General features: G+C 34.1%; 1 protein-coding gene across 3 annotated transcripts; it reads right to left on the bottom strand.

The window, feature by feature from the left end:
- Positions 1 to 18,549: 18,549 nt before the first annotated feature.
- LOC115444952 (lachesin) lies at positions 18,550 to 94,577 on the bottom strand. 3 transcript variants are annotated; one of them, XM_037442948.1, is made up of 9 exons: positions 94,429 to 94,577; positions 62,468 to 62,582; positions 29,462 to 29,568; positions 28,107 to 28,292; positions 25,929 to 26,121; positions 23,348 to 23,476; positions 21,877 to 21,996; positions 20,973 to 21,143; positions 19,398 to 19,651 (listed from the first exon to the last, which is right to left on the bottom strand). In XM_037442948.1, the coding sequence occupies exons 2-9, from the start codon at positions 62,526 to 62,528 to the stop codon at positions 19,398 to 19,400; spliced, it is 1,221 nt and encodes a 406-aa protein (XP_037298845.1). In that variant the 5' UTR covers positions 62,529 to 62,582; positions 94,429 to 94,577. The 3 variants fall into 3 exon arrangements, with proteins under 3 accessions (XP_037298846.1, XP_037298845.1, XP_037298844.1); XM_037442947.1 differs by lacking the exon at positions 94,429 to 94,577 and adding an exon at positions 70,017 to 70,101; XM_037442949.1 differs by lacking the exon at positions 94,429 to 94,577 and having other exon boundaries at positions 18,550 to 19,651; positions 62,468 to 62,528.
- Positions 94,578 to 126,344: the final 31,767 nt, after the last annotated feature.

The following is a 126,344-nucleotide window of genomic DNA, read 5'->3' on the forward strand; positions in this document are numbered from 1 at the left end:
CGTCGCGTTCCGGGATAAGCCTGTGTATATCCGGTTCCAACAGGTAATCATCTCTCATCAGTCGACATTCTATTAGAGACCAGTCCAAGTACCATCAGGTACAGTGAGGACACTTTGTCATGCACGTATAAAAAAAAAACGATCGACGATATTTATGGTGTATTGTTATACTCCTTTTGGATGTTGGTCTCGCATTTCTACTGTTATTAATTAATATATAGAAATAAAACTTATACTGCTACAAACTTTGTGGTATTTTGTTAGTCTTTTTTGTCAAACGGTCTGTGAGGCTCTTCGGTTACATTGCATAAAGACTTCCAAAAATGTATACTCACAGTGTTTTTTATATGAAATCGTGTCTAAACCTATTGCGATTATCAGTGCACCTACGGTTTGATTTTGACGACCAGGCTCTTTGTAGCGACTTGTTCGTTGAATTTCTGTATACGGTTTAGAATCTTGGCTAATTGCTTACTCTGCTCGCAAAGCCCGTGTAATTTTCAAGATATTACTTGCCCAGGCAAGGCACACTTCATATTGTTTGACCGCGCAGTAGCTGGTTTAAATTCCCTTCTACGTTGGTTATTTGTTTCAAGCTCAAGCAATGCTCTGTTGTGGGAGTTCTTCCCACAGATTCACAAAAATAATTGAAATAGAATATTATTTATTTCTTAGCTAGGGTGACTGCTCCCCCTGTTGTGACGTCTTCCATTTTACGTCGAGTATTCGTAGGTTTTCCATGTCTAAGTGATTTCTTTATAAATGTATTATGAGTATGGCTTACGCGAATATTCAATATAGTGATAAATTAATATTTGTGTTTACTTATATTTATAATTATAAAAAAATATAATCTTGACTATTATCAAAGATTTTAGAGGCGTAACTAGCACACAACAACTTTCGCGAATTACTAATTGGGGTTTTATTAATATTACACCAAACTTTTCGGTAAAATATTAAGAGTGCGTCAGCTGTGTTTTAATATTTATAGTGATTTATTTTTCGATTGACCCATGGCTTTTTCTGCGAACCAAACAGCAATATTCTAGTAAGGTTCGGCCGCTCGTAGATGGCCGGCTTATAGTTAGCCATATGAACGTATCCTTGATATTGAATTCCTAAACAAATGTATGTTTAGTTTACTGAACTAAAAATTTTTTAATACTCTATGATTTATTTATTTACTTTACGAGTATATTTTAACGTTGAATTTGAAAAGACGTCGCTCGCGGCACCGTCTATGTGGAATTATTTTCTCGGAATAACAATTACCTGAGGAGTTTGTTACCGAGATAAAAGTTATTTTAATTAATTAATATTATTTTATCTAACACATTGTCTGTATTTACTATGTGATTTGCCTTCAATTCCAAACATCACATGTATAATATTAGTAAGACACTATGATAAATGCATTAGGAAACTTTACGGAGAAAAACATTGATAAGAAATGACGTCACAACTTAATCCAATCCGTGGCTTGAGAGTAATGAAACACATCCGCACTCACAGACAGCAAAATAAATTTTCTCCGTGAAGACTGTTTACGGGTAAAATTTAATAAAGCAAATAGGAACATCGTTACTTACTGCGATGCTTAAGCATATTTTAAGAGATTTATAAGCGGCGAAACAAAGCGCGTTATTTACAATTAATTAAGAATTATGTAAGTAATGAAAAGTACAGGAGGCTTAATAGCTTCGCGTTATGGACACTTCTAGGAAATTATGATATCGCGTTTGTATTTATGATTCATGTCATGTCAATAATGTTTATGGGAAAAAAAAACTAGAGCGCAATATTCTTAAGAATGTTACCAGTATCTTTAATCTAACTTCAACACTAGGATAGTGCAACATATTTTTCAACTAGCCTTGCAACTGAGCACAGTATTTTGAACACATAATCAGACAAAACCACATCAGTGCGAGAGGAACTGTTGTAGTGGGCTCAATCGATTCCCGATGTGATGCTAAGCGCTGGAGTTATGTTATTCTAATGACAGTTGAGACGCTAAGTTCCTCACATTAGCTTACAAACTAAAACCTGGCGGTAGCTGTCATTGGCGTGTTAAGTTATGGGTCCTAGATTATTTGGCGAGATGATTTCTACTTCAGTATCCGACGCCATCAAAATATGCTGTTTTACAACATGTTTCCAGATTGGAAGTCTACATTCCTTTATTGTGGAGGCTACAACGATTCTATGCAACAAATGTAGCCTTTGTACAACGTGACACCGCATCGCTCGATCGTAGGACGTATAAAGTTAAACAATAGAGTAGGTACTAAGTAAGTTATAGTCTATTGTGAGCCTGTATCCTTGGTTTAGCACTCTGTTCACATACCTGATGTCTAATAATTATCATTTCGGTAACCAAATCGTTCATCTGGAAGAGAATGTGGTATTCATATTACCCTGCAGACGGCTAATACCGTAAACTTTCTCACCGGAATATTGAGCAGGCTTATTGAATCGGAGCTGAGGCAAATATTTTTTTTTGAATAATTTGGATTTGTCATAAATATTTCTCAATGTTGATGTATTTTATTTTAGATATTCAACATTATTATTTATTAACCGGAAAACATACGTTTACTAGTCATACATAATTCAAACTAAATAGCTTTTTAATCCTTCTACCCGAACACAGGTTCATATTATTGCAATTGAAACTTCTCCTTTTTTGATAATTACTGGATCACATGGTGAGAACAATCCTTAATAATTCCGAGAAGACGTCGTCGTTCTCTTGACGACCGCCAAAATTATACTGGTCTGATTAAATGTACATTGGCTACCGCTGTAACGCTCGTCGGTGCCACAATCACTTCATATACGGCATGGTCGCACCCCAATTGCAGTGACGGCATGAATTCACCAATTTGTACGCACCCTAACAGTATGTAAATCATAGAGTCTGCATTCGGTAATGTATATGACACATGCAGCTTTAGTATCCATGAGCAACTGTCGTTTTACTTTCAGCATGCAATATTCAATATGAATTGCTATTATTACTAAGTTTTGTAAATTAATCTTTATAAAAAAAAAATTCAATTTAAACAAATGGCTCATTTACTACATATGTCGAATACACCCCGATGAGTTCTGAATTGGATTTCCTCACTTGAACTCTATTAAAAGTTACCTGAGGGGTCGCCACGTCGCGTCGCATCGCGTGTGTTGTGCCGATGGCCTGTTCAATTTTGCTCCATCTGACGAAAGCGGTAGATTTTTTAGTTATGTCATTTTAAAGGGTTCTATCCCTTTTAATTGTGTTATGTGAATTTAGATTGTTGTATCGACTTGAATATTTGTTTTAGTGGTGTTTTGAGCTATTGGTATGTAGTATATTAGCAGCAATATTTATGAGTTAATTGTTCAACTATATTATGCTCAATTAACGTGTTTTTTTTTGCTGAACCCCTTCCTTTATAAGTTTATTGTTCAAATGAATATATGCTCAATTTACGTGGATATTTTGCTGAACATCTTCACACTTCTCTTCACTTCACACTGATGTAAGTTTCGTTATACCCACAATATAACATTTATTCATGTAACGTTTTAGTCAAACTAAAACCAATGCAGCATATTTAGTGCATCCCTTTGGATTATAACAAAAAAATAAATAAATATAAATACATTAAACTTCAAATACCAGAACTGCACAAACATATTTACACTGTGTTTTGTGAATTTAAATTAAAACTAACGTATTTTCTAGGAATGAAACAATTTGTGAAGACAAATATAGTGCGGTCAGTATTACAGGAACTGGAGCTAAATCAACTCCTCTGTGTTTATCCGCTAAGTCCGTGCATTTTAACCCTACCCTCTAATTAGTGCGGTGAGGTTTGCGAAAGGTCATACGTTAATTGCGGTTCGGATACATGGAAATATGACTTAAATCTTGAGGACAATATTTTAAAATTACACTGTCTGAGTATTTTTCAAAATGTATGCAACGTAATAGTTTCCGAAATAATATTACGATTTTTTTGTCTCCCCTATTTTTATTTGTTTGTCTTGATATATTCATTGTTTGTTCCATAGAATACATTTTACTGAGTAATCTATACTATTATATAAAGCTGAGGAGGTTTTTTGTTTGAACGTGCTAATCTCAGGAACTACTGGTGCGATTTCAAATATTTTTAACCCGAATAACTTGTTTATGTGGGCGGAGTTGCGAGCAAAAGCTAGTATACAATAAATGTATTAAGACAAACAAAAAAAGGCATGAGACAGAAAAGTTCTTAAAGCCTATTTCTTCACATTTATTTCAGAAATAATTAATTTTCGTTTTTTGTGCTAAGAGATAGTAATAGTAATATAACGATGTGAGCGATGGCAATTAATTTCCATTAAATTGTAACAACATTTGTAACAATATAAAAACACAAAAGATACAAAATAAGAAATATTTAATCTCAAAAATAAGTTTACTTCTATAAAAGCAATTTATTTCAACGAAGATCCATTCATTTTACATCGAATAATTTTGTTATATTACTCGGCTGCAAATAGGCTTTAAAATTTTATTATGCATTTGAGCGACCAAATAATAATAAAACGCTTATGACAGGTGATAAAAAACATAACGCAACAATATTTTTTCCAATTTATGTTAACAACTGTTTTTACAACTCAATAACTGAAGATACCTTCGTAACAGCTTTAAACACCAATTATAAGTTTGTACCGGCAACGCTTATGTTTTAAGTATTCGTTTTGCATTTTGCAGCATATTTTGGCAGAGGATAATGAACTTTATCGATTTATTTGGTTTTCTATTGTTTTTTAAAGGTTATTAATCCATGACTCCTCTGTAACAAATGAAATAATTTGAGAGGTCAATGATTTGATACGTAATATAGTCATCAAATATAAAGTGAGCTACTTGAGGCATACACATTTTCTTAGAAAATTGGCGGTGTTGATATTTTAGTGCGAAATTCTACACTTCTTTTCACATGACGTCCGTAAATTCCGACAAGTTCCCCGAGCTTAATGCTTTGATGTCGTATCAAATGTTTATGTGTAGGCTTCGTAAATCATCGTTCAAAAATTTGCCAGTTACTTGTGAATGGAGAGACTTGTTCGCATTATGAACGCTCCATTAGCTCAGTTCACGCCTTTGTGTGTTCGTCGCGCCACACTCGGATTTATTGTCATTGAAAAAGGCTGCTATCGAGATCGTCTTAATTACACACAAATTCTACAGTTCAATCGAATGCGAAATATTGAAACTAATATTGGTGAGTTAGTAGAACTTTATAGTGGAGCAAAAGCAAATTCATAGCGTCTTCATTATTGGACTATCAATCAAGACTATTCCGTTATTATATACACGTGTATAAATAAAATGTTTGTACACTCAATAATTTTACATTGTTTAAAAAACACTTAATATCGCAAAATGCTAATCAATAATTGACAGTACTCAATTATTGATTAGCATTTTGCGATATTATATCAAGTATTTTCCCGGATTAGTTAGATATATAGAGTTTTTTTAATGATCAGATGACAGATAGAATAAACGTGTGCTTAAGAAAACTGACCCGTATTTAATTATAAACACCCATCATCCCACATATAAAAGTATAAAGTTCTCGGTTCGAATCGGACCTATATTCTGGCTAAAAGCAAAAGTTGAAGAGAAGCTAATGTAAATGTTGATACAGGAAACTCGCACGTCAGCGCATTGAATTGATAATGCCGCCACCCGCCACGTCGAACATTCTCTTGGATTTTTGCGCCACCATTTCAACTTATGATACTCGTATATTATTTTTGTTACGTTACTTCAATATTTGTTTTATAATTTTACGATAAATTTACACCACTGTTCCTGATGGTGAGTAAAGTGGGATCCAAATGGTATTGGCTAACGAGAGAATATGGTTATTTGTCGCCAGTACATAAATAGGGTAATTCCCTTTATTAGATTTTTTACATTATACTGTATGTTACTATACGTTGTAGACAAAACGTCTTTCTACAATCGTCACGTCAATGGAAAACAAAAAATAAATATAGGTATGATAAATCCTGGATATGGTATTCTCTTGTACGTTTTTGTTTTGTAATAATTTGAACGATGGTAGAAAGGGGGTGTTGACTATGGCCTCATTAAATAGTACGAAAAAGAAACCTTTCTATGATAACTGCATTCAAATTGCAGGCAGTCATTCTTATTTCAAATAAATTGCAAAAGAATTTGGCATGTAGTGGGGATATCGAACCATCTTGTTCTTTCGCAAGCATTGTATGATGTCACTTAGTGTTGTCGTGTATTGAGCAAGTTTTTTCGTTTCTTAATAATTACTCCTTCCACCTAAATTAAAAGTTATAGCTTGTTGATTTCAATCAATCTTTCTATGTTAGGATTTATATAAAACATAAAGAACAAAATTAGCCAAATAAACTATCATGTTGACCTCTTTGGAAGCTCAATGCTATTAAATAAGTCTATAGTTGTGTTTCGTTGTGTTTGAATGTCTAAGCCTACTAGTCTCTTATACAAAAATTACATAAAGTGGTACCTTAATGTTACATCAAGTACGATATAGAAAGTACTGCGTTCCTAATTCGCATTCTACATCTATGTTTTTAGATCAACATATTTTCCATAATATCACATCGTGACAGCGGCGGAGAGTCCATATAACCCGATTCCTGCCAGCTTCCCTTTTGTAATTGAAAAAAGATACCAGCGTCCTATGAAGAGTGCTTCTACTAGTACTAACATAATTATAAGATATTTGCGGTCTACCTTAACGTATGTATAGCCAGCCACAATAGTAGTTGAACAAATTTAAATAAAAATAAAAAAAACAGTTAAAGTTGATGTATAGACGGGTTTTAAAATTTTTAATGTGTGCAACTATTTTTGTGGCTGACTGTACAATTAATTGAAAGGCAACTCGTCGGTATGTGCTGTTATAGATGGTTTCTATCGAATGCATGGTGCTGTCTATTCATGTAAAAAAATATCATCATCATCAACTCTGTGTTATATACTGTCGCACTGCTGAGCACGGGCCTCCTCTACTACTGAGAGAGATTAGGCCTTAGTCCACCACGCTGGCCTAGTGCGGATTGGTAGACTTCACACACCTTCGAAATTCTTATAGAGAACTTCTCAGATGTGCAGGTTTCCTCACGATGTTTTCCTTCACCGTTAAAGCGAACGATAAATTCACAAAGAATACACACATGATTTTAGACAAGTCAGAGGTGTGTGCCCTTGGGATTTGTACCTGCGGACATTCGTCTTGGCAGTCCGTTCCACACCCAACTAGGCTATCCCTTTTGTAACTTATGTAAAATCTAATTATCATTAGAACGATTTGCAGACCGCGTTTATACATATTATTAGTACTCGTATTAAGTCGTGTTCCCTTTCGGAAAATGTTACCCTTCACCACTGCATCGTGGCACTTAAAAAACCAAATTAAATTATTCCCATCATACATTAACTGCACACAGTTTCGTTCCACAATTCGGTACATGTGCCAAAATTTGAACGAAAAAATGATTACAGACACACATTAAAGCTTAATTAATTGCTTTCAACATTAACTAAAAGTTCGCTTAATTACCAATAACATATTCCGCAGTCTACTTAAAACTGTTATTAATCGTTGGTACGATAAAATCGCAGATAAGTGCTTCGCTACCTGAACATTCTGTCCTTTTAGAATTATAATGACTAAATTCAATCTGTGTAACACGAAGTTAAGGGACGAAGCTTTGCTTGTATTACATGTGAAGTAGTTAAACTGTTCAAACTTTCGAACGGCGTAGTTTTAATTAAACCTTTTATTAGATACTTTATTTTTATCTAATCCATACTTATAATAGGTACGATTAGAGTTTCTTTTGTTTTTAAGGATTTTGAATGTGGAACATAAATTTTATTTTGAATTTGATTTATTACATTTAATTAGTTGGCCGGAATTTGACCGTCGAATCCAATATGTTTAAAACACATTTATTATTATACTTAAACTAGCTTTAGCTCACGGCTTCGCCAGCGTGAAAGTGTTTTACGGGATAAAAGTCTCGTTATAGATTTTCCCGGAATCTCTTTCCCATGGTCGCAATTTATCTTTATGAAATTTTATCGAAATCCATTGGGTCGTTTTGGAGTATATAGCGTTGAGACAGGCAGACACACACGGAAAAAAAATCTATTCGAACCAGTAGTCCCTGAGATTAGTGCGTTCAAACAAATAAAAAAAATTTTCAGCTTTATTATCAAATAAAGCAGTATAAATTTTATTATCTTGCATGTGTACTTTAATTATATAAATCCTCGCACACCTCTGTGTGGCGAATGTGTTTAAAAAGGTCATAAAGTTTTACTTCAAGTATTTATATATAGATACGTAGCATTTTAAAAGTTTTTGATTCTTTATTCGTATTATTCTCTAACCTAGACCTACACGTCATTCAGCTATTGGCTATAATACTAAAATTACTTTGGTGTATATATGTAGTTAATAGTTATTGTATATTTGCACTATTCTGGAATCATTTAACTTGAGTCCAACTTCTTAGTCAATACTACCTTCAGGCTTGCGGGCTGCTCGTATTGTCACCACGTATCTTGCTATTTACAGTCCACAGTCCCTTGGTATCTCAGGCAAGAATCAATTTACGAGTAGGTTCCGCGTCAGGAGCGAGTAAGAATTAGGTATTATGTAAGTCGGAGTTTCAAAGTAAAAACTTCAAGCATGTTATATAAATGTATATACAGTATGAGACTAGAAACTTTGTTTAAGACATTTTTTGTTAAAGGAATTTTATATGGTCAAAATTGCAAGGAGTTGTTAGATTAATGATGTGTGTACTTGAGCGTAATTATTTCTACCGCACTATGAAATAGGTTTCAAATTATTATATCCATTTCCCATTTGGTTAATAAAATTCGTTGACTCGAATTTCTCTAGAAAAATATCTAGCGAAACCCATTTCGTTTCTATTTTATTTCGATTTTCAGCTCTGGCTGTTCTTATATTCACCTCTTTGGGAATACTTATATGGCATTACATGTTTCCCTATGTTGAAATTGAATAAACCGTGTATTCCTCAAGTAGTGTTTGTGCACAAGGAATGTTTACCTTTCATACATAAATTGCGTGGTTTATCAAATATAATCAACTGGCCGCAGGTTTGATTGCATCCCTTTAAGATTTTCATACCAGTTGCATTATGATTAAAATATTGTGCCTTAACCTCGTACAAAGATTTTATAGTATAAGAGAATCGAAATTCCCCAAATAACGTGAACATATGAAGTTTAAATTGGCAATTGTGAAGAGGTATTCCAAATTTTAATCGGATTATTAGGTAACATCCCACGTAGGGTCGTTACTATTAATTATTGGTATTCAGCGGATAATGCAATAATGTATGTAGGTTCCTTCGATTTGTACTCCATTCGCATAGATACGGCTAGTTGAACTTGCTCGCTATGTCAAGTGTTACAGTACCCAACTGGGAGGACGAAATATTTAACAAAGAACTTTGCTATCCTATAAACGGTTAGAAAATGTTACTCGGCAGTACTACGGTGCTTATTTTGTGTTGAAAATTGCCACGGTTCTAAAGTAAAAAGGTTTATACCTAGATTTAAGTAATCCAAACTGATTATTTACGCGTGAGAAGTGCGCTATCAAAATAACTTTGATTTTCGCTTCGTAGACGCCTTGTCTTGAAATGAACGATTATATTTGGGGACCTAGTTTGTTAGTCTTTATTAGGAAGATGAGTTCGTCATAAATCCATAGACTATATTGCGTTGAATCAAAAGTTCTGCCTAATAGATTAAATCAGAGTTACAAAAAATAGAAAGGATAACTTTTTAATCGTATGTACGGAAATTACGAAAATGTTTATAGAAGGCCATAAAGCCATCAACTTTTTAAAAAACTATCAACGAACTTCATATCGAAACAATTTTAGTCTAAGATAGAAAAGAAAATTGAATACAAAGAACTTCTTTAAAACATCGTCGGAGATGGCAACAAGATATTAAATCGACGGCGAAAGGAAAATATTGCCAAGAAACCCATATGTCAATAGAATAATAATTTCGCCCGCACAGTAACAGGGCAACAGATAAGATCGAAACTGGGCTATTTTACGGCGTATACGGGGTGTTAATTTAAGATATTGCTATCAGGATACGTCGTTTTATTACGATGTAAAAAAGTAAATTTCACGCACAGCGTGGACAATATCTCGACATTACTGCACTTGAATTAATAAATTAAAGTAAAGTCTTATGCCCAGTTGCTACGTGAGAACATTAGTTGAAATATTTTGGGAATCCCGTAATTTCAAAATGTTTAATTTTCTTATAAGTCACACTTAATTTAACACCTTAGTCTAGTTAGAATAACAGGGGACGTGCCCTGTTAATTATGAGTCTTACATGATGCATTTGGAAGGTTTCATAGTCACTACTATCCACTATCATCACACGCCAACTTTCAATCGTAAATCTATAATCGCATAGAGTATTTTATACCGTGAATTTAGCTAGAAACCCCTTTTGTTTCTGAACAAATTTGAACATAAAATTGCTTTAGTGTTTGCTGAATATACCTGTGCAGTGTTAATGACTGTTTGATAGAGTTGGACGTAGTAACGTTTTCATTGTTTTGTTTTGCATCGTCGCTGCAAGCCGTCTGTTTGTAATTTCACGACTTCCTTTTAATACTTTTGTTCAACATAAAGTTAAATAATTTAGATGTATTTTTTATTGTTATATTTATGAAAGTAGCCTAATATTGTTTGGGTGAAGTTTCTTCTATTGCAAGTATTTTGTCTGCATAGTATGTATTTCGAAAAAGTTGTTTCTAATAACAACACTTATAAATAAAGTAACTCTACAAACTTCTGTGTTGATTTAGGGTCTCTACACAATGCTTTTTAGACAACTTGGCGATCTGCGAATTTAATATGGGTAGTTAGCGCATATAAGTATAACAGATTGCAATAACATGGGCATTAATGCAAACGAACGCAATGGAAACGTTCGTTCATATTGATTCAGTCGCGTTTGACGCGTGTAGTCAATTCGTTAAAAATGATAATTTACATATTATTTATACATATCTAATAACAGTTACAGTACTAAAGCGATTTAATACAGACAAAGTAGGTATTTTAAGCCGCCTAAGAAGATTAGTCAATTTTTACCACATATAGCTGACGTGAAACACCGACGCTCGACGAAGTCTGCAGTCGCTGAACACGCTGAAGGAGGCGCCAATCATTATCTGCGACGAGACAAGCCACAAATCCTCGCCAAAGAACACCGATTCCTGCCCAGGATGATTCGCGAGGCTATTGAAATTAAAAAACATCCTAATTTCAATAGGGAAGATGGTTGGAAGCTTGCACAAGCCTGGGATCCAGTTCTACATTTAATTAAATCGGAAACCAAAAGTCCGGCTGCCAGACTTCAAGACACTGTGAGCTCATTCTGCGTAGATCGGACCACCAACAGCTAAAATTTAAAAAAAGTTGTATAATTGTAAAATGTAGGTAGATATTGTAATTTTGACTTTGCGGATGAACAACACCTCAGTCCCCCCCGTGACCATGAAGGCTGCAAAGTCTTCGAAACGTCGGGAGAAAAATAAAAAACAAAAAACCGCGATAGAATTAGTTTAATTTTAATTTCAAAGTGGGTATTAATTTTAACAATTCGTTTTAATACAGCTGTGGGTCGCTTCTGTGAATCCGCGTACGTTACAAACATAAAAATCCAAGTTCTGGGAAATATTTTTGAGCAAACGTAAGGCTTGTGACAAGTTCGCAAACCTCAGTATATTTACCCGTGGTGTTCCGATCGGAACAGTGGTAGGCAATGCCGAGTCCTGATGCAGCCGCTAGGCACCTACAGCTGCAGCACTGACGGCACCTCCCGCAGTCATTGAATAACAGTAAAATGTCGCGTACAATGTACACAGGCCCTAATAATTATAATACTAAACCGTTGACGGTAAAAGTTGCCCACGTAACCCATTCCTCTACATGACCTGACTAAGCCAATACTATTTACAGATATTCTTCTTTTTCGTAAAATTCTTAGATAACTAATGAAAAACTTTGGAAGTTTCATTCTTTCATTTGTGAGATAACAAAACGTTTTAAGCATTTACCATCAAAGCGGATAATACCTTAATTTGTTCAATTTTCACTTCTATTTTTCTTGTTAATCCTTTTATTTATTTTTGACACGCCACACAAGATTTGCCAAGTAACATACCATTATGTACAAGTGAACAAATCTTTAATAACATTAAGAAATGCTTTACTCGGCGAACATTAATTTCCTTCGACCTCAGTGAGTTCTGCTTTTGTGTAATCGTGTTTCCCTTTTTAGAATAAATCTGGTTGCTCATTAGAATGCTAGATAAGAAAGAGGGATTTAAATAAAACCCTGGCTATGTTTTGAGTATATTTGTTGGTGGAAGTTTTATTTATAGTATTTTTATCATTTTAAATGTGAAAAGATTTAATTTTAGAGTAGTGAAGCGGGACAGTGTATTGTGCTCTGAAGCATTTAATATAAGTGATATAAGCAAAATATTATAAACTAGCTTTTGCTCGCGGCTTCGTTCGCGTAAAATTTTCCGGGATAAAAGTCCCGCTGTATATTTTTCCGGGATATAAAGTAGCCTATAACCCTCCCAGGGTCTTAAACTATCTCCGTACTAAATTTCAAAAACATTCGTTTAGTAGATTTTGATAAATCGATCATATACAGACAGACAGCGTAGAGGAATTTGTTTTATAGTATGTATAAATATAGCATGTGGCATGGTATTCTCATTCATTCGCCGTCCGGATTATCGACCACCGTAGATTAGATATAAAATTCGCCATTGTGGCTCACATAAATATGTCGTATTCTGAGATTAGCTTATGAATGTACAGTTTGTATGTTGTATGAATGTACAAACGGGCCGGAATTATTATGTCGATTAGTGATGGTTAATCATTCCTTGTCAGTCGATGCTTTATTTGGATTCTACTCCGCTTAACATCAGGCGCAGTGCGGTCACTTCTTCGTGCATATATCAAACAAAATATAATTCGGTAACATTTAGTTTACCCGATGGTATGTAACCACCACCAGTCATGAACAGTCAAAATGGTTGAATATTCACTGGTGCCTTGGTGACATGCGAGAAATGGAGCGGGGTTCAGAGTCAGGGTCTGTTTTGGACAAAGTCGATGACTGACTGATGTTGAATATAGAAGTGGCCTTAGGATATGTAAAATTAAAATTACTTTGTATTAATATTTATTTCATTCGAAACTTACATTTTGTTTTATATCTATAGTATGAATACTTATTTTGTTAAGTTTTGTTTTTAAGGAGACAAATAAGTGTTTGTTTTAATTTATTAACGCAAAGTCAAAAGGACCTTGTATAGAGATAACCGTAATCAAGCGGCTGTAGACAAAATAATATGGATGCATTCTTATTAATAGCAAATACTACTGGTGATCTTTTATAATGAGAGTCTGCCTGGGTAAGTACCACCGCAATGTCTATTTCTGCCGCCAAGCAGCAGTGTGTTGTCACTGTACCGCCCTGTGGATTGGGGGCGTTTGGAGAATTTCACCACGGTATCCCCTGCCTGTCGTAAAAGGCGACTAATAGGGGCCACGATGGGGGTCGTCGGCGGGCAGCAGGGGGCTGTCCGCCCTTGTGCATTTTTGTGCGTCTTTGCACAATTTTCGGCTGATCCCCGGGATGGACGGCAGTGTGCAGTTGGCCTCATGCTGCCGTAGACGCCGAGGGCGTCCTTCGGTGCGCAGGAGCTCCTGAGCCCCCTCACAGGAGACGGGCCGCACTAGGCGGCACCGCGCAGGGGCGGCTGTGGAAGTAGACTTAGACATTTCCGTCAGAGGAAACTCGCAGTCGTCCCTAATGCGCCGAAGAGGGCCACCGCGGAGTTTTAGTTGGTATGCCGTGCGTTGTATATAGGTTAGGGACTCGGCCTGGCGGTCGCCTGAAGGTCGACATCAAATCCGGGCGGCGCAATGCCGGGTCGTAAGGCACGGTGACCCCAACATAACCGCTCAGTCGCCCCCCACGAAGGCTGAGCGGTAGTCATAAGACACTTTCTCCGCGAAAACAAAAAAAAAAAAAAAAAACGTTTGTTGTCACTGTTGTGTTCCGGTTCTAAGGACATTGTAACCAAAAGACATGTGTAACTACTGGACATAATAAGACTTAACATCTCATATCTCATGATAGCGAGCGGAGTGGAATATTAAACAATACTTTGTACTTCAATGTGTTGGATGTTGTTTCTACTGTTTATGAGCAGTATCGCTTATTATCAGGCAAACGGCAAGCTCGTCTCTTCATTCAAAGCAGTAAAAAAATTCTAATAATAATTGCCTAGTAATATAAGAACCCGCTCCAATACCTCTTTATTTTCCGTTGCATGATCAATAAGGATGTGCAAGGAGTAATGAGCTATAAATATAGGGTGTTATATTTCTGTGACGTCGCTATTTGTGCGCCAATTTCCTGTAATTGGTCGTGAAATCGTCCCTTGATTACAGTCACGTAAAACACTTGTTACGCAGCAAGAACAAACGGCAGCATCCATCACTGCTGGTGCCATGTTTAGATTGCTCAAATTAAGGCCATTTGAGTACGCTTGTCTCGGCGAAAAATAATGACGATTATTCAACTCTTTTGCTCTTGTACAATCAATTGAGTCACAAATGTTTGTAGTAATCCGTCATGTAATTGGACAAATGTTTGTGTATTCCTTTAGGCCATTATTCCAAAACTTTTTGTATGTGGGGTTAATGTAGCTTTATTTGATGTCTTTCTACTGCTTTCTTTTGTATTAATGTTTTGTTTTATCGACAAACTATTTTACGACGAACCCATTATGAAATAAAATCAATAACCTATTTGGAGTGTGCTATAAATTCGGTTTGAATCCTTTTGTTTCATTTAAGGCATTTTCAGTGTATTGGATTTTTGTATTTTTGAGATACAAATATATATGTTGAAACGATAGAAATAACAGATAATATAACCCGTAAATGTCGATTATATCCTTCGAAATAACAGGATCACGTGATAAAAGTGTTAAAGTGATAGTCTAGGTATAATGGTAAACCATTCACAAAATTTCCAATGATTTAGTAGGTTATAAATATCTGGATCCGTGCCATATATTTTAAAACTATAATTTTGAATTTTTAATATTACCTATTCGTTATTTAATTTAAAACCATAACTTATATAGAATATTTTTATATAGTGTTTTATAAGATAATAAAATTTTGATACTACCATTGGCTTACAAAGCAACAAGCTTCGTAAATATGTCAATGTTATTCTAAAAAAGGAATATTCATTTAACACAATCGATATAAAAAAAAATCTAAACAATTTCAATCTCTATTACAGGTGTCGGTTTAGTTGTTAGAGTATTGATGGTTTGGACATCTCTAATCTGTGAATAACGCGTTTTGAAAACAGGAAGGTTCTAGGCTTTACGCGGTGTTTAGGAGATTGTTTTTACATAAAGAAAATTTGATATTGTGTTTACAAATTAAATTACGTACTCGTCTTTACTTCTGCTAAGATTGTGTCAAAAATCATCTATGAATAACGAATATTATAACCAAAATCTCGGTTTTTCTATTCTTAATTTTTTATCGTTTTGTAATTTAGTGCGAATATGGCGTATGTGTGAATGAATTCTGACTGATAGTTTGATTTTGTCGCTGCGACGAATTCTTTTAGACTAATAGTATAGCGGGATTAAGGCGTGTAAAATAAAATAGTTTTTATCGATATTTGTTTTCTTTGAAACTAACAATTTTTATTTTCATCTACAGTGTGTCTCTAATTCTATAGTACGGCCGGCATGATTATAATTATTGGCTTGTGTTAGGATTAATTATATATCCCCCCGGATAGTGACCCCGGTACATAAGGTGTTAAAACCCGCCGTGGCTCACGTAAGAAAGTCGCGTTCCGGCATCAATCTGATTATGTCCAGTTTCAAACAGGCCGGCTTAATGGTGTTGACTGGTGACGGTTAATCATCCCTCGGCGGTCGATACTCCATCTGGAACTCCACTCTGCTTAGCGTTAAGTGCAGTGGGGTCAATGCTGTTCCACATAAAAAATAGCATAAGCAAAGTGAAACGAGCGTCACCACTGTCAATTAAGACAATAATAGATAAGAGGTTCCATTATATTGATGCATTACTATCGACAGCAGTGCAATGTCATTCCTTTCCTAAGTTATTTTAGGGTTTTATTATGTTTAAATTTCAAAGTTAAAATATGTTAACTCATTTAAATTAGGTATCATACTATTTTAAGCTATTATTATAGTGCGAACTTTTGTTTTAGTAAGAAGTATTATTAGAAGTATTAAGCGGCGATAGCCTAGGTGGGTGTGGAACGGACTGCCGAGACGAATGTCCGCAGGTTCAAATCCCAAGGGCACACACCTCTGACTTTTCTAAAAAATCATGTGTGTATTCTTTGTGAATTTATCGTTCGCTTTAACGGTGAAGGAAAACATCGTGAGGAAACCTGCACATCTGAGAAGTTCTCTATAGGAATTTCGAAGGTGTGCGAAGTCTACCAATCCGCACTAGGCCAGCGTGGTGGACTAAGGCCTAATCCCTCTCAGTAGTAGAGGAGGCCCGTGCTCAGCAGTGGGCAAGTATATAATACAGGGCTGATATTATTATTATTAAGAAGTATTATGTGTAACAAAACATTTATCCTTTTTAAAGAACTTTGTTTGAAGAAATAAAATCCGAAGTTAAATATACTGTCAACGATATATCCGATATTAATCTAGTACCGTCCATTATAATGCTGCGCTTACGTAAATATGAATGTCCAACGTCGCTCCATTGTTTATTGATGCCTGCGAAATTAAATTATGACTTAATTCGACGATGAAAATTGATGCATTTGCCAGTAGTCACGTTAATTGAATTAATCAGTACGCTGAAAATGTGTTCTGTAGGGCACGACAAAGTAATTATGTCGACGATATCATTTGCCGTGAAAAAGGATGGTTATTGGATCGAACCATTGTTTAATAAATGTGATACACTTACATTTTTAATCAGTAATACTGTTAAATATTTAGATTTATGTAAATGCGGTCGGACGTGGTCTGTGGAAATTAATGTGGATATTAATTTTTAGTATCCATCGAAATTGATTCTGGAAATTATAGATTCGACTTCTAATAAAATACTGATCGGTATGCATTTATTTTTTGAGGAGAATGAACTTTATGTATTTAACTATTAAAAATCAGAAGCCGAAAAAGAACGTTTACTTGATACCGACTAATGGAACAGAATTCTTTGTGTCATTATTAGTGCTTCTGAAAGTACATTAAAAAGGTATTTATAGATTGATGGGTACGATTCTTGTTCACATGCAAATGGGTATGCTGAATTAGTTCATTGTGTGTACATTATCATGGACTCCAAACAACAATTCTGCGATGGGATAAGTCCGATTCTATTCGTGATCGGTACCTGCACACCTTTAATAAATGTCGAATAATCTCTAAACTGTCCAACATATTTCCTTTAACTTTCGCAATATTCTCTTTAAATTTTTGTAATATGTTATTCATCTTTCCTCTTCGTTTGTAATTGTATCAAATATCTCATGAATTTATCTCATACTTTTAAAACAGTCTATTGGCTTAGTTCTAAACAATAAGGCACGTAAAATACTCGCATAGTTTATCGTCGGATACCGAAGATCGGCTTCAGTCCGCTGTCATCCTTGAATTTTCACTAATTCGGCAGGAATCTTACAGTGGTCGGCATCCAATATATTTTAGCGACCGGACTAATGAAATTTGAGGTGACCGATTTACACTGTTTCCCGATAGATGTACGGTATTGGGAACATTTTAGACAACTTCCCAACTAGTTGGGGCTTACGTTGTCCAAACAAGCCAATCAACCTAGACTATCACATATTGTGTTTATAGATTACGTGTCTCCGTTCTGTTGATATTGTTTTGTTTTTAAATTGTATTCCTATTCAAGAACTTACTTGGTTTGTTTGTCTTTATAAATCAACACGCATAATATTACAGACATAACCTGTATTATTAAAGAAATAGGAAAGGTTAATTATTAAACTTCCTTATTGCAAATTGAACGAAACTAAACTTGAAGTCTATAAGTGTCAGAAGTGTTGGGTTACTTTTTTTTTTATTGAAAATATATTTATATTTGTATTTCGACTAAGTCCATATGTGGTTTTCCAACGTGATCAAACTCGTATATCTTCAGACTGGTACTCGAAATTGGCTATATATAAAACATTACGAATTGAATATAACGAAGGAAGGCATTACAATTTATCACCCCTCGTAACATTAGCATAGAACGACCCGTGAAATATTCAATTAGGCATTAAAGTCTTTGAGAAACAATGGTGCTGGGTGAAATGAAGAGCCGGAGTGACATGTTGTTGATTTTATTATTTTTCGTAACGACCTGGATATTAACGTACATTGTTCTGAAGATATTACATAATTTACTACATTATATATTGAAAAAGACTCCGTTTGCAACTTTCTGAACGCGCTCATTATCTGTTCATTACTTATCAAACGAAATTAATTAATTTATAAGTAAAATGTAATTTTTCTAAACACGAAATTGCTTTTGTCGGTGTTTATGATACTTAAATTTTTGGAGATTAAAACTTTGTGATGATATTATTTCGTTTCATTCAATTTGTAAAGGACATATTTCGGCGAGCGGTAAAGTTGCAATCGGAGTGAATCGCTGTAAAATTTTGTTAGTAATACTTGGTAACTATACAACTGTAATATGTATCAAACAAATAATATTGTTATGTTTTCTATGAACTCGCAGCTTAACATCTCAAATTTATTTACATTTTAATTGTTTTATAATGCTCAATAAAAACATTGTTATAAGTCTATTAAATATAGCAATATACATGGCACATTCAATATAAACAATTGTTTAAAAATTCACATATTCCTCGTGTTCAATGTAATAACAGTGTCAGAAATTGAGGACTCGACGTCCTTACAACGGTTTACACATCACCTATATAAACTATATACATTATTAAGACTAGTTATTATCACGTTACATACAGGTGGATTAATAAAATTGTTTCAGCTAAATTATGCATGTCGTAGCCGAAACACGAAACAAATAAGCCAATCAAACATGATTACATCGCACAGAAAAAAAAAAAAAAACTATAATTGTCCTCAATTTACCTAAATTAGTTTGAGTATATTGTTTCGAAACGTTGAAAGTAACAAAAACAACGATTATATTAGAATTCTATAGAGCAGAAACATTGTAATAATTGATTGAGCCGTGGTTCTTGTTGAAGCATCATTTTTGTGGGACACTTTACCGTCATTTGAATACCATTTGTTGGCGCGGTCTGGGACTCTGTTAGTTTTGGTGCTGTCACTGTCAATTGCTTCTTCTTCATCATATCCGTCAGTTTCGTAATCGTCATCCGATGGTAGCCTCACTTCGGGGTATTGGTATGCGTGTCTATCGTTCCCCGGTATTTCTGATAAACAAATACATTAGTTATATCGATTGACATTGTCAATGCTATGTGTTGTCGTAATGTATTATTTTAGACGTATGGGGTTAAGATAACAATCACACGATATTTATTTGTAGTAATATAATATCATACGTTTCGCTATTGTACATTATGTTTGCTGTAATAGTTTAGAAAGGACTAAAATATTCCGCCAAAATATCAAGTCTTTATTCGCTTGCAATTCAGCATGGATAAAACCCGTTTCCCGGAATAACATTCGGAATATGACCTTTCTGTAATAGATGTAAGCGGTATGTAATCCTGAAGTTGTTCTACGTGTGTGTTAAATTTTATCTAAAGTCATCAGCAGTTTTGTAACTTCTGATAAACATTCAATCCATACATATTTATAAACTTTTTAAATATTGAAATAAGTAAATCTATATATATAAAAATGAATTGCTGTTCGTTAGTCTCGCTAAAACTCGAGAACGGCTGAACGGATTTATCTTATCTTGGTCTTGAATTATTCGTGGAGGTCTAGGGAAGGTTTAAAAGGTGAGAAAAATTCGAATAATTGCCGGGAAAATCCTCAAAACAGCATTTTTCTATTTCCCATACAAACGTTTTCTAAATAAAATGGAGAGTCAATTTGTAATTTATTACCGCTGCATAAAGTTCAAATTCGCGTGCGCGTTGGAGGATCTAATATCGCGTTCTGAAACTCAACAAAAGTGAGTGAATCGCGAATGCGACAAAATTGCATAGTCTCAAAATACATAGTACATAAATAGTGGTCGGCTTCGAGAAACTCAATTTTAGCTAACTTCAGTTGTTAATATAATATATAACTCAAAGGTGACTGACAGTGATATATCAAGGAACAGCCCAAACCATTGGACGGATCGGGCTAAGACTTTACATGCATAAAGCTACTGTGACGTAGGCATCCCCTAAGAAAGGATTTTGATAAATTCTACCCTTAAGGGGATAAAATAGGGGATGAAAGTTTGTATAAATGTTCTTAGATTTTCGACTGATTGAACTGAAATTATAGATTGGGGATAAAATTAGTTTGAACCTATAAGTACCGGGAAAATATGTAGCAAGACTTTTATCAAACAGTGGAATTTTATCCTGGAAAACACCTTCACGCGGGCGAAGCCGCGAGCAAAAGCTAGTAGTTTAATAAAAATAAAAGGATTTAATGATAACTGTTTGAAAATGAAAAATAATAATTGAAGTAGCATACTGGCTCCTAGCTGTTTTCAGATAAGTTGTTTTATAATATCAAATTAAGACTTCGCCGACAATGTCTAAATACCAATGTTCAATACCGTACCATATAATCTTATCTTGCTTTCGACGTCCCCGAGGGAGTTTTTGGCGACACAAATGTAACTCCCCAAGTCTTCCCGTCGAATATTCTTGATAGTCATTGTCATTTCGGCCTCGAACATGGATTTCTGCCTAACCGTCATCTCGTGGTGTTCCGAAGGTATTATCAGTTCACCTGGGGAACAATTTATTACTTAAAACACTTGGTTTCAAATTCAATATTAGAATTTCATCTTTCCACGGTGAAGTTTTATGAAAAATGTAAAAACTTCGGGCAGACACCTAGGAGTTTTATGGCTGCCTTATAATTTGTTTCGCCTTTATCGCGGATGCTACACAGGCCGACTTAATCAAATGTTGTTGCGATTCAAATTTTGTAATATCAGAAGATATCTAGTTAATGGAACCCGAAATGTTCGCTGAAGTAAAATAACGTTGGATTTTAAATTAAGACGTATTGCGGAGCGACTTAACGAAGATTTTCGTGACGGTTATGGCTTAATGACTGATGGAGTAAGATTAGTGTGGTGTTTGAAAAAGTAGGTTCTTAAGCCGACACCGGTAATCATTGACACTAAATATAAGATTATAAGAACTATAATAATGTGTGAGACGGGAATACAAGGTGTTGTTAAATTGATCTTGTTTTATGGACTGTTAAATGCATAATCTACTTAGTTGTGTCTAAACAAATTTTGACCACATCGATATGTATTAGATAGTGAATTCTTAAATAAGTAGACATTTTGTTCTATTCCATTCAGCGGCAACATAAATACTTAGATGGTTCAAGCTCAATCAAAAAACTTAAACGATACCTCATAGTACATCAAAACACTTAAGCAAATTCATAATCTATAACGTTCTATTACTTACAAATATAATCTATAATGTCCAAATTTACTTACCAGGGTCTTTGACCCAGTAGTTGATGGATTTCGGCGAAGACTCGACGTAGCACTCAAGCGTGACGTCGGTGCCGAGCGGCGCGCCCACTAACTGATTGGGCACCTGAATCACTGGGTGAACTGATAACAATACATTAGCGAGATGAGAGTTTGCTAAAATTAATGCTAAAATATATTAATGAGAAAGTGTGACGGAAGTCTGGTCGTGAAGGATAGAAAATGCGTTATCTGCTGCGCTTGCTAAACAAATAGTAAAAGAAAAAACTAAAATACGATATCGTAAAATTCTTAAAAAAGTAAATTTTTGGTAAACAGTTACATGGGTTCATAATTCTGGTTTTCTAACGCAGCCTTAGTACAACTTGATAATTTTTACTGTGTCTTTTTGTCATTCATTTTATAATCGTCTCTTACGCACATTTCGTCTTCATTGATAAACGTCAATTTGACGTGTGATCTACATAACTTTGTTCTATTGCATTTGCAACACATGTTTTTTTTTTTTAATAATATTTAACAATATTTAAGCTAACTTTTTGAAAGTCTATGCGTTCATGTTCATGTTTCATTATTAAAACATGATATTTGGCAGAGTTGAAAAATACTGCAGTGTATTCCAAACACTATAAAACGTCTGAGCTGGTTAAATCATTTAGGTTTGAAGCTTAAATATTGTCGATTTTATGTAGTCGGTATAACTGGAAGTCGAGAAGTTATCCCGTATCCCTCAATTAGGAATGAGCAGACGGGGATTAGGGACCAAGCAGGTGCTACTGGACCCGTTTGGAATAATAATGTATGTTTTGTTACGCTAAACTAAAGGAAACTATTCTTATCAGACTCGTATTTATAATCCATTTTAAACGTTATTTGGTTATTATAAGTACTTATATAGTCACCAGTTTTTGCTTTCGGCCTCGCCCGCGTGAAAGTGTTTTAGAAAAGTAGTCTATGTCTTTCCTAGGGTCTCAAACTATCTCCATACCAAATTGTATCGAAATCCTTTGGGTAGACTTTGAGTTTTTCGCGTTCAGACAGGATAGACAAGGCGGGGTCTTTGTTTTAGAATATATTTTTTAGAACTTTTTAAGCGGAACAATTCCGTCATACATGTTTGTTGCGTTTTTTAACCGTTTACGCATCGCATTCAACGAAAGCTCTCAAAATGAATATTTTTCTCGCATTTGCAACATTTTTCATTGATGCACCGCTCTTATTGGTTATAGGGTGATGTTATATAGCCTATAACCTTCCTCGATAAATCGCCAAACCAACACTAAAAGATTTTTTCAATTCGAACCCAATAGATCCTGAGATTGAGGCGTTCAAACCAACTCTTCAGCCTTATATAATAGTATAGATATGAATGTATAAAATACTATTCTAGGCTGAAATGTTACTTTTGATATTAGCCATAAAGTATCATTTTCGTTCTTAGTTCTATGGTTTCCCTAAAAACGTATTGACTTACAATGTACACTGATGTGAATCCTCTTGCTGACTGTCGGCGGGACGCCATTACCCGCGATACACAAGTATGTGCCCATCTCCGATCGCGATATCTTCGTCAGCTTTAGCACTTCTCCTTGGTAAGTAAGGACTGTGGACAAAAATCTTTATTCATATCGACTGTTGAAGATGAGCCAGTATTTAACACGTTAAAATTAAAAAGGCTTTATAAGAAAAATATTTATTAATATAGGACCCCTTTTTAATTTTAACTGGTTGAGTACTGGCTCATTGTTTACATTGACAAATCATGCGGTATATGTTTTGCACTTATGCATTGGAATAAGAAAAAATAAAATATCTTATGTATTAAAATTGTGTGTTAAATGTCGATATGATTTTTTGTTACTAATAGAAAGTCCAATTATAATTACATTAAACGTTTATGAGACAGTATCAGAAAACATATTTAAATAAGTTAAATGAATTACATATTTTTATACTACTTAGAACACGATAGCAATAAGGTTCTTTAAAAATCGTTTAATTATATAATTCAAAAATACTTAACGACATTGCAACACACGCTGTGAATTTTATTCATCTGTAATCATTTAAAATATATGGGAGTTCTGTATGATGTTTTTGTATAAATGACCTCAATTCGAACGCAATCAATATTCTCTTTCAGAGAAACGTTAATTGTCTCTTTAACGTAGCCTATGCTGGTGTCGAACAGTTTATGAGACTTTCATTGAAGTTCCAGATCAATACTCTATTTCCAACTATAATTTCTCAAAGTATTATATTAAGGCAACTATCAGTTACCTCAACGAAGCATATCACATAAAAAATGTCTGGAAAAATGAAAAGGTAATAAGCAAAGAGCATTACTATACAGAAAGTAATAAGATTGTCTTAGTTTAGGCATTTGGGTTTTAATTAGTGTATTTACAGTAAGAAGTATATGCCCTAGTTCATAGATTTATCGGACCCCGTTTGTTCCGGATTTCAAACGAAATAAATTAATACTAGTATTTTTTTAAATTAAACTGTACACGTTGGGCAAGTTCCTGAGAGATACACTATATTGCTTTAGAGTCTGATTATTCTAAGTTAAATTGATACACGTAGCATCACTACGGACCCTTCATTGCCAGGCGTTCTGACCATCATTTCATTCTGTATAATAAAACCTACTTAGGAGTCTATTCAAAGTTGAACTCTACTAATTACGACAAACTTTAAACAATACTGGACGCGAAACTCATCCCGGCAGTCTCCGCGCGGCTCATTGTGGCGCCACAAATGCGGTCACACGGACTGCCGTGGTATACATATTCAGAAAAACAATGCCCGTCCTTACGCCATTGAAATAAACTAAGACAAATGAGTATTTTTCCAGCAGCTTTCGAAGTTTCAATTATTTTTTGGACGTATTTAATAGTGAAATAATGGGTGCTCCCGATTTTTTGAATGATTTGGTACTTTCGGTTTGAATAATCTAATGAGAAAGAAAAAAAGGTTCTCATGGTGTAGCGCAGTCGCTGTCAACTCGTTTTGGACACACACGATACTTCAAAAGATTCAAGAATTTAACAACAATAACCGATTTCTTTGTCATCTATTAGAGGTATTTTTATCGAAATCAAAACACGAGATTACATCCTAGGTTTTATTAAAAAATTCTACAGAATACTACATAGAATTATAAGATTTGTCTCTACTTATCATTACATTATTATATTTGGATTACATTGTAATTACAATTAAATATAATCTCACTTGCCTACTCCTCCAAGGGGTTTAAAAATCATGTTTAAGTAATTGAGTGTTATTTGACTATTAAAGAGGATAATGTTACCTTTCTACACGGGTAATTTTTGAAACAATACTCCGCTACCCAAGTTTCATACCTAATAATAAACGGAATAGGCCTTCCCACGATTTTATCCGTACCTTCATAGTAATTTAATCAACCTTGAATCAGATCCTTGATAATTATTTATTGTACGTGTACCTAACACAGGTATGTTTCCATTGCGAACGCTTCAAAAATTATTTACCTACACATGTCATGTGAAAGGTTTACTCATGTCAGTCTGGTATTTATCAGAGATGAAGTTTGCCGTTTCATTTTTTCTATGAGACATTGCAATTTGCAGGTTATTGTTCTGTTTCCACGAAGAACGTGGTCAACGAATGAATAAATGTGTTAATAAGGTTGAAAGTCAATATATAGCAAGCCATTGTATATTGGGTTGTGATTGTTTTTATATTAAACTAGTTTTTGTAAGCGGTTCCGCCCACCAACGCCAATATCGAAGATGAAAGCTATACCGCCTGAGAGTAAAGATTTTTTAAAATCGGCTAACTGGTTCTGAAGTTTATCCATTACAGATATACATTAAATGAAATATTTTCTCTTTATATTAGACTAGCTTTTGTCTTTGGCTCTGCCCGTGTGAAAATATTTTTCGAGATAAATATTTTTCCGGGACGAAAAGTAGCATAATATAGCACTCAGGAATACATTAATCCTATTAGTAAAAAAGCGTGTTCAAACAAACTCTTCAGCTTTATGTATTAACGATAACTATTACCTTTACTCTTGGCTCCAGTCTGGTCCCTCACGACAATTTCTTGTCCATCTTCTCTTTTCCACATTACCCGTGGAGGTGGAACGCCACGTGCCTTGCACGCTACTCGTGCTGTACCACCTTCAGGAACCATCGTGTCCCCTGAAGTTTCTTCAGGGATGAAGTCTGGAGGTATAACTACATCTAGGAAGCCCATCTGTTAATTAAAAGGAACATTTTAAACAGGTCTATATCGTTAAGAGAGAGTTGATTTGACAACGAGTATATGTGCCTATTTTATATTGTATAATATTGAGTCATGATGCCAGTATGATATCAATTCTTGAAGATGTTGGATAGTGTTACTCCTATTTATTAGTAGTCGTATTGCTTACTATCAGGCGAACGGCAAGCTCATCTTGTCATTCAAAGCAATAAAAAAAAACTGTTTATATTTGCAAAAAAAAAAATTGCACAAACAAGGGTCGTAGCCAAGACGCTTTTTATTAATCGTTAATGTTAACGTAGTGTACGGGAATGTCAAAACCTAGCGATAGTCTTATCGATAGGAAATGACATTCCCAATATTTTTTTTTTTTCTCTTTAGGTTATCGATAGAAAGGCATCTTGGTTAGAGCCACAAGAATCAATCCAAAATCTCATAATTCCTAAACATATCCTTCGATAAATTAGCATTTAAATAATCTAAATATCATTTGATAATAATTTTAAATATTTAATGTCATATACTTGTGGTCGTTTAGAAAACATATTATTTTCATACATGAAATCTATCCCGATGGAATATCAGGGGAATATCAATTACACCACACAAACACAAAGTGCTGCGTTCGTTGAAACTTATTTACATAAGTGTCAGTGCGCGGACGCCCAGTTTCGAACTGTCGCAATAAGTTCATGTATTATCAGAAAATTCTAAACTATCTTGGATTTCCAATGCTGATGGTTTCAAGTCAAACTTGTATAGGTTATTCAGAGTGCCGCCTTCAGTGAAGATATCTGCAGTGAAGTTAGATTTAGCTCTTAATATGTGTCTATTGTTAGTTATTTGTAGGTAGAATTATAGATGTTTGGAGCCTTGACATCCTGAGACGTATTCGCTTCCACATCTCTGCCGAACGGTTCCAGATAGAAATAGACTAATGATTGAGACTTGCTCTTAATTCGAACTAAAATACCTATGATTAATTATTAAACAGGTTTTAAGCATATAAAATATTAATGTAGACCCCTTTGAGATGATAAATTATTTTAAGTTAAAAAAATTAATAACGTAATAAAAGTAATAAACCATACAAGTTTAATGAAATATCAACTAACACTATTGTAGTACCTAAAAGTTCAATCATACAAACACACTCACGTCTTTTTTCTACGACGGGGTTGACAGAGTCCCAACTAGTACACCCACTTTTTGTCATGTATGAACAGTGCCATAATGTTATAGCAGAAAAAGACAATAGCACTGTCCGACCCGGGATTCTAACCCGAGACCATAGAGTGGTAGTCGTAACGCTATTTACAACTACGCCACCAAGGCAGCAAAGTTCAATAGTAACGGCATAAACCGATTAAGATATATATTTTTTATTGCTTTGAATGTCGAGGCGAGCTTGCCGTTCGTCTGGGGCCTTATTCTCTATCCCACACGTTATTTTAACCGTGCGTAACAAGCACGTAACACAACGCATCATGTTTAAGACTATAGAAATTTGGCTTACAGAATACCATTCCACGCACATTTCTCGAAGATAACATGACACGGCCGCGTTACGCGTTTACACTATCATACAGAATAAGGGCCCTGATGGTAAGCGATATAACCGCTCATAAACAGTACAAACACGATTCAACACTTTGAATAACAAAGTATTGATTGGTATTCCACTGCGTTCGCTATCATGAGATATGATATGTTAAGTTTTATTATGTCCAGTAGTTACACATGTCTTTTGGCTACAATGTCCTTCAAACCAGAACACAACAGTGGCTAAACACAGTAGTTTTTAGCCACTGTTGTGTTCTGCACCACCGCAATGTCTATTTTTGCCGCCAGGCGGACTCTCATGTATAAGCGACCTACCACCAGTGCCTATATAAATCTGAAGCACTTCTTTTGTCTCATAATTACGTCTCTAAACACGTTTGGAATAAGTAAAAAAAACATATTTGATAACTCACTTGACTCTTCATAGGATCCGTGTTTATCTGACACATGTACTGCCCTCTGTCTTCTTCTTGTACATTCTTGATGTGGAGGTACCACGTGGAGTGGTCGCTGTGGGACACCGACACCCGAGGGTTGTGCGTGATAACGTGCTCGTGGATCGCCTGGATCGCCTTCGTGTCCGCTTTCACCCACCCCACCTGCAAAATAATGATGTTGAAAGTATCCTGGCGTAGTATTAAAAATTAGGCTTTAGAGTCTATTATGAGTCTTTCTTATAAAAATTTCGCAGAGCTATGCTTAGTTAAAACACAAATTTACTCGATCAGCTTTAAGTCATAACCCGCTTTCTTGCCTCTTAATAAGGTTTAAACTAGGAAACCGGTGATGTTTTTGACAGCTATTTATGCAATTCTTTACCGCCTCTTAACGCTAAAACAAGTTTATAAGTAATACTGTATATTTTAAAAATCTAACATAATTTAAGGTCCTATTGTTTTCAAATTTCGAATTTGATTCGTAATCACTGATTGCGATATATAATTGGCTGTTTAGTTTCATTTCATTGTTCTTCAAAGTTAATTGTGTACTGAAACGGGTAATTGTCCATGATTTTTACTATCATTACCATACCGAGTTTCCACCAGTCTTTTACGGGTAGATTTCGGTTGATCAGTTTGGTAAAACGGTTCGCCTCTCCCTTGTGACTGCGAAGGAATTCATAAGGAGATTTTCCTTGCGGAAAAGGGGTCTTTCCCTGTGATCCTTTCTATTTATTGTGATGGTAATAACTAATAATATATTAAGGTCGGATGTATACTATCATTATTTAAAATATTTATAAGTAGTAATAAGTAGTAGTAGTTTATTTATAAGTATTTTTATTATTAGTAAATTAAAATGTGTTCTATGCTGGTCATTTTATTATTGATTTTTTTTAGCTAGGAGTTCTTATTGCGTCAGTCTTGTACCTTGAAAACGGAAGCTCATGATTTTTTTTCTAAAATCTAGCTGAGACATCGCATAAAGAACATTCACACAAAGTTTTATGTTTGTAGAGGTTTTAGTTAATTTTTTTCACGACTAGAGTAAAATTTTTTTTTCTTCGATAGTAAATTTGTGGTTTGGTACAAGACATTTTAGCTCTATTTTTATTAATTAATTCGATTAACGAGATATTTAACAGGTTCGCGATGTCTCTGTTATTAGAATCTTAAATTGTCTTATAATTGCTTAAGCACTTTCATACCGAGGAATAGAGAAATTAAACGTCAAAATTTCCCAAAATGCTATATAATAAACATTAACTTGCAATATAGTCATATATCTCAGCTATAGGGATAACAAATATGTGTAAAGAGTTGCTTACCCGATAATTGCCGAGGTTGACGACAATGCATTCGAAAGTCGCGTCACGTCCGATGGGAACAGTGAGGTTGGTGATGGGCTCACCGAACTCCGGCACCTCAACGCCTCCTGCACACAATTTAGATATTTGTCAAACGTGCCAAAACTAACCACACAATTCCAGTTAACTTCATAATTATAGTAGCGTGACTGAAGAGAGCCCGATTCCTAAAAAGGCCCACCGTACATGTTTTGGTATTTTTTTGTGTTGTAGTGAAATATATATTTCGCTTTTTTGTTGGTTGTTTTATTGTTCAATTTTATAATATCGCTGGTTCGCTATGACAAGGTTCTATATTATATTCAATGTAACAATTGAATTAAATATATCACATGATTCGAAATATTTTTCAGTGATCATTTCAATAACATACAATTTAAGAATCTCACTTTTGGAATACAAAAAATAAATACATAAGAATTGAATCAATGGTTTTTCTGTATTTTTTATTCACGAAATGATTTTATAAAGATTTTAAAATTAGGCGATCCTTCAAAGATTCTGTCGCCCTACGAACATTTTATAAAGGTAGTCTCGAACAACTTCGGATGAGTTACAACTAGCGCATTAAAGATTCGCCCAGCCTTTTAAAAAAAGGGTATTTATTATAAATTAAGATCACCTTGGTGATATAGTTGTATTATGGTTCCACTGCAGTGCCACGGTACTGTACTCAGGTAGATGTCTGAGTTTCGCAAAGTGCTATTTTTTTTTCTTTACTGGCACCGCAATCCACACTAAGCGACAAGCTTGTTAATGGAGACAAGCGAATGGGATACTACGTACCCCCCGGCTTAACGACTGCAGAGCCGTGGAGGAGAGTGGGGGGGAAGAATAGGGAGGAAAGTGTGGGCGAAGGAAGAGGACCATGCTAGGATGGGCGGAGCGGAAAGGGAGGGAAAATGTTCACGGTCCCTCATGGGCCTCAATGTGTAATACAAGAGGTATGCACACTGAACTGTGTGCGTAGGGCCGCGACAAATGTCCTCCCATGCATGGCCGTGCATTTGGTGTGAGGACCAAGCGCACAAGAATTGCCTCGGGAGGGCGCAAAGTGCTGTTAGGTTTTTCAACTCATTAATAGCCCGGAATCTGAAATTTATGCCAGTTATGGTGATAGGCTTGCCCCCTGTCACATCATGGGATAAACACGGCGGAAAGTGGGTGCAATAGTTGCGCCTCTACCTACCTCTTCGGATTAAAGGCGTGAGTGTGTGTGTATTGAATTAATATAATTGAAATCGCATAATATTAATCCCGCGGCATTTTTGAAAGGATTTAGGTATACATATTATAGCCATACTCAATAGGCATTCAGTAAATCGAGAATATAAATATGTCACTTATGTCGCTTTAAACACGTGTATCTTCCATCTGCTTCCATTATAGTATACAATAGTATGCATTAGCAGTATGCATACATACAATTAGTATATAGCAGTGTTACTATTCAGAATATGTTCGCGCACGCGTAAAGTGACGTGCAAAGCGAAATCCGATGACGCTCGCGAGGTACGTCTAGTGGTATAACACGGATGTAACCACAAAGTTGCAGCTTCCTCATCGCCCGCGATACTGTCGCTGACAGTCGTACTTGTTCCAAAGACCTTGTAACAAAGTGTCAACTAACCACTTCGGCTTGTTCCGTTATTCGCGGCACCAACTTTCTGAAATGTTAAGTAACACGAATAATTTAACAAGTGATACCAACTAGGACGTTCAGACAGTTCTTGCGATCGTGTTTGTTCCCCAGTATTATTAATTCATTAACGAGAAGGAAACAGTTAAGGGTATGGTCGGATAGTTATTGTGCTGCATAATTAATGTGATTGGCGTCCGAGTTAATATATTCAAAAACATTCATTTGTTTTAGAGTTAACACGACCGGTTATTCGTACGGTATTCATCGGCTTATTTCTTTAATAAGTTGTTAAGTTTCCAGCGTACACTAAGTTTATGCCGTGTAGTTAGTAACAGTATAATAAAGTTGGTCATTAATGTCATTATTTTCCTGTCAAGGCCAGTTTCCCCCATTATGCAAACTTTAAACCCGGTTAAAACTTAAATATCCAAGTTTCACACACTGGAGCGGAGGACAAAGCTACACACACATAGGTGGATAAACGAGAAAATTGTACTAGCTACGGATATATGGTGTGTTAGAGGTAACTAAAAACCATGTTTTGTCACCCTAACGAGCGTCTAGTGCCGGTGAAATGGAACTTGTCTGGCGAAACATTTAAACATTATACGGCTCACTAAAAGCTGTGCGCACTACGCATCGTAACTATTATGTTCCGTTAATATCATTTACGTTTTGTGGCTATTTTTTAAACAAAGAAGAGGTTCAACTTGTAAATCCATAAGTTCGAAGGGTTTTGTTTCGAAATTCATAATAATAATACCCCGGCCTATTGCTGTATTGAGCGCAAATTCTAATTCCAGGGAGTCTAATGGTTTTGAATTTGGAACTTCACACAAATTTGAATTTCTCGATTTGGATATAAAAGATAGAACCGTACTCATTTTAGTATAAGTACGATGATACTTACCCAACGAGACGCACTAATTATTTCCATGAAATAAAATTTTGTGGGAGGTTATGATTCTTATATTATGTTGGGACGTTTCCCTAAGTAGCCAAGACCATATCGTAAATGTAATGTCTCCAAACGGTTTTGTTGGAGGCAGTAAAAACTACCATTTTGCAACGACAGCGTCCACAATATTGTCACAGACTGAGACGTAGTAAAATGTTTACAAAATATTCCGCTTTTGTTGCGAACGCTACTAAAATTGTTCGGATATTGCTTTTGTATCATGGTTTAGTGCATGCGTTACCCAATTTCTGCCGATATTCTAATAGTGTATTTTTGTTTCTATCTGTTTAAACACTAGTTTATTGACTCCGTATTTGAAATACAAATTATAATACACGTAGCATTGTTTGTTTTTATTTTGATAATAATATATTCGGCGTTTGATTCATTAGCTTTGTTGTTTCAGCGTTAGCATTGAAATAATTATTCCGATGGCCCGATTTGACTAAAACTTCGAAATACGTTGTAATAGTGTTCCTGGTAGTAATATTTTAGTCGGAGTAAATTGTCGGCAAACACTTCTGAATCATTAATCATTTACTACAAAGGGTACCTTAGTTTCCACTCTGTTAACTAATTTACTTAATGCAAATTTACCTAGTGTGCAAAATATTGATTGATACATTAAAATATTTTATTTTATTAAAGAAACTATTATTACGAATCCTTGCATTTTCTTTAATTAGTACATCCCACAAACATTTAAAAATGAAATTTAAGAATTATCGTATTAGATACTAATGACTGCTCTGAAGAACAATAATAGAATGTTTATCTCACTTTTACTTCGGAAATTTCAAACTCGCAATATCAAAGGTGATACGTCCATAAATTCAGTGAATTACCCATCTTTCGGCGCTTCAAAGAGGCCATATTTTCTGTTGGAAGCAGCGCCTTGCAATGTCGTCCGTCAAGTCAATGACAAATCAGTTTTCGTACATTCTATACTATTCTAATAAACGAAAGACACAGGTATATTGACTCTAAACTTATAACTGATAATATATTTTCCTGATGATATTATCATTCGAGATTATTGAATACGTGAGAGTATTCCATTCGTTAAAAAGTGTAGATATCGTCTCAGGCAAGAATTGAATGTGATTTCTGATTTGTTTGCAAATTTAAATGGAAACTAAATGAAAGTTCGCACTGGTCATTTGTCATTGGGTGGGCAAGCGGCGCCAGTTCCGACGAAGCGAGTTCCGGCTGCAAGCTGCTTTTATTAATATTTCCAGCGCGAATCCACGCTTTATTAGCAAACAGCCGTCATGTGGCTGATAAATTATTAATGTGGTCGCAGCGCAGCTTGTGTTTTGTGACCCGTTTTTTTCCGTACGCGCGCTATTTGGTCGCTTTTTACATGTGTATTTCGGGAGCTAATGCAATTAATATGAGTCATATTAAATGGTTTAAAAACGACTTTGTTTCAATATTTCTATTAAGAAGATAAAATATTCCCCCATCAGTAATAATTTGAATTGAATTTTGCAGGTTACAAAGGCAATAGCGTCCAATTTTTATCAAGTGCGCGAGTCTGTTATTTTCGTTATTACAGCTTCATGAATAGTAATGTGCGCGGAGTAATAACATTATCAAGGGTCCCTAATAAGATGCGACAGACATGGAAAAGTATATTATATTATATGTCTTTTTGTATAACGTTTTAATAAGTTCAGAATGTGTAAAAATGCCTAATTAAACATCACAATAGAAAAGATATATTACGTATATAATTCTTGAAAATATTTAATCAGCGTATTAAGCTATGATTTATTATGATGCAGATACGTATTGTTCGTAGGCATAGGAGACTGTTTTCAATTCATATCATTGGTTCTCATGTTTCTTAAGGTTTTTAAATGTAAATTATCAGTAAGTTGCAGATAAGAATGGGAATAGATACGTAATATTACGTTTTATAGTTTCGTACGATCAAGTTCGATTGCATAGCTAAAGTGTTTTAGAAATTGACGACAGGGCGGGTAGTCTTGTTATTGTCGCCAGGGCAATTTCTGTAGTTATCCGTATCATTGCCTCATGGCATTTTGAAGCCACTCCTCATGTATCCGACGAAACATACTTAGATAAAAAATCAGTTCTATAGGCTGTATTAATAGATGCTATTCAATATAGCTCTTAAGTGCGATACCAGCCGAGGCGTTTTTAAGGTATTGGTGGTAGATCCCTCATATGGAGAGTCTGTCTGGGTAAGTTCCACCGCAATGTCTATTTCTGTCGTCAAGCAGCAGTGTATAGTCACTGTTGTGTTCCGGTTGAAAGAACATTTTAGCCATTGTAACTACTGGACATAATAAGACTTAACAACTCATGTGTCACGATAGCGACCGCAGTGGAATACCAAACAATACTTTGTAATTCAAGGTGTTGGATGGTGTTTATACTGTTTATGGGCAGTCTTATCGCATACTATCAGGTGAACGTGATAAGCTTAAGCTTATCCCGTCATTCAAAACAATAAAAAAATACAAGCAGTTTCATAATGTCGTCGCTATTTAATAAACAATATTCATGTAACTAATTTTGAGAGCTGAATTTGTGCATCAAACCGTGCCGACACAGCTAAAAACAGGCGCATAGATTACACCTCAAGTTTTGTTCATTAACCGCCATTGTTCATAAACATTTTTTTACCAATATGTCTTAAAACTGGATCAATCAGAATAAAGTTTTATTTGACATGCTTACAAAAGAGTTACTTGATTGGTTCGTTCTCGGAATCGCATTGAAGATTGAGATCGGCATCGTTTATTGAAAACGGTTGTAAATAGTTCAATATTTAAAGATTCAACTCAAAGGTGCGATCGGTTTATTAATACGGCCCTAAGTTTCTCAGAACAGCGCGCGATTTTAAACCGATATTCCTGGGAAAAAAGGCTTGATTGTGTTGTAAAAAATATGCCAACTAGAATTGTACATTATTCATTTATGTTATGCAAGTCTTGTGCAACTGTTCTACTTCGCCCGCCGTGACATTAGTTCGCGACACAATTTTAAATGTCACATCGTGAGATTTTCTGCAATTTTTCTTATTTCCCTAAACAAAAGTACTATGAATATAAATTTGTCTGCGCCTTGTTTGCATTTTATGTAGAATAGTTGCAGATTTGAGGTAATTTTGTATAATACGAGGGATGATACGTGCGTCTAACTCGTTGTCTTCCACAGCCGTGCCTAATCAGGCCCAAAAATAATTAATGAAGGATAGAATATATTAATATATCTATTAGTGACTATAATCTACGTTGATGTTTTCCTCATAAACAATAATAAATATCGAATTAATCAAACTCCAAATTAAATCATTCACATAAGTAAATCCAACAGAATATACTATCATATAATTAACTCACATCACAATTCCTACCAATTCCTGCTTTAGTTGTAAAATACGCAGTGAAATGAAGCTGGGGCATGCAAATTTTCAAGAGATGATAAAACCGTCAGATATCCACTGTTTCACGTGACATTCACGCTCATGTGTCAATTTAAAAAATTCCAATGATTGGCTGGAATTTAAAAGTGGTACTGGGGTTTCCTTTTATAGTCTTTTAACTGTCCATTCATTAAGATTGACTATGACTAGGTTAAATCCGTAATCCGGTTGGTAAATCGAGACCAAAAATAAAGGTATGCTAAATCTAAGGCACGCGATAATTTTGTAAGATATTTACGTTAGTTAAATACGAAAATTTACTGTAATTAGGTTCGTAATATGGTTTCAGTAAGAACATAGTGTTGTCTCGCCTACAGTTGCTTACATAAAGTCCTGACTATATTAAAGTATACATTGGTTAGTAGTGGCGAAAAATCCATACAACCCGATCCCTACCGGCTTCTCTTTTAAGTTTATTTACGTTTGTCTTCTCTTTAAAATTTAACTAAGGCATTATTTTGTCACGGGTTACCTTTTGAAGAATTTCACCCTTTGCCCCTAATGGCTAATTCCAAAGTGCAGAAAAGTCATTACCTACGTAAAAGAATTTTAATTTTTTTTATTGTTCACGCTATTTGGACACTTCTACTAAATTCGTGGTTGTCTGGCAAATATAACGTGTTTATTATATGTACATGCGTCTTTGTGTGACTCGTTACTGGATTGGAACATTTTCAAAGACCCGGTCTTCTTATACCTGCGAAAGTTTGATCGAGTTTTTAAAGAGACTTTTGCCTTTCCCCGTCGTGATCTGGCCTTTTCAATTACTTTCTTTCGCTTTAATAAACCATTGAGCAGTTACTGTATTAAAGGAAATAAAATCTGTCAAGAGAGTGAGACCCATGTTTTAGGAGTTCTGTAAAATTTTGATTAACATTAAAATGTTTCCGTTGACATTGCAGTGAAATGTGGGCAAGAAAAAATAATATTTTCTGTAACATACTATAATTTTATTATTGGCAATTAAAAGGTGAAGCATCCAAATTTAATATCAACGCTGGCGTCCCCACTTCTATATGTGTCACAGAAACAAAATGATAAACATTTCGTCCTATGGTTATATATTTTTACAGCATTATAATTTTAACAGAATTTCAATTCTATGGATGACAACTTATTTGTTTCCTATTAGAAGCTCGAACTGACAAGGAAAGATTTTATGAAAGGAACGAAATAAAATAAATCAAACCATTTCGTCGAATGAATCGCTACACGGACCATTTAAGTGTCTATCTTATAAAAAGACAGCCATTTATCAAGGAAGTGCATGTCTAAAATGCTTTGAACGCAATTTTCAAGATGGCTGCTGGTCTACCGATTACAACTTTTTTCTGTAAAGGTTTTCAGTGAAATTCTGTTTTGCGTATTTTATGTTGTAAAATATTACTTACGCAAATGGAAATATAATGTATTCGTGCTTTTATGTCAAAATCTTTTCCTATAAAAATATAAATCATGTATGAAAATATGTTTATGATTTACAAAATAATTTGAGTTTCAGTTGAAAATACTAAAATGAAAACAGTATAAATATTTAAATTTAAATATCCATATAAAAATAACATGCATATATTTCTTGTTCCTCAATTTGGTTTAACATACGATATTTATTTTTATTTTGGAAATAAATATATATTATCATCTTTTAATTAACCTATTGTCTTCTAACTCCGTATTTCTTTTTAAGTTATTTATTATTCTAGAAACGGTATTTATTTAGCAATTACGTGTTCTGTTTAATTTTGTCTTAATATAATACCTGTTTATTAACAAAATTGCTTTGCAAAAGTCACTTTTTATGTTCGGAATTAAGAGCGAAATTAATTTTTCATAACAAAAAGAGGCAGCCATTTCAGACTTCATTAAAAATTTTTGGCCACAACTCGATCGCTGCCAGAATGAACTTTTCCCATTTCTCATTTTCGGGATTACTCCTAATTGAAGAAACTGCAATGATTGACTTTTATACAAATAAAAATAGAAAGAATAGAAATTGAAATAAACTTGTGAGTTTTGATTACTTTGCGCTTATGATTTGTTGAAAACATCCAACAAATGCTTTTACATAAATTGTATTATGTAGGTACATGTATTTTTATTTGATTTAAAATAACTACTCCATTTGTAGTAATTTTAAAAAGACGTTCATCTATAATATATAATCAATAAAGTTTTATTACTTATTATGCCTTTTTCTATAAAGCACTGCATGGCCATGCATCATCACACTGATTACGTCTAACATGTAAAATCTCATGAGTAAATATCATTAACTACAATGTCCAATAACCAAAAACAAATAGTAGGTACATGATACTTGGCAAATATCTCACCAGACAGATCTTCGTAAATTAGAAAGCTACTACTTAGCAAAAAATATTTTCGGCTTTAGTTAAATAAAAACACTTTGAGGCAGGTATGTAGGAATTTATTTATATTTCACTAGACTTGATGAGACCGAGGCGCGAGATCTCAAATAAAACGAGAGTCACGTTCGAGTGAGTGATATCACGTCTACGGCTCATCAGCGGGAGCACGTGACGACTTTAGTACAAACAGATTTCACAACACGACCATTAATGTTGGGCCTGTAGGGAAACCGGCGTCTTAGCACCTCACCTTAAAATAAATAGAATCAAAGCTCTTTTTATGTTGGCCAAGTTAATAAATACGCAAAAGAGCGGCCCGCTGCCGAGCTCGGTGCAAAGTTTTCTTTCTCCTAACTTTATTATACCATTAGAGTTCGCGTGACGAAGAATCGCACTTTCTCGCCGTAATGTAATTTATTTCGATGATTGTAGCAAACACTATTCTTTTAGGTACAAATTTGTGTCTATCTTTATTTTTATTTTGAAACAAAATTACACTTACCAACGAAGTGCAATAATTTGAATAAAATACACATGATTGTAAGAGATAAATATTAAAATTAACTCCAGGTGTCAAGACTGACAAAAATGAGAAACTCTTTTATTTCAAAGAGCGTAATAATACTTAAACTTTGTGAACAACTTCAGGTATATTGAAATAAAGGCGAGGGCGAGGGCACGATTTCTGTGGGTTTATTACGGGTAAACGTGATGCACACCGGCGAATTATCTTGTTTGCGAAGTGAAATGTTGGGCTTTGTTACATTCGTACTTTTATGGGAACTTATATAGATTCGAATCCTGGTATGTACATATAGTTTTCTAGTTTGTTATGATCAGAAAAAAATGCGCGTTTTTAGTGAAGAGGCTTGGGTTAGTCTTTAAAGTAAGAGAAGTACACGAGCAATTTGATTAGCTGATGGTATCTGAACATCAAATTAACTGAAATGAAACATTGTTACTACTTCATGGTTAATTTTAAACTAATAGCATCCAGGTTTAACCAGGTATTCGTTTTGCTGAGATACATCGCTACGGTTCGGTTACACTATACCTGATACATACATATTATTTGAATAGTAACACTCATGTTTAGTCGGATATCCGATCTGCACAGATACTTTGCTATGGGTTGGTATATTATACTATATTATAATTTTTAATTTATCAACTAAACGTGATTTATATGGTGACAGAAAATTTTAACGAAACAAGTTATAATTATACAATAACAAGCTATAATAATTTATAGAGTGTTTACGTTTGTTTTTATCATTATAAAAATATATACATACATACATAACATCACGCATTTATCCCCGAAGGGGTATGCAGAGGCGCAACTAGGGCACCCACTTTTCGCCAAGTATGTTCCGTCCCATGATGTGATAGGGGGCGAGTCTATCGCCATATCGGGCACAAATTCCAGACTCCGGGCTGATACTAAGCAGGAAAACCCAAATATCACTTTGCCCCACCCGGGATTCGAACCCAGGACCTCAGAGCGCTATTGTACCGGACATGCAATACAACTACGCCACCGAGGCAGTTATAAAAATAAAGTTGGGTAATTACAAAAAAAAGGTTAGGGGGTCCTATTCCGTCTACGGACGCATATACGTCTTTTTACATTTAAGAGCGTTATAATTGAAGGTCAGCTTTGAGAGCCATATAGGTAAATAGGAGCTTTTATGACTAACTTACCTGTGTGGCTACCGAGGCTGTAATTTCAAAAAGACGGATTTGCCCCTATTTCTTACATTTTTTATTATACTTCAGCTTAAACGGTATGATGTATTAAAATACAAAAAGACATGAGAACTGTACGCGGATTTCATAATGTTCATTTTAGAATTTTAATGACAACATTCACTATAAGTTTGGGATGTCAAAAGCGACGTACCTACACACTATTTCTATGATGTTCTATGCATCCTCAAATAATTTAGATCTCTATATTTTAATACGTTTTTACATACTTGTTAAAGTAGTTTTCATTTTAATATAACAAACAAAATACGCATGAATTGCTTGATCATGAAGAATAAAGAACGAAATAAAAATAAAATGTACTATATTATATTCGAAATCAATAGACAAACAACAAACTTTTTCATCCAATACTTACTCAAACTCCAACCTAATTACTGGAAGAATGTTTGCAGATATTTAGAAACGAGGGAGAAAATCTTATTGTTAAAGACCGAACAAGTGTAAACGAAAAGATTGGCTCTGTATACGTCATTAGCCAGCATCCTGTGCCTAATTGCGCCGCTGGCGACTCTGCAGGAAGTCGAAAGATTGCGTTCAAATAGCAAACGATTTCGTCCCTGTCTAGTGTGAGCCCAGTGTTGGATTTGGCGATATTTGCTACGGAACATTGTAATTTGTCAGCGGCTGTGGATTTAATTGGTGTCTGATTTTCTTATTTGATTTGCTGATTTTTCAGATACTAGCTTTATTTTTTTTCTATGGTTTCATACTTTTTTTACACGGGCACCGTAATGTGACCGCACTGCACTTAATGGTAAGTGGAGTGGAGTCTAATAGAATGTCAACTGACGAGAGATGATTACACCTCGACAGCCGTCACAATTATGCCGGCCTGTTGGAACCGGATATATACAATCTGATCCCAGTACGTGACACACTTACGTGGGCCAACATTGCGGGTTTTAAAACCTTGTGTACGGTGGTCGCTATCCAGGCGGATATAAATTATATCCTACCACCAGCAAAATACAACATGAACATTATCAATAATAAAATGATAGTTGTATGTTCACATAAACTAAAATTATTATTGCTATTTTAGATGCCTACCTATCTCATTGACAAATTGGCCGTTAATCAGTATGCCATTTAAAAAAATTATTACCTTAAAGTCCTATGTTACACCTATTTCAACATTAAAATGAATAGTGAAATCTTTAGCATAGAAGGATGTTTTTTAAATACCCACAAAGAAGGCCTAGTGTTACCATTACTAAAATAAATTATAGGTTTTCGTAGATTACGTGGTTATGATTTTAATTAATATACCTATAATTATTGACTATTCGTTTTAAAATAGAGAACCTTTTTTTTCCTATTTCACCGAGAAAAGCATAGTCAGTGTTTTAATATTTTTTGTTATTTTCTTTCCTAATATAATATGCGATGAAAGAAAATAAAGTTTGGTCCATATAAATCCTCATTTCAACCCTTAATGCCTAGGGTGGCGAGCGCAATGCAGTACAATGCAGTAATTGTGTTTCAAAGTTCGCTGTGTTGGATTAAAGTACAAGCACCGAAATACCATGATAATAGCAACTTTAAAAAATCATTTTTTTTCCAGAAATTTATGTAATGTCTCAGCTATTCTTCAGATCGGACCGTCAACAGCTGAACTTTAAAAAAAGTTGTATATTTGAAAAATATAGATAGACATTGTAACTTTGACTTTACGGATGAACAACACCTCAGTCCCCCCCGTGACCATGAAGGCTGCAAAGTCTTCGAAACGTCGGGAGAAAATAATAATATAAAAAAAAACTGCGATAAAATCCGTAAAATAGTTTTATTTCAATATTTACAACTCCTTTATTTATTTTTTCCGTAGGGTAAAAACGCGTTATCGCTACGGCCACATGGAGGGTGAGTGAAACGGTTATGTAGGTTTCACCGGTCTGTTCTTTCTATTTCTGCTTATTTCAATTCATACTTTTCATAATTTCCGTGTGTCGTACACACATCATATTACATGTGTATAGCCTGAACAAGAAAATAAAAACCCTCACGTGGTAAAACATTAAACTATATGCTTGTAATTTGTATTGACAACGATAACCCTAAAATGAGAAATCAAAAGTAGAATTACTAAAGCAGGTTTTTATTTCCCTGGTCAGGCTATAATGAAACATAACTTTAAATAACCTTACAAATACTTCTCTCTAATAGAATAACGCCTGTAGGGTTTTTGTGTCGAGCCGATTTCATGTACGGCGACACCCGGATGTAAATGCCGTCATAGTAAAGTCACATTTCGAGTTCAGCTAGTTTATCTAGCGACGTCGTAGCCAGACAGAGCTTCGCACATGTCATACAAGTTCGCCGTGTTTGGGATTACCTTGTTTTTAGCCAAATATTTCCGTACATTATATTAAGTAGTCCACTTTTTTATTTACTTACTAATAAACACACAAAACAGAATACAGTCAAGAAAAACAATAAAAATACAAATTCAAAAATATACTATACTAGACTATACTTCAAAGCATGTGTCCTGATCCAGTATAGACAAATTTGCTTGTGTGTAACCATCTACTTAAAATATATATTATAGAGAACTGCCATATTAATACTTATAGTATTAGGTAGTTAATAAAATTATTGTTAAAGTATAATTATAGTCTAGTCGTCACTAATAGTACAAAAACGGAATTTTAATATCGGTAAATAAAAAAAGGCGTAGACTCAAGAAATATGAAAATAAGTGGTGTAGGTGTAAGTCATTTTCATTTTGGTACGATCTTGACTGTTACAATGTGAATGACGGCGAGGTTCAGCGAGACGGCGGCAATGATTGATGAGGGAATTAATTAATACGCCACTTCCTTTCCCAGAAAAAAACAAAATGAGAACCAGACATAAATACTAATCCGGTAATATGGCTTTGATTTTGGGAAAAACAAATATTTCTCGTATTTCTAGGCGATTGGTAAACGGTGTTACAATTAGCGTTATTTGTGGCAAAAGTCTGGCAAATGCTACGATAATTTTGTGCTAAATTGCCAGATATACTTATAATGTTTATCAAAGATTTTCTTATAACACAGCTTTATGCTAAGATGGCCGTCTTTTTGTCGCAGTGTGGACGTGCAGCTACTTGTATTTTTTATGTATTTTGTGCTGTATTATACATTTTGTAATTTGCATATAGGTATTATTGTTGACATAAAATGTTAATCTGTTTAATATTACTATCTAACCCATTCCCATACTGAGCTGTTTGAAAATTAAGACGGTAATATAATTATTTACGGCTTAAACTCTGAGAAAAGTCCGTACCGCGATTACGGCCGCAAATACCTATTCAACATTTTCCTTGTTAAGTAATTACTGAGGCTATTTTCTTAATAGCAATTTTTATAATACATAAATATTTTAATCAATTCTAAGGCGATTTTGGTAAGCCGAGGTATATTTACGTAACCCTTTAATTTGAAACTCAAGTAAAAAGTTTAAGTATTTGCTCACAAGGAGATTGTTCGTCTTAATAGGGTTTTTAATATAATAATCCAAGACTAAGAAAAACCGAGGGAATTAAAACAAGAACACAGCGTCATTACTATCCGCCAAACGCCATATTTCTCAACCCTTTTTCCGCCGTTTCCAAAGTTTTAATTAGTGCCAGAGGACATTATCCAGGCTCTCCTTACTGTTTCCCTTCTTCGGTCACGCTTTGTCAAATAACCGATCTTTATAATACGCGTCAAGTGGCAATAAACTATTAGATTTCATTCCGTATAATTTTCAGTAATTCTTATGGTTATGAATTGATATGGAACTCTTACAATTTAGTGACGATTTTCAAATTTTATTAGCAAAGTTTTTATCCTTTTACATCCGTTTTTAAAAAAACAATCTTAAACTCAATCTTTAATCCCATTATTAGAATGGACCTATCAAAATAACTAATTTGTAAGCATGTCTAAAAATCCTTTGTTCTGATTGGTCCATTTTTGCGATAGGTTGAAAAAAGCGATGGATCGTTTAACGAAAATGGCGGTTAGTTAGTAAAAAATTTCAAGTTCAATGCTCAGAAGATATTTTACAAGCGTGATATCGGGTGATTTTAAATTAGACTTTCGATTATTTTTTTCTTGTTCCACTGAATACAACATCGGTCCAAAGACAAATGGTCAAAAAAGCCACTAAATTAATAATATGATTAAAATGAAAAAAAAAAGCTTTAGTTTTATTTTGACTGCTATAATAATACATATGAACTTAAACGCCAATAAAAATAATATAATAGAACAGTAGGGGAGACCTAGGAGGGTTGTGACAGAGGAGAGTTGTGACAAAGACGATTTCTCAGAACCTCCGACCGTTAGGGAACTGGCTAAAGCGCACGATTGCTTCTTTAGAGAAACGCTACTCGATACTGTAAGTGCCAGTGGCGCACGGCCAGCGGTTTCGTAAGTACGACGTCTGCATGGAAAAAAAACTGAAAAGTAAGTTTTATATCAAAATTTTGATTGTATTTATATCGATACATTGTATGTTCTGGTGGATTTGCAAATTTTTCTTATATTTTGCGGTTTATGAAGTTTCTAAGCATGGCACTGTATTTTTGTGTTTGGATCTTGTTTCGAAATTAAGCAATATTATTTTGACCAGGTCACGATTTCTGGCACCTAGGAAAGTTGTGACAGCGTGTCACAACTCTCCTAGGCTAAGTTCATTTTCTGATTACCTTGTTTTATATGCTTTTTGCAATGTTTGTTTTCTATTTATATGTATAAATTCGTTTGTTTTAATTAATTCTTACACCCTACTTTGACTATAAAATATGCGATACTTAAACTTCGTCTTTAAAATGTTTTTTTGTTAGGAACTTGTTTGGGTATGCGGTGTAATGTTGAATGCTGAATTATCTATTTTTTTGTTTTAGAATGCCGTATATTTACACGCAAAGACTGATATGGGCCTCGCTAGTGTCAATATTTATGAATTGGCCTTTGAAGAAGTTGCTAATAAGAGGTCAAAGTCTTCCAAATGCCGCATCCTCTTACAATCTCAACTACATGTCTTTACATAGGTTTATTAAGAAGAAAAAGGCTTTTCAAGATAATGCAACTGATGTGGCTCCGTCTATGAGTTATATCAGTCATACGTTATTTACAGAAGACGAAGAAAATATATTATGCGATTATTTATTGACATGTGCAGCATCCAATAATGGGCTAAAAGAAACGGGAAGTATTTAAGTATTTTGCCTTTATGTTGGCACAAAATGAGAAGGCAGTAGAAGTGTAGCTCAGTGCCAGATCAAATGCAAAGTGGGTCCAGTGTCTGAAATGCAGAGGCTGGTCTCACGAAGATTGCACTGGGGGCGAGCTGCGATGTCTGTCATTTATTTATTTTTGCTTATCAGACTAGATTAATATTTTTGACTGAATTTAAAACGACTGATCTCATAAATATGTCATAAATACTTACAAAAGATTTAATGCTTGTTATGTTAATGTTTCATGTTATTGTAGTTCTTATAATTCTGTCAAAAAATAAGTAAAGTATTTTTATGAACAAAAATTTTTATTTTGTTTATAATACATACAGGGTCATTTTGCCATTGCGAATGAAACCACATACTCGTCTTCATCTTTGCTGACATTGTGCCAAAAATCACACATTAATAACTAATATTTTCACGAGTAATCCTGGTTTTAGTTATCTGATTATTTGATCATTTTGTACTTTAATGCGAATATGGCGTGTATGGGGTGTATTTCTGGCTGGAAGTATGATGTTGCCGCTGCAACAAATTCTCTTAGAGTAGTAGTAGTAGCTTTAGGACGTGTAAAATTGGAATTGCTTTTATTAATATTTATTTTGTTCGAAACTTATACTTTTTTATTTTACATCTACGGCTCAAGTAACTTACTGTAAAGTGTTATTTCCAAGTAGATGAGTATGTGGTTTCATTTAGTAAAGCGTTGTCAAAATGACCCTGTATGTAAATCTACTTGTCTTTCAAATATAATCCAGATACACAGCTGTCACAACTTACCTTTGTACCTGTCACAACTTACCTCGGCGTTAGGAGAGTTGTGACAAAGGGAGTAGTTTCAGTTTTCATGGATTTTCTCAGAAATCATATACCTTTTTAATTACTTTAATGACTGTTTTCAAAACGGTAAGGACTGAGCTATGATGAGGCATACAGTTCATAATCGTGGTATATTTCTTTCTTGAGATATGTTCATTTAAGTAAAAATTGTCACAACCTTCCTAGGTCTCCCCTACACATGTATGTAAGCTACAACTAAAAAGCCTTTGAATTTGAATTTATAACAAGCTATACCTAGAGTTTTATAATGAGCAAACCTCGTAAACGCTACTGCGGACATCGCGTACAATATATTATGTATACTAGTCTATTCTTATATTACACAAACATAATATTATATTCGCGAACGGGTTGTTTGTTGCCTTTCAACTCCGTGGTTGGTGCAATCAATCTTTACCAAATTTTGTTTGCCTATATTTTATGATGGAGTAATAGATAGGTTAATTTTTCTTTCGGCTGAATAGTAGTAGCTAACAATATAAATAATAAAGAATGTGTTGTAAATATGGTATATGTTCTTAGTAATTAAATAAAGTTAGTAAAAAGATGTTATTGACATGAGTGTTTATTTCGGACTAAAGAGAAGTAACTATGGCAAACAAAATACAATTAGTTCTAAAAATAGAACATATAAAAATAATAAGTCACGACGAAGGTTACAATCTCCAACAGCCGCCCTTAATCGCAGTTGTGACAGAAACAAAACAAATAAAATAATTAAGTTTCTAAACCTAAGTTAACTACACATCGTTTGTGTGCTAGAGGTCCGAGGGCCTTCGTTAGTACATCAGCAGGCATATCGTTACTTTTTATATATTCTAACTTAACAATATTATTAGATACCTTTTCCCTAATAAAGTGAAACCTAGTATCTATATGCTTCGTCCTGCTGTGGTGTACAGGATTTCGAACAAGATTAATGGCACTTTGGCTGTCAGAAGCTAAGTTAACTGAACAAAGTATACCTGTTATCTCGTATATAAACCGACGTAAGTAACACGCTTCCTTCGTGGCAGACGCTAATGCCATATATTCTGACTCGGCCGAACTTAACGCAACAGTAGGTTGCTTCTTGGATTCCCATGATACTGGACCTCCACTTAACTTGTAAACATAACCGGTGTATGACCTTCTGTCGATTGGACAGTTTGCCCAGTCTGCGTCACAAAAACCCTTTAAAGGTTCTCTATTCTTCCTGTAAACCAATGAATAGTTTAGGGTACCTTTTAGGTATTGCAGAATCCTTTTAGCAGCATTCCAGTGTTCTTTAGTAAAACACGTATTAAATTGACTTAAATAGCTCGTGGCGTAAGCGATGTCTGGTCGTGTGTTTACCGCTAGATACATGAGGCATCCTATTAAGTTTTGATAAGGATAAGACTCACCGACTTGACCATCCATTCTTTTTCCATATTCTTTTTAATTAATGGAGTATCCACGGCCTTACAATCCTTCATATTAAATTTTTCTAATATAGAAAGAATATAATTTCGCTGGTTCAACCTTATACTCTCGGAATCACTTTCAACTTGTAGCCCCAAATAACATTTCAGTATTCCGAGATCTTTTAATGAAAAATATTTCGACAAATCATTCTTGACAGTGTCAAATGTCAAATCAGAATTAAAGAAGACTATTATGTCATCAACAAAGATTCCTAATATTACAAGTTCTTTACCAAAAGTTTAGTATACACACAAGGTTCGGAAGGAGTTCCTATGAAACCTATTTTAGAAAGCGTTTCATTTAACTTTTTATTCCAAGCTCGCGGTGCCTGTTTAAGACCGTAAAGAGATTTCTTCAATAAACAAACTTTGTTTTCTTTACCCTTTTGAATAAAACCAAGAGGTTGCTCCATGAAAACTTCTTCTTCTAAATCTCCGTTAAGGAAAGCTGTATCGACATCTAAGTGCTTCATTCTCAACTTCATATCTGCAGCTATCGCAAACAACGTGCGGAGGGAAGAATGACGAATCACTGGTGCGAACGTCTCCTTGTAGTCTACACTTTCAACTTGATGAAAACCTTTGACGACGAGTCTCGCTTTATACTTGGTAATATTACCATAAGCATCCCTTTTAATTTTGTAAATCCATTTACATGGTATAACCTTTTGTTAGGTCTATCTACTAAATTCCATGTATGGAGTTTCCTTAAGGAACTATACTCATCAACCATAGCATGTTGCCACTTATCAGCATCATCGGCATGAGTAGCTTCGTAATATGTCGTAGGTTCATTAGAATCTACCATTGACGTATTGTAAGCTTTATAAAAATTTGTTGCTTTTCTATCTCTGGAAGGGTATCTGCGCTCAGGGTGCGATTCCTGTTCCAAATTCGCTGTCACTTCTTCCACACTAGGCAGTCTTAAGCCACTGAGAGACTCTCGTTCTTCCAGAGTCACTGACTCTTTTGCACTTTCTAGATTTACTGGTAAAGTTGCTTCAGCCGCCGGGCTGATATTCTCATCACAGTCATAGAATTGACAGTCATGATCAAACTCAGACTCAATCTCTTTTTGCTCATCAAATAACAATATAGATTCTGACTGTGCGACAGATTGCTTCTGCTTTAGCGCTGTAAAGCAATTTTCAAAAAAGGTTGCATCTCTGGATATAACAACTTTTCGTGGGTTAGCAGGGTCCCTAAAAATATAAGTGCCTGGATTTTCAGAATAACCGACGAAAATTGCTTCCTGTGCCTTGACATCTAATTTCTTCCTGTGACACGAAGGTATATGGACTAGAGCTCTACAACCAAATACTTTTAGATGGCTAAGATCACCTTTTCGTCCATACCATTTGTCATAAGGAATTTGTCCACCTAAGGCTCGATGAGGAGACCTATTCTTAAGGTAAATGGCAACTTGGAATGCATCTTCCCAGAATGCTTTCGGTAGTGAACTTTCAGCTAGCAACGTTCTTGCCTTTTCTGTAACCGAACGATGGGTGCGTTCCGCTACTCCAACTTGCTGAGGACTATAAGGCGTCGTTGTTTGATGTTCAATACCTTTTGAAGCAAGATAATCAACAAACTCTTTATTCACGAACTCCTTACCTCCATCAGTCCTAATTGCTTTAATTGTTTTATCTAACTGATTTTCAACAAAACATTGAAACACACAAAATATATCTTTGACTTCTGTTTTAGAAGAAATAAAATAAGCAAACACTTTTCGCGTATAATCGTCTACTATTGTCAACATATATCTATTTCCTTGAAAAGAAGTTGTAGACACCGGTCCCATCAAATCCATATGGATCAGTTCCAAAGGGAAAGTAGCCTTATTAAACGCTAACTTTTTAAAAGGTTTTCTTGCTTGTTTACCTTCCACGCAAGCGATACAACTAGTTTTATCTACTCCTGTATACTTTATACCTACCTTGTGATTTTTCAGTTGGTTCATGCCTATACGACACAAATGTCCTAACCTCTTATGCCAAATTTGATAACTATCCTGACAACCAGAGTGCACATCTTGTGTCAAAAAATTATCCGCCACATTCTCGGAAACATTTACAGTACCATCTAAAACGTACAGTCCACCACAGGGCGAGGCATGAGCAACAGATTCACCTGTAAAATTAAAAGTATCAGATTTATAAAAGTTACATCCATTTTTATCAAAAACACAAATAAAACCCTTTTCAACAGTTTTATATACAGATAACAAACTAGCTTTCAAATCTGGTATATAAGCAACATCACTAATATTGTTGACCACGTTCTCGGGCGTGTTTATTGAAATATTTCCAATTCCGCAGCACTTAATCTGTTCTCCATTTGCGACAGTAACAGTACCTTGATTTTGTATCGAGATATTCTGAAACCAGTCCCGTCTAGAAGTCATGTGTCTAGTACAACCTGAATCTACATAAATTATGTCCTTTCTTGGGTTTCCAGAAGTATTAAGACTTGTAAATATCGTATCATTGGTATTTACCGCATTGCCTTTCTCCTTCTTGTTTCTCTGTGGACAGTCTGGTCTCTTATGTCCAGGTGTCTTGCACTCATAACAAACTATATTCTTCTTCATTGACTTAGGCTTCTTCTTCGCATGAAAAACAGAGTCTAATGATGTAGCCACATCTTTGGACATTTCATTAAGCAGTTTTGTTTTCACCAACTCTGTAGTCACGTCTACATTGCAATTTTCTAAAGCCATAATGAGAGGTTCATACCTTGGAGTTAGACCTCCCAAAAGTATTGCAGCAATAGACTTGTCCTCTATGACTACATCAATATCCGCAAGATCCTGTGCGGTTGACATAACTGCGTTAATATATAGTTCAATATTTTTGAACTCTGATAGACTCAACCTGTACAGTCTACGCTCCAAAAATAATCTTCGTCCTATTCCCTTATCTTCAAAGGCTTTTTGCAAACAAGTCCATGCCTCAGATGCAGTTTTCGCACATCTTATATGGGTTATCGCTGCACCTTCTACTGATAAGCATATCTTTGCTAATGCCTTTGCGTCTTTGCGTACCTTTGTAGAGGCATGGGTTGTGTCTCCATCTCGGTATCCACTAATTGTTTCCCATAAATCCTCATGGATAAGGTAATTTCGCATCTTGAACTTCCAAGTCGGATATCCATCTTTTATCCTCAAACAAGGAAATGGAAAAGATGTGATCGACGCAGGGGAATTTTTCATACTCGAAACATCTCCAGATTCATGTGACATTTTCAGACTATTACTATTTCCTAGTCACACAAAAAAATATATACAACTTTATTTTACTAAATAACGTGAAAAACTAAGAACTAAGCGTTCGTGCTGATAACGTGTTGTAAATATGGTATATGTTCTTAGTAATTAAATAAAGTTAGTAAAAAGATGTTATTGACATGAGTGTTTATTTCGGACTAAAGAGAAGTAACTATGGCAAACAAAATACAATTAGTTCTAAAAATAGAACATATAAAAAATAATAAGTCACGACGAAGGTTACAATCTCCAACAGAATGTTTATTGATTTTTATAATAAAACCAGAATAATGCTTCTCTCACTTGTTGCCTAGTAAAGTAAGAACTTTAATCAGATATCTCAGGCATAGGTTCAGATCATTTTAATTATTGTTCCATGTGTTTTGCTTTGTGTCTCATCTACTAACACCAAAGAAATAGACGATCTTCAAGCATTCGGTATTAAAGTTAATTTGAAATAACTTTTAATTTACTATCGGAAAATAGTTTACGGATTTTATCGCGGTTTTTTTGTATTTTATTTTCTCCTGACGTTTCGAAAACTTTACAGCCTTCATGGTCACGCGACGAAATCCAGAGAAATAAAAAAAAAAAAGAATAACCGCCATAAAATCCGAAAACTAGTTTTGTTTCGATGTCTAACATTCGCGTAAACATAATAAATAATTTTCAATTTATTGTTAATTCGATTTGAAATTCTACATATTGTTTTGTACGCCATATCTGTATCCTTAAGCATTCTCAAATCACGTATTCATAATTAGGTTGCATACACGGTTTGAAACAAGCGAGCTCATAAAACATCCGTCCAGGTCGCATTGAATAGCAACAAACATTTTAATTAGCGGGCTTACGTGATGTTGAAAACGCTTAAAGTTGTTCCCAGTCGGAGTCACAAGTCAGGATGTTGAAGATGCGACCCCGTTTCGCTTAATCCTCGCCTGCGCTAGATGAATGGACATAATTTTCTGTACTTGACACTGTGCCTAGCTGTGTCATTGTGGGACTCAGCTATTCGCCGTTTTGTTCGTTTTTATTGCCGTCACTTGTGAGACAGTTGTATCAACAATTTTTAACATACGTAATACACTGTTTACGTAATACGCGGTCTTGTTCACCGCTGAACGAGCGTTTCTTGCAGCGCAGATATTAAGTATTTATGAGGCACATTCATAATTTTACATATTATCTTGGCTTACTTTAGTTTTTTAGTTATTTTTGGCGTATGAATCGTCGGATGTGTAAGAATTTATTAGTTCTGCGATAACTTTTAGATTCGTAAATCACACAGCACGGGTCCGAAAAGTTGGTTATAAGAAATATGACTTAGAATTAAAATGAATTCTAAAACTGTACTTAATCACAGTTATTGTTTGAGTCTGTGTACTCTAAAGGAACAATATAAAAATGATTGGCGGACTTTTAAACCATAGTATATTTTTTGTGGCGGTCCCAAGACAAAACCGTTCCGGGTTTTAACAGAGCAAAGCAAATATTATAGTTTCAACATTGTTCTATTTTGAGTAATTGCGCTGAAAACGGTTGAAAATTTCCTGTCGTAACTGCATTTGATCTTTTTCAACGAATGAATGTCCCCAATTTACTGACAGTTCATTCGTTTTGAGTGAACGTAGAACCAGTGGATGAATTTAATGCTAGTTTTATTATATTTCAAACCTTTTGCAAATATATCGATACAAAACATAATATGCGATATAGATGAATTATTATTTCCGTCGAAAAATTCACACTCAATTCGAGGTAACAGGTGAAATTTAGTGCACTGTACGCAAAGCGCGAAAAATTGCAAAAACATTATTATTAAGATACAACAACTAGCTTCAACCTACGCAGCTGAATAATTAATGAGTCGAGATAAATTCCCCGCTCAAGAAATATCTAAAATGTTGAAAGAGTATCCCATTGTTTTTATTCACAGGGAATTGGCTTATGAAAGCGATTCAAATTTGCAAGAGATTCAATTTACATAACGAGCGATTTGTACCTCATAGAGATTAAACCTTCTGCTCCCGTTTTTGTTTGTTGAATATCTCGGCCGCCTCGCAAGAATTGCCTTTCTTAGAAATACCCACTTCAAGCTTCCTTGAGCATTTGCTTAAGATCGACAGATATAATTTGATGTTGGTCAGAAAATAATCTAAAATTTATTTCATACTAGCTTCCGCCCGCAGCTTCGCCCGCGTGGATTTCGAACTTCAAAAATGGAGCCGGTCGCGAACGTTCGAGAATGTTCGGTTTACGAAGCTACTCGCTAGGTGATTCGCTAGCCTCTAGGTGCCAAGCAAGCCGCCTGCCTGTGCGTTCGCGACCTTATATATACAAAAATAATCCTTATAGCATGATTCAGTATTCACGCATGATGGATTATTATTAGCGTATTTCATGTATAACTTTGGTGTTTCTATACCGATTTCTATGATTCTTTTTTATGGAATATTTAATAATGTTAACTTTTTTAATTAGGGATGACTGAGAGTGTTACTTATAAACGTAAGAGTAGACAAATATAATGAGAAAGCTTCGAACTGCCAAGCTATCGGGAGTTACACGTGTTATTGTGAGTCAACCATAAAAGATAGACATATGCTGTCGTGGGATATTTTTTACATAATTTTAAGGAGAACATTTCCGTCATACGAAATCATGTGTAGCTTTAACCATTAAGGTTGCACACGCGACGGAAGCTTAAAAAATGGAATAACTTCTCCCGTTTTCCCAACATTTCCCTTCACTGCTCTGCTCCTATTAATTGTAGCGTGATGAAAAGTATACTATAACCAGCACAGGTGTATGACAAATAATTGTACCAAGTTTCGTTAAAATCCGTCGAGTAGTTTTTGTTTCTATAACGGTTATACAGACAGACAGACAGACAAAAATTTTACTAATTGCATTTTTGGCATCAGTATCGATCCCTAATCACTCCCTGATAGTTATTTTGGAAATATATTTCATGTACAGAATTGACCCCACTACAGATTTAATATAAGTATATATATATAGATTAATTAATCTGAAAAACATCGTTTTTTTATCATATTAGTTATTAGGTACATTTATCGTGAAAGGTGAATCCGTGCAATGACCTTGTGGAATCAGTTTTAATTTGCGGTATTTCTAGAGATTTATGATTCAGAAACTATCGGGGTAAGGGGTTACTCATGCCTTAAATATATGCCATAATACTCATTTATAATACTTTGTAATTTATCTACCGATGATACTTATATGTGGGAGTCTGCCTGGGTAGGTACCACTGCAATGTTTAGTTCTGCCGCCAAGCAGCAGTGTGTAGTCACTTTGTTCCGGCTTGAAGGACATTGTAGTCAGTGTAGCTACTGGACATAATGAGACTTAACATCTCATGTCTCAGGATGGTGAGCGCAATGGAATATCAAACAATACTTTTTATTTTAATTCAAGGTGTTGGATGGTGTTTCTACTGTCTATGGGCGGTCGTATCGCTTACCATCAGGCGAACGACAAGCTCGTCTCGTTATTCAAAGAAATAAAAAAAATGTGATTGTTTCTTAGCAGCCATGATTGTTAACCATTAGGTTGGCCAATTGCACCTTTCCCTCGTATTCTATAAATAATAATTCTCGACCAGAGGTGAAAGGTGACATTTTCCAAAAGGGAACTCGACACAATCTATAGGTTTTAATATGCATGAATGCGGTCTGCAAGTCGTTCTAATGATAATAAGATTCTACATCGATGAAAGCCGGCGGGAATCGGGTTCTATGAATCTTTCGCCACTGCTCGACACTTGCCATTACTACAGTTTCATTAATTTAAAACGATTTTTTTTCGTTCTACAACTTTCCATTTACGTTTATAATGACTGCCCAAATACGTGTGACGTCACGCGAGACGTAAATCTTTATAATTTTCGTCCTCCGTATACTTCCTTTAGCATGAAATGTTCATTCATTGACGCTGAATGAGAGTTTTTCAGCGGCAATAAATGTAAACGAGCCCTAGGAGGCGCAATTAAAGTGAGACAGAAACGGCACAATTCGCAGGAGGCTACATCTTTGCTCTTTCACTGTTCAAAGTTTTAATTAGTGACGGAGATCATCACGCAACTGATATTTTATCTTTATCTTTGTTCCAGTTGTTTGCGATTAAAGTGAACGCAGTGCCCTTTATTTCGACACCGACATTTTGTTGTATTCTTGTGTTGAAGTTTACGTAAATATTAATAGTTTTAGTTGATATTTATTTAAGTAACTTGCTAAGGTAGGGGTGATGTCAGATTATTTATATTTTATTGCTTTAAAATAAGATTTAAATATGAATGTAAATTATAACGTATGAGTTGTAACAAACTGTATACTGACATGTGTTAACATTTAGCATTTTGAAAACGAAGCACATCCTACCAATTTCCTAGTAATATAAAGCCAAAAGTGTGTGAGGACGTATGTATGTATGTTTGTTCCTCTTTCACGAAAAAAACTACTGAGTGGATTTGAATGAAACTTTACAATAATATTGGTTATATATTAGAATAACGCAAAGGCTATAATTTATAACATTTTTGTGTAGTTCGGTCATAATATAAAGATATCAAGTAAGTCGAAAAAAAAAGGAACACGGAAAACTCTTTCACGTGGGCGAACCCGCGAGCAAAAGCTAGTAATATTATTATTTCGGAGGCTAATGTCTGTCAGTCGTACATGTTTTCCTTATTGATCATTACTTTAATAATCGGAATTGGGTACAGTTATTTATTTACCCAAATGCGGACGAGGGTTAAATTATATTTTGTTGTCCTAGATTTTAGAGGTTTGAGGAAATGTAAAATAGAATACCTATTTTATGGGATTATTGGAACACTTAGAAGTACATTGTAATCATTTTGTTCGTTTTTGCGAAACAAACCTAAGTGTAGTCAACTTAGTGCAAGTGGTCAATGTTAAAATAACGAGCTAAAACTTCAGTGTAACATATTGTAAAGTCCACTACGGACTTCAAGTAGAGACAAGAACAGAAAACTTTGTAAAACGTATAGAGGATTAGAACAATAATTACATAGCGTTAATACTTTTTCAATATAAGATTTGAGAGAATTAATTAAAGCTGATAGCAGCTGTCCTATATAATTAGACATACTTCTAACACGTACGATATAATAAATTCATATATTTAGTATAATAAATTCATGGGTTGTAGACACTGGCCCTATTAAATAACAGGTATAGGCATGATGTCAGCCATATGGCGTTGCTTTAAATATTATATGAAATTTTGAGTAAGTTCCTTCTTTAGTACAAGAGTAGTGATTACGAAATTTGCTACCGAGAAAGTCTAAGGTTTAATTCCCAGTTATTATCTCATCAAGTGTTCAAATGGTCCCAATAGTCTATGAGCAGTATATTTGTTCGGCGGACCATGAATTTCTCGGCTTGATGAAGCAACAAAAATATTGTTGGTTTTCCTATCCTGAGTTGCTAGATATTGGATGTGATAACGGGCTTATTTAACGCATGGAGTGGATGAAGGCTTAGCGAAATGTGGTAAAATTGGGTGCTCCTCGGTTCAACAGTTTGGGTATAAAATCCATGAGCTTAATCATCGCCCGATACATGATCATTAAAATAAGGTCGAAGCGCAAACGCTGCCAATTTCTTGCAAAAACGCTACACAAGCTTTTTCAGCAACTCCGCTTCATAGTAGTTTAATATTTTTCGACAAACAAGTAGACGCATCTGCGCGACGACTAAACCAAAATTTCTACAATTTTAAAAGTTACGCCGTTCCACAATGAGGGTAGATGAAGAATTTGTAAGGACGAGTATTTGTCTTTCAAAGTATTAATAAGCTCGTGGTGAAATTGGCAACGTTTGAAGATTTAAGTGCACAGTATTTTCATCGGGAATCTACAAGTGTTTGTCTTTGTCTTCTTTAAGGGATCGCGATAGTTCTAGTTCGTAATGGAATTTTATTGGAAAACTAGTTGACCCGACAGACGTTGTCCTATCTTAACTACATGTATGCACGCGCGCATTCTGTTGATCGCTGACAGTTATTTCAAACCACTGACAGTTATGTAAAATTAATATTGTCGTTAAGTTTTCTTAAATTTTCTAATTCTCCGTACATTTTTTTGAATTTTTTCTTTCATAAGAACCTTCTCCTGACAATAACAAACACACAACAACAAAAAATAGTGAAATCGGTCCAGCCGTTCCGCGTGATGGCGTGACCAAGGGAAATAGGGATTCATTTTTATATATATAGATGTACTAGTTTATTTTGATATTGCGGATTCAGAATTTATGCTTTCATTTTTATGACTTCAGATAATTACTTGTTCGCAGTAAATGGAATTGAGCCGACGACGAGCTACGGCCGTATTCATGAATATAACTCAAGTTCGCTCTCAAGTGCGATATCAGATGAGACTCCAAGGTCGGATTCTTGAGATAGTAGCTATTTTATAAACCCATGTTAGTATTACCTCAAACTACATTTAAAGTCTCAACATGTGACAGATTTTATAGCAGACTTTTGTTTAGGTATAGCCTACTCAGCTGAGAACAAGTTTTTAGATGACAGCTCAAGCATGATATATTGAATTGTTCAATACATTACCTTATAAAAATTTCGCAAAGCTATTCTTAGTTAAAACACATATTTACTCGATCAGCCGTAAGTCAAAATCCGCCATCTTGGCTCTTAATAAGGTTTAAACTAGGAAACCGGTGATGTTTTTGACAGCTATTTAAGCAATTCTTAAACACCTCTTAACGCTAAAATAAGTTTATAAGTAAGACTGTAAATTTGAACTTTAAATTTTACTGAAAGGTGAGTTTGTTTTGTTACTGTGGACTTTATACCTTAAAAATATGTTGCTCCATTGACTTTTAATTTAATGAAAGCGATATTATAGAATTCTATCATTATTTATGTAGAGGTGTATACCGCTATGGTAAACAAATCGTAGGGAAAAAAGATACCAGCGTCCTATGAAAAGTGCTTCTACTAGTACTAACATAATTATAAGATATTTGCGGTCTACCTTAACGTATGTATAGCCAGCCACAATAGAAGTTGAACAAATTTAAATAAAAATAAAAAAAATCAGTTAAACTTGATGTATAGTCGGGTTTTAAAATTTTTAATGTGTGCAACTATTTTTGTGGTTGACTGTACAATGAATTGAAAGGCAACTCGTCGGTATGTGCTGTTATAGATGGTTTCTACCGAATGCATGGTGCTGTCTATAAATGTAAAAAATTATCATCATCATCAGCTCTGTGTTATATACTGTCCCACTGTTGGGCACGGGCCTCCTCTACTACTGAGAGGGAGAGGGATTAGGTCTTAGTCCACCACGCTGGCCTAGTGCGGATTGGTAGACTTCACACACCTTCGAAATTCCTATAGAGAACTTCTCAGATGTGCAGGTTTCCTCACGATGTGTTCCTTCACCATTAAAGCAAGCGATAATTCACAAAGAATACACACATCATTTTTTAGAAAAGTCAGGGGTGTGTGCCCTTGGGATTTGAATCTGCGGACATTCGTCTCGGTAGTCCGTTCCACAACAAACTAGGCTATCGCCGCTTTAAAAAAAAATAAACAAGACCATTCTCCTAGCATCTTCTTCAATCATTAAAAAACTAAGCTTCTTAAGGTTAGAGGTATTAATTATAATATTATGAACTTATTTAATTCTCGATATGGTAGGGAAAATATCTGTATGAGAAAAATATAAGATACGAGGAAGCAATTTTGTTTGTCCACGTGTTGGCAATAATTACTGCGGTATTATTGATCCGTGTCCTTGTTACTCATTTATGCGTAGTATATAGTATTTATATAGGTATAATGTGGGCATTATTTGGTTGTAATTAATTTAAATATTGTTGGTTTTTAGGGTCCCATAGCTCAAAAGGAGCATCACTGTCCGTTTGTTTGTAAGTTTGTCTGTTCGTTAAGACCCTTTTTCTCAAGAACGTGCAGAGGTCTCTTAGTAGGAGTCTCAGCTATGAAAACTTCAAACTTGTAAATCAACGTGATCAAAAGATATTACCATTTATGTCACATATTTTGCGACTTTATAAGTGAATCATCTATAGGCAATGTGTTATAGAGCATGTAAAAGCTCAAAAATGTAAATATTATGTACTTTAATAACAAAAAAACGAATTTACCATTACAAACTTATAATTTACTGATGGTGCAATAACCCTGTCTAGAGATCCAACGCGAAATTTGAGGTTGTCAAGTTGAACATATACATATAAATTTATTTAGATACCTTCTTTATAAGTTTTGTACAGAATCCTCTACGCACGAGTCCAACTTGCACTGGGCCAGATTTTTCAATTCTATTCGACCATATATCCCTACATAAGCAAAATTATGGCAACGTGTCTTAGTTACAGTCCACAATATTCAATTATAATGGAACACTGCTGTTTTGAATCACGGCAATTCTCTCGCGAGCATCATCAAAACCCACATGATCTCACATCAATTTAAACGACCCAAAAATTACCTATAACATAACCTAATTCACAATATCATATTTCGCCGGAAAATGGCATGCATTTGTCCGGCCGGACAAAGTTCGTATGTCATCGTTCCCCGCTAATTGGATGTAACTTTTCAGCACAGTGATGCATGGCCGAATGTTGGCATGTCTCTCAGCATTGTGAGCCCTCACGCACTACTGCACCTCGTCATTGCGTCGCGCAATGAATATTGCATTATCTCATAACTATGCACGAGTAATCGTGCAGTTAATTTTACGTTTCACCTGTGTTACTCTTTTGATATCATGCATGTTTTTGTGGAGGTTAAATGTTTACTATCTTTTTGTATATCAAATCCAAGATAATTCTGTTAAATTATTTTAGCTATAAAGGAATATAATATGTACGATGATTTTACTCAGTTGTCATTCTGTGGAATTTAACTAATAAAAAAACGAAAAATGTTGTGGATTTTGGTTATGCTATGTCATGTTAATTAAAAGTGATACAGTGTTAATGAAGAAATTGCTTTTAACACAATGATGTGATATTCTATGAAAATGTAAAATTTTATAAAAGTTTGAACTCATTAAACGTTTATAAATATAATTATAGATAATTTTACCTATTATGATCGCAAGAAGACAGTGGATACATTAGATACGTAGAGTCTATCTACTATTTCATTTTTGAAATATTCGTGTCATTTATATTTTAAATAAATTAAACTAAAATGCTTTATTCTCAAAGTAGAGATATCTGATACAATGTAATATATTCAGATGAATTTTTGTTTTAGGCGTGAAATTTTTTGACGTGATATCATTTCTAAAAAAGGGAGCATGCTTTTTATCTCCAAAGGGATAGGCAGAAACAGAACTCATGCATACTGCATACTTAACGCTGTCTGTATTCCCTCCCATAATAGGAAGCGAGTCTATCGCCATATTGGACACAAATTCGGGTCCCCTGACCGATACTAAGAAAAAACAGTATTACTTTGTTCGACTTGGGATTTGCACATTAGGCATTGGAGTAGCAATCGTACCGCACACGCAATGTAACTATCAATCGTCAATTAAATTTTGAAATCATCTTCAAAGTATAGTACCAAGGTGAGCTAAATTAATATAAAAATAAACAGCTTTAATAAAAACTCTTCATTTGCAACATAAAAAAATGTAGTTTACCAACATTGAACTTTATATTCCCTTTCGTTTTATTAATTATTAAGATCAATTGTTATTTTATTCAAGGAGAAAAGTTTGAATGACTTTAATATTATTATTGAAATTAGAGTATAATTGTCTTTAAGGTCGGTTTAAGGTTGTCTATGGCTATAGATTTATATTGAATACATTAATAACTTAACGTAATACGTACAAAGAAAATTCGACAATAATGGTAATTCAATGTATAAAAACCAAACTTTTCGTAAACACAGGGTTTATAACAACATAGATATATGTAATCATTAAATATGGGTAAATTTTCTATTTGGCCCAAATACATAACGATTATGTCTTGTCTATTCATAAAGATAACAATGTTAAAATAATCTACAATTAATTTGTAAAGTTTGAGACATAATTTGAACAAGCATTTATTGGTTACTAACTGGTATACGTAAAATCAATATACTCGAAATGTTTTTGGTGTGTAGCTTCAAAATATTTGTTTAATACATAATTAAATTTTAAAATTGTTTAAAAAATGTTAACCTAGACCGTTAAGGTCTACTAAACCGCACGCCAACATTTATTATGATATTTTGTCAAAAATCCTCAATATGCCTACGGTTTTTTTTCTGTCTTTTCGATACAAAACATTAACTACTCCTAAATGTAAACTTTTTATATTTGACAGTTATCACCTGTACTGGTAGCGTGTAAAACTAAGCCTGGCTCGGGGCGCGTTATTTCATAAAGTAAATATTTATGAGGGAAAGGAGTTTTCCTCCGACGTCCTTCGGTAAGCCTTCTGATCCGAAAAGACATAAACCTCCAGGGATTCGGTTCTGAGTTCACAAAGGCAATGCCGAGTCAGGCTTTCTCTTTTATTTCGGATGTTTGATGATTCGATTGTTTTAATTTTTTTCATGAAAAACATATATTTTTTAAGCTGCTTTTTTTTATCGAAATTTTAAGAGATTGTAATGTATATGTCAAGTGTGGGTAATAAATTCGGAACATGACAGTTGTCAGTTCTGCATTAAACGTGATACGTAACGGTCGATATTGTTTTGTTGTGCATCCTTCCCGAGTTTGCAACAGACCGACGTCGGAAATATTACAGAGATGTCATATTATATCATTCAATTAATGTAGTTAGTAATTAACATTGACTGATTAAGAATAAAAATATAAATCAGACTTGTCATTAAATATTTTAATATTCGTAATTTGAAATGCCAAATATTCCATACTTTTAATTTGAACTCAAAACCATAATACTTTACGGTATAAAATATTTCACATCTTCGGTTTATATCAGGACTGTGGAAAAGTAAACAGCATTTTACGAGTACGTGTCCGACCGAAGAAGTCAAGTCGGGCGGAATAAAGCAGGTAGGTTGTTAGTGCGCGCTCCGCCCCAAGTATAGATCACCGTCATGTTTGATCTGGCGGGCTCAGCGGCGGAATAACACGTGTTCCTCGTCGGATATAAAATATCCCACATAATACATACACAGAATCAACGACGCAGTTTCCCTATTTCTCATAAAAAAAAAAAAAACTACTGAATGTCAACATAAATGTATACGATTAATAAATTCATTTCTAAATTTCTTACTAGAAAACCGGCCGTATAAAAATGAGATAAAAAAGTAGGAAAAGTGAACAGGGCTCGGCAAGGTTTATGCAAATTTTACGGGAATTTTTTAACTTTGCAAGACTGTATTTTTATTATTTGCAAACAGCGACCAAGTCTCAACATAATTCTTTTTGGCCTTAAAAGGTGTTTTTGAATTAAATAATCAAGTTAGCGAAGTCTGGTAACGAAGGTACAAATAACAGAGGTCGCGGGAATAGCTTATTTATGTGACGTCTTTATAACAAAGTATGGCGTTGTAATGCCTTTAATGTTGTTAAACAAGCGGTGTGAAAATTGCAATGTTAATTGAGTTCATATCTGAGTATCTAGTGGTTTATTATCTTTACTCATATTGTTTTTATGGTAGATGTAATTTTAGATGCACTTTGCAGTCTGTGATGTAAACGAAAAAAATCCGCGATATTTTGGTTGTTGGGACTGAGGTGAAGACGATATGTCCCTGATCCGTGTCACCGTACGAGGAGATCTTGTCTTCTCGGATTTTGTATGCATTTGCTCCGCAATGCAAGCTTTTACACCCAAGAAAAGCCATAAACATCCTCTTATTAAAAAAAACTACATCACCTTTATTTTAGCAGCAACTAAACAACTAAAACAGTGAAAATATGAATGACATTGTTAATGAACATGTATTAATTGTACTCACCGTGTTTCCCTGTGTTAGCTGCCGCGAATGCGGTGCTAAGTATCAAGAGATGCACCAGCATGCTCCCACCACGCGCTGCTGACGCACATGGAGCCGAAAGAGCGCACTCGGCTATCTGAAACAATACAAAGCTTTGTGAGAGACAATACTGTGCTCAAATCCTACTTATGAACTAGGTTTAGGATTCCACGAAGACTGTGAATGCCCATTGTAGACCTGCTATATTATAATGTTATGATAGTTTAAAATAGGAACAGGTGAAATCGTTGTTCTTTTTTTATTTAAATTAATTAAAACATTTTTTTTTATATTTTATGTTGAGTAGAATTTGATTTTGGAATGGAATTTTTGTACAAGTTACTCATTAAGTGTCACTTTGATGCTACTACTGCATTGCGCTTTGATAAATTCAATGATTTAAACAGATTAGACGCTTATTGTATTATATTAAAATATTTTAATTCATTCGTTTATTTTCAAATACTGAATAAAAAAAACATAGGATGTATTAAAATTTGTGTTACGGTAAACAGTAACATTCTATAAACGCCTATCATTAAGCTGTGAATCCTGCCGAATATTGGACTTGTATCGGTATTGTTACGGATATAAAACACGTGGCTACATTATTTTTACGAAGCATTGTTTATTGTTCAGATATTTTTAAACATCGACTGCTACCCATCAAACATTTTACGCATATTATAAACTGTAAAACAAACTTAATATAAACATTCAAGGTGTTTATTAAACTAAACCAATTTGAGATTTGGTCTTGCATTTATAAATAAATCGAAAAGATAATTTATTTTGTTGCAGATTCATTCCTCCAGGGATTGTAGGCAATTAAAATAAAATAGTAGGAGAGCTAATACCTAATTTATAATTCGATTAGTACACAGACTTCATTAATCTTTGGAGATAGGTTATCTTGACTTGTGACCGAGAGTATTTTATTTAAAGGGTAATAAACACACAATATACGTCATTATAAATAGAAGTAGATATAACAAAAGGGTTTCAGTGTCAAACAGTCCATAGAGAAATACTAATTCGCTCTATCATTTATATGGTCTCCTAGGTAAATATTGTAAGTAACAAACTAAATATGAAAAGTTAGCTAATCGTGACAATGAATTAAATGAACGTTGTGGTAAATTATTATTCATTTTACATGATTTTTTCTAGATTCGAGTAGATGATTTCGATATGTCTACTCGTGTTTCTTATATCCTGAGTAAGAAAACAGATCGTACGAGGTCAGTAACATACCGTAATGAAATGTCTTGTCATGTTTTGCTAGACGAACGATTTTTCTTTCCTTTACTGTAAATAGTATGTATGATGAGTAAAATATGTTGGTAATAGACTTGTTGATTCTGTGACGAAAGTAATATTATATTCCAACTGAAAATGGTTTATATTTGGCAAAGGTGTCGTTGCTTAAATATAAATAAACCATAAATTATAAAATAATGCATATTAATGAAGATTAATACCAAATTACGATTTTAGTGTTAATAATTAACAAGAACACGTCCTTTTATAAACAGTCTGAGTGCTTTACTTTTAATAATTCATTTATAACACTTAACAGATCATCTTGTTACAATCTTTAATCCTCCGCATAAAACCGGCATGAGAATTTATTTAAAATAGACAGTTGTTAATAAATTCCAACAATTTCCTTCCGAGGAATCGTTAAACTGTGGCCAAGTAGAGCGGAAAACAAGTACCAATAAGAGTTTTCGTTGTGAAATAAAATATAATTCCATCAGGGAGCTTGGAGCGGTTTTGAATAACAACTCTTTAATTGAAAGTTTAGCAATTTGCTCGTAACCTCCAGAATGGACCCGAACGCGCGGGGCAACTCTCATCCAGCGCGTTTCAAAATTGAACGTAGGCAGATGCGCTTAATTACCGGCCCAGATGCTGGCCGCCTTCGTCTACCCCCCCGCCCCGCGACGCCTCTCGCCGCTTATCTCCAGATGAACCTCCACCTCTGAGGCCATCCACGATATTTGCCCGCTAAGATGTGCTCAAATGACTTTTTTCAGGCACAATTCGCATGCCGCCTCCGGTGGTAATTAAGAAGTTAATTGAGGATTAAGGAATTAAGTATCGTCACAAATGATTATATCTTCGCAAGAAGTAACATTGTATTTGAATTTATTGTGATTGTGAGTGTTCCTTTATTGAATTTTTATATTGTGGATGTAAAAATTTTGGATAATCACATTTTAAAACTCATGTAATCCCCGATACTGGATATCAGGCAACCAAAATATCTAATATGAAATTTCATTAGAATTCATGAGTGGGTTTGAGTTTTCCAATAATGTTTCACCAAGTGCCCTCAAGGGTGAGTTATGAGTCGTAGTCAAATAGAGATAGCTGAGTATAAAGACGTCGTTACGGAGGGCCGGGTCACAGTGCGGCCGCGCTACGTGTCACCATACGAGTGAATCAAACTTCCCTTACATTTTATCTAACTGCAAGGGCGGTCGACTTTATGTTCCTCACCCTACATGATTTAGTTTTGATGGCTGAAGGGAGCAGCTTTTAGATAAATGATTCTCGCCAGCTCCCGTACGTCGCATACAAGTGATTTTAAGTCCTGCGTCTGCAACAATGTTTATTTATAGTCCTGGGTTACGTTAGATTCGATTCGCGTTTGAGGGAAATAATGAAATGGATTTTACGACCGAGAGGGTGTTTAAGTGGATTAGATTAGTATTGATGGCTATAGCAAATAGAATTAATAGTTATCTTAACAGTATCGACGTGCCTTGAGTGATGTATCAACTATAAAGATTGTTTCGACTAGAGTGATTGTATTTCGACTATCTAATGATATTGAAGTGAAAATTAAAATATATTGTAACTTTAAAGTAGTATATTAAGTGTTTTGTTCTTTTTTATATTTATAATCACTAAAATATATCACCACTGTTTGGCCGTGTTTTTGTAACCATATAAATAACGGTAAATTTGTTCTTAATTGAAGAGCTATTTGTTTAAGAAATCAATAAATAAATTTAATTTTGTATAATAAAGACGACTGATATTTTGAGAAAATAGGAAGAAATATATGTTCTTAGAATGTTATAGAATAGAATTCATTAAAGCAATGTTTATTGACCAAATATTGGAACATTGAGTTGTTTGAACAATAAAGTTTCTGAGGCGGAAACAAGTGGTGTAACGATGGATGATAAACTGTTTCAGATAACGTTATTGTTTTCGTTGATATGATTAAAAATTATATGTTGTAGCATTTGTATATTAGCTCTGTTTGCACGGAAGTTTCTGTGATATTAAAGTTATTATTATTTATCTACGATAATATTTTTTTTTAGGTGAAACAATGGTAACTACATTAAATTATTTATTTATTTATTTTGCCCTTCATATACAAAATTGTACATAGGCGGACTTAATGCCGTAGGCATTCTCTCCCAGTCAACCTTAGGGTGGAGCAGAGATAATCATGGTAAATTAATGAACCCTTACAAATCTCTAACAATATTTTAAATTACGTATAGTCTTTTTTTTTAAATCTTTATTTAAGGAGCTTGGTCGTTATTTAACTATGTCGCTCCGTACGTCCACTTTCAGTCGTGCCTACTAAATTTTGATGAAATCAAAATATTTTTTTTACCTTTATTTGCCACGGCATGCATTGGAATGTTAGATAAAACAATTATTAAAATCTTAATCTTAAAGCAACAATATAAATATAATATATTATAATTTAATTTTTTTATTGTATTTAATATGAAATGCTTAATGTTACATTTGATATCAATGTATGCGGTGGAAGATAATGCTTCTTCCTTGAAACGCTCATTTATACATAGAAAATACGAAATACAATGGTCCAGTACATAATATTTACCAAATAGATATATGTTAATAACATTAAACGTGGTAAGGCTAAAACTTACACCACCGAAATAAAAACTCATCAAATTGTTTTCCATTATTGTTTTTACTAACTAGTAATATATTGTAATTACACAATGAAAACTGCAATTGCGGTTAACTTAAGACTGATTTATTATTATAATGCGGGTGGTTATAAGTATGACATTTAAAACTACCCTACACTACATTTCATATATCAATGTTAATAAATTAAATTTCCTAACATAGAAAGCATATATGCGATAGAAAACACTTTCCTGCGCGAAATGTGTTAATGCTTTGATCTAATCAAACAGTCGTTAGCTGCGGGCGCCAGTCGATTACGATTATTACGGTATACAATGGAACTACACGACATTTCCTTGCGATAAGGCGGCAGAGGATAATGGCCTCTAAGATGTCCTTTACGAGAGCCGTTTTTAAATATCAATTAAAGTTAACAAGAGATGTATTAAAATAACAATTTGGTGGCAGCCTGGAAGCAAGACAGCACTGCAGTAAGTAGATTGATTCGTGTATTAATATAACTATGTCATGTATGGTGCATGTCGTGTTGGCTGTCTATGTCTATTTAAAAATAATAATAATATAGATTTCAAAAACAGGTTAAGAAATTGTATTTTTGGTTAAGAATGAGTATATTTAGCTCGGGCCTTAAATTAATGAGCATAAAGATCTAAAAACCTAGGACTTAACTACAATTCAATAACTTGTTTTGAGGTTATTTAATAATATTATAACACAGCAATTAATTTATCATTAATTTCAAATAGGGTATTTAAACAAAAATATCTAAACGACCTCACCTGTCCACCAATTTGTATTCTCAGAATAACATACACACAAATTATTGAAATAATATGTTAAAATCAGTATGTATGTTTCTGTTTATTGTAAAAGCGTACATACACTGTAAATAATATTGAAACAACATAATAGCATTGCAGGAAAAAACCTCAAAATACATGTATCTTCTCAACGCCTTTACCTATTGATTAAAATAAAATAGACATAAATAAAAAGTGAGTATATACTCATTTCCATTTATTAAATCCTTGAAAACTGTGCTTTAAAAAAAATTGTGCAGTCATTCCCATGATATGCAAACACTGTGAACTTGTTGCTCAGAAACACTACACGAATAGTGTTCAATGTATAGTGTACCGTTCCTCTGGAATAAGATGGCAAATAAACCGTACTGCCTCCGCCAATGATTTAAAAATATATATAGATTTGTATTTGCACGCGCAATTTTAAGACTGAAAATTGTCCCAATTTGATCCATTGCATATACATGTAATGTCAAATACTAGCTGTCTTTTTGTTTGAAGTGGTTTAAATATGTAATGTTTATCAATATAGTAAAATGTAAAAAGTATGTATATGTGTGCGTACGGAATACTTTTTCGTTTGATTTGTTATGGTTTGGACTATGGCATATCTGTAGGTTTGAATATCGTTTCTACATTGTTAGTTACTTATAACATATTTTTATATCAGATTAAAATGATCAAATATATCCATTAATATTAACCTTTTTAGAATCTGTTACATATGAATCAAATTAAGACTAGAATACTTTACAAGTGGGTGTCGGACGAATGATATTGCAACAAATCAAATAATAAAAATATTGGAAACATTTGATTAAGATGTCCAGGTTAATTTTCAATGGCTTTTCAACGAAATAAACCGACCCGTGCTAAGCAATAGACAGTAAAAACCAGGGCTGGTATTATTAACCATTAATATCTACAAAAACTTCCGCATTCATCATTTCATATGTAGATATAATTTTATAATAGTTATTGTATACAGTATCACAGGAAATAATACACTAGTCGACAAGATTACGTGTTATTTACGGACAACTATTTCGCAAAGGTTTCCCTCTAAACGGCGAATCCCTTGACGCAAATCACGCACACTTCGCGTGTTACATTCAAAGGGCGCGGGTTTCAGGACAATTTCCCACTTTCCCTTAGATGTTTTATGGCGGTAAAAAAAAATGTTGACAATACTTACCTTTTATATTGTTGTTTTATTCGTAATCATAAAAAGTTACGTTTTTAATCATGTTAATAGTTTTGCTTGTGGTAGGATATATTTTATATCCGCCCGGATAGTGCCCACCGTACACAAGTCGTTAAAACACATCATAGTGGCCCACGTAAGTGTGTCGCGTTCCAAGATCAGCTCGTGAACATCCGGTCCCAATAGACCGGCATAATTGTGTCGATTGCCGTAGGTTAATCATCTCTCGTGAATCAACATTCTATTGGACCCCACGCCACTCGCCATCAGGTGCAGCGGGGTCATAGCTATGTCCGATACGACTATACACAAAAAAATCTAAATCATCTTAGTAGTGGGCAAGGGTCATACTGAGTACACAGGCTGGTTATATTTTTACTATTAAGGAATAGGTGTGATGATTTTGCTATTAATTAAAGGTCTATTGGGCGATTCTTGACCGAGGATAATAAACGTAAGTCTTAGCCGGTCTTCGTAGTATAAAAAGTTTCAGCGTGGAAGTATAACTATGCTCAAGCGGTGCTTATTCATTATCTAAAACCTGAGTAAGACGAAAGTTAGTAAAGTTAATTATTTCAGTTAGTTAAGTTTTTAGCATCTTTCATTTAGATAAAAGATTTTTGATGTAACCTCTTAATTTATTACGTATAAAACCACTAGTTTTTAGCTACTTACTTATTTAATAAGACATAATAACTATAAGCGGCGATAGCCTAATTGGGTGTGGAACGGACTGTCGACACAAATGTCCGCAGGTTCAAATCCCAAGGGCACACACCTCTGATTATTCTAAACATAATTATGTGTGTATTCTTAGTGAATTATCGATCGCTTTAACGGTGAAGGAAAACATTGTAAGGAAACCTGCATACCTGAGAAATTCTCTATAGGAGTTTTGAGGGTTTGTGAAGTCTACTAATTTGCACTAGGCCAGCGTGGTGGACTGAGGCATAAACCCACTCAGTAGCAGAGGAGGTATATGCCCAGCCGTGGGACAGTATATAATACAGGGCTGATATTATACTATAATAACTATGTGGTCACGTCTACACTTACAACTAAATGTTTTAACGCACATTTCATGCCATGGGTGTATGTTTGATACACTCCCTAACCGCTAGAAGAAAAATTAAACCCTTAAGAAATACAGCTGAGGATAAACAAAGTTGATTGCTAATGATTGAAGTCAGCGATTATATAAAAATCCATGATGGGTACTTATATAATGGTGTGTGTCTTTCATAATATAGAGAAATGCGTAGAAACTATTTATAAAGACATGCGACATCCTAACTTGATAGTAGTCGCTTTAGCTAATCTAGATAAATTTGCAATGAAGTATTTATAGGCGAATACGAATCTCGACAAATGGAATCAAGTTTTATTTATATACATTGTAAATTTATGCCTAAAATTACAGCTATACAGCATTATTACGCTCTGTCCGGCGCTGAATTGTTATGCGTCATCCTGAGGCATTCAAATATGATAATAATGATTAGATTGATCACAACTTTTGCGCAGAATGATTGTCGTAATAGACAAAGCTGTGGTACTTATCTAGATAGGCTTGCATACACAAACTTACCTATTAACAGCCAGTTTCTTTATTGATAGCTATAATAGACAAATTTATTTCGCAGCCTTGCCCACGTTGAATGCTTTTCGCGCTACAATTTCTAAAACACTGTGCAATGCAAGCGTACATCTATCTATTTAAAGATCACATTCAATGAAATCTGTAGAGACACACACTCTTGCGCAGCTATGTAAGTGCACGTATGTAGTTGTGCGGGAACACTGTGTCACACCATGTCTCCCATATAAAAGCGACGTGCACATTTGTTAATTCAGTACGTTTACTAATTTGTTACTATTACCACCTAAGTATGCCGCTGTGTATTAACGTACTCTGGAACTTTGGAAATACATACTTACTCTGTGCCATCCTTGGATGTACTTGTTAATTATTAACATACAATATAAGCCTCTACAAAGTCGGTTAATTAACATTATTTCATATTCATTATTATTTAATATTTATAATATTATGTAGGATAAAAGGTGGTGGCATCATGGTTTTTACTTTAGCTGTGACTGACTTACAAGTCGTGAAGAAACTGTTTGTTACTCGGAATTTAGTAACAATATACCTATGTGGGTATGTCATGAAACTAGAATAGTCTGTTCGAATTTCGAATCGGTTACGATTGTAGTTAGCGATTGAAATCAGGTCCAACCGACTGCCGTGACTGTTGAACAACTAGCAGCTGTTACGTCTGTGGACGTCAATTGCAACTTCAACTTATTAAGAGATACTACGAAGGCAATTTGGTAATATACACTTCTTTATATCGAAGAACATTATCGTCGTATAGAGTTGTTGTTAGAGTTTTGAGTATTGTTGGCTAAAGATAAGTAAAGATTGTGACATTTCAGTATAAATTTAAACGACGATATTCTGGAATAACCGTTCAAGTTATAGGTACTTATTTGAACCCAAACAACGGTCCAGTAAAAGCTGCAAAAACAACACGATGTTGGATTGGACGCATGCTATTTTTTCGGTTGCAGTAACCCTACACAAAGCGTAGTCCGTGTACTTGACCATTTTTTACAATATTTTTTCTATAACATACATCGGTAAACGAGTTAGTGGATCCCACCGCTCATGAACACACACATAGAAACATGTACATGCTTTCACTGTGCCTTGACAACGAGTTGATAGCGACAGCGTGTACCTTTATGTTATTACTAGCTTCCGCCCGCAGCTTCGCCCGCGTGGATTTCGGGTTTCAAAAATGGAGAAGGTGCTCAATTTGTCGGGATGTTTTTTTAATTTATGGTGGTATGCAGGTGGTCCGATTGTCCGGTCAGGGTCTGATGATGGGATCCTGGTGAAATCGAAGGAACTTTTAACCATTAAGGTTGCACACGAAATGACGGAAGCTTAAGAAATCGAGTAACTTCTCCCGTTTTCCCAACATTTTCCATCACTGCTATGCTCCTATTCATTGTAGCGTGATGAAAAGTATACTATAACCAGCTCAGGAGTATGAAAAATAATTGTACCAAGTTAAGTTAAAATCCGTCGAGTAGTTTTTGTTTCTATAACGGTTATACAGACAGACAGACAGACAGACAAAAATTTTACTAATTGCATTTTTGGCAAATCAGTATCGATCCCTAATCACCCCCAGTTATTTTGGAAATATATTTCATGTACAGAATTGACCTCTCTACAGATTTATTATAAGTATAGATATGCAAAAGTAGCTCAAAAATTGTCCATAACGAAAACATGCATTTTAAAGTAAAACAAAAGAAATAATATCGTGAAGCCAACCAAATAACTAATGATATATTAAATTTTGTGACTGTTCAATTTAGTCGGGTCCGCGATACCACTTTTGTTGAGTTTCAGAACGCGACATTACATTATTATATTCTGTGCTCCAACGCACACTGCTTTGATGTTAGGAACACACCTACATTGCTTAGACAACAGTGAACTTTATACAATAGCAATAAAGCTCAAATTGACTCTACGTATTAGTTAGAAAACGTTTGTATGGGAAATAGAAAAATGCTGTTTTGAGGATTTTCCCGGCAATTATTTGAATTTTTCTCACCTTTTAAACCTTCCCTAGACCTCCACGAATAATTCAAGACCAAGATAAGATAAATCCATTCAGCCGTTCTCGAGTTTTAGCGAGACTAACGAACAGCAATTCATTTTTATATATATAGATTGTCAACGACCTAAAATAATACGTATTTCCAAATAAGAAATTTTAATAAAATGTACTCTTTTCATTAGACAAATTATTATTTTCTATAAAACCGGTGCACATTAATTCAGCATCCTTTTTTACCGCATAATTGTTATCTAATTAGACTTGTACATTTGCTTTGTCACCCAGCGCTCAGTAAATCCTGACGCTGTGGACCCTAAACGTCCGAACTGATTCTCAGATTAATGTCATCTATTCACACAATTACGATACGTACACAATGATACTGCGTGCGCATAGTCGTCAACAATTAATCTTCATTAATGGTTCACTTAAGCTATGTGCGGTTTCCTCCAAGTCAAGAGAATACGAAATGCTTGTTGTGGGGTTACCCTCTGATGTTTTCAACTATTTTAATGTTTGTGTGGTACGCATAAATTGTTCGTGTTTAGGCTTTAGATATTAATATTTGTAAGAGTTGCATGCGTTAGAGTAATTTAGAACTACATTTAAACAATAGTTTAAAGACAGTCTTTTTCAGTTTTATTAGTAGCGTTTATGTTGTCATATATTTGAAGTATTTTATATATTTGATTGAAAAGATTTTTCTTGCATCTGAGTAAAGATCTTGAGCATCAAGTAAAAACGGCCAATGGTGGCACCGGACAAGCGACACAAAATGGCTGAAACACGCTGCTAATATTATTTTAGTAATTAATATTTTTTCTTTGTTTTCGAACAGTTACTATGAAACTAACATTTATTTCAATTAATCATTATTAAATTACACCCTATCAACTATTAATATCAATATTTATGTTTTAGATTCTAGCATATAAGTCACTAAAATATGTTTTTTATATCACTGGAAACTAAAAAGAAAACCATACGGACCATTACAAGGCAAACAAGGACCACTCTAAGAATTGTAGATGATTACTATAGAATCATAACACGAGATTATTCATTTCAGAATGCATTGTTATGAATCGAAAGCGAGTTTTTATTTTTTTATAGGACCATATTTTTAACGTGCGTTCTCGTGGAGGACATTGAGGGAGCCAATTATGTCGTTTTCATGAAAATGTTCACGGAATGATGATGCGGATTCGCACATATTAAAGTTGTAAATAAAATTAAATTATGCGAGCATACAAATAGAAATTATTCTCGATGGAATAAGTAACTAAACTGAACTAAGTACGGCATGGATCAGTTATAATCGTTAGTTCTTAGATGTCCCCAAATTTGTTCAGTAAATTCTCTTTTAGTGATTGTATTTACCGCCTATCATGATAAAAAATACACCCGAGTACAATTGATTATCTGGGTAAAATTAAACACTATTTTTCCAAATTATTTTCTCATTTATAATAGGTAAATGACAGCGTTCTCAAACAAAAGTCCAAACATTTTAAGTCAAAACAATCGTCACGGCGAGAAGCCCGTAATTTCATAAAGTCAAATAAGAAATTAACTTTCCTCTTGTCCGCAATAAAACGTCTGCTCTCCGCTAAGTAATTTATTTCTGTATTTTGTATCCTGTTTAAATTCACAATACGTTTAATTTCTGCGTAATTTACACTCAGTGCTGTAGCAAAAAATCACTCTAAAATTCAGGAGATCTGTAATGAATGAGAAATTAATGCAAAGTGGCTACCCATAAATCTCCAGAGCTTTAAGGGCAATAAAACAAAAAATGAGAATTACCAGTTTGATAAAACAAAAACTTTGTTTGGCAAGTGCCCCAGCGGACTCGCCCAGCCCGGCCCGTTCCGACCTACGGGGCTTTACCTCTATATTCCAATTTCCACTTTTTGTCAGTTTCAGACATATTCAATGTGGGTGTCTCGTTTACTTCAGTGAGAGCAGTACGCCGGTATTAAGTGTACCTTTTACACTCCACCTACTTTAACAAAAAACTGTAGTGTAGGCAAACGGTTTCCGAGGAATAGTGTCGAATTCTAGCGTCATCGACAGCTTTAACAGACATTATTAAATGAATTAAAGTGACAATTTTATCGGTGGAGACACTCATTCATCATATAATAAAAGTTAGCAAATTATAATCAATCTATATAAACTTAACTTATCTTCTTCCCTGCCAGCCCGAGCTGGCTTCTTTGTTTACTAAGTATATTTTTCATTTATTTTATTGTCTTTGTTTATATAAGCTAATCTAATTAAGTAATAATTGAATATTCTCATGTACCTTGACTTATCATAAGTGCAACTATGTTCGCCTACGTGATGAATAAAGCATTTTTATTTTATTTATTTTTATTTTATAAAAATATGATAACATTACAGATTTCGAGGGAGTGTACAATATAACTTAGAATATCTTAGTACGTTCACCGACTTCCTTTTGTAGATTAACAAAGGACGCGGACTGCAGCGGGGTACTTTGAGTACACAGAATTTTTGTACGGCTACAAAGTATATGAGAGTTTGAGTGTATAATTGTATACGTGATTCTACTTTCTTTCCTAATAATTGTATTACACTTTTAAAAATTGCGAGGATGCATGTTGGTTAGAAATAAATCTAGGTATAAACCGCTGAGGAGATTCGAATGAAATTGCGCACATAGACTTAACCTTGGATTAATATTATAAGGTATATTATAAACCATTTTTTCCAGTCAAGGACCGTTTGAAGCTCTTATTTCGGTAAAGGAACATCACGGATGCAGTTACAAAAGCTACAACACTATAAGCCGCGTGGCGACCTGTGTAAGAAGGTTAAGATTACCAAACCACGAATACCGTATACTGTCATTACCCCGTCTGATAGTGTATCAAATTCTCAGAAGTAATGACAGACATAATTTAGAGACAATGCATTGTATTACTTCGGCCACTAGTGGCAGATTGTCTACATAACTTGAGAAGTTTGTTTATTTTTTTAATTTATACAACAAAGGAGTATGGATTCGATCCATATTTTCGCGATATTAATGAAGTTGGTAACTACGTTTGTAATAAGCGCATTCGTTTAATCGTAGGCTTAACAATCGTCTAAGAAGCGATGAGTGAATTCCGTTTGATATCTTCCCTCAAATATTTTGTGTGTTTACTGTTTTCTTCATTTATTTTAACTTTGAGTCTAATTAAGAGCATAGTATAGTATAGTAAAAAAACATAATACAAATAATTTTCGCATAATTTACAACTTTGTATTTAAAAGAAAAGCTCCATAAGATTTAGGCTCTGAGAGAATGAGAGAATACTTTGAGAGAATACTCTTCTGAGTGCCTCATAGACATTTCTAGAGCTAACAAAATTATTTTGTTTGTATAAAGTTATGCACTATTAAAAAATAATCAAATAAAGTTTGCATTAATTTTAACTCTAATGACACTTGATTACAATCTAAAATTATCTTTACCTTCAACCAGAGTAAGTACATTATCATAAAACAAAGCCAGCCCTCCAAGCTAAAGCACGAAAGACAGAAGTTATAACGTTAAGAGATATGAATGTTAATACTTGGTCCGACTAATGTCAGAGACCATTTATTTACCAGTTATCTGACTAGAAATTATTGTAAATTATAATATTTTCACTGCAAAAACACTTGACATTTTTAATAACTTGTCTCCATTTTATATGAGTCGCGGCGAGAGTACTTTATATTCAGTAAGATAAGGTTGCTAATTTTATTAAGGGTTCAAAAACATGAAAGATATAGCCTTATTCATTACAGCCATAACGTGAGCAAAGTAGAACAATAGAGTAGTCGAGCGCTAACAAAGGAGGTTCATAATTCTTCCCAAAGATGTATGAATAATGGAAAAAATATTTTCTTACAGAAAAAATAATAGTATCGACTATCGATTTTCGTAACATTTTAGCACGGAATTAATGAATATAAATCTTATATTAACAATATAAAATATTGGAATACTTATTTCCATGACATTATACCTCGGATATATTCACTGCATGGAAATCTCACCAATTAAAATTGATTACGTATCTTTGATGCTGGATACCAATTAATTAAACCCAATGTAGTAAGGTACCAATTACTTAATATAAAAGTGTTATTAATTATAAAGATTGAACAATAATAAAGTCTGTTCAGTATTAAGAGAAGTAATTGAAATAAATGGGGGGAGTTAGGGGACACAAGCTGAACGCATCCCGTTCCTTCCGTATAGGTGGCCGTTAATGATCGTTGTCTCCCGGACCCACCCCGAAACGCCATAAAATTTTACGCAGAAATACATTTTGTAAAATAAAGTAATACAGTCCCCTACCCTTCTGTATTCCGCAACACGGGTTGTTAGTTTACATTGCTTGGCGCGAAATCTTAAATTTTCATTTAAAATGTCTTTATAAAATTGGTAGTAGTATTCCCTTTAAATTTAAATTATGTATTTTAAGATTTTTATGGTGTTGTTTATGGACGGTAGAAATTATTTGAAATCAAGCGATCACTCCTTTGTCGTCTTATGCTTTAAAAAGGAACATTCACTAACTACACGGTTAACTAGGCTGCTATGGTTTGTGGAATTCATTGAAATATCTAAATAAGAAAATTAAGCGGTTATAACGTAGTTGCGAGTAGAACGGGCTAATGAGAGGATGTTATCTGGTTTAAGACTCAAGAACCCAAACACTTTTCTAAAGTTACGTATGTATTCTTTGTGAATTATCGCTTGCTTTAACGTTGACGGAAAACATCGTAAAGCAACCTGCATAACTAACCTGCGAATATAAATTTTGAGGGTAGGTTATGAAGTCTGTTAATTCACACTAGGATAGCGTGGTGGAGTTTATATTAGAACGTTAATATTATTATTAATGAAATATCTAGTCAAAAATCGGCTTTAAATGAATTTAATTCTTCATATGTTATTGAGTTTTAATAATATCGGGAAATAATAAAAACGATTGGAGGATTATTTCGATATAATTTCAAAAACGGAGAAATACAATACAGTTACAAAAGTAGACACCTAACCTACAATATTTATGTAAATAAACGTATATCAAACATCACTCATCGGTATCGCCCGAAGTCCTCTCGAATACATAGATGAGTGGTTGTTTATAATAAGTACGCTGTGTATTCTAGGACCATTTGCCCCGCCATAAACATGAATGGCGCCAAAACGTCTCTCTTATCTCGGGCATTTCTCGGAAGGGCGGAAGCGGGGCCCTAAAGGCTCAGCGGCGTTCTTCAAGTGTGGTCCTAAAGGATCTCGAAATAAGGGCCCAAGAAATCCCTTTGAAAAAGCACTACGTTCTTAGAGCAAATGGTCTGTGAGGAAGAAACTCCGAACCGTTTTCGATATTGATTTTTATTTAGTTGATAGCACTCGACTTATAGAAAAATTTAATCCATGCCGCGGTATCTGCAGCACTTTGCAGATCTGTAGACCGATTTTATTTGCGTAAATCACCCAATTTTTTGACAGAGTCGTAATAATTCTGCGTATAAACCAAAATTGTTCAATTGCCGTTAATTAATAAACGAGTATCATGGAAATGTCAACATGATATTGTGTAATATATTCCCAGGATAGCGTAGTTAATGTTAAAATTGTATCCACATAATAAACCAATTTATTGTTAAAACTAAACTTGTATTAATTGATTTGGCAAAATTCAGTAATTGCCGCGAAATTCTGAATTATAGCCAATCGCTGGAAACTGATTAATAATCAAAGCATAGTGACAAGCTTGTGGTATATTCGCGGAGCAAACTTGATGCACCGGATAAGTCGCTGAATTCGTTACCAGTTTCACTGTGAAGAAGTTTGTCACTCATGAATATTAAACGGATAATGCAGTTATAATGTACGCCATGTTAAATGTTAATGCGGCGTTTCGTTTTACGCTTGCTAATTTCTTGGATCCTTAGCGTCTGTATAAGCTTATTATATCCGTAAATGAATATGAGCATCATAAATTTAATTATGTCATGCTGCATGTTATGACTTAAGGGAATTGAAACGGAATGTTTTTATGTTTGTAGTCGATGATGTCGTGGTACCTGGTCTTATTTCTCAGTGCAATAATATTCAATTCTCAGAACTCAGTTTTGACGAAAGCCAGTCTGCCCAGCGTCTACCGCTTTTAGTAAATATACTACCGGGAATTCCCGTTAGAAAAACCCAAGTGTCATATAATCTAGTAATAGAATCCAAGATCTGCGGTCCGCAGTCTGCGCATGTCGCTACAAAAACAGGAAATCAGCTAACCAGGACAGCCAACCAACGACTAACTGCCAGTAAATTAGTTATGACATAGATATTGTGAAGAATTGACCTAAATATACTATGTGGTATAAATTTTCACCATCTTCAATAAAAATAAAACACAAACTTAATTTCACACAAGGACTCATCAATCACTTTGTTAATTTTCATTCACGTACAGATTATTAGAAAATTATAATTAATTAGTATTGAGAAGTTTCAATTAAGCTTGAATGATTTGGTAGGTTATTTATAAGGTTCCGTTGGAAAATATCTATTCTAATTGTGTCATGGCCGTCCGTATGTCATGGAAATAAATAGCGATAATTTAATCTAGAGTTAAGTAGGAGTATAGCAATTGATATTTGACGTGTGTTTTGTTTACATTATTTGATTATACAGGGTCATTTTGACATTGTGATACTAAATTTAATCACATACTTATCTTCTTGAAAACAACACTTAACAATAAGTTACTTGCACGTTAGCTGTAAAATAAAAATGTGTGAGTTTAGAATCAAATACATATCTATAAAAAATTATTTTAATTTAACACGCCCTAATGTCTCTTGTACTACTTTAAGAGCATTCGTCGCAGCGGGTCATCACATTTATAGTCAGAAATAATCTCACGCACATGCCATATTTGCACTAAACTACAAAACGTAATGACAAAATGACCCTGAACATTTACAATGATATTCAGAAATATATTTATATTATTATTTGTATTTATTTATATTTCAAATACTTCTAATATTATAGATGCAAAATGTTTTCGTAGGTTTGTCCTTCCACTCAACATCACAGTAAGTAACGGATCGGCATGATTTTTGCATACAGATAGTTTATGGTTGGAGCGTGACATTGGCTTCTTCTAACCCGGAAAAAGTCTTTTATGCGGACGAAGCCGCATGCGAAAACGAATACTAAGCAAATGGGTTACATAGTGATTATGTTGACACGAATGTTAGATATCGAATATTGCGATAAAATCCGAAAATAACTTTTATTTCAATAATGATTCCATTTATAGTCAGTCCTTAGGTTACTTAAATACTCCTTATACAAATTTCTTTCATATCTAAAAGAAATTAGATTCATAATTAGTTTCAGATTGGGTATAATGAGCTATTTTTGCCAGTGCTTTTGTCATTAAGTGTAAAATAATGTAATATTTTTTGTAAATGGCTAATGTTACAGTTTTTGGTAGCTCCCAAATGGTATGAAATAAATGGTAATTATGAGATAAGGAATAGAACATTTTATACTATTTTCAAAGTTTGCGAAAAATGTATGGTAATTAGTATGGTATTTTGTATAAGTGTACTCGATGACTTATGTCGTAACTTGAAAACCTAAGTGTAGATTCAATATAAAGAGCTTCTATTAATATAAATCCAAATCAAACTCTTATTTCGTGGACGTTAGACAAGGCGTTACTAACACTGTTCATCAGGTTATGATAATTTAATAATTCAGTTCTGAATTTATATACTGTCCCATCGATGGGCATTGGCCTCCTCTATTATTGAGAGGGATAAGGTCTTAGTCCACCACGCTAGTGCAGATTGGCAGACTTCACATACCCTCGAAATTCTTATAAAAAAATTCTCAGGTACGTAGGTTTCCTAACCATGTTTCTCTCCACCATTAAAGCAAGCGATAATTCACAAAGAATACATACATAACTTTAGAAAAGTCAGAGGTGTGTGGCCTTGGGTTAAAGCCTGCGGACTTTCGTCTCGGCAGTCCGTTCCATTCCTTACTAGTTCATCACCGCTTTTTTCATTGGATCGGACCAATTACTTTTTTCAACTATATCTATTTTAGTAAAAAGACCGACTTACACGCTTGAGTTGAGGTTAAATGAAACAAGCCATGCATATTTCTGAAAGTGGTTTTAAATTTAATTTATTTTTCATGCCTTATGAACACATGGTAATGTTGTCTACGTTTTAAGTAACAGTTAAAACAGATATAAAACTCACTGCTCGAAAGATTATAAAATTAATGCAGTTGAATGCATTTAAATAACTTTATGCAATGGCGCTTAAAATTTAATTACCAGACGTCACTGGGGTATTGGTTTAAAGCGATGCTAGGGTTTTAGTGTTCATATTCGGACATTTAAGGTTCAAGCGCATATCTTAAAGACTACCTCTTTCCATAATTGAGTGTGCATGAAAACACAAAGGTACTGACTAATCTGTTTTTTATTTTAAGTGAATTCTAGGCATATGAAAATTATAGACCAAAGTAAGGTCATTTTTAAGGGGGCTACGGAAGGTAGGCTTTACTTTATTTTAGGTGAAAAAAATAAAATAAAAAGTAAAAGCATTGTTTTTTGGTCCTGCGGCGTGAATAAAAATGATGACATTTTATTCTAATGTCGTATTCAATTTACACCAAATCACATGCCTTAAATATGATATCGTTTGTAGTAACAGCTGCGGAACCTTAAGTGGCCCGATGTTCTTGATCTGTGTTTTAACCATTGCAAAGATATGCGACCCCAACAAATTTTATTATGTCTTTGTCAATCTTATACACGCCAATCGCTCGCGTATCTGTCCCATCTTATATAAGCATAGAAATTGCATGTATTTTCGAAAGAGCCTTCGAATATCATGCTTTGACCTGCCTTATTTATTTGAATAGATCTTTCAGTCACATACCATGATATGTGATTTCTTATGGCCTATAGATAGATTAGGCTTTAAATAAATAAGTAAAAAATGTTTTTGAAATAACATATTGTAAAAATAACTCGATATTATGTCATATCTATTTGAAAACATTATATGTATATATGTATATGTCACTTTATACATATCACCATTTATTAAGATTATTCAATTATGTTCATTAAATTTTTAATTTGCTCATTCCATTCATTCGTACCAATTACCAAACGTAATTAGAGTGCAATTTATATTTTTAATACTTTCAATAACTCGTAATTTTAATTCGACGTCTTAATCCAACACTATTCATTAGAACGGTACGTATCTCATATAATTATAATTTAACTGAATCTATATGGAGCTACTAAAGTGTTTTTAAGTGACAACGTCCCGTAAAGGTCAAATTAAAAGCATAAAAAGATAAAATACAGTAAATTCTCTTGAGAAATACGCACGCGAGAGATCTTATTATGCGAAAACAGTTAGCGTCAGTTGAGGGGCTTTGAATAAGTAAGGTCAGTTCAAATTTGCAACATTCCACGTTTTTGCGCGCTCGTCTTAAATTCTCTTTTTAATATGATACCCGTTACGCTAATGTAATGCAAGTTAATATTCAAATATTGGAGGTTCAAACAATGGTGATGTTATGTTTTTTCTAGTTATTTAGCCTGTGTAATTTTGTTTTGTTAGCTGGCGAATATAGGTGTAAAAATACGAAATGGGATGAGATTGTTTGTGAACAAACAGCGAGTGTCCGCTTATTAGAGGGGCCCATTGTAATAAAAACATCGCCTTATTACAGTTGGGATATTCTGCCCCTCGGCGTAACACAGAAATTTAAATCTGAACATAAAACGATTTGTTTTTGTTGACGCAATAAAAATAAAATCGGATTTAACAACGCGAAATTTTTATGCTTGATCGTTAAAAATTCATAAATATTACGTGTAATAAAAATCTCTTATGTTCAAAAAGTATGGTCAACATGTCACTCTAATATCGGTAATATTTTTTATCATATAAGCAAGACCCATGGGTGAGCTTGTTGTTTACTAGTAAGTGATCATGGTACGTAAAAAAATTACAGTACAGTTATATGTGTTATTTTTGCAATGGTTTTCGTGAGGGACAGTTGACACATTGCATCTTCCAGTAACGGACACTCTTGCGTCAGTGTACTGTTTCTCGCTTTTATATAAATTTAAATATTATTGACCCTATTTCCGGGTTTTAAAATAAGTTACCTTATACCATTCTATAAATATTTTTTTCTCTAATTTGATTAAGCTTTGTTAAGATTATATAGGTACGACCAAAGAAGATTAAAAAAAAAATGTGATAATATATATTTTTTAATATTTCACACTATATTCATTCACAAAATTGCTCCGTCGAATTTCGTAGTAGCATTAAGTACAGTTAATGTAAAATGAAAAGGAACAAAGTGTGAAAGGTGTGAATTTCAATATCCACAATCACTAAATAAACTTCTGCACTTGAGGGGGTAAACGCGGGGTCGACGTAGGTACCTACAACTAGAAAGTTTTCAGACCACGTATCACTATGTGTCTCGGAAATTTCCGTACGGCCACCGCGTGTTCACTCAGAGGCTGCGAGTCGACGCGTTTTAATTTAAAATACAGTTGACAAATAAAAAACATTTTGATATATTAGTATTGTCCTCACACAGGACTGCGGTCACTGCGAGCCAGCAGTGTAGCGATCGTTGCAAACGCTAATGCTCTTACTATTTTCCTTTCTAATGGCCGGCGCGAAAAAATCGTGTCAGTAAAACGCACCCTTACTATTTTTGACAATGTAGCGACAACCAACACGCTTGTAAGTACCTACACGATACAATGAATTCTAGTTAATAAAACCATATAGTCCAACAAATTTTAAATATCAAATCCAATAATAGCGAATTAGTTTCTGTAAAAAAGGAATAAATTTAAATATAAAATATGATATCAACGGGATCCATGTTGATTAGGTGAAGAGAAAATCGTATGTAAAATTCATCGTACAACCTCTCGTCAGTTTAAATGTATAACGAATATTTAGCTCTCGGCATCGAGCCTTATAAATATTAATATTTCCTATCTCAGTTGTTAATTACCCAGACAACTACGGATGAACCCCCACCCCGTATTCATTAGGCCAACCTAATTAGGACAGACAAAACCGTGGAACTTGTGGGGAGGTACAAACTTATTATTAAGGAATTTTGAACGCGGAATAGTCTTGTTGCTTTTACTAAAAGTAAATTGAGTTCAACGTTTATTGTTTGTTATGGAAGCTACTTAATGCCTTCTTCGCGTTCATCACTGCCGGAGAACAATGCCGCTACGAAAATGTAGGGTTGGCTTCACTTATAAAACCATAAATAGTGATGTGAAACTCCCGCTGCGAATAAAAAGTATACTTTGTAACATAATAAAGAAATAAGGAGTTTTTTCGACAGCAGAAATTTCGAGCCAAAATTGTAACACCTTGAATCAGAACTGAATAAAAACCATTAATCAGATGAACTTTCCAAACCGCACGATTCCATTTTATCTGATTGTAAAAAAATCCATTCAATAAGCGATGCCATGAAAGCAGCACGCAACATATTCTGAAGTAATCTGCCATTAGGGCAAAAGCCCCCCTCCCTTATCTGCGACATCTGCCCGATGTTTATATTTAAGGGTCCACATCGACCTCTGTAATGACACAGACCTTATCGTCTGTAGGTCTAGGTAATCCTTGAGCCTACCTTCACACTAGCAAATTTTATTTAATGCTGCGCGAAAATCTGCACAAATAGTCAACGTTTTGAGTTTTGTGGACACAGGTATGGAAATTGTGCTTTTTATGCAGACAGTGTATTACTAAATTAATTTTTAGACATTAGCATATCAAAAGAGAAGCATGACGTAGTTATACATTTTTGTGCTTAGATATTTATTATTATATGTGAATGCTCTGTCTTACTTTAATCCTAGTAATATTAGAAATGCGAAAGTTTGTGAGGATGGATATGGAGCTATGGATGTATGCATGTATGTATGTTTGTTCCTCTTTCACGATAAAACTACTGAACGATTTGGGATATAACTTTACAGTAATATTGGTTATACATCAGAATAACACATAGGCTACAATTTATAATGATTTTGTGTAATTTCGTCATAATATAACGATACATATCAAGTAAGTCGAAAAAAAATATGTACCCCGGAAAACTCTTTCACGTGGGCGAAGCCGCAAGCAAAAGCTAGTAAGTTATAAAGCATCCGATGTTTTAATGTTTTTTGAAAAGATGTGGATGTAATTTTCTAAATATTAAGATATAGGCTTATATTAACGCGTGGCGCGTCACTAACTAAAGCTAGTAATTCTACCAAAACATAATGCAAATCTTTCTCCAATCCCTACAAAGGATAACTCAGATTCAATAGCTTCAAAAGATTTACGTATAAAACTATAAAGTGAAGACGTCTTTATTATATTATTTTTGTTGCTGTATTATGATGTTTATTGACTATAGTCAGCCACAAAAATCGAAAATCGAAGTTTTTTTTGGAATTACATCTTGATCATCCTTAAATCTCAGGATTTGTAGATGATTAGTAATCTTTAAAAATATGTGCATTCGTATTTTCTTACAGTATGTACTTTATTCTGTGTTTGGCCCTGTGATTTTTTTAAACCGTTGTTAATAGTATATTTACCTACGTGTTGGTCACAGTTCTGCTCAAATGGGAATCGGGGTTCTCCTTTCACGAAATAAAATTCCTAGTGCATATTAATCCAAGACATTGTTTGTGTCCAAAATTTCATCCATCCTATTAGCAGTTTCGCATCTACTTCATAGACTTTCTCATTTAAACTATCGTTAGTATATATAATACCTATATCATATAGGTATAAATATAGGTAACCATGTTGCATTGTCACTCTGCGCGGTAATTCCACCTGTCGATAGTGTCGTTGGGGTGACATAAGTAATAATGCACACCACGGGGCACGTCGCGTAATTGTCAGTTAACAATCTTATCCGAAATAATGTAGTAAAATTATTCTATTATAGACATCCGGTGGATTATTTTTTTTATGTTAAAGGAGTATGTTCGCTACACTACGTTTCGTACTATGGCCGTGCTAGAAACTCAGGAAAAAATATTCTTTGTTTCAAAAAATAAGCCTATGTCCACTAAACCATTTAGTCACTGTATAGTATAGTGTCATACTTTTCAATACACAAAATATTTTTTGCATGTACCTAGCACGTTCATACTATGAAACGGTGTAGTGAACAGACTCCTTTATTTCACACTTAGTGTTGCTCGCGGCTTAGCCTTTGTGAAAGGCCTTTTTCCCTATACAAAATCTCTAAATTACTGTAGCGAGCATGCCATTTGTATGACGTCAGCACCACCTTCTTTAACACATGATTAAAAATTGTGGTATTTTCTAATAACTGTAGTAATACCGGGATTAAAGTAGTATCTACATTAAAGCAGGAAGGGTCTATCCGTGAGCCCAAATCCGTTCAGCTGTTTCTGAGTTTACTTCTAACGAACGTCCAATCATTTTTACAAATATAAGAAGTAAGATAAGATTGGTAAAATAGGCATACATGCATTTCTAAATTAATTTATATGTATTCTATGGGTGTTATACATTTCAGCCTACCCCTGACAAGGAAAAAGGCGTGACGCCTTAAATGTATGTAAATTATACTCATATCCGTACTCTGATTATTATCAGCCATATAATTATAATATTTGATAATGTAAATTAATTAAATTCATTAGTTTGATTGTACATGCAATTATGTATTTAAATCATACACAATATGCAAATTGAATATTATTTAGCGTATAATCGCCATGCTTAGTTCTTAAATATTATGTCATATTCAAGTTCATAAAACTTTTCTCCTTGATGAGAACACATCGAATAGAAAAAGAAATATTACGTTATGTTTAAGTAATATAATGGCATATAATATTAATGAGACGAAAATTAAACATGTATTTCTATCGTATACTTAATATCGGGCCTAAATTACTAAGACGACGTTACTCGAATACATAATTAATATTTCTTACGTAATAATTACAAGCTAATACGTATTCTCCGAATTTACTATAAATTTTATTTCGAATAGTAGCGGCAAATGCCCAGTAAGGAGTGGAAATTATTGTTGACACGAATGTCCGCAGGTTCAAAACCCAAAAGCATGTACCTTTGAATTCAATAGTAGTATGCGTATTGTTTGTGAATTATTGCATCATTGAACAGTGAAGGAAAACATCATGAAGAAACCAGCATACCTGAGAAGTTCTCTATCAGAATTTTGAGGATGTGTGAAGTCTACCAATCCGCACTAGGCCAGCGTAGTGGACTAAGGCTTAATCGCTTTAGGTAGTAGAGGAAATCCGTGCCCAGTGCTGCGACAAAATATTTTATATTTTATAGTCATATTTTAATGTATAGACGGTTATTAATATGTACATAATATGGTGTGTATGTTGGGCCAAAAACTTAAGAAGAAAAGAAAGACATAAAATTGTGTTACTTGTTGCATATCTATCGCATTAAAATTTCATTTTTTAATCGTCAGATAAAAGTTATACATCTGGTAATAACCTGAATGAATATAAATTTAGACAATCGAACAACTTTATTTATACAACATATAATTTTTAATGTGTTCATGTTTAATGATTTTTTATGTTGACGTGAATGTTAGACATTTAAATTTTGCTTTGCTGCAAAGTCTTCGAAACTTCGGAATAAAACTAAAATATTAAAACCGTGATGAAATCCGAAAAATAGTTTAATTTTAATGTGTACATGTTGTCTTCTATTCAAGGAATAAGCTTTAGCTGTTGAAGGAAAAATCGGCCTTTATAAGGTAATTATTGTAATTACCTATTTATTTTGTCTTTCATATTGAGCGCCTTTTTTGTTCCAGTTTGAGTATTGCAATCTGCATAGTTTTACTTAAAATGTCTGTTTCATATTTTCACATATAACGAGATGTTATTGACTGAGCCCCGGCAAAAATTAAGAAAAAACACATCGGACCAAATTAAACACATTCATCGTAATTATCATCTAAGATAAACCCCAGAGATTGACCTAAGATAAAAATATTTAATATAATACTATATTTAAGAAGAAATCTAAGCATGCGTACTGTAGAAAATTCGATTTGCAACCGATATGTATTTACTGAGTGGCTCACCGGCAAACACTTTATTGTGACCTTTTAAAGATATCGGGTCTTAACTCCTAGTATTCAGGGACTACATTGCTGTTGTTCGATTCGTGATGTTCGCTCAATAAGCGGTATTACTATCTATTTCTGCAATGACTTTGAAACGTCGGATATTAAAAAAAAGTATCGCGAAAATATTCGTTAAGTAGTTTTATTTCAAAAACATTCGTGTCAACATAAGAAATTATTATTTAGTGAACGGTAGCTTTCTTGTATACCTTTGTAGTTATCGCCATAAGTGCATTTTTTGGACCTGGAGCCATGCTGTCGTCAAATTCGTCTGTAGCATGAATGGGCCTTCTTGTCGGGGTACTACTATTTCATAGAAAATCACTGGAAAGTGGATATTTGTTGCAAATAACATTTTCATAGATCTAGAGAGGGCTAATTCTTTTCCTGTACAGACGATTGCATTTAGATTTTTAAATAATATAAATCATAAATTCAATATTAAATAGTTAAATTTCACGATTGTAAAAATCTCTGAATATGCTCTGATTCTGGAAACAGTCGGCAATATGCAAGTTTACCCATTATATTAAGCAATATGCAAAATGTTCTACGAGGGTGTTCTTTAGTGCCTATTCTTAGGGTAAATGGGATCTTTAAAGCGATACGACCAGACGTTGAAGTTGGGAAAGAAATCCTTTTATATTTATTATTACCCCATCCTCAGCGTTGAAGATAGTATGAAGCTTTAAATCTCTGGTTTTGTTTAAAGGAAGCTAGGACGCGATGCAATTAATCACAAAAATAGTTAGTTAAATAAATGTCCCTGACGTTTGTGGTTCAATCCTTGCTATTTAATAAATTTAAGCTAATATGGAATTTAGAATAATCATAACAGGCTTATAATCTTGGAAAATATTGACGATTGCAAGGCTAATTGACGGGACAATTTATACTATATTATGTAATACCGATAATTATTTGGTATCTTGTATTTTCTGTCTTTTAAAACTGATTAAAATTTTAAAAATATGTTCACTAAGTAGATTAGCCTTACAACCAATGATATGTAAGCAATTTTACGACTTCAAGTCATATTCGACTCGACTTAAAACTAAAAAAGCAACTATCAATCCTGATTGATACAAGAGGTTCAAAAGGCAACGAGAAATTCTTTAACACGCCGTGCCGTAATTTGTTCCGTAAACAATTAACTTTTTCTACAGTGTTTGCAGTCGTTTTTGCCGCGAGGTACTTCTTGATGAATAGTAAACACACTTTGTTGTTTGTAACTAGCTTTTGCACTTGATCGTTCGCGCAGTTGACAGACCTTGTTTTGCAAGAAATGTTTCTATTTAGCAGAGAATGTGTTGCACCTCTGTTCAGGAGTTCATGTTTATATTTTCTTGTAATTTGTTGGCTGTATTTGTTGATCAGAAAGCTAGTTAACTAGCAACTGGCTCGACTAATGGTAAGTGTGTCAATGCTAGAAGAAACGGTAAACCAACTAGTCATCTCCAAATAAAATGACGCAATAAGTGTTTAACTATCAGTACTTACCATAATACTATCTAATACTAATTAATTATAATAATATTGAATACGAACCACAATGTTTGTAAGTTAAACGCGTTTCCCCAAACTTGTTTATTAAAGTTCGATAGAAAACCGGTGCTTATGGATAACAATAAAGTGTTTATGATCTGTGACGGGAACAAATTAACGAGTGCACGTGCTGAGCGCGCCGTGAGCAAAATGAGTTAGGTTGTTCATCATGCGAACTTTGCTGGTTTATTTATTCCCGGGGTCTTTCCCGGCACGGCTTAATGGTGCCTTAAGCGGTAATGTGTGGCCATAAATTAAACGATAATAAGTTCGGACAACAACACTGCCGTTAATGACTGTGAGTGGAGATAGGAGACGCGAGCTTTAGTTCAATCTCTTACTTTATGCCGCGTCCCTTGACGACGAGTGTTACGGCCTATATTATAATAGAAGCACTTGATGTGTTTTAGTACGTGTAAGGACGGTCTGAGTGGGTCGAATGGGTTTTGCGATTTACTGTTATGTGTATCATGTTTCCTGTGTTCATTTAATTTTGTACCTTATCGTATAACGTAATATGATATATATTAGGATTAGTTCTTATATCAATTTTATATGATAAGAATTGACGTAATATTACAAGTAAATCGAGGAGCATAACACAATGCATGAATCCATAAACTCTACGTATGAATTAAATAATATAACAAGTTACCATCGCAATGTGGGATAAATAATTGCTTCTACTGCATTTCATAAATGAAAACTTATGATCTCGCTCTTCTACTATAAGAAGCAGGCGAAAAACCACAGTATTTTGGCATGTTAGTACACAGTATACACAGGCAAGTAACGTATATTTCGATTCCTAGAGATCATATTTAATACTTTTTAAACCCCACTAACATTGCTATTATATGATCATAAAATACAACTAAAACAAATATCTACACAGGAAACTTACCTTACACTCCAATATGTCATGACAGATCACTCACTCTAACTACATTCTGTAATGTCCACAAAATACCTGCCAAATTGGCTAATAGCGAATTGAATTGCAGAAGCGAGTGATTGTAGCGTTCGGTTGTCACCAAGGAGGCCGAATGATCTGTGGCTATCGTCGGCCGCATTACTCTCTAGCTGGTTCGGACACTGGTAATTTAGACGTAGCGAGTAATTTACTAGCTAAATGTACTGATCGGAAAGTTTGCATCGCTCGAGTTCGTAAATGGAAGAAGTGGTACACAAATGTATGTTGATTCTGGTGTGGTATTGTTTGTATAAATCCTTACATATTGAAATGAAACAATTTTACGGTTTTTATCGCGGTTTTTATATTATAATTTGCTTCCGACGTTCGGGAGACTTTGTAGCCTTTTTGGTCACGGGGGGAGACTGTGGTTTTCATCGTCCGAAAAGTCAAACTTACAATACCTACGTACATTTTACAATTATACAAATCAAAATTGTTTGCTTAAACATAAGAAATGACGATGCTTATATATCCTAAACCAAAGTCCCTTACCGCCTTTATTTGTCTGTTCGAACTTAAACTCAAAACTTAGATGTCAATGAAAATTTGTATGGAGATAGTTTTAGACCTTAGGAAGGGCATAGGCTACTTTTATCGGGAAAATATATAGCGGGAATTTTATCCCAGAAAAATCTTTCACGCGGGCGAGTTCGCGGGCAAAAGCTAGTTACGTATAATTTAAAGTTCACTACAAAGTCAATAGAATAGTCGTGACCGTTGTGATAGTGCTGCTTGGCGTTAGAAATACTCTCTACAGTCTTCATTGACTGTTGTGGTACGGTTTGAAAGACATTGTAGTCCCCGTGAACTGGACATTATAAGATTTAACACTTTATGTCTCAAGATGAAGCAGTGGAGTGCGCAGCAGCGCAGTACTTTGAAGACTGAAAGTTTTGTATGGTGTTGGTATTGTTCATGGGTGGTCATATCGCTTACCTTAAGGCAAGCTGATCTTGTGATTTCAATAATAATAAAGAATAGCGTTTTCGGTTCTAGTGCTCGGTAGTTGTGCTGCATGATGGTTGTTTCGCTCGATCGGCTGAGATTTTATATTGTAAATAAATAAATATAATAAAAAATAAATATAATATCACCTCGGGAAGATATTCTCGGTTATTTATTATAGTTAGTGTCGCTTATGACACCGACGACGATGTGACATTTATTACAATTAATATTCTTTATTTAGACAAGATAATTAAACCCAGTGAAACTAGTTTAAATTTATTCATCCATTATATTAAGTTTTATCTGTTAATACTTAATATAGTTTTTGTTCTCGGATCCGACCGGAACTTCTTTACCGTAATATAAGTTCCACTAACCATTTTTCGGAATGAAAAGTAGTCAAATATTAATCTAGGATTTATTTTATCTAATGCTATATTGGATCATCATTGCAAAGATCATATGTGAATGAAATTCTCGCGATTTACTGTTAAATTAAATAATTATTTGAAAATATTTAATACCATAACCTTCAATTACATTTACTTGAAACTTGTGAAATAGGCTCTTAATACCTAATGTTTTAGGATTTATTTATATATGGCTACTTTTTGATGACAATAAGAATTGAAAGTAAGGGATATAAAAATGTTTTCATAATCGTCCATGTAAGACATTCAAAGATTTTATTAGTCCAGAAGTTAAATTTTATTTTCACTTTGTCTAATACTAAGATTTATATTGCTTACAAATTCGTATTTTTAGTAAATATATCACCACTTACATATATAATAAGCAGCTATAAATTATTTTGTATACTTTTTATTATACCGCAGAGAGTCCGCGATGGATATGGTAGCCTATACATTTATCTCCGATTTCATCCAAATCAGTTCGGCAATGTCTCCATTTGTTTCAAACAAACAACCAAAATTCTTCACGATTTCTATATTTATGATAAAATTACTATCATTGTCCCCTTTTAACTTAAATATTAACCACATAACTATATTGACAGTCGAAATCAATACGATAGGTATAATAAAAACAATAAAATAAATCATAAGTTCAATCGATTTGTTTATGTCACATAGAAATGTTTAAATTTTATTTTCCCCTGTTTTATCATCTCAACAAAAGTAAGATTCGGGATTGACGAAGATTATGCAAATCGACTCTGATCAGTTTGCGTCTTGGGATAAAACAAAAAATCCATCAAATGGTTTATGCAAACACGAAGGAAAAGAAGTTACATTTAAGAAGTGGTTACGGATTCCGAGGTTACCAACTCCATTAAATAAACATGTAGCGATTGATCGCCGAGTGATTAGCCGAAGGAACCCGGAACGTGGGGTAAACTTTTGGAACGCCCCAAACAAACAGTTACCTACAAGCTTCTAATCAATAACGAACCGCATCTAATAATAATGGTCATTAATTCTCATTTCATCCATTGTTAGAGCCTTTGAGAGATGAATTTTGCGGTAAGTTTAAACATCAAAAGGTTAAAGTAATTACTATAACAATATTGTTTTTTTTTTATAAAAAATGTAAATTTTATGAAATTTATTCCATCTTAATTCATTTCAGTTTAGGGTCAGTGCAACTGTTTTTTCATGCACATTGCAACAATAGTTAGTATTAGTTTGGCTTAGTTTTGACAGACCACCTAGCATGCTCTCGCACTCGCAACTTGCACGACGGTATATAATCCTGGACAAATTACGGTAGAAAATTTAACACAAAGTGTTTCCAGTTCTAGCAACGTATCGATAGTTTTCCTCTCGACAACCTATGACACGTGGCCAAACAAAGTGAATTGAGTAATGCAGAAAACAATTTTATACACACTTCTACGGCAGAAAAAGAAAAACTATGTACATATTATATTTCTAAAGTTACAACTACAATGTTATAATATACAAGCCTGACCTGTATTGGGAGATGGTTTTGTAAATTAATAAAGGATTTACGAAAGGGATTTTGTAAATCCTGCGATAGTCAAATAATTATACTTTTACAGACGTTTAATTATAAAGTTAAAATCCCCTTAGGCTATTGAATAAATTAAGTATGTAATTATTGCAGTCTATCTAATTGTATACCCGTAATTGTATATAAGTATATATTAAAATTTAAACTGAAAAAGGCGTGTGTAAAATAGATTGACAGAAATGAATGTAGCATCAGCGCATTGATACTTATTTATCAAATACTTCAATTGATATTTGTACTCGTGGTATCGACGTTGACAATTATCAATCTTCTTTTAACTACGTCATTGTCATAGTTGTATTGCGTGCGTGATAAAACTACCGGGGTCAGGCAAAGTGATATTGGGTTTTTCTACTCGGTAACAGCCCGGGATCTAGAAATATCTAGAAATAGTGCTCGATATGGCGATAGGCTGGTCCTCATCATACCATGGGACGGAACACGTATGGCGAAAAGGTGTCCTTCTAACTTGTCTATTCCGTCGGGGATCAAGACGTAATGTGAGTGAGTTTTTTTAACATTTTAAAGTAAATTAATAGCAGACTTACGGTAGCTTTTTATTTGCCGGAACGTAAATGTCTGCTCATTAAGATAGGATTGGTAATACAAAACTTATGCGAAAGAACTTAGCGGTCGTGTATAAAAACGCATACTTACTGCATAAAATAATTTATATTTGTTAAATATATGCTCAATATATATATATATATATATATATATATATATATATATATATATATATATATATATATATATATAGTAGAGAATACTTAAAAAAATATGGATGTTATTACAGTAAATGATCTTTGTGGTGTTTAAAAGGTCAAAATTTTAAAATACATTTTGGAATTTTTAAATCGCGAAGTAAATCAACCTCTTCGGAACGTGAAGAACGAGAGAAATAAGAAGAAACGGTGTAAAAACTTGCGGAAACATGAAATGAAAGTAGACGAAATTTTATTGCAGTATGCGGGTGCCTGGTGAATGCATTTTTTATTACAATCTAATAATTTCGTACTGAAAATCTTGTAATTATTAATATTTGTGTCATTTACTTACGAATATAGAATAATAATGTAATGTGGTCCTATCAGATATGTATAGAAATATAGTCCCTGTTGGAAAATGTTATCATGTATTTACTTCATTTTTACGAGAATATTTTATTAGTAACCTTTGAAATTGGAAATACTATTAAAGAATTGTGCAGTATGATATGGGTAAGGATTTTACCTTAAAAATGTGATAAAACAATGTTTGATGCATGCCAATTCAAGGAACATTTTGGGCTGTTCGTCAAAAAGTCGAGAATTATGGTAACTATATTTTTTTTTATTTAATTTTATATTAAACATAAAACAAAAGTTTTAATGAAAGTCTTTCCAAAAAAAGGCATAAAAACAATAACTTGTGCAATATGTCCTTCTTATTTAGATAAATCCTAATGTTTCACAATAATTAAACTCGAACCGAGTTAAGTTTACGCGATCTGGATTTTATTAAAAACATATTTATTTAGCTCACTATGCTGTGGTAACTAACGTCGTACAATTAAAATTCCCGAAAAAGTTTAATTACGAATAAACCTCATTCCATTAAAACGTAAACTACTACTTACAAATGTTTAAAAAAGTTTCCACACAACAAAATCAATTCATTGACAAATAAATCTCACTTGACATGTCAACTGTTACATGCTACAATTTAAAGTTTCGTAGTCGCTACGCGAGCTACGTGGGGCACTACGCGGCGAAACGTCCGCCCTGATCCACCGGGCACGTAGCACTGAGCTCGGCGGCTCTTGACAAGGCAATCTTTGCCTGTACATAGTCGCTCTCGACAGAACAACTCGTGAGCTTTCACACGGATAACGGGCGTAACGGCTTTGTCTTCCGCCCGCTCTTTTTAACTTACTCTTGTCATTGTTAATTGGCAGCGTTTGTGTTCGGACTGAACGTTCGATTAATTGTTATTTGGTTTCTTTGTGAACAATAAAATCCAATTCAGTTTTCAATATTGATATATGAAAGAATGAACTAAGAATAAAGATTATAAAACTAAAATTTTGGTTTTAAAATGTTTGGTTACATTGATAAATGTAACATTTTCAAGGCAATTCATCAGACCATAAACGAAAGTAAAACTATAAGAGCAGTACTGAAAGCACTGCAATCAAATCAGTAGTTCACAAAAATATAAATTCGTTCGTGTGCGCAGCCGTAGGTTCCGTTCTGTGTCTAGAAATTAAATCACGGCGAAATCAGTAGAGATTCACATCTACAACTCGATAACGTGATCTCAAATCGAATTCAAGGTTTAAAGCGTTGAAAGGTTTTTGTTTTATCAATGGAAATATATATATATTTTAGTGATCAGTAAATAAGTAATCTGACTTCTGTACACCGCTGCGATGGGCAGTCATAGTTTTTATTCATAATAGAATTTAGTTTTATATTGTTATTTTGTAGTTTAGTTGAGGGATAGATTCATTAATTACGATAGGAATTTACGCAAACATAAAGCATTTTTCTGAATATGTTTAAAAATATTAAAAACTAAAATCCTACGAAGAAACATAAGCAAATTCAAAGCGATGAAAGAAAATTGTTATTTGTAATCACAACCTGAGATAAGTTCGGCGACATCCAGGATGTAGTCGTAGTAGGTGGTGCCCCAGTAATAATAATGTCCTTATGTAAGGTGGGACTCTCAAGCACAACGGCATGTCGTGTGTTTCAGCATTTCCATCTCTTTATATCGTGGAATGCAATTTGCGTACGTAAAGTTATTGTAATAATAACTATATTGCATTATCTTAAAAAATAATAACCTCTGAGGAATTTATAGATCGTGTTAGATTACAACTAAAAGCTTTTAACTAGAATGTTATTAAATAATTGTTTTATAAACATTTACATAACTTATAAAACAATTCTTAAGTAACGGTAGTACGACATACAATTATTACTGAATTAACAGACAAAAAAAAAACAAAATACAATCTGACAACAAAAATTACAATGTGGTTTTCAAAAGGTTTTAAAGTATTGCGTTTATGGCGGCCGTCATCCCAGCCGATATGCCTTCTAACTTTTCCACAGATATTTAAAAATAGTATTTTATGCAACTTAGATTAGACATTCGTAGGGCATATCTGATCAAGACTATATCCAAAAATATTTCGTCATGAATATGTATTTGAAATTTTTTATTACATTATATACTTATAAGAAGTTTATTTTTACATTGCGTTAATAATTTAAACCACATATTCGTTTTTAATTCTACTAACATTGCGCCAGAATTCATCAATTAATAATAAATATTTTTGCAAGAAATCTGGTAGATATATTATCATTTTATATTAAAATTCGAGCATAGCGTGTGTAAGTATATTTCTAACTGACACTATGGTGTCGTCGCGTCGACAAGTTCCAACTCCGACAAATCTTGTAATAGTAGTGGGGATGTAAAATTAAATTACTCATTATTAATAATAATTTATTTTGTTGGAAACACACTTTTTTATATCTATGGTTAGAATATCTTAAGGTATACTGTCTTTTTAAGAAGACAAATTTATGGTTTCATTTAGTAACGCATTGTGAAAATGACCCTGTATAGTTTAAAACAACAACAAAGGCAAAACGAATAAACACTGGTCTCTTGATACCTGTGTTGATTATAAATTTTAATTATAATAAAAAGCTCAAATGATTCAAGTTCGCTGCACGTATATGTTACGTATAATTAGATCCCAGCCCGACCAAAGCGAGCATTTGCTAAATGGCAGGCAACGCGAGTAACAAACTTGTTAACAAAATTATATGACATATTCCCGTACATACTTAAGTAATCCGTATTAATTATAATAAAACGCAAAAGTCACTTGGAACTTCCAAAGACATGCGAGCAACATTTTTAGCAAATGTACGACCAACATAAAGATCACAGCGAGTTGAATTCCAAAAGGTCCCCGTCTAAAATACGTTTATTTTCCTCGCAGGCGTACATAAAAACAGGCAAATCACAAAACAAGATAACATTCGCTAGGTCTTCTACTGCGGGAATCTCATTTTCAATATGTTTTTATAACTTTCAGTGAGGAAATGAGGTGGTGCTCGCGGCGCTCGGCGTGGCATTGTCATCATAAACCAACCGAGGCCTTCTTCATAAATCCCTACCAAATGTACCTTTATACACATAATGCCATAACAGCGAGCTTACTTTTTCGCCGCACAATACATTTAAACCCAGCAAATAACTGGTGTCTGTTTCTGCTTATTGGTTTTCACAAGAATAACTACGCGTTTCCACTCGCTTCGTAGTCACGTTTCGCGCCTTGCACTAAAATGCATGCATTTTTATTAAGTATGGAATATCGTACTTTGCAGACATTGTGTTTTTGCATTGTCATTCCTTATTATATTTCGATTATAATAATCTAGTAATAACATTTTACAATTGTATGTTAAAATGAAATTCATGCTTGATTTAGTTTGTTAAAATCAAAATATTATATTAATAATTTAAATTGCAACGACGTGTATTTTATTTGATTTGATTATTTTTGTCATAAATTATAATTATCCGTGCAGATTCCATTAAACCCTTATACACTTCATCAAAACATCTATTCAAGAAAAGATCTAGCCAACATTTCGCAGTAACAAGCGATCTAACCGCAAAATAATCTATGAAACCGCAAGTTTTATCTCAAATGTTTAAGACTTGAAAGTTTTCAAAGTGTTCCGCACCACAGCCGAATGCAAAATCTTTTCTTGCTCATTTTTCGCCAGTCTCAACATAATAACCTCTTGTTGACTGTGCTGCCCCCGCGGCCCCAAGCACTCCACAAGCAATAAGACAGTAATAAATGTTCAGATCTAAAGACAAGAACAAAAAGGGATATAATAAGTAGATATTGTGAATTGGTACTTGTGAGAGTTCAATATTATTGGTTCGCTCGTGATGGAACGTTGCGGATCGGAATCGTTTGCTTTGCGCACTTATCATTATGAGTTCCAATTGTGATTGTGTGTGCGCGGATTTCTAAATACTATACTAGCGAAAAGTGAAAAATTCAGTTTTATAATAGACAGTTTGTTTCGTGGCTTTTTGGATTAGGTATAAATAGTGCTGTTATTTAGTTATTAAGTGGCAGAAATAAGGTTTATTTTGTATTTCTTAGACCCCTTTATAGAATTTTGACATTTATGCTTACTTATGTGTCAACCGATAATTTAACGTACATATTAACCTGGCATCAAAACCAACAATAGGGGACCGTCCTGTGTTTGATTTTGTACATTATTCTATATGTAATGGTTAATAATATGAAAAAGAAACCCTCCTGCGAAAACTGCATTAAAATTGGTTAAAAAATGAGCCAGTTATTCATATTTCAAATATTACTATGTGCCGAAGTGGGCGTGAAGTGGGGATATCGCTTCATCTCATTCTTTCGCACGCGTCGTAATGCCCGATGACGTCACACGTGGGTATTGCGCCTCTTTTTTGTTTCTTGTTACTTACCCCCTTCTACCGAAATTGAAAGTCTTATAACTTGTTGATTTTTTATCGGATTTAAATAATTCTTTCTGTGTTATAATTTATATAACGTAAATATTTGATAATAGTAAAGAACAAAAATGAGTCCGGTCCCCTATACTACAGAGTAAAATAAAAACTAAAGTAGTTAACTGTCACAGATTGTAACTTGTTGTTTTTATAAGAATATTATACACTAGTCTGGATTTAAACTAGTGCCATAACATCGCTATCTCAAAATATACAGATTTCAGAATAACTTAACAAGTTACCTTCGTCTACGTGGCGCTATTTCTGTCGGAGATCTCAATTCTAGTTTTAATATTAGTTTTTATTACAATAACAAAAGCAACATTTGTAAGTCTAATAACAATGTCATATTTTGCCAACATAGTCTTTTTCTTTTTATTCTCATATCGGGTACAAATCGCGTTTTGCGATCTGTAAACGTTTACACAATACCTGATGGATTTAGAAATTGGGATTTACTGTTCACAGCTGACAAGACACAATATTGTTAAGTTACGATACAGTAAAACACAATAAAAGTATTTTTCTTGTAAAATTTGTCTGTTTACATTCAATTATTTCCCTTATCTTCCATATAAGTAACGAAATAACCTTAACACAATGTTATGTGTGTCAAGATGTAAACATAATTGTTATTGGCATAACAATGTAATGATATTCATAATCGGGTAATGAATAAATAATTTTCAAGTTCGCTGAACGGTAGAGGATCTGTCGGTAGCTTCATTTTGAGCGGTGTGGATTATCCATATTATCCCAAAATCTCGAAACGGCAGTCGCTTGCACAGTACAATGATCGCGGCTCATATAAAATGACTTCAATTTTAGATCGTTTCTTTTTAATCCTAACTTTAATGTCGAATAATTACTCGGAGAATATTCTCCTGGCAATTTATTGCGGGGCTTTATTAAAATTTGCTCCCGATAGATGATTCCTTGCTCCGAGATTATTAATTTGTAACTTTTAGTTTCATTTAGCGCGTATTATCGAACGGGCGAGCTGCAATTACCTCGAATGCGCCTCGTTTACATAGTTTAACTTTATGAACTTCTAATTTTACGTTCAAAACAAAAACATTAAAATTGCGATTTAACCTAAAACACTATGTTCGAGATTTAAACCTATCAGTAAGCCATATTGTTTCAAGCTAGGTGAGAAATACACTGAAAGGGGTTAAGGTAAAACGTTTCAAGTTTTTTTGTCAGTTAATGGAAGTTCTTTGTACGGATGTTCCAACCGGACGGACGGTACTACTTGAAATCGGATTAACGATATCGGGCATAGACCGTGATAGAATCGTCCAAGCATTATCTTTCATTGCAGACTTATGCTCTGTTGAAGTTACCTATTATTAAAATAAATGTCATAGCAAAAAAACATCAATCAAAAAGCGCGTTGTCATAGAAAAATATTAACTGTATTTTAAATACATTTAAATCTCAATTTCTCTCTATTTTGTTTATTAAATAAAATAATAATGTTTTGATATTCTGTTTTATGTGTTGATATCTTGTAGGCTTGATTAACACGGCGTTTCTATTTTATTAACAATGTTTTCACTTGAAATTAGGTTTAGCAATATTTCTTTTTTTAGTTTATAAAAGAGAGAAGTACAATATTTCTCAAAATTGCTTTTATTTGATTAGTCTCTGAAAATAATAAAGTTATTTCTTTTAAACACTATAAATGTTGCACGTTTTTGTTTAGAATTGGAAATTTAGAATAAAATATTTGAGTCAATCAGAATTCAATTTTTTCATTTTATTTTAGTAATTTTTTTTGTAGTTTTAAAGTTATTGATAAGCGTAGTACAGATTCTGGTACAAGTTGATCATTTAATATTATATGTACATAACATAATAAAAGACTAGCTCTTACAATGCCACAACAGATTTCGACACAGTTTCCAACTTTTACAAGTTATAAAGTTTCTGCAACAAATTATATTACAATTGTAATATAAAGAACCATACTAATACAAACATTATTATAAGTATTTTAATCAAGTAAATTCTAAAGGCAAACATAAAAAATCCATTATTGTTATTTAATTGTTTGTACATAATGGCCTAGTATAGAAACAATGTGGAATAAAGACCGCCCGGCCTCCGCTTGTGTCGAGAGATAACGGGCGCAGTGATGTTCCGAATAACCGGCTATTCTGAGAGTTGAGATGTTTAATGCAGCCATGTTAACAGTCTTATATGCTGATAGCAATTCAAAATGGTAATATTAATTTCAATGTTTTAAAAAAGTGTATATATTTTAAGTTTTTTGTGCGCGTAAGTGTTTATTTTTTTTTTAATAATTTCTTCTAAGCCTAAATTTGCTATGATATTAGAAAAGTCACCGTTTTATATAAGACATGAAGAAAACGATTGAGAATCTTCGTATATAGAAGGGTTCGGTTCGGGAATCCCGTTATACGATCGTTGGGAATATATGATGTACCTATACAGTATTAACACAATTTGATGCTCTATCCCTTAAAATACTTAAATGTCAATACTAAGGAAAGTGTATTTTCTAAATCGAATCACACAAATTTTAAATATTTACTCTCGTTGGTATAACTGAAACATACTACCACTACACCAATGACCCATATCCTTTCTAACCGAATTTCGTCCTCGGCGGCTAATTTCAACCAAGGAGATACGCAGGAGATATTATAGTGCACAAGTGTGTGCGCAATATAAAGGTGCATTGTCTGTACCTTCACCCTCATAGTTCGGTGAGACGGCAATCCGACACGACCTACGAGAGATCAGGCACAGGACCGACGGCTTTACGTGCTTAACGCCACTTCACCAATGCGGTGTTAAGGTGGTATATATACATTTTTCATATAGGTTAATTATTATGTACGCGTAAAATATATTTAAAATTATTTCTCTTATATCCATCCCATGGTCGTATGTAAGAGATTGCCTTGTGCGATAAGACCGCCATTTTTACTTTTTCTATTATCTTGTTCCATGATCTATGTCTCTGGTGTGTACTTTCTTGTAAGAAAGTGTAAATAAAATAAAAATAAATAAATTTGAGAGCATGTTAATATCCTTCGTAAAGCGAGTTAAGAGAGTAAGGCGCTACTACCTTTTCTCGAACGTTTCAACGTAATCTAAGCTTCTAGCGCTTTGTATAATACTATAGCATACAAATTCTTACAATCAGACCATTACTAATGACGTATTTTAGTTTCATTTTTACTCTTGATTTATTAAGATTTGTAATTACTCAAAATACATGCATCGATATAAGTCTATAGGTACACTTGTATAAAAAGTCTGTTTATAAAAGTCAAATTTGACAACTATCTAGTGAGATAACGGTTGATTATACTTCCATTTCCTACTCTCTGTAAAACCAGCGTGCATTGGAATGGAAACGCAATATTTTGTGATAGTGTCACGAAAGATATGTTTTATGCGACCTATATGCTGCAAACCCGGGCAAATATACACAATTTATTTTTAGGAACCGCTATGCATAGAATTTTTAGAATAATGTTAATTATAATCCCGCATCGCTTTGTTTCAGCTAAATATAACATTAGCCGTTGGTTTGCAGCAGACCCCAATAGATCCTTACACCTCAGTAGGATATAAATCGGGTCGGTGATATAGTTTAAAGCTATTCTTTTAAATAAAACAGAATGCCAAATTCAATTCAAGGTTTAATAAACCACTTGTTTAAATACTTAATTATAGGTAGTATCTAGATAATATTTTTGGGGCAGAAGACCGCAATCATTACAACATTTTTGTTCAAAACAGGAAAAGTTAGAATCGGCAGATCTTACGGTGTAAGTGAAGACAGGTCTAAAGTATGCTCTGTATCTTTTTTTATTTCTCGTTTACGATTCCAAAATATTTCCATTTCAATTTACGATAAAAATTATTATACAAACAAGTCTTTATTAATATGAAAATAAAGTTTATAATACTAATAGAAACTTATATTGTTCTTGAATACTATAAACTGCTTTTTACTCTAAAAACACATTTATGCACACGCGGAGCTTCGGCCAGAAAATAATAACTTCTTAAATGTTCATCATACTATATTCAACACTTTCAAACTGGTGTAATAGAATCCTTGAAGGGTATAATAATACTAACGTATGGATTTGGTCGTGTTTTGTGATGCACTTTACTTTTTTGTCGTTGGTGGTATGAGATAATGGAAATTATATTCATTCCAAAATATGTTTGATAAAATTAATTTTGAAGCTATAAAATATAACTACTATCAAAAGTATTATATTTAGTACGTTTTTAGTGCACGGCGAGGATAAAAAACATTAAAAAACTAAATTAAGGACGGAATAGCGTTGCACCAAGATGCTAAGAGGAATTCAACAAAGATGGATGACGTAATTTTTCTCTTCATTAACCCATTTACTTGGCTTACACCAGTCAAAATAACATTCAGTCTCGGCATTTAAAACTCGCTTCAGCTCTGCATGATAAAAAGCGAGGTTAATAGGGACGAAAATATCTAGTAATTTAGAAATAACAGGAGACATTCGTTTTCTGGCACTGGATATTTTTAATTTGTTTCCTAATTAGTCTATAAAATTCTTAGTTTAATTTACAATATTGCGTAGGTTTTCAAAATTAATGTTTATCTCAGGTGTCTTTTAGGTTTAAATCTCCTTGGCAATCAAGTGATTGTAGCAGTTTAACTCGATGGTTTATTCTATTTGACCAAATAAAGCATGACTTAAGTCACCACGACTTATTATTTCATCGTTTTGCATTGTACTAAAAAAGTAAATTAAGGGCTGGTATAACAAGGCATAACATGTAATAAATACAGATATAACAAGGGTAGTTCATTAGACCCACTCTATTAGCTTCCCGACGTTATTCATTTTGCTACAATGTCCGATTACTAACTCGCGAATTTGTAACATTTATCGAGCCAAGTACTTGTAGATTCCATTCGACATAACTTAGAGCATTCGCAGAAACATAAAATGTAATGTTGGGGTAATGACACAATTTTTTTTTTATTCGCAGTTCGCTTTACTATGCTTACGGAATCATTATACGCACACGTCCTAGTTCATGTAGTCATTCTAACTTATAGTCACAATTTACAATTAAGACGCGTTATAATCTTTAAACGTAATCTAAAATAAACCTAAAAATGGACTGAAATTCCTGAATAGTTTAAAATCTAAAGACCCCAATTTACTGATCCTAAAAATAGTCCGAAATCCCTGCATACTTTAGATTCCGCAATCAACACTTATAATATTTGAGTATCGCGTTTTCAAGGAGCGATACAGCTGAGTGCGCATCAGATATATACCTTTTAGTGAGTGAACGTTTGAAGAGCACTCAAAGCGAGAGCTGTCCGATTTGGGAAATCATGTTACAATAGCGGGCAGCCGGGCGCCGCGCCGCGCCGGCCGCCTCCCGTTGGCAGGTGCCTCGACGATTCTTGTTTGCGAATTGGCCAATGATGGATCGCTATTGCCTTAGATTTATTTGATCGTCTCTGTTAATTATGCTGTGTGCTTATTTTTATTAGCGACTCTTTAGTTGTAATTACGAAATTTGGAATCTGTTTCATCATAGTATACGTTTGCGAAATTCTACATCTAGATGCATGCTACGTAAGTAAATAAATTTGTCTGTTTTCGCGGCAATCTCATTTGCTGAGTGCACCATTGGACGCTATAAAAATTCATCCGAATTATCGCTATTTACTTCAATTAATAACTACTAAATTGTAATAAATAATAATAATTTCCTGGATTTGATTTATTGGTTAATATGTAACAAATTAATAAAATTGGTCTATTAGAAATGTTTTGAAATTAATAGCATAATAATTATAATTTAAAAATGAAACTTTTTGCTATACGGAAACACTATATTCAATTTTGCGATGCAATATCTTTCGCAGTAAAGATAAAATGCGGCTCCACGTCAATAGGTGTCAATATCAGACGTGTTAGTAACATGCTTTGAGTGACGGTCCTGTGAAGTGCACTTAAGTCGGCGACGATGGCCGTCTGATAGCTAAAGTCATGATATTAAGCCGCCGCTCGTGGCTCACTTCATACACCTATTATCCACATTATCCTTACCTGTAATATCGCGTAATAACTGCGTTTAATATTTTCCTTTCCACAAAACCGAATAATAATAATAAAAGCGGCGATAGCCTAGTTCGGTGTAGAACGGACTGCCAAGACGAATGTCCGCAGGTTCAAATCCCAAGGGCACACACCTCTGACTTCTCTAAAAATTCATGTGTGTATTCTTTGTGAATTTAACGTTCGCTTTAACGGTGAAGGAAAACATCGTGAGGAAACCTGCACATCTGAGAATTTGGAATTGGAGAATCTGGGAATTTCGAAAGTGTGTGAAGTCTACCAATCCGCACTAGGCCAGCGTGGTGGACTAAGGCCTATTCCCTCTCAGCAGTAGAGGAGGGCCGTGCTCAGCAGTGGGAAGTATATAATACAGGGCTGATACAATTATATTATTATTATTAAAAAACCGAATACATACAATAATCTTTGCAAACCAGACATCGAATGAAGAGGGATGCCCTTACATTGGTAGTCAGAAACTAAACTGGTCCCAAGGGAAATTTGCTGTTTTAGAGGCCGCAAGGATAATAGAAACTTTTGTAAGGGTGCTTTAATGTCGGCGATACACTAACAAATTGCCGAATTCCGTACAAATTCAAATTCTACACACACCGTTACACATACGGACGTGACGCCCCACCGATATTATATTAAGATCCCTCTTTTGTTGGCGGAATACTTGCGGAGCATTAAGGTAATAGAGAACCAGCAAATCACGTTACGCCCCAAGCTATTACGGACGCCTCGTCCCATGCCTAAGTGTATTACCTGCTATTTATCGTGACATTGAGACCACTGGCTCATCACGGGCGGGCCAGTGTCATCTTGAAAGTGACAGACGATCCCAAAATTAGTTCCTTAATGGCTCCATTACGGGCAATAATAGTTCTTGACGCTTAGTGCGAGATTGATTACCGATGTAATTGGCTTAAGGTAATAATTGCTATTCAAATATTTACCTCGTACGTAGACGGGATTTGTGTATGTGCTATTGGATTATGGGCAATGTATACGGGCTTACCATTATACATTGCTTTGCCAATCCCTTAGGATTTGAGACATAACGCTCTAATAATTTCTTAGCAAATACATAGATTCGTATAAAAACACATGACAGGTTGTGTTAGTTATTTAGAAAGCGCAGATAGTGCGCGTTTAAAATATGCGTTTTTACGTCGTTTAATATGCATGTGCATAGTAAATTCAACGAGTCAATTAAAATGGTTGCAACAGTATTTTGTTCTTCTTTTCTTTATTTATTAACAAAGGCTTACACTATTTACAAAGTTTCCGTATTTGTGTTTTTACACTATGGGTGTCGGAGAGCGGGGTAAGGTTCCGCTATTTAATAACTATCCGCCCTTCACCGATGGTACAATATAGTTATTTACTAAAACTAAGATAATGCATAAAACAATGTAAGAATGGTAGTGTTAAAACAATGACAAAAATAGGAGTGTCGCGGGGCGGGAGGTTCTGCTATTTAATAGGTAACCCCCCGATAATACGATACAGTTACTGTGATAGTATACAAATCTAGTAAATAAAACTATAGAATATGCCGGCAGAAGAAGGAAATAAGCATATTGCTAACACTTAGAGGTATATTTTTTTAAATGGGCCTAATTTGACTCCTCTGCACTTGACGGTAAGTGGAGCAGGGTCTGGATAGATTGTCGACTGAGAAGAGATGATTTCCCTCGTCAGTCAACATAATTATGCCAGCCTCTTTCAAACCGGGTATACACAGGCTGATTCCGGAATGCGCCACACTTACGTGTATAATCCTAACACAATATTAATTGCGATTCATATAAAATCTACTATTGTATACCGAAGACATAACATTAATAATAAAAAAACAAAAGAAAATAAAGCACACAATGACATTTTCGCTCCTAGAAGGACTTTCATAGAAGCGAAGCCCATAGCGACACCTAGTATGTACATAAATGATAAACTCCCCTAATTATCTATTAATCGTAATTTAACGTAATTTTAAAACTCGAATATTACTTAAATTGTATATTTTTAAAACAATAATTTCTTTTCTCAACCGGGAAGATAATCCTTTAACGCGACGCTAACCAGCGGGTAATGTAATTAGTCATTCCCCTTTATAAATACGAGCAGAAATTAAAAAAAGCCAATGTAAAGTTTTAAACAATTGGAGACTTCGTAAGGTGTACCGACCCGTAACTCGTGAGTTCTAAAGACATCTTATAAAAAGGGAGATACGGTCCGGAACAAACAAATGTATTGCTATATGTTTGCAAGGAAATACGGCTTAGGTATAGGTACTTTATGTTAGAACTTCGTGGATATGCCCCTATATTACTCGGTGATATATCGTGTTTTTGCTAGGTCTAAACATCCTAACATTTATTGTTTTGTTAGATTTGTCTAAGGGCTCATTTATACTATAGTTGTAACAATAACTATAAAACATTATTGTATAGGTATAAGGTAAAAAATAACTGTACGATGATTTATCCCAATGTGTGATTAGCGTGAGCACTTTTTAGTGCTCGATTTAAATAATTTTACGAAGTTATTATTTACTGAACGTAATCAATGCAATTCAATGTAAATGTGAATTCTAATAAAAACCTATAACACGACGCGCAGAATTTAACATGGAAAATTTATTCCTACGCAAGAAACATGGAGATAAAACACATAAGAATGGTATCTTTGTTGAATTTAATTTCGAATATTTCTTCATTATAATATGTTGTAGGTAATATTAGGGTCACATGATGCTAAATATTCACCATTGCACATAACCATCCATACAGCCAAAGAAATAGGAAGGTAGATAGGATTTACTACGGTTTTGGTAATCTTATGGACGGTACGAAACGAAACAAAAGCTACTACTTCACCATTACAGTTGTTATTACTTTACGCTGGATTTCTATTAGATATTCTTCCTTCATGCTGTAGACAAAGGTTCCTGAAATTATATCACATACAGTTATCTCACAGTAGGAGTTCGATAAAACGTGTTTTGTTCTACTTACGTTACGTTGCAGAAGATATCGATTTTATCATATCAGGAAAAAAACAGAATTAATATACCCTTAATGTATTGTTAGCCGTGGGGCGTCCCCTATTGTATAAGCATTGGAGAACAAAAACCCGGAACAAACTCGAAATTGGACCCCCACTGGCAGGAGATGGTATACTGTGAACTCGACACGATTACAATTATTGGAAGGTTACAGTACACATATAACTACTATGTTAAGAATATATATTTTCTCAAACCGATACGATGGTTTGTTTCTCCTGGGGATTCCGCAAGTTACTCCGACTATGCTGTAATTATTGGATAGGCCTGTATCAGTTAAGGTATATCCTAGTTGATATGACGTGTGTAGTGTTCATTGTACTCATTAACGCTATCTTCGTAATTTTAATAAACTACAACTAGATATTTAAATAAAAATATATTTTAGGGCTTTGGATTAAGACATACTTTGTTTCAACTTACATAACAGCGTACGACGTAGAGACACAAACAGGCGTTGCGCATACTGTTATTTTGAATTCGCCGCAATCAGGTAAGACATTGTTTGAAGAAAAGGCACGTCGCAGAGCGCATTGTTGGCAATCTCCTAAGGTTTAATAGCAGAACCTAGTTTACTCGGTCGTTCAAATAGAGCAGTCGCTGCGACGATGCATCGGCTCGATCTGTCGTTGGTTTGTAAAAGAGTAGTAATAAAATTGAAAGAATCTATGGGCTAGGTATTAAATAAAGACCTTATGTACGATATTATTCCTTCGGGACATTACGTTTCGTACAATAATCCATATGAATCTTTACTTCCGCATAACTAAACCTGTTGTATATTCATAAGTAATTGTCTGCAGCAAACAATTGCTATTCGAGAAACACAGAAATTACATCACTGATTCGAACAAATGGAACCAATTTCGACATAACTTACACGTAATAATTTGCTCTAATGTTCACGCAAAGGTTTTTTCAGTGTGGAGTGCGAATTGTAAAAAAGCCACTTACCGTGGCAATTTCCTCTATGCAACACCGATTGTTATTCGCTGCTAACTCCGCTAGAGTTACCCGGCTGGATGGTATTAAAGCGATAAATATTCATTATGAACTTGCTTAATTTCGTATACCACTATTTTACTATTTTCACTAATTTAAGCTTAACGAGCATGGTGCTGCGGAAAATGTTAAAATGGTCTTTCGGATATTTGAAATTTAGTTATAATTTGTTTAGTGGTATTTGTTGAATTGTTGAGATAAAGTGTTTGGTGTAGAATTCGATTAATATCAAAATGGTTCACGTGTTAGTAGGTTTCCTTGTATAAATGATAAAACATTTTGGTAATCTAATCATATGAATGAAATGTTTACAGATAGCACATTGTTATTGTCGTTCAAATTTAGGTTTTGGTCACAATTTTGTAAATCTAAAAAGGAACATGCAAAAAAATATAATCTGCGTCATTTTATGTTTCTTTGTTTTCAATTGACTTTACACTTGTATGAATAAAGACGTTTAAATTATTAATGAATATGATTATTCTGTCTTATATGTCCTATCTACTATCTAGATAGTACTATAATGTAATTCAATCACAGAGATAAAATTCATATATTCGTAAAGTCATATACTTTCTTCAAAAAATAATTCCATTACCACAAGATATTTTTCATGTCACTTACTTATAAGGTACTAAGTTTCTCCCATCCTCGAGTATTTGTTTGTGATCAGAAAGGAAATTGAAAATCCTATCGCAGTGGTTTTGTTACACCGTTTTGTCCTCCAATGGGTGCTACGGAGTTGAATGAGATCTAGCCATTTATTTATGCTATATAAAGGGTGTCTCTTGATCATATTTTGAAAGTATATAGTGGATCTATTGTTAGATGAGTTGCATATCAAATAATTTAGTTTTGAATCATTATTCAAAACTTAATTATTTGATTAATTCTTTAATCAATAATTATTTTCTCTACTAGAGTCTGATTAAAAACACCGAAGGATCAACTTTAATGTTGGATTTTTTTTAATCTAGATATATTTGGATTAAATTTAACGTTATAAAATCTTCTTTATTTAAATATATTTGGTATATAACATTATAATGTAATAATATTTTATCTGGAATTGATTATGTTGTATTTAATTCTGTGTTAGTGTCTGGGACATTGCGATCATATATTACCATTATAGAAAATAATTTTATTTTTATAGTAGCAGGCAAATGAGTACCTACCTAAATCAGCTGGTTATGTGATCTCTACCTATCGTAAATATCCACAATTCCAAAAAAATCCGAGACACTCTCCTCGCCCTCAAGGAATGAATAGGGATTACAGAGGCGACAGGGTTGTTTAAGCCGCCGAAAATCATATATGTATCCGTGATTTCGAAATGAAACTTTCTTCATGGCGCCTAAGACGTTACCAACATAAATATGAGTTTGATTTTTTTCGCCCCTGGCCGGTTTGTTTGTGCTAATTTTTGAATTGGGTGAACCAATTTGAAAGGACCGTAGAGTACTTCGACAGCAATCTATTCTATACTAACTTCTGCTCGTAGCTTTTCTCGCGTAAATTTCATCCGAATTTGTTCAGCTCTTTCTGCGTTAACTTCTAACAAATATCTAAACGTCTAAAAATGTTTATAAACATTTGCGTTAATAATATTAGTAAAAAATAAAATTATATGTAGTAAAAGTAAGTATGTAAGTGATAACCAGTCTTAATAAACATGTGTAATTAAAATTAAAACTTGCACCGAGCATCATATTGTTTCGCACGCTTTCACGCAGTAAAATGTTTTCATGAAATATCTTGCTCAGATTAATATTGTTTATTTTAACATGCGAAAATGAAACTACAATTTTAACAACTTAATTATACGAAAAACATAGCGGTTTGGGGAAAGGGGAGTTATAAAGAACTCAACATATTGTTTGTAGGGCGATAATTTGTTACATTATATGAATGAGTCTGTGGTAAATACTTAAGTAATTTTATCCATTTCTTCGTTTATATGCTTTGCCTAAAATGTTGTAAGTATTAACCTAAGGTGCGCAGACTCTGTCAGTTTCTTGCATCAGATACATGGCATGTTATATACAATAAAAATTACAATTATATCAACATATTTATTAGTCTATATGAGTATTATAAAGAGCAAAAATTTTTAACTTTGTTTATTTGTAGGCGCGAATCTCTAGAACTTCTCAACCGATTTTGAAAATTATTTCACTAATAGGAAGCCAAATTACTCCTGAATACTATAAGGTTTTTATCCCGGGAAGATATGTACCGAGACTTTTATTCCAGAAAAACTTATCACGCGGACGGAGACACGGGAAAAAGTTTGTGATTAATAGTTTAGTTGACAATTACTTCAACAAAATAAATATGTTAAATGTTTTCAAGCGCTTAAATCGATCAGTTTCTAGATAGAAAATATAAAGCTAAATATGGAGTAGGTAAAAACTTCCAGAATATTCATTGCAAACGATTACCATCGGGCACCAGCAGGATAACTTTTGTTACAATGGACTTAGTCGGGATTATAGAAAGTTTGTGATAGTTTGGGAATCTTACGTTACTTTGATACGTGGTTTCCGACCGAGTTTGATGCGTGAGAAACAAACTTGTCCGTAATGTTTGTTAGATGTGTCGGAATTGTATTAGCATTTTAATTTGTATTTATTTTACTTTTCGAATGTTCTAGACTGAATGTGGTTTTTATGAACTTTTTGCTTTACTATATTCCAAATGAATTTTGTAACATGCATAAAATATTGTGTTGCACTGACTCCACATATGATTGAGGCAACGTAGTGCTCCTGAGTAATATGACCTTTGCTAAATCATGCACGGGAATAATTTTAAAAGTCCACCCAAGTTATTGTTAAAGGTTTTATACATATTATATCAATTTAGCTGGCTGATATTGTAAACGTCATTGGAGTTTCCATAGCGATGAAAAATAACAAGAACAAAAATGTAATGGTAATATATACGATGTAGCGTAAAACTTACTTAATAGTAAATAAAGTCTTCTCTGTTATAAATTCTAAGGGCGTTATTACTCTGCAGTATATCCCATTCCTAACAGGTTATGGGCCCAGCCCAGTAACTAACAGGCGATGGCGGAATCGTTCAAAATGTATCAAAATTGCATTGAAAAATTGAACGGCGAAAATTATGATACTTGGAAAGTGCAAGTACAGGCAGTACTCACGAAAAATCAAGTATGGAAATACGTCAATGGATCGCTACCCAAGCCGGATACTGTAATAGAAGCGAGCGCATGGTCTGACAAAGACGATATGGCAAAAGCTGATCTAATTATGGCAATGTGTCCAGGTAAGCTAAAACACATTAGAGGGTGCAACACTTCGCACGATATGTGGGAAAAACTGAGAAGATTCAGTTGTCGCAGATGTTTTTATACCCAATCAAGTCATATTTGAGACCCCTTCAGGTGCTGGAGACCAAATAAATGAGAACGATCGTATAGTCGCCACACCACATACAGCAGAATCCGACTGCATTGGCAGTGGAGATGTTCGTGGTAGAAATATACATTCGGATGAGGTCGAGCAAGTAGGTGAAGATAATAGCAGACATAATAGCAGACAAGTTATCTTCAAAAGAGGTCCAGGCAGGCCAAAGTTAGTGAAAGGAGCAACTGGACGTCCCAAGAAGGTATATAATATGGTAGAAGTAGAGGTGCCAGCTCAGGAATCAGAACAATTTAGACAAAGCACACTGAGACAATTTGAAGAGACAGACCGACAGACCAACGAAGAAGTGCAGGATAATGAGAATCAGGATGAAAATGATGAAGAATTTTTTTCTGCAATGGCTGAAATATCTGTTGAGCAAGCTTTATCAAGCGACGATCATGAAGAATGGCGAGAAGCAATTCTATCAGAAATCAAAAGCTTAATAAAGAATGAGACATGGGATATTGTTAAGAAGCCAAGTGATCGGAAAGTTGTAGGCTGTCGTTATGTCTTGACGACGAAATTAAACGTCGATATGACAACAAAGAAAAAGGCTAGATTAGTAGCAAAAGGATTTAGTCAACGTTATGGTACAGATTACTATCGAACGTATGCGCCAGTAGCGAGACTTGAAACTATTAGACTACTTATTGCACTAGCTGTAGAACTGAATCTGGAAGTCCATCAATTGGATGTGAACACCGCGTATTTAAATGGCCGACTCGATGAAGAAGTATACATGCAAATACCGAAAATATTAGAGGAAAGTTTGATTACGCTGATCCAGAAGGAAAATGCAAATTCCACAGTTCGAAAGCGCGCTGAAAAAATGTTAGTCGACCTTGAGGCTGGAGGCAACGCTTGTTTATTGAAACGTTCGTTGTATGGCTTGAAACAAGCGGGACGGCAGTGGTATATCAGACTAGATGAGAAATTGCGCCGAATGAACTTCAAACCAACAATAAACGAACCGTGTCTTTATCACCAGCGGAAGGAAGATGGAACCATTTTGATAGTAGTTATATATGTTGACGATATTTTAGTAGCTTCAGATAATCTTATCTTGATAGAGGAATTTAAGAAAGATTTAGCTGCTGAATTTGAGCTGCAGGACTTTGGACCAGCGAAATACTGTTTAGGTATAGAAATAGAGAAAAAGAATGGTGAAATATGTCTGTCACAGCGAAAATATATTCAAGATGCTTTGAAAAGATATAGTATGGCGGACTGCAAGACTGTATCCACACCCTTCGTAGTGGGATTGAATTTTGCAGTACCAAGGGATCATCGTGAAAATGATAAGGAAAAGGAAACGTGGCCATATCGCGAGCTCATAGGAACACTCATGTACCTTAGCGTAGGCACAAGGCCCGATATTTCTAATACGGTTTCTAAATTAGCTCAGTTCACGACCTGTCTAAGTCATACACATTGGATTTCGGCAAAGAGGGTTCTTCGATATTTAAAGAAGACAATTGATTATCGATTGACATTTCGTAAGACAGGGAAATCGTTAATAGGATATTCAGATGCCGATTGGGGTAATTGTTTGATCGATAGGAGATCATACTCAGGCTACGCATTTATGTTGGGCGGAGCAACTATTTCTTGGCGATCTCAAAAGCAAAGAACTGTAAACATATAGATATAAAATATCATTTCATTAGAGATGTACTCAAAGGCAACACTATTGCGATGAAATATGTGTCGACAGATTTGATGGTAGCTGATATCCTCACAAAAGCTTTGCCTGTTTGTAAGCATTATAAATGCATGGTAGGTTTAGGGATGGAGTAGCTAAATTGAGGGGGCGTGTTAAAGGTTTTATATATATTATATCAATTTAGCTGGCTGATATTGTAAACGTCATTGGAGTTTCCATAGCGATGAAAAATAACAAGAACAAAAATGTAATGGTAATATATACGATATAGCGTAAAACTTACTTAATAGTAAATAAAGTCTTCTCTGTTATAAATTCTAAGGGCGTTATTACTCTGCAGTATATCCCATTCCTAACAGTTATATTGATTTTTTGTTTGCTGATTAGAATCCAAATATTACTTGCAATTTTTTTAAATGTTATTTAACTCCAATCGATAATGATCATTATCTAATATTGTCGTCTCTCCAATGTCGTAGAAAATACCAAGAGACATATACTAAACATCAATCAGTTGTCGATTTTTTTATTTGCAGATGTAATATTTAAAGTTTTATTTCTAATGAGAAACATCGGAACGAAATGTATTTTTAATTAGAATTTATTTTACACAGTACATGGCTTACACAAATTTACAATTATATACTAGGCAAATAAACGTATTCCACCGCCATTTTACGGGCGGGCTTTAAGCTACAAACTACATTCCGATCTTCGGCCGAACCCCGAGTGTCTTTGTGTTTGCCGTCTGGCCGATCGCTTTAAGTGAGCAGTAATCGACCTTTATACATACAATAAATTCACATACATTTATTTTCCGCTAGGAATATCTGCACAAATAAAATCAACGTTTGTATTGGTTATAAAATGATCGTATATTTTTCGATAATGTAATTACTTACATCTATTAGTTACTTTCATGATCGGATGTGGTTTGTTTAAGAATAAATGAGCACTTCTTTTCGTGCCTAAAATAAAGCAGAGCTCGATCCCTTTTATTTTAATTTTAAAATTATTTCTTAATGTTCATTTCATTTTTTAATCGATAACGAAATTATTTTTTTATTCATGTTTAGTCTCAGTATTTAGTAAATGTTTACATAGCTGTTCAGGGATTTCGATCCGTCATCAATACAGTAAAAAGTATCTCAATCATAAAAAAAAACTCACATAAATCCGGTAGAAGATACCGATGTAATCGGCACCAAAGCCTCAGAAGCTAATGAAACATGTCAACTAGTCTTTGATGTTACGGACACTAGATGACTGTCTTTGTGTCCGGGGCTGATGGACAGATATGTCAGACGAATGTACACGTCCATCCCGTCGTGTCAGCGCACTGTCCGCGCCCGATAATAGTTCGCATTCAATTTCCGTTGACGCTGTGTTCGAGTATCGTCGGTGGAGTATTATTGACTCAATCGTACACGGGAACATGTGCAGTTTTTAACAAGGATATTATAAATAAAAAGTTTTTTGTAGTTTTCTTGAAGTGTGTTTTTTAATTCGCACGTGCATAATCCTTTCCCTAGATAGAGATTTGAGATGTAGAAGATTTATAAAGTTAAAAATATTTATAAATATGTTTACATATTACATATTATGCTCAAAGTATACACAAATGATAGATCATGGCTTTAAGCATTTTCTTTACATTCGTTCACGTTGAGTTGTATTAGATTATTACCCTAAATGAATACCTAGGTACGTACCTATAATGTATATTTAGTTATGTACATCTAACACCAACATAATCAAATTACATTACATTTCAGTTATCATAAGTTTCAAAATTCAAATTAAAACTTTGGGACGATCAAAATTCACCTTTGTTCGTTCTTAAAGGGGTAAAGGGCGTTAAGATACAAATCCCGAAGCGCTTGCATATATATCATAATGTACCAGCATTTTACATTTAACTAATGTGTGGTGTATTAAGTATCAAAGTACTTTAATGTAATGTCTAAATAGTCCGTGCGAAATGAGTTTCGTCTCAGAACATGAACACTTTCGAATTGTTTTGTAATAGGTATAGTGTTTTATCTCGATTTTATAAGTCTTGCCTCTTACTTTAAGAAATGCTGTTGGAAAAAAAATATTTATGTATTCCAATAACATTTTTTATAAAGATATATTTTTTTAGTCAAAGAAGATTTGCTTAAAGTGTTGCTTATAAGATATTATACATGAGCACGCATTTCTCTAAAATAAACTTTGTACCACATAAACTATGCCACAACAAAAGGGATAGATTTGATCAACTTTGATAGAGTTCCTTAAAAGGTTCCTAACAAAACTGAAACTTAAAGTAGTAAAACATATATTATCGCAGCTGAAAACTGTAATACTAAGTCTATCGACAACGATATCTTGGAATAGTGAATTAAAATAAGACATTGGTAAACACTAAGACAACACCAGTCATAACTCGCTCTCATTGATATTCAGCATGCGAGTTGCAAGTGGAACAAATTTTTAAAATTGAATCTGGGGAGAGCCAGACTGTAATACAAGAACTCGGAACACAATACTTTTGTATTTTGGTACTTGAGTCGAGAGCCGAATGGTTTATAGTGAACCTTCAATTATAATAAACAGCATTGCAAATTGTATTGGTTTCATAACTTTTGTGGGTACTGTTATGTTACGTTTTAATTTTTCACGTATTTCATTGGCTTCTGTGCTTATTTTATCTTTCTTTAATTTCCTATGTTAACAATTTCAGTACTTAGGAGCCGTATTAATACATCTCACCTTTGAGTAGGATCTTAAGTTGACATTTAATGTGTTGAACTATTAAATAGCGTTAATTGACATTTAAAATCTTGAATCCAGCTGAGTCGGCGTTGTTTTATAAACAAAACTTAGATGTCAGAACCCGTCATGTGCTGTGTCTTAAAAGATCATGTAAGATGTTGTTATTTGTTTTTTAAATGGCGACGACCTTAAGGTACTGATTTTAATTTGACGCCATTTCACCTGATGACGCACTTCAGAACGAAACTAAGTTCTCTCTACTAACACGGGGTTAAGTCTACCACAATCTCAGAAAAAAAATAGAACCATTTTTACAAATTTGAATAAAGAATACAATGTTACTTCAGCAAAATTCAATTTTGGAATTCTGATAAAGTTTATAGTACCGCTAGCTTGTTTACAACATCCATTACAATTACTTTTATTCATCACGACTTTTTTCTTCACATTTGTTATATTGTGTTTATTACCTTGTCCGCACTTTTTCGTCAACCAATATAAAATATATACAGAGAAGAAAAAACTTTATTGCTAACTAAATTAAGCGAATAAAATAATTGATTAATGTTATGTACAAAAAATTTACGACTGGGTGTAGACCTTAGTAAGAGGAAAAATGCGCTAGTTCTTTGTTACAGCAAAGATAGTTTTAGAAGTTGAATTTATGTGACTGTAGTATATGTATGTAGTCATACTTTGGTGCAACGTTTTACTAATTAATGTATATAAATCTCATGTCTATACTACTATTACCAGGCTGAAGATTTTGTTTTTTTAATGTGCTAATCTCGGGAAGTACAAAACCGATTTTGAATTTTTATTACTAATATTAAGCAACATTATTTATGAGTACTATTAATAGGCTACTTTTTATCCCGTGAAAACTTTATCCCAGATTTTTTTTTCACGCGGGCAGTATCTTATATCAAAAAATATTACAGTTAAAGAATTAATAATTACTATAACGGTAGTAAAATGTTTATTGCCCGTAAAGATGTTTGAATTTTAAAAAGATAAGAATTAATTATATGGAATTTCGTACACACTCCTGGATTGATACAGAGCATTTTTATTCCGGGTAAGGACCATCACAATCAAAGTTCTACGTCATTTATCGAACAGAACAAACAATCTAAGTTACCACAACTAAAGGTCATGTATCAGAACTCCTAATTCTACCGACCTAACGACCCGAAAGATATAACAATTCATTAAATTTGTATCGAGCGTGCCCATATGGAAGGCTGATTCATTTACTTTCCCCTCATTACACTTTGACGTAAACGTTTTAATGTCTTAATTTGCTGCACAAAGAGAAATTAAAGGGCCTGTTAAAAGCCTGACATGACGAAGTGCTCTTTCTATTATAACTTTTAAGTCCATAACCTCACCTACGTGCTGTAATTTCGCTAATTACTTTCGTCGTTTAGTGTGAAGTAATTAAAATTTGGTAGGCACACAGTGAGAGCTACCGTTTGGAAAAGAGCCGATGTTTTCGCTAATCATCCGTGTTATAACAAAATTATAACGATACTAGGTCTAAAAATATGGTACGTAATTGAATTGGTTAAATTTGGTGATTTCTAATTAGAGGCATTGTATGATCACTGTCAACGGACAGTGATCATACAATGTCAACGGACAGTGATCATACAATGCCTACAAACGTGTTTGTTCGTATTTTTAGAACCAAAGTGATTAAGTATGCAAATGGTGCTTAGAAGCTGCTTGCCGAGTTATATATAATTTTATAAGACAAATTTAATGTAACTAACTGGTTTGTATATTTCATTATACACTGTAATGTGCAGTATTAAATACTAAAGGTCAACATAAAATCGATGGCATGCCAACCGTTTGAAGGCAAGCAAAGTCGCGCGCAAAAGCTATTTTCATTACCATAAATAGAGCGCGTAAGCAGCCGCGCCTGCGAGTGAAATTAATTTATTTTCCACCGGAGGATTAAATGTTTTTCTTTTAAACGAGCATGATCGTAGCCGCGGATTGCGGAGATTTTCACATTCATTTATTAATGAAATAATTATGGATGTAGTTGATACATAAATAATACCCAAAATTACTGTGTAAGGTAAAGAGTTTGTTGGCTTTTATTTTGGGATTTTTGCTTTTATATGCGAGGTAACTTCAATTTGCATTTTAGAAAAGATATAACATTATTGCCACAAGGTGGATTATATACAACTTTAAGAGACGAACATGTCTATAAACAAAATACCAATCAAAATTTTGAATTATAAACCGCAGGACATTTCGGAAGGAGATCTGCTTCACCGTAGGTCATTGGAATTCCGTTTCAGTGTTGCAACTAGCCTTTTATGCTGCTATAACTGCACCTATACATGACCCAAAACTTGGACCTGGTCTGCTTATTTCCGAGATTTCTTACTTCCCTTCCGAGGTCTGTGCCAGACGCCTAGGCACCGCTGGCACCACCCTTGTTATGGCACTGATGCTCACTAATTAAACTGGCTACATAATTAAACTGAAACAAATCTTGTATACCGCTGCTTAGCAACAAAAATTTACAAACACTAACAGTTATAGAAATTATGTCTTGTTGTGGAATTTGTTATGGCAGTTTTGTCATTAAAAACTTTATTATGGCCATCCAGTAATATAATATTAGGAAGTTTTGATGTTCCATGTTGTTAACTAAGTCATGGTATACTTAGATTAGTTTTACAGCTATGGTCAAATTTTGTTATTTAGTACATTCTCAATTAAAGAAAGTGATGTCAAGCTAAATTTGTTTGTAACATAATTAGTATCGGCATAAAGTATAAAGAATGTAATTGTATTCATTAAGCCCTGATATATAAAAGTTGGAAATCTTGACACCTGTATGACTTAATGTTACTAATAATTATTTTAACTAAGCGTTGTTTTTACAGTTTTCTTACAAAAAAATAATTTCAAAGCTTTAAATGTAAAACACCATTCGTTGTAATCACTTATTAATCCAAGAGAAGCGATTCATTGCAAGAATGATGGCTTTTTTTCCGCGTTTCACTAAATGAACCTTTTTTGCTCTACAGAGGCATCTTAAAATCAAGAATAAGTTTCAACTAAATTAATTTTCTGATATCTTAAAAATAAACACATTTGCCTCTTCTAGTATTTTGTACTAGAGATTGTTTGTGCATATAGAGGGTTAATTGGGGCGAGCATGATGTCCTAAGCAACCGTGGCGATACTTATATAGGGTGTTCGCTGGTAGATTTTTGACTTTAAACTCGCATAGTGTTCAAACAATTTGCAATATAGGAAAGGTATAACTCTAGATAGAGTAATCTTGTGGATTTTTTTATAATAATTGGACTGGAACGCATCACTTTTTTTAGTTCAAGGTTGTGTGAACTTCCTGAGGAAATTGATAGTCGTTAAAAATATATATTAACCTCAAAAATGTGATAACAATAACTTAATGTTGTATTAATAGTAACACTGAATTTTATTTACCCTGATCTACGTGTATGTACCTACCGCTAAAGCCGTGGCAAGGTCTTCGTTACGACGCGAGGGGACCTCAAGCTATGTAGGTAAAGCATCCGACGTCAGAGGAATGTGCTACCCATCAAATTTCGGAACCTCGTCCCCTACGCCACCATAGTTTTTAGACACTAGAGACGTGACTGTTTAATGTTAGAAAAAAAAACCAACGTCTAAATTACATATTCAGACTACAGAGAAAAGTGTTCTCGACAAAATAGTCAATATTATGAATCGAAAACCAAAGCTCAATTCCGAATAGAAACCCTTTGGCACACTTACATTTTCCACGCACGCTCATCGGGCATTGCCGGTTGAATATCAATTTGTGAACATCGATGCCACTCGCGGTCATACACTACATTCGCAGTATCAGCGATACATAAACAGAGGTAGATGTCGGGGTAAGGGCGATGACGCAAAAACATCGTAATTTGGACTTCTGACAGATACAGACATTGAATTTCCGATCGTTGGTATTCATAATTCAATTGAGGTTGAACTTTAAGTTTGGTGTGAAAATGCACAATTTTTAAATGGTTTGATAGGGAAATCGAATTTCGAATCTGGGTTTCGCAGCAAATAAATGCTGCCATTATACTAATACCATATTACTATAAAATACTTCACTTATTCTATACAATAGAATCTAAATTTTTAAGTTTAATAAAAGCTTTTTTTTTATCATTGACCACAAAATGTAAAGTAATACTTAGACTGCAGTCAGTGTAAACTTTGACCATCTAGAATAACGGGAGCCCGGGAGAATAAACAAACAGATAATTTATGACCCATATGTTAAAATTACCGCAGAAATAAATAAACTGCGCGTAATGTTCAAGTGGAAACGGAAACTATGCAGGTGCTTAGACGGATAATAAATTACAATTCACAACGTGCAACTATCGGAGATGCTAATGGGAATATTGTTTTCTAAAAAATGTATTTATGAGTACTTAAAAGTATTTTATTTATAGTGCTATGTTCTGTGGAAGATATACATATAACAAACTGACAGGAGGTTAAAAGGTTTGTGGCTCATTAAATATTAAACAACTGCTTGTTTGGATTGAAGTGTAGAATGATAGTTACTAAGGTGTATTATTTGCATTTCAATATTAATTGTACGTTTAATTTGACAGATCATTAGATTTCAAGTTGTATAATGCCCATTAATTATACTGGCTACAATGACATTGAAATTAAATCATTTTTTGGATTTTATTGCAGTTTTTATATTATAATCTTCTCCCGAGGTTTTGACGACTTTGCAGCCTTCATGGTCACGAGGGGGACTTAGGTATTGGTCGTCCGAATAGTACAAGTTAGAATATTTAACTACATTTTACAATTTTTATTGCTCGAACTCCGTGTCGGGCAAAAAATAAATGTTACTGAGATTTCTATTTTAAAAATTCCTCTCTTGCAGCTCGGAGTCAGGAATTCGGCAGTGTGATACCGACACGCTTCAAAAAGCATGTGAAACCGTTGGTCTTGCGCCTTGATTACTGTCCGATCATGTCAGATTGCCGTCTCACCGGACTATGACAGTGAAGTAACAAAGAGTGCACCTATATATTGCGCATACGCTTGCGCACTATAATATCTCCTGCGTACGATCTCCGTTGAGATTTGCTGCCGTGGCCGAAATGCGGCTAGGAGGTATTAATTCATTCACCATTTAACTAGGTCAATTTTAATAATTAAAATGAAAGCTAAGCAAGGAAGAATAAGGTCATATTAACTTAATAATAAAATGAATTCAATTTCGCCGTTATAAATAACAACGTTAATTAAAAGTTTTCAGACTAAGCTTGGTAACTATACAGTAAAGGTATGTGTGTAATTAATGATATAATAGGAGTCTACAAACAATACGATTCGCGTTAATTGGCAAATAGAATCCTGATTAAACATGATGGAGCAGTCTTCGGCTTTATAAAGCTAACTACGAAATTACTTTAAGAGAATTATCTCTGTAGTTGCAATTGTTAAATTGCACAAAGACGAGAATTTAATGCCTGTAGCAACTTATCCGAGAGTTAAACTTGTAAGACTTAAATTCTTCTATTTTTTACGTTGCTCAAGATGGATTAAGACACTTCATTTGTATCAGGCAAATCTTCAAATTTCTTTAAAACGTTTGGTTTTGTTCATCTAGACGTGGTGGCATTAAAATTGAATTAAGACAGAAATGCTTAATGTTGTTTACTCAAAGTCTATTGATGATTACTTTTTACTCCTATTCTGTGTAATAATATCATTCATTCGCGGTATATTGGATACTTCAAGATCTTTAGATCGAAATTGATTTGTTAGTTTTAAGACTCGATTTTTTTGCGTAACTTCACTTAATAATTGGTATTCTCTATTTTTATTTCTCTTATTTTATTGTATTTTAAATAATGTCATTTCAAACTTCACTGTATTTTATAACACATTCTTTCGTTGTTTACATTTTATATTTTCTGTTTGTTTCCCAAGCATATGATAATTAAATTTGATTAAAATTACTTGAATTAAAAAAAAAATAAGCTAACATGCATAATTTTACTAGTTTAGTAATCATCTACAAACCCGTATCAAAACCATAAAATATAAATCTAATAAGTATCTCTGGAAAAAAGTATTAGGTATAAGCCTCACACCAGCAATAAAATAAATAGAAAACTAATAATTATTAATCGAGGATTCCTTGATTCTGTTTTATGTAACTGTAAATTCACAATTATATAATATTTTACTATTTAATAAACATACCTATACTCTGACATATATTTTAATAAAAATTCCAATGTATACTCAATAAAATGTATGTAACTCAACAATACTGCATTGTTCGCATAAAATTTCCAATAAATAACTCATAAGTTATATATGACGTCTGTTTTAGAATATCCGATACGATCAGAATTATTTCTACAGGGAGTCTGGATATATTGCATATCGATGAACAATATGAGAACGACCCCGTATAAGATTGTAATCTGTTCTTTGTTGTTTGGAGGTTTCGTAATTTAACAGCTTTGGCGAGGAAGGTCATTACGGTAAGGTATGATAGGCAGGGCGGGTTGTAGACTACCCACATTTTCATGAAAATGTGAAGAACGCGTTGAAATGCTTTATTATTTGTACTTATGTGCTAAAGCGATTAGCATCTAATAGTTCCATATTGTCAAATATTTTTTTATACGGATGCAGCAAAGTAACTCCACTGAACCTGATGGAGTGAGGTCCAATAGAATGTTGACTGATCAGAGATAGACCCCTTGGCAGTGGACACAATTATGACGGCCAATTCTGAAAATTTCAATTGTGGACTAAAATATTTAATTTTTCTTACAAACACAATAGTGCTGTAGAAATCGCATTTATGACTTTTTGTTTATTTGCTCAATGCTGAACAGTCGTACTGTAATTATTGTTCTCAAAAACGACACATACACGCATCATAGACATATTGAAACAAATGCTATTATGTAATAAACGTCATCAGCCGTCGTCTCATTGTCAGCGCATCGTCGGAACGTGCAGAGGCGTGCTGACAGCTACCTATTGATTTGGGGTGATGTAGCGTCAGCGGGCTATGTAATTTATAAATGAAATTTTGTGTTAATTCATGTTTATTTATGTTCTAAAAAATACAATATTTTCGCATAATATTAGTTTTAAGTAAGTGATGCCTGGACGACAAAGCACAGCATAACGGCGGTCATAGCAAATTCTATCAAAGTAGAGGGACGCATACATTGTAGAGTTGAGTGACAAATTTTAGTATAAAGTGATATCAGACATTTCTAGGTAGACCTGTACTCGTACATTCACCTTTATTTCAGATTTTCACCAATCAGTAAGGTTTAAATTGGTACCTTTTTCATCGCTAACCATGTCCGCAAATTAAAATTCCAAAAATGCCACACTCAAAGCTTCCAAAAACCTTCGACAGATTTTAAGACACTAATAAGTTAACACGTTCGTCGGAACAAAGTTGTTGTTAAAATGATAAAAATCTCGTTTCTTTCTCGAGTTTGTGTACCCGTGTCGTATTCAACTCGTTTCCTAAAATTCAATTTTGGGAATTTGTTTCCTCCCGTCGAATGGCGTGCGGAATACTGATGTCGACTGAGAGACTCACTGTGAAACTACTTTTTATTTTAGCTGTATAAAATATGTATCTCCTTACTGCACTTGACGTTTAAATGCAGCTCTTTGGGGATAACATTTTAATTTATTTATTACTTTGTCTTTGTCTAGTTTGGGATCACTTAGTTTTGTAGTGCTGAGAGTTTGAGTTTTCCTGATAGTTAAAGGAAGGAAAGAATCTACATACACACACACACACACACATCATCATCATCACGCATTTATCCCCAAAACAGTATGCAGAAGCGGATTGGTAGACTTCATACACCTTCGAAATTCCTATAGAGAACTTCTCAGATGTGCAGGTTTCCTCAGGATGTTTTCCTTCACCGTTAAAGCGAACGATAAATTCACAAAGAATACACACATGATTTTAGAAAAGTCAGAGGTGTGTGCCCTTGGGATTTGAACCTGCGGACATTGGTCTTGGCAGTCCGTTCCACAGCCAACTAGGCTATGGCCACCGAGCTAGTCAAGAAAATAATCTATAGTGATTTTATTGTAGTAACTAAATAAGAATGCGACGATAAAGGGCCCTTCCCGGGTGAATATACAAACCAAATGGATGTAGAGATAATTGTATATGACGCATCTTCGTATGTAATGATATGGCGGTTTTTATGAATTATTAAAATAAACTTCTAATTGATATTGTTTGTTATGCATTTTATTCAAATAATACAAAGCTATTAAAGCAAAAACTACTGTATTGTATTTTCAATCTTAATGGCCTATACATTATAAACAAATTTTCGGAGCGACGCCACAAAAAATTGAGTTTGTAGCAGATTAACTGAAATGACGAGCATTTTATTTAACCAACATTAACGATTATATAATTTAAATAAAAAATTATGCAAAATATTACACCAATTCTCAAAGTAAAATACTGGCAGGGATTTTATATAAAACTACTTCCAAAATAATTTAAATAAGTACATAATCGATAACAAAATTTATCGATATTCTGTATGGAAAATGCAGTAAAATTTTATGCTCAAATATTTTCATTTATCTGGAAGTTTCTATATAGCGACCGAATGAAGCCATAATACATTGCGACGAGACAATGAAACGAACCATTGAACTCCGACGAAAACGGAAAATGACCGTTATTTAGTGGCAGGACACTCGCTACGAAGAATGGTATTACTACATAAGAGTATAAAGACTAACTTTCCTTAATATAAAGATGCATTTGTCATTGACTTATTTATACATTACATTGAGATGAAATTATTACGTTTATATATATAGAAATATACAATTCTGGCAGTCATCACTGAAAATACACTCAGGTCTTTTACACTGTAGGGGTAGGCAGGGGAGTAACTGATGCATCCACTTTCCGTCACACCATGTGATATGGGGCAATTTTTGTCAAATAACAGCTTGATTTATATTAATATAGGTAAAAAAAATTGAATAAAGTTCATTTATAATTTTAACAAAATCTATTACGTAAAATATACATTGTCTACGAACTATGGTATTAAATCAACATATTAGAAATATGATCTTCTATCAAAAAATGCATTATACTTAGTCTGGCCATAAATACTGTTACACTTAATTATAAAAAAATATTACATTTGAATTTCGAATCTGTCATTTTTATACGATTGTTCATTGTGTTTTCTCATTTTGGCGCCAATACATTGTAAAATATTTTGCGATATTAAAATGGTGTGGGGTGATAAAGAGAACCGAATCGCTGTGATAGCATTACACAAAGTAGGTATGGAGCCAAATGCAATTTTTAAAACTCTCCATACACTTGGTATTAGTAAAATGTTTGTGTACCGGGCTATTAATAGGTACAATGAGACCTCCTCTGTTTGTGACAGAAAAAGATCTGGCCGTCCACGTAGTGTTCGTACGAAAAAGGTGGTCAAAGCAGTAAGGGAAAGAATTCGAAGAAATCCTGTCCGAAAGCAAAAGATTTTATCTCGGGAAATGAAGATAGCACCTAGAACCATGTCGCGTATTTTAAAAGATGACTTAGGACTTGCAGCCTATAAGAGACGCACTGGCCATTTCTTAACTGATAATTTAAAGAAGAATAGGGTGGTAAAATCGAAACAACTACTGAAGCGGTACGCAAAGGGAGGTCACAGAAAAATTTTGTTTACGGATGAGAAAATTTTTACAATTGAGCAACATTTTAACAAACAAAATGACCGTATTTATGCTCAAAGCTCTAAGGAAGCTTCCCAATTAGTCGACAGAGTGCAACGTGGACATTATCCGACT

The sequence above is a fragment of the Manduca sexta genome, chromosome 25 (genome assembly GCF_014839805.1).
Source record: "Manduca sexta isolate Smith_Timp_Sample1 chromosome 25, JHU_Msex_v1.0, whole genome shotgun sequence".
NCBI lineage: Eukaryota > Metazoa > Arthropoda > Insecta > Lepidoptera > Sphingidae > Manduca > Manduca sexta.

Bases quoted from the DNA above. Each gene is read 5' to 3' on its own strand.
- LOC115444952 (XM_037442949.1), bottom strand. From the start codon at position 62,528: ATGCTGGTGCATCTCTTGATACTTAGCACCGCATTCGCGGCAGCTAAC. The intron at 28,293-29,461 runs GTAAGCAACTCT...ATTATTTTGCAG, and splicing joins TCAACCTCGGCAATTATCGG to GTGGGGTGGGTGAAAGCGGA. The intron at 19,652-20,972 runs GTACGGTATTGA...TTTGTTTATCAG, and splicing joins AAGCAAGATAAGATTATATG to AAATACCGGGGAACGATAGA.